Below are 127,211 nucleotides of genomic sequence, written 5' to 3' on the forward strand. Positions count from 1 at the left end.
ACATTTTGTTTATTCATTATAATCATCAGCGGACAATTGGATTGCTTCTGGCTACTGTGAGTAATACTGCTATGAATGTGGGTGTACAAATGTCTGGGCTTGATTTCAATTCTTTTTGGTATATACCAAGAAATGAATAGAAGAAAAGCCGCCACTGGAAGGAAAGTAAGGTTTCTGCTTTGTATATTTTACATTGGAGAAGTCGTTAAACATCCAAGTGGGATGTCAAGGAGGCTTTTAGGTATTCAAGCTCAGGCTCAGGGAAGAGGTGAAGCCTGAGATGGGGTGTTGGGTGTCATCAAATCCTATAGGTGTTATTCAGAAACACTGACTGGGTGAAATCACCTAGTGAGGGAATATAGAGAAAAGACGGTGCCTGGGACAGAGCCCAGGGTTGGCTCAGCAAAGGGAGAGCAACCAGCAAAAGGGCCTGAGAATTTGTGTGAGGAGGACTGGAAGTCACCAGCAGAGAGCTTTTCAAGAAGGAGGGAGCATCAGCCACGTTGAATCATTGGTGTGTCCATTGGATCTGACCACATGCATGTCATCAATAACCTGGACAGAAGGACCTAAATCTGGAGAGGGAAAGAGGGATGAGGAGGATGCATTTTCTGACTTGAGTGCTTTGAATGGATGCTGAATTTTGAATTTGAATTTCAATGACTGAGAAGCCTGTAGGGAAAGGAGAGAAACTGGAAGTAATCCATTTGTTCAGCCTCATCCTTTATGCTTGCATCAGAAGCCCCTCCCTCCACCCCTGTGCACCCATCATCACAGCCCTAAGAACTTATTTGGAATAACCCCCAACTTGCTTTTTGGCTTCCCCTGCTAGGGAGTGAGCTGCTGTGAGGGAGGGCCTCTGTCCTACCACGGGGCCTGGCACACAGCATTCAAAAGGTGTTACCCCAAAGCCTGGACCCAGAGCTCGGATGGTCCTTTCACTCAGCACACTGGGCTCAGGCCCTGGTTGCTCTCTGAAGAGGAAGAGGAGGCTTCCTAGACCCTTGGGGGATCCTGGGTGTTTCTCCGTGTGTGTTGAAGGAAGCCCGCATAGCATGCTCCTTGGGTCTCTTCCAGAAAAGCAGGTGGTGGCCTTGTGAGCATCACCATCCCTGGGGCAGCATCAGCCCACTTTGGCTGGGAAGAGAGCACACCCATGTGTCAGCAGTCCCAGGTCAGTGGGAACGACTGAGTCCAGAGGACAGACAAATGGCTGCTTAATCACACTGCAGAGCCCATCACTTCATCTTGAGCAGGTGACCTGACCCTTTCCCAACTTTGGGAAGGAAGTGTTATGCTTGGAGAGCTACTCCTCCTTCCAGGATCTTCCTCCTCCAGTTCTGTTAGAAGGAAGACAGTCTGAGAATTGGGAGCAGCAGAGAGAGAGAAAGAGAGGAGAAAGACTTCTGATTAAATATCCTCATTTGAGCAGATATGAGTTTTTGAGTGAACAGGTGGAAAGCCACTTTCTCCCCTGTCAGGAGGGCCAGGGAGTCCCCATGGCTTCTTGATGATGGCTTATACAGAACTCAAGTTCAATGAAGCCATCTGCATGCAGGGCACTTCCCTGATGCCAGCTCTCAGTCGGGAATGCTCGGTGTAGGTGACCATGTCCCGGATCACGTTCTCCAGAAACACTTTCAGGACCCTGCAGGTCTCTTCATAGATGAGCCCGGAGACGCGCTTCACACCACCACGACGAGCCAGGCGGCGGATAGCAGGTTTAGTGATGCCCTGGATGTTGTCACACAGAACCTTGCAGTGGCGCTTAGCACCGCCTTTCCCCAGACCTTTGCTGCCTTTGCCGCGTCCAGACATGGCTTCACGAGAAGTGAAGCCCAGTTTCTGAGGCTGCAACACAGCCCCGTGGCTGTCCCTCCATGGAGCAATGGCAGCCTGACAGCAGGAGAGGAGAGAGAACTCGTAACCATAACCGGTGTGAGGTGGAGAGGCCTTCAGAGAGATCTCACAGTGCAGCCCAGCTCGGCAGATGTGCAAATGCACAAACGTGCACTGGCGAGACACCCTGCAAGTGCCAGGAGTGCGGGAAGCAGTTGAGGGAAGCAGTTCTAGAGGAGAAGGAGGTGAGCCCCACCCCAGTGGGGAAGGGGAGGGAACTTGGGGCCAGGTGTAAACACCCTGTGAGCTCAGTCCCTCTGTCATCGTGCTCGGGCAGCTCCTCCAAACATGCCTGAGAACAAAGGAAGAACAGCCCCAGAAGTGCCAAGGTGCAACTTCCAAGCCCAGCCCAACTCTGGGAAGGAACACCTTCATTCAGACCCTAGTCGCTTCCAGTCTAGATCCAGGACTCCTAATTCCCATAAAGCAGGGACCCCTGACAGAAGCTAGGGACCCTCTCCTCAGAGAAATGCACAGGGACCTCCTGCACAGGCCTGAGGACCACTCCCTCTTGAGTCCTAGTCTAAATGCCTTGATACGGGTCTGAGTTCCACAGCACTGCACATTTCTCGAGGCAGCAAGCAAGTCCTCTGCCCAAAGCATCTAGCTGAGACACACAGTGAAAGTGGAAGTGTCTCAGTCGTGTCTGACTCTTTGTGACCCAGGCCAAAGAATTCTCCAGGCCGGAATACTGGAGGGGGTAGCTTTTCCCTTCTCCAGGGGATCTTCATAACGCAGGGATCAAACCCAGGTCTCCCGCATTACAGGCAGATTCTTTACCCTCTGAACCACAAAGGGAGGCCATAAGATACACCGTAGGCCGTCAATAAATATAGACTGAGTAGGCCATCAAAGCACAACCCAGTTTCTGAGGCTGCAACACGGCCCCGTGGCTGTCCCTCCATGGAGCAATGGCAGCCTGACAGCAGGAGAGGAGAGAGAACTCATAACCGTAACCAGTGTGAGGTGGAAAGACCTTCAGAGAGATCTCACAGTGCAGCCCAGCTCGGCAGATGTGCAAATGCACAAACGTGCACTGGTGAGACACCCTGCGAGTGCCAGGAGTGCGGGAAGACCTTGACTCAAAACCCACACAGCTTTCAACATGGGAGAATTCACAGTGGTGGGAACCCCTGGGAACCTGAGTAATGTGGAAACACCTTTGAAAAAGGGGAAGTGTTAGTCACATAGTTGTATCTGACTCTTTGTGACCCCATGGACTGTAGCCTGTCAGGATCTTCTGTCCATGGGATTCTCCAGGCAAGAATACTGGAGTGGGTATCCATTCCCTGCTTCAGGGGATCGAACCCAGGTCTCCTGCATTGCAGGCAGATTCTTTACCATCTGAGCCACCAGAGAAGCCCAGAAACACCTTTATTTATGGTTTATAGTATACATTCTTGAGACATTGAACCAGGAGAAATACCTATTATAGGAAATAGATCTTTGAAGGTATATATCACCCTTTTTAGGAGATTATGGAAATCATACCAGTGGATGATCAAAAACAAAAGCCCTTTGTCATCTTCCTAACCATGTTTAGCTTTACATCATAGTTTTACATTTAGTTTTGTTTTCTAATGTGTCTATCATTGTCTTGTTAACTTTTCAATCCAATTTGAATTTGATTTTCTCTAAGATGGGAATCTCACCTCCAAATTTTTATCTCATCCCCAGGAAGTCAACAGTTTCTTCCTTTGCTATTATCTTGTTTTGCCTTCTTGGAGACACATTTGATTATTCATATCGGCTTGTGTCTCAACCTGGTCTTTGATCCACATATTTGTGTCTGAACCTGGATCTCACCACTTAAATTGGTGTTAATTTAGTATCTTTTAACAGCTAATAGAGTCAGGTTTCCTGGCTTTTGAAGTTAACTTTTCCCTTTTGTAAAATTAACAGTTTCTCTTTGCCAAAAGGTTCAGAAAATTTAGAGAAGCAAAAAGGAAAAATAGAGATGACCTGTAACGCTAACAACTAGTAACAGTCTCTGTCGCGTTATTAGAACAGATTCTTCCTGATTTTGTTTTTGAGGAAAATGCAAGCATATGTCACAGACTGTAATCCTCCTTTATTGTGCCCAAATACATTACTGAAGGAAGTTTTGAAATAAAACAGGCCTTGTGGGAGGCCAAATTGTACGACAGCCTTCGTGACCTCATTACTGCCTCCATGGTGAAAAGGAGGCTGGACCCAGGTGGGCCCAATGTCATCACGAGCCCTTCTCTGAAAAGCAGAGTTTCTCCAGCTGGTGGCAGAAGAGGCAGCCGGAGGTTAGCCATGGGAGGAGCACTCCATGCAGAGACGCCGATTTGAGGATGGAGGGGGCCAAGTGAGAAGTCACACAGATGGCTCCCGGGAGCAGGGAAGAGCCCTGCTGCCAACCAACAGGGCAACGGGGCCCTCAGAACTTCAAGAGCCCCCACCTAAATGGGCATGACAACCAGTTCTCCAGAGCCTCCAGGTAAGAGCCTGCCAACGCAGCACTGAGCAGAGAACCCAGGCAAGTCCACCCCGAATTCTCATAGAATTGTGAAATATCAATAGTTGGTGCTGTTTTAAGCTGCTAAATTTGTAATAACTTCTTAGATGGCAATAGAAATTAACATAGGCATTTAAACCAGTGAACCACTGAAAATAAAAACCCTTTGATCAACTTTCTAACTGTATTTTCAATATTAGAAAAATCATATTTGGGGATAAGCCTGTGTGAGGTTAGTTTCATTTTCTTTACTCACTGTCTATGGGGCCTCTGAATTGCCCTCGCTCCATGAAAATCCTGTGTCCTGGCTCCAGATGGTGTCCCTGGTGCTGAGCTTCAGGAGGCCTCACAGGCTCTATGGGGCCCCACTGGGCAGGTCCAGGCCATTTCTCTGAAGGAGGTGATCCTCTGCCTCTAAAACTGTCCCAGAGCCACATGAGACCTGCTGAGAGCTTGAGGTACAGAACTGCCTTGGGTTGGCCACATCCCCTCCTCACATGTGCTTGGGCGTGCCCCCTGGTGGGCTAGCTGGCACCCCAAGGGCACCCAGACACACAGTGGAACTACACTTGACAATCAAATGATGATGCCCATCAGTGGGTATTCGCAGAGGCTTCTGGGAATAAGTATCCACTTTTGCATTTAAAAAAATTGCATGTCAAGTGCTTAGAATTAAAAGGCTGACTTTTAAATTATTTGTTTATTTTTGGTTGTGCTGGGTCTCTGTTTCGCACAGAAGCTTTCTCTAGTTGTGGCAGCAACGAGGGGCTACTCTCTAGTTGCGGTGTGCAGGCTTCTCATTTCAGTGACTTCTCTCGTTTCAGAGTACAGGCTCTAGGCATTTGGGTGTCAGTAGTTGTGGCTCCTGGACTCTAGAGCATGGGTTCAGTAGTTGTGGTTCATGGACTTAGTTGCCCTGGAGCATGTGGAATCTTCCCGGACCAGGGACTGAACCTTTGTCCCCTGCATTGGTAGGCAGATTCTTAACCACTGAACCACTGGGAAGTTCCCAACTTTGCATTTTAACACTCTTAACAGCCTGCAAGTTCTGTCCTATAGCAGCCCAGGCTGGCTGGTAAAAGGAAAATTGGATCACAAAGGGCCCTGGAACTCCTCCAATACCATCCTCTGGTGCCAACCACAATAATCTGAATGCTAGGACACATTCTCTTTTATCATCTTATCTTTGCTTTAGTTTACAAAATGAGAAATGGGCTTAGAGAGGTTATGTAATTTACTCAAGGAGGCACCATTAATGGTTGTCAGAATTCTGACCCAACTCTGACTCTTGGCTCTTCTAACCACTACTTTGGGTAGCAGCCAAGGGGGAACCCATACATTCAACAAAGACCCAGGAGCAGTGGGTTCTCAATCTTGCTACCTGTTAGAATCCCGAGGGACTTTTATTTTTTTGAATATCAATTTAGTTAGGTTGCACCCGGTCTTAGTTGTGGCATTTGGGATCTTTGTTGCATAATACGGATCTTTTAGTTGCAGCCTATGGGATCTAGTTCCCTGACCAGGGACCGAACCCAAGCCCCTGCAATGGGAGCATGGAATCTTAGCCACTGGACCACCAGGAAAGTCCCCTCGTGGTGCTGTTGTTCAGTCACTCAGTCGTGTCTGACTTTTTGCAACCCCATGGACTGCAGCATGCCAGGTTTCCCTGTCCTTCATTGTCTCCTGGAGTTTGTTCAAATTCTTGTTCGAGTTGGTCATGCCATCCAACCATCTCATCCTCTGTCGTCCCCTTCTCCTTCTGCATTCAATCTTTCCCAGCGTCAGGGTTTTTTCTAATGAGTCAGCTCTTCGCATCAGGTGGCCAAAGTATTGGAGCTTCAGCATCAGTCCTTCCAATGAATATTCAGGGTTGATTGCCTTTAGGATTGACTGGTTTGATCTTGCAGCCCAAAGGACTCCCAAGAGTCTTCTCCAGTACCACAATTTGAAAGCATCAATTCTTTGGCGCTCAGCATTTTTTATGGTCCACTCTCACATCTGCACACGACTGCTGGGAAAACCATAGCTTTGACTATCCAGACCTTTGTTGGCAAAGTGATGTCTCTGCTTTTTAATGCACTATCTAGATTTGTCATAGCTTTTCTTTCAAGGAGTGAGAGTCTTAATTTCAAGGCTGCAGTCACTGTCCACAGTGATTTTGGAGCTCAAGAAAATAAAGTCTGTCACTGTTTCCATTATTTCCCCATCTATTTGCCCTGAAGTGATGCCATGAACTTGAGGGATAGAGCTAGCAATTTGAACAAGGCTCCCAGGTGATTCTGATGCATGGGAGAGTTTGAGAACCACTGTTACAGAAACAGCCACATTTGCTGGGACAGCAGCTCAGGGCTGCAGAGAAGTGGTGTCTGGTCCTCTCAGTCTCTGCTTTGGGCTCCAGAGGCAAAACTTTGTTTCCCCAGGGGGCCAGGTTAGGATGAGCAAGAAGCAGACCAAGATTCTGCCGGCCACATCTGGAACCCAGCATGAATCCCCAGTTTCCAGCCCTGTTGGTATCATTATGCAAAATGCGAAAAGGAACATTCTTAAAGGGAAGCCATTGACTTTATGATTTTAATGAGATCTGGCTCAGCCTGTTCTCAAGATGTCTATTTATTGGTTCACCAACAGCTGCCAGGGAGATGCAATACAGAGTTTGTTTGTTTTCTCAATTTAATGCATCAGTTTCTGGAGCCTAAGCATCCCCTTCTGGAAAGCAGTGGGATTTCCCTGGCCTGAGGACATAGGGGAAGTTAGTCCCTCCCTGAGAGGAGGGGGTGGGATTATCCTTCTGAACATTCATTCTTTCAATAAATACATACTGGATGCCTGTTGTATGCCAAGCAGTATGCTAGGAAACCGGGAGAAATAGCTCTGGTAGGAAGGCAAGGAAATTCTCCTGGATGTACATGAACTTCCCATCAGTTGGGAAGGAGATAGGGAATAATTCTCCTGTCCTTGGTTGCTCAGTTGTGTCTGACTCTTTGCAACACCATGGACTGTAGCCCACCAGGCTCCTCTGCCCATGGGGATTCTCCAGGCAAGAATACTGGAGTAGGTTCCATTCCCTTATCCAGGATATTCTCCTAGGGTTCTTTAAAAAATGCAAATTCCAGGGCAGAACCCAAATGATCCTGACTCAGCTGTCTGAAGCACAGCCCAGGAACCTGGAGCTTTAACCAGATCCTCTTCTGATGACTCTTGGTGGGAAGTCCTCTGAAACAGAGCAGTAAGGGTTTGTCGTTTGTTTTGCTTTAAGTAATTTCTGTTCTTTATGTAAAGTCAGACAATAAGGACTGAACAACATCCAGTTTAACGCTCCTGTCCCCCAACTTCACCTACCCTCATCACTGTTGATAGATCAGCTTTCAAGCTGGACTTAGTGCAACAGTTTCCTTCTCACTCAGTTTCTCTCCCTTGCAGGGTTCAAAGTCCTCTGGTTGGTTTGGGGAGGGGGATCCTTTTTCTGGGCCAGGACTATTTTCCCTAATAAGGATGTTTGCCTTCAGGCTGTCTGTCGTTCCCAGTCCCCTTTCAGGATCCTGCTGTCTATTGGGTAGGGAGCAGAAGGTTTGTGCAACCCTCTGAAGACTTTCTCCATTGGCTAGCTTGAGGCACGTCAGGGGACCACACAAGGCTTTGTCACCCACCGTGGGCAGCCCCAGAGGCTCCCTCCTCCTGAGCCAAGGGCTGAAAGGAGGTGCTCCGAACTCCAGGCCTGATCCGGGGCTGCAGGCTGAGCTGTGTGCAGTGAGGAGGGGGAAGCAGCGTCCCTGCAAAGACTTGAAAGCAGGGTACATCGTGGTGTGAGCAAAGGTGCATGCGGCGCTTCAGAGCCAAGGCGGGTGGAAGGCAAGGTCAACTGGTCGTTGGTCCCCACCACTCAGAGTTGAGAGGAGAGTCAGAAACATAGCCTGAGAGCGCCTCCAGGGGACCCTCTCTGTGGCCCTGAATCTCTCCCGCAGCGTGCTGTCTCCTTCTCCCTGGGGCCCACTGGGATTCCCTCCCCTGAGAACTAAAGCCCCTCCCCAAACCAACCCGGCCTTTCTGGAAGGAATGTCAGTAGCAGTTATCTAAAGCCCTGAAGATAGCAACTCCATGCCGAGGCATTTAATCTGAAAACTACATGTGTGTGATGTGTGTGTTTGTGTGCTCATTCTGGCCTACAACATGCTAGATACATTAGTGCTATCCACTAGTAGGGTGGAAGTTCCTACCAACGTGGGCTTAGTGAAGTGAAGTGAAGTCGCTCAGTCGTGTCCGACTCTTTGCGAACCCATGGACTGTAGCCTACCAGGCTTCTCAGTCCATGGGATTTCCCAGGCAAGAGTACTGGAGTGGGTTGCCATTTCCTTCTCCAGGGGATCTTCCCGATCCAGGGATTGAACCCAGGTCTCCCACATTGTAGGCAGATGCTTTACCCTCTGAGCCACCAGGGAAGCCCCACATTAAACCAAGTTGCATAAAATGTCTGGAGACCCTAGGAGTGCTAGACAGAAATCAGGTGGAGAGAAGGTAAGAGTAGAGATCTTTGGATTGGGAGGCAGGCGACCACTCTACAGAAGTACCACCACGATTGCTGCAAGGGAGCGTGGCTGAGGCATAAAGAACTGGAGGTCTCAAGGCCTTGCTCTGTGCTCCACAGACCAAAGTGCACACACATAAAAAAGGCGGTAAGGATAAAATAAGTCGCAGTGATGGTATTAAAGTTGCAGAGGCATTCTCATTGAACTTGAATATGTATGATATCATAATCCACACCACAGCCTGAAGGTCCTGGAGCTCTGACCTTGACTGTGAATCTCTAGTCATGCAATATATATATATATATATATATATATATATATTTTGCTGGCACCATCCAACCTTGCAAGAGATGTTGGTCAGTCAGTCATCTAGGACCAGGCTGTGAGCCAGAAGTGAGCTGTTCCATACACTCCATCCAGCCATCAAATCTACCCCGATTTATATTACCAAAATTAAGTTACAATGAATTAAGTTATTGGGCAAAATGAGCGGTGATTGAGGACATATTTAATTTTTGAAGAGATGGAATTCATTTTTAATTCAGTAGACAAAAGGGTCAGAAAGCACCCACAGGTCTCAAACCTCAATATAGGTATCTGAAGTCCGATGGGTCAGAGTAACTGCTTGCGCTGAATCTGACCAGGGTAGCTGGTAGTGATACTAACTTCTAAAGGATTAAGGAGTGACATGGAGAGGTGGGACTACATCTGCTCCATGTCCCCAAGCTGTCTGCACCCCTTTGTCCTTCCCTGCTCCCAGTTCTGTGCCCCAGAGCTTATCCAAGTTGTCAGAAGGCCTCTCAGCCCAACCTGTGCCCTGCTGGCAGAACTGCTGAAAGGCATGGGAATTCATGACTGTGGATGGAGGATGTGGATGAGCATCTGATTTAGGATTGTGGGCCTAAATCAGAGCAGGCAGCCGAGAAGTCCTTTCCTTCTAGAAACCCCTCAGGATGTCCCTGAGCAGATAGGGGGAGCTGAAGACCCTCCGTAAAATAGTCCATGAGCAGTGGTGAAGCTTTCCAAGGGCTGAGGCCCAGTCATTTATCTCTGTGTCAGGCTTTGAGCTGGGTCCTGTGCTTAGTTGCTCAGTTGTCCAACTCTTTGTGACCCCAAGGACTAAAGCCTGACAGTCTCCTCTGTCCATGGGAGTTTTCAGGCAAGAATACTGGAGTGGGTTGCCATTTCCAGTCCTGGGAACACAGAATTAGCGGTCAGCAAATGTTATTTGCATGGCAAGTTGAATGAATTAATTACAGTTTTCAAATCCAGGAGAAGGCTGAGATGGAGCCCCCAGGCCCAAGAGTTTAAAGCCCCACAGCTCAGGAGAATATCCCTGCCCAGGATAAAGCAGCATGAATGGCTCCTGCTTTCCCCTGCCCCACCCCTTTGTCTACCGTTCCTTCCTTTTGGAGAATTCAGAAGCTAGATGGAGACCTTACACATAAAATGCTAACACAGAGACTGAGACCTCGAGGATAGGACTGTCTCTGTTTATTGAGCACACAGCAGGCACCAAGCTCTGGCTTGAGCATTTTCCTCATTTAATGGCCAGAACCACTCTGTGAGGTTGTTAATGTTGACACATTTTGCACATGAATAAACTGAGACTCAGAGTTAAAAAACTGACATGTTAGAAAATCTAAAAACATGACAAGATTATTCAGAGACAGAACAAATATTTGAACTGTCAGGAAAGGGGAAACATTATCTATACAATCTGTCTTTTAAAATATTTCAAATAGTAAGGTCCACTAGACAGAGATCTTCTATTGTGCTCTTTACTGTTTCCATATACCTAGCACAGGACCTGGTCCACGGTAGAAACTCAGGAAACATGTGGTGAGTGAAGGAGGAGAACAGAACCCCGTTATGTTGGGTTGGCCAAGAAGTTTGGGTTTTCAGTAAGATGTTACAGAAAAACCTGAACAGACTTTTTGGTCAACCCAATATAAACTATGGTACTGCCAACCTGGGCCGAACCCCAGCTCCCTCTACTTCCTAGCTATGAGACTTCAAGCTCACACTTTGCACTGTTTTTTTATTTTCATGCTATATGATACAAAAGGGCTTCCCAGGTGGTGGAGTGGTAAAGAATCTGCCTGCAATGCAGGAGACACAAAAGACTCAAGCTTGATCCCTGGGTCAGGAAGATCCCCTGGAGTAGGAAAAGGCAACTTCCTCCAGCATTCTGGCTTGGAAAATTCCACCAACAGAGGAGACGTGGGTTACAGGCTACGGGGTCACAAAGAATCAGACATGACTGAGCACACGTCCACGAAACAAAAACCACGTGAAAAATTAAAACCAATACAGTCAATGAAAGCCATACTTGACGTGATCCCAGCTTTCAGTCCAAACCCCTCCCCAAAGATAATAGCTATTTTTGAACAGTTGGCTGTGCCTGCTTCTAGTTCTCTTTCTCTAAATTGACATATAGTACTAAATACAAACACATAGCTTTGTTTGGGTTATGGCTCTGTTTTGCTTGATGTGATAGGACTGTACTGCACCAGCTTTGTGGGAAACGCCACTGTATGTCTGAGACATGTTCCCACAACAGCATCTGGAGATCTCTCATTATTTATAATAGATCCCCAAGAAGACGTGAACCATGATTTATTTTACCATTCTCCTCATAGGACTGGACATTGACGTTGTTTCTGTTTTCTTCACCAGTTTATAGATAGTGTTCCAGTGAACATCTTTGCACAAGCCTCTTCACGAACAGAGACAAATACTTCTTGAGGATAAATTCCCAGAAGTGGAATTGCTGGGCTGAGTAACACACAACTTAAAATTGTAATTGCCATACCAAAATGGGCCTCTTAATAGTATGTACCTGATGGAGGCCTGGGAAGTTCTGCTGCAAAGATGTACTTCATTCAGGCCGGGCACACAGTAGGCTCGGTAAGCACTTACCAAAGCAGTTGCCGGTGGGTCACTTCTCTAGTCTGCATTCCCAGCCCCTGATCTGAGCACGCCCTGGCTTTGGCGCCTGGAGCCAGGTTGAGGAATGAGAACTGGCCAGCAGACAAGGGAGGACTCAGCGGCTGTGTTCCGGGTGCTCCCCCTGGTGGGCAAACGTCCCCGGACCGTAAGCCATCCCCCATCTTTGTAAGCCCGAAAGCAGATCACAGTCCTTCCTGCCCAGAACCCTGGAAGCCCTCCTCTTCTTCTTAGACTCTGACCGAGACTTCATCTGCTGGATGTTCCGGTGCCTGCCTTTCTTATAGTGCCTTGTGCCCCTCCCCTCTTCCCTTGTTTTGTTGCAGCTACATTCCTTTCTCTGGCTTTCTCAAGCACGTCCTTTCTAGCTCTTTCATTCTTTCTCAGTGATCTTCCCACCCTACAAGCTTGTCTTTAATACTAACTCATTCTCTGCCTCTTCAGAGGGCCCTATCAAATACATTCTGTCTCAAGGGCCACCTCTCTCCTCTCCACACACTTCCCCCGACCTCTTACTCTTTGTCGAATCAGTCTGTGTTTTTCCTCCATTAGCAAGTTCCCACCGAAATAAACCCAGACATTTCCAGGTGTGGCAGAGTACAGTGTCACGAGAACAGGGACCATTTCTGTCTTACACGTGATCCCCATTTCCCAGCGCCTGCCAGTAGCACCCAGCAGTGCCAAGCACTCAACACATGTTGAATGAATGGATGAATGAGTAACTGAATAATACTAACAGGCAGGGACAGAAATGACACCGAGAGCTCACAGGGGCCGAGGCAGAACATACTTCCCAAGGTTTTGGCTCTGTTCCTCTGCTAGATGCCCTCCTATGATCAGTAAGAAACACTTTCCCTGGGGTAGGCGTTAGCCGGAGGTATCATCTTGAGTATAACGGAGTAGGGTGAAGCAGACAGAAGGCAGGGGTGGTTTCGACACCTTTTCCTCACTAACCTCGCCTTAGACTGCGAGGTAGGTCATATTTTCTGGATGAGCAAACCGAGACTCAGAGAGGAGAGTAGGGTGTACAGCTGGCATCGGTTCAAAGAATGACAGTGTCTGGTAAGAGAAGGGCTAGAAAGCCATCGTTTCCTCTAATTCAGAAGGACACATGGTCTACAGGAAGTGTAGCCCACACTTATGGCATGGAGGCCCTTCTCAGTGGAGAGATCTACACCGGAATTAGGTGGTGTCCTCATCCATTCAGCACACCCTTAAAATCATTGACTGTGTGCCAAGCAGCTCAACCATGATTAAGTGGTTAATTCAGCTTTCCAAAGCTTCACAGTCAAGAGATAAAATAGACCTTTGTTCTGTAGGATATCCAAGTGGTATGTTTGGAGCACAGACAAGCAGGGCAGCCGTATGGCCAGCTTGTGCATACCTCAGATGCAGGCATTGGCCCTTTACAACGACCACAATGTGAATGATGCTCTCGGAGCTGAACAGCAAACAACCTGAGCTCCTCAAGGGGATGAGATAAGTCATCCAGAATGAGATGATTGGTCTCAGAAGAGAGAGTAGATCTCAGGGGAGCACCAATATGTAGGAGTCTGTGGAAGAAGCAAAGGCCAGAGAGGCAGGAGGAAGAGCAGGCTGTGAGAGAAATCAACAGAAGAGGAGTTGCGATGGAGAGGCCTCTGAGAGCACTGAAGCCTCTGAATAGTCAAACAGAGAAGGGCTCCCAAGTGACTGGCAGCAGGACGTGGTGACCTTGACAGGAGCGTTGATGATGGGAGTCATGTTTGTTGAGAGGTGAATGGAAGATGGGGAGAGAGTGAGAGCGTTCAGCTCTTTCTGGAAGTTGGGCTGTGAAAGGAGAGAGGGAGCAAGTGTGGTGGGGCCTTTGGGACCGAAGGAGAGCTTTGTTTTATGGTTAGTCTTTGAGATGAGAGCCTTGTGCTTGTCTCAATGCTGTTGGGAAGGAGGCAGTCAAAAACTTATAAGAGAGCATCTTTACCAGCATGATTGACAGAGGAAAATGGGAGAGGGGTTAGACTCAAAGTGGGTAAAGCTTCCAGATGATGGCTAGACAGGATTCCAGAAGGCTTCATGGAGGTGGTGGGCCCTGTGTGTGTTAGTTGCTCAGTTGTGTCTGAGTCTTTGCGACCTGCCATGGACTGTAGGTGGCCAGGCTCCTCTGTCCATGGAATTCTCCAGGCAAGAACACTGGCATTCCCTTTTCTAGAGGCTCTTCCTGACCTAGGTCTCCAGGTCTTCAGCATTGCAGGCAGATTCTTTATTGTCTGAGCCACCAGGGAAGCTAGAGTTGGGCAAAAGGGACCTCTGCCCAATGCTTACTGCTTTAAAGAGCCCTGCCTACAGTGCTCTCCACAATGCGAGAAAGAATTGTCAAAGAACCAAAGGAAAATGCATAGCCAGGACTATTGTAGATCATACTCTGCTGCTGCTGCTGCTGCCAAGTTGCTTTAGTCGTGTCCGACTCTGTGCGACCCCATGGACCGCAGCCCACCAGCCTCCCCCGTCCCTGGGATTCTCCAGGCAAGAACACTGGAGTGGGTTGCCATTGCCTTCTCCAAGATCATACTGTAAGTAACCCAAATATCCAAATCACCTGCCAGAAGGGCCCTGATAGTCTTCCAGGGTCTTTTTGGGCCTTTTTCTCAGGATATCCTCTCAAGAACAGACCACACCTAAGGGGAAGCCGATTTATTTTTATGTTGCTAGCATCCCTCTAATACCACACCAGAAAAACTCATTATAAGAAAGCAACAGACTAACATAGATGTAAAATGAACATATATCTAAAAATTCTAAACAAAATCTTAGCAAATTGAATCTAACAATCTATAAAAGGAGTAATATATCATGACTAAATAGGATTTATCCTAGAAATGAAAGTTTTGTTTAGCCTTCCTGTAATTGGTTAACTAACATAGTTCACTATTAACAAACTAATACACACCCACCCCCCACATACATAGACAGATACACATACATATGAAATCATAGCAGGTGATACAGAAAAGGCATTTAAAAATCAGATGTCCATTCCTGCTTTTTTAAAAAATATACAGCAACCTAGGAAGAGCAGGAAACTTCTTCAACCTGATAGTGGGCATCTATAAAAGGCCTACATCCAATATTAAACCCAAATGTCAAAGACTGAATGGTTTTCCCCCTCTAAGATGAAGAACCAAGTTAGGGATGTCCACTTTTATCATTTTTATTGAACATTATACTGAAGGTTATAGTTGATGTAATAAGACAAGAAAAATAAGTTATCTAATTCAGAAAGAAATTAACCTCTTCTCATTGACCGATGACACAATTGTCTATGCAGAAAATTTAATGGAATCTACAAAATCTACTAGACTTAATAAGTGATTTTGACAAGATTACAGGATACAAGATCGGCATACAAAAAATTGTATTTTCATTTATTGCAATAAACAGCTGACATTTTCAAAAATACTGTTTATAATAGCAACAATATTTATGAACTACTTCAGGGTTAATGTAATAAAGTATGTGCAAGTTCCATAGACTTAAAACTGTAAAACAATGCTGAGACAAATAAAAGAAAACCTAAATAAATGGGACAACCTACCTTGTCTATGGGTCGGAAGATCCACTGTTGTTGTCATTCCTCTCCAAACTTTCCTATAGATCCAGTACTCCCCCAGTCAAAATCCCAGCTAGCTTTTTTAGGTTAAAAATTGATAACCTGATTTTAAAATTCATATAGAAACGAAAGGAACTAGATTAGCCAAAACAACCTGATGAGGAAGAAAACCTGAGCACTAACACTACCTGATTTTAAGAATGCAATTGTCAAAACAGCATGATATTGGTGTGAAGATGGACAAATAGGTCAAGAAGACAGACTAGAGACTCCAAAAATAAACCCGTGCATATATAGACAACTGATTCTTGATGAAGTTGCAAATGCAATTCAGTGAAGTCTTTCCATAGGACGAGGCTGAAATAATTGGTTATTCATATACAAAAAAGTTTGAGCCACTCTTCCCACCACATATAAAACTGATTTTTTTTAATTAACTGATGATGAAGCATAGATCTAAATGTAAAATCTGAAAACCATAAAACTTTTAGGAGAAACTATTTTTGACCTTGAGTTAGGCTTAAAGGTTCCTTAAATGTGAGATCAAAACGCATAATTCATAAAAGAAAAAAACTGATCAATTGAATTTCATCATGATTTAAAGTTCTGCTCTTTGAAAGATGCTGTTAAGAGATTAAGAAAACAAGCCATGGACTGAAAGAAAAATCTTTGTAAATCATATACCTGATAAAGGGCTGGTATACAGAATATAAAAGAACCCTTAAAACTCAATGGTGAGAAAATAAGCAACTCATTTTATTTTAAATAGGCCAAAGATTTGGACAGTTCACCAAAGAAGATATGTGGATGGAAAATAATTGTATGGTAAAATATTCTTTATATATACTTTTTTTTTTTGTATTTACTTATTTTTGGCTGTACTGCATCTTCGTTGCTGCTTGGGTTTTCTCTAGTTGCAGCTGGCAAAGCCTACTCTCTAGCTGCGGTGTGCAGGCTTCTCATTGCAGTGGCTTCTCTTATTACAGAACAGGGGCTCCATGGCACATGGGCTTCAGCAGTTGTAGCATATGGGCTCAGTCACTGCAGGTCTCGGACTCTAGAGCACAGGTTCAGTAATGTGGTGCATGGACTTAATTGTTCTGTGGTCTTCCCATTGTCTATTGCATTGGCAGGTGGATTCTTCACCACTGAGCCACTAGGGAAGCCCAAGCATATGGTAAAATATTTTTCATATTATTAATCTTTAGGAAAATGCAAATTAAAACTATGATAGAGTCCCTTGGACAGCAAGGAGATCAAGTCAGTCAATCTCAAAGGAAATCAACCCTGAATACTCAATGGAAGGACTGATGCTGAAGATAAAGCTCCAATACTTTGGCCACTTGATGGGAAGAGCCGACCCATTGCAAAAAGCCCTGATGCTGGGAAAGATTGAAGGCTGAAGAAGAGGGACAGTGGATGAAATAGTTGGATGGCATCACCAATTCAATGGACATGAGTTTGAGCAAGCACTGGGAGATGGTGAAGGACAGGGAAGTCTGGCGTGCAGCAGTCCATGGAGTTGCAAAGAGTCAAACACAACTGAGCAACTGAACAACAACAGGGTATCGCTACACGTTTATTAGAACGGCCAGAATGAAAAAGACTGACCATTCCAAGTGCTGGCAAGGAGGAGGGAACTGGCACGCTCATGTACTGCTGGGCGGAATGTGGAAAGGTGCAACCACTCTGGCGGGAAAAGAGTTAGACGGTCTCTGAAAAAAGGGAAACATATACATATCATATGATCCAGGCGTTCGGTTACTAGGTATTTATTCAAGAGAAAAGAAATCATGTGCAGAAACAAAATCTTGTGCATGAATATTCCTGAAACTTTCATTTTAAATAGTCCCAAGTAGGAAACAACTCAAATATTCACAAATAGGTTAATGAACAGTCTGTCATATCCATACAGTAGAACACTGCTCAGCAATAAAAGGAAATGGAATGTTGCTGCCTGCATCAGCATGGATGAATCTCAAAAATAATTATGCTTAGCTCAGTAAGCCAAACAAAAGAGGTACATACTATATGGTTCTGTTTATGTAAAACTCATTTAAAAAAAAAAGCAAATTAATCTCTTTCAATAGAAAGCAGAACTGTAGTAGCCTGAAGGTGGTGGAAGTAGAGTGGGAGGTATAGGAGGCTGGAACTATAACGGGGGAGGTCTTTGGGGGAGTATTAGATGTTTTCACGATACAATTATGGTTTCATGGTATATGCATATGTCAGAACCTGTCCTGTGGAGTTTGTTATGCCCACTATACTTCAGTAAATCTGTTTACTGTATAGGCCCATAGTATACAGACCTCCCTTAATACTCTGTATTTTGGCCCATGAATGTTAGGAACGAGGTTAATGATGGCCATCAATAGATAAGGGTGAAACATTTAGAAAGATGAGAAGCACATAGACTTTTCTAGGTGTGTATGTGTGAGTGTGCTGCGTTTGTGAGTGAGAGAAAGCAAAAAGACATTTTTCTCAAATCCCCAAACAGCCAGAGGTTTCAAAAAGTCACCAAATACAACTTACAGCAAGTGCGTATTTTTCTTATTGAAGTATAGCTGATTTGCAATGTTGTATTAATTTCTGCTGTATAGCAAAGTGACTCAGTTACAGACACACATATGTATTCTTTTTCATATTCTTTTCCATTATGGTTTATCACAGGATATTGATGATGGTTCCCGGTGCTATACCGTAGGACCTTGTTGTTTATCCTTTCTCTCTGTAATAGCTTGCATCTGCTAATGCCAAACTTCCACTCCATCTTTCCTGTCCCCTTTGGCAACTACCAATCTGACAGCAACTATTTATTTAGCAACCACCATAATGCCAGCCTTGAGCTGTTCTTGACAAATATATATAGTAATCCTTTTGACCCTTTCAGCATTTACTTTGATGGTTTAGAAAACTGAGGTTCAGATACCTCAAGTCAGCTCTCCAAAATTGCACAGCAAAGAAGCAGCAGGGCCAGGACCCGTGGGGCGCCACATGGCTGGACTGGCTCCCTCACTGTCTTTGGGGACCCCTCCCAGTTCCCAGCTGGGTGGCTGTGGCTTCTGACTGCACGTGGGCGGGTGTTAAGACAATAGACCAAGCCTGTCCAAGTGTTCAGCCCTCTTCCAAGGTTAGCTATTGTATGTGGAACTATGTATAGCTAACTGTGGGGAAGAAAGAGAAAATAAGATTTACTTTTTGGAGGCTGAGAGGAGTTAGACAATTTGAAAGGTCCTGACAGCCTTTGCAGAGCGGGGCTGAAAGGGCATTGGCTAAGCACACTTGGAGTGCAGTTTTTTGGCAAAGGAGATGTCCTAGCCCAAGGAGGTGTGACATGTCTCTGCTCAAAATAGAGACCAGCCATTTCCTGAATGAGAGTCAGCTGGGGGTGGGAAGGCAGGCCCAGCCCTAAGGCCTCTGACCACTGGAGGGGTTCCCAGCCCTGCTGGAGAGTTGGAAATGGGGTGAACATTCAGGGCCCTCAAGGGCCTCAGGCTGGGGTTGCTGTCCTGTGCTTCAGTGGTGTCCAACTCTGCACAACCCCATGGACTGTAGCCTACCAGGCTCTTCTGTCCTTGGGATTCTCCAGGCAAAAATACTGGAGTGGGTTGCCATGCCCTTCTCCAGGGGATCTTCTCAACCCAGTGATGGAACCCATGTATCTTATGTCTCCTGCACTGGCAGGCTTAGGGGATGGCAGACAAGGGCAGTGAGGAGGCCACTGCATTGCAGATGGGCAGCGCAGGGTCGGGGGGTAGACTGGCTTCACCTGGGCCTGGTATGGGGTGGGCTGGGGAGAGAGGGGCGCTTGGTTTCCAGGGAGAGGCCAGTCCCTGCCAAAATATGATGGTGGAGGTGTTGCTGAGGCTACGGGTCAGTGGGCATGGAGGGAGATGATGTTTCCTGTGCAGCTAGTGATCAAAGAGGGTCCAGAGGAGCCAGAGGCTGGCTGATGACCCTAGCAGTGCCACTGAGCATTCAGAGGGGCTTTTCTCACGGGGTGAGACTCAGCAGTTGCACTTGGGTTAAGATCTTATACAAGATCTAACTCAGTACTGGCTCCAGGGCTGACAGCGAGCTGATTTGCCACCCTAGGGGCTAAACGTAGAAGTACTTCTATACCATTTGGTAACTAACCAGATCCCTAAAATGACCCCCACCCCCAGCATCACAACAGCCCCTGCCCCTACTCCCCCCTGACCCATGTTAGCCTACTTCTCATCTCCCTCAAATCCAACCACCAAAAGGTAAATGCTTAGCCTCCCTCTGTTTGGCTGCTAAATATCATCTTTGCTGGACCCCAAAGAATAACAGTAGTCAATTGCTATTTGCTATGTGCCACACACCCACCATTCTAGAGGCTTTACCTGCTTTTACAAGAACAGCAATAATGGGATAACAATAGCTAACTATTATTGGATGCTCCTTAGGTGCCAGGATTATACGAAGTGCTTTGCTTTGATCATGAAGTTTTAATGCCCACTCATGCCCTGTAACCCTATGTGGCAGGTTCTGATGCTATTCCTGATATTTCTTCCTCCATTTTGGAAGGGGAAAAAGAAGCCCCAAGGCCCACCCAGAGAGGTTAAAGAACATGCTTTGGGTCTCATAGCTATAGTGGCAGGGCCTGATTCAAATCTAGGTCTCACTGACTCTAAAGCCCTTGCTCTGGCATTATTCTATATTTGAGAAATAATTTATAAAAATGCTCATAATATGGAAAATCTTGGTTCTAATATTAAAAATGCTCCCTTTCTTTCTGATCTGAGGTCTAATGCCTTCCTTAGGCAGTTCCTCCAACTTTGTTGCCTAAATGTTTCGAATATATCCTAGAAATTTGATGGGTATCTTCTCTTGTTGTGAAAACAAGTTTGTGCCAGGAATCTCCTAGTTAATTTGGCTGAACTGTGGCTCTAAAACACTCTATACAGAGGATGTGAGTGAGTTCTGGCCAATGTCTACAAGAGACAAATGGGAACACAGAGCCTTCCCCAGGTCCGTGCCATCCATTTGCTGTCCAGACTCCAGGCTGTTCCTGGAAACCCTCCTTCCTGATTCCTTTTTTATTGTTGGGCTGAAGTCAGTACAAAGGCCATTAATCTATGCAATGTCTCATTGGCAAGCCTTATAAGAGATGCCCCGTCCCTGAAAATAGGCCTTCTTCTGACTGTGTTCCTGGAACTGTCTAGTGTTTTGACAGCTGGTCATTAGGCTACAATCATCCATTCACCAACCATCTAGGGAGGGCCAATCGTGGGTCAGGCATTGTTCTAAATTCGGGAAATAGAACCTTGAATGAAATAGACCCTGCCACTGCCTTCATGGGGCTTGTCATCTAAGGAAAGGTAGAGATATTGGACACAGATGACAGAAATAGAGCTAACTATGTATTTATGCTCTGTGATAAATGCTAGAAAAGAAAAGTAAAGAGTATAAAAAAAGCTGATGTAAGATCTTAGATTAGATTGTCTCAGAGGTAGGAAGAAGGAACATTATGAGTAATATTCAAGTTGACACAAGAGTCTACCAAGTGAATGAAGGTGAGGACCTCTGAAGAAAGTAATTTCCAGGCAGGCGGAACAGCACAGATGAAGGCCCTGGGGCCGGGTGAAAGCCTGGCACTTTTGAGATTATGATAAGAAAGAGAACAAAAGCACCGTACTTAAGTTTAATGAGCAGGGGGAAAAGTGAGTTAGTGAGCGGGGGCTAAAGTGAGAGGGGATGAGGCTGAACAGTGGTCGTGGGGAGATTTTCTGTGGACAAGTTTCTTTATTTAGAAAATGCAGATGAGGACTAAGGGCCTAAGGAGAGCAGTGGAACCATCTCAAAACAACACACTTTGGCAGAACAAAGATAATGGTAAGAGGAGGAGTACATTCAGATTTTTTTTCAGCTGCTCCATGTAGCATGCAAGATCTCAGTTCCCTGACCAGGGATTGAACTCGTGCATACTACAAATGGAAGCATGGAATCTTAACCACTGGAACACTAGGGTTTTTATTCATAAGGAGAATGAGGATGGCAGTTACTTTCATTAAAAAAAAAATTATCTTGGGCTAAAATCATATCATAATGGCAAGGGAAAGCATTCCTGATTAAAACAAACCCAGATAGCTCTTGTTAGTAAAAGTATCCTGAAGTTTTAGGAGCTAGGACATTGCCTTAGGATTCTTTTAGTTAACAGTGACAGAAATCAACTGTAATTGGATGAAGTTAAAAAAAGAAATGGGGCTTCCCTGGTGGTCCAATGGTTGAGAATCCACCTGCCTGTGCAGAGGACACAGGTGGTCCTGGAAGCTACCACATGCTGCGGAGCAACTAAGCCCATGCACCACAACTACTGAGGCTGTTCTCTAGAACTCAAGCTCCACAACAAGAGAAGTCACTGCAATGAGAAGCCCGCAGACTTCAATGAAGAGTATCCCCTGCTCGCTGCAACCGAAGAAAGCCCGTGTACAGCAATGAAGACCTAAGCATAGCCAAGAAATAAATTTATAAAAAGAAATGCATGGATTCAAACCACTGGGAAGTTTAAATAGTAAACTGGCAGGGTCGAGAGATTCAAACTGGTCACTTCTGTCCCTTTTGGTCTTTGCTCCCCTGTTCTCTCTTTCTTCCTCTCTGCCTGCTCTGAAGTGGTTTCATTGTAAAATAAGCAACGGGGACTTCCCTGGAGGTCCAGTGGTTAAGACTTAGTCTTCCAAGGCAGGGGGTGCTGGTTGGATCTCTGGTTGGGGAGCTAAGATTCCTACATGCCTCATGGCCAAAAAAAAAAAAAGAAAAAAACCAACCAAAGCATAAAGCAGAAGCTATATTGTAACAAATTCAATAAAAACTTTTAAAATGGTCCACATCAAAAAATCTTCAAGCAATGATGATGTCATGCTATATACTTCAGATAAAAAGGCTAGATTGTTATTAGATTGTACAATCTGGAGTTATAAAGCCATATACTCTTAGATTGTATACCCATCCCTGAACCAACTGCCAGGAGGACAGAGCTGTCCAATTGTCTAGGATCAGTTGTGTCTAACACATGGCTCAGGGAATAAGTATGTAGAACTGAAGGAGTTAGTCCCCAAAGGGGTCCTGGCAAACCAAAACAGATCCCTAGTACTTAACAGGGTATAAAACTTGTCCTGCCTCCACAGGTAGAATTTAATGGTTCCATTATTTTTAGAAATTAAAAAAAATATATTACACATAAACCTACCATTGATTATTGATATTTTGCTATATACCCTATCAACCATTCATGCACATAGACATATACACATTTCATTGGCTTCATTTTCCTTGTTTTTTTTATAGTCACTTGGTTGGAGAATTTAAGTCCAATGGTATTAATTTTTAATTTTTTTCCAAAGAAATTTAAACCTCTATTCCTCTCATCAGTGATGTCCCAAATGAAACTCTTGTTGATACTCCTTGACATAAACTTCAATCAAAAAGTTTACTCTTTCCATCTTTCCTAACATGTAACACTGATATCAAAAGCTCCAGTCACATTCTCATCATTTGATTTTAGATTCACTCATAAGGGCTACAATCGTCTTGTTCCCAAATATTTTTGTACTTTTTGTTTCACCATAGCTTGCTTGCTTTATTTTCTGATTCAAATTTGACCTATTAGAATACTTTACTTAGTCCGTTTTCCTAGAAAACATTAGTGTGCTTTCTGAGTCCCTGTGTATGTGAAAAAAATAGTCTTCACACATGAATGATAAGTTGTAGGATTCTTGGAATGTAGTCTTTTACTTCGAAAAGGGTTACTTTTTCACTGTCTCTTAGTTCCCAGTGTTGTAGATGAGATGAGACGTTTAATACCAGTCTGGTTCATTTTCCTTTGTAAATAAGCTTTCTCTCTGCCTGGAAATATGTTGGGTTTTAACCTCAAATCTGAGAAGCTTCACCAGGATATGATTAGTATGGAGTTTTTTTGTGTGCAACCTGAAAGTTGATAAGCCCTTTAGTCCTGAAACTGCAAGTTTTTCTACATCTGAGAGCTTTGTTTCATTATTTATTTAATTGTTATTTTTCGCATCTATACCTTTTGCCTTAAGGATCTCCTGGTGTTTGCATACCAGATCTCGCAGAGCTGCCGTTTCTGAACTTTATCTTGTGCCCATGATTGGCATGTATATGGGGGATTTTTGTTTTGTTTTGATCTCTGGGTGTGTGTGCTGCTTCCCTCATTTGGTTTTCCAGAACACAAATTCCATTCTCAGCAGTAACTGGTGTCATTTTCCAGTTCTTTCATTAATTAAAAAAAAATTTTTTTTTTGGCAATTTTCAGGTTATATCATCTTTAAAGTTTTCAGTGTTAGAGATTTCTTGTCATTCTTCTATTTTAACTGCTCCCATAGGTGCCTCAGTATCTATTCGGGACTTGACTTCTCTCCTTTAAATGGCTGTGAGCTTTCTTTCCTTGAAACAGGGACAGTTTCATTCCACTTTCTGCTGCCATATTGTATTGTTGAGGAATATTCTGATACAAGCCTGATTTTCATTACTTTGTAAGACACCAATTTTCTTTCGCTTGAGTGCCTAGAAAGCTGCGCCTATGCTGAGGCTGGTGATGGGTGGCTCCTGTCTTTAGTTAGGGAAGGTGACATCTAACAAGCTGTGGACCACACTAAGAGCAGTTAGAAATCCCCCATGATTTCTTTTTTCTTTCCTACCCATGATTCCATCAATCAACTGTTGGGCTTTAGCCAGGCTTTCACTGATGGAGAGTCCTCCTGATGTCTAGAACCATTGCCCAGTAGTCTGGTGTCTAATATTCAAGATAATTATTTGTTCACACAGTTAGTTCTGTGAGAAGATGGTGGGGAGGGGGGAGAAATGATTCCAGATAAGAGTTAAACTAAACTCTCTCTCAGTTGTATTATTTGAAAATTATTGGTGAGCTCCAAGAATTGAAGGATGCATTAGTGAAGCAAGCTTAGAAAGTGGGTAGAAACCAAAGATGTAGGGTGATTGGGAAGGAGGCTGGGAACAGTCTGGCTACTACACTTTGTCATTTCTTCTCTCCCATCCTGCTGCTAGATTCGTAATCTAGCTACTGCCACTGTGAATCATTCCTGACTGCCCCTTGAATCTTCGCACTACTCTTGCATTTCAAACACAGCAGGCAGGGTATAAACATTTCCCATTTGGGCTTCCATGGTGGAAAGGGGGTTCAGCCTCCCTCCAGGAACTGTAGAATAAAGGAATCTCTCCCCAAAGGAAGGGGTTTAGATGTTGCCAACCACACAGGGGTCACATGTCCCTCTTCGCGAGCATCAGTAGGTTTCTTATTTCTTCCATTAAGTACGAGTCTTTAGTTCTGTTTGGCGATTATAACACTTTCTCCAAAATGATAAAGTAGATGCTGTCTTTGCCCTGCCCTCTTGGCACTGATCTATCCCCAGCCTCTGATTACTCTGAACATCTGCAACTCTTGGCCAGCTACAGGAGTGCATTTGACCTCTATCCAGGGCACGTTGGAAGAGTCACATACTTAATGCCCCTTGATTCACTTCTCGACCAACAACAGATCATGGCCGTAATGGTTAAGTACACCAGCCTCCAGTTCCATGGTTGGGGTGTCTCTGGGGTGTATTCTATACTCTTTCCTCATGTTTTCCAGCAGGATTCAACACCAGCTGCCCACAGTGGGACATGGTATGATAATATACCCTTTATTTCCTGTCTCACTTACCCATTTCCCTACTTGTATTTCTTGATACCCCCTTCCAAATAAACTACTTGGACTTGAATACTTATCTTAGGGTCTACTCTCAGGATTACCCAAACCCAGACAGGTGGTGAAGCCCTGTTTGGAATGGGGTCAAGAGTAAATGGAATGAAGGAACAGGACTGAGGAGTCTTGATTCCTTTCCCGCTTCTCAGAGCTGCTGAGGAAGAATTAAGGCTTTATCCTGAAATCCTACCCTCTATAAGCCCTTTGACCCAGTGATTTCACTCCTAGCACTTTATCTTATAGAAGGACTCCTGCTGCTGCTAAGTCACTTCAGTCGTGTCCGACTCTGTGCGACCCCATAGATGGCAGCCCACCAAGCTCCTCCATCCATGGGATTTTCCAGGCAAGAGTACTGGAGTGGGGTGCCATTGCCTTCTCCGAGAAGGACTCCTACTTGTGTGCAAAGACAACATAAAATGATTGTAGCTTTGACTGTGACATCCTTTCCATGTTTCCATTTTGTTGTCTATCAGTCAGGTCAAACAAATTACATTGCCTCCCTACAATGTAACACAATGCAACAAGGAACAATAATGCTACCAGTTTCCAGGAACCAATATGGAAGGAGGCCCAAAATATACTGTGGAGACAAAAAAATCAAATTGCAAAGCAGCACTATAGTTTTATTTTGCAAAGAGATATCTCAATAAATATTTATGAAGTGTCTATGTGACAGGCTTTCATTGTCTTGTTATTTTAAAATTTCAACTGTTCTCTTACTCAATTGTGTTTTTACTTTTAAAAATGGCTTCTCTTCCAAATGTGTTCAAAGAAGATAAGAAAAGGGGTATTTGGGGTCCCTTTTGGAAACTGTTTAGAGTTAATAGCTTGAATACCTATATAATAGACCATTTTCTGCCATTTATTTAATGAAAGACCTGATTTGAAGATAAACATTATATATGAATATTTGTACATATATCTGAGTTTCAGACAAACCTAGAATTATATACATATTACATGTACCCCTTCTGGGCTATTTAAAATTTTTACCTCTACACACACAAAGTCCAGTACTTTGGCCACCTGATGCAAAGAACTGACTCACTGTAAAAGACCCTGATGTTGGGAAAGATTGAAGGCAGGAGGAGAAGGGGATAACAGAGGATGAGATAGTTGGATGGCATCACCGACTCAATGGACATGAGTTTGAGCAAACTCTGGGAGTTGGTGATGGACAGGGAGGACTGGTGTGCTGCAGTCCATGGGGTCGCAAAGAGTCGGACAGGACTGAAGGACTGAGCAACTGAACTGAACACACACACACACACACACACAGGGTTTTCTCTCTAAGTCTCCCTTCCTGGTTAGTGGCTCCCTACTCTTTGGAATCCTTGCCCCTTTTTCACTACCAGACTGCTCTTGATCTCCTCTGAACCATCTAACCGAAGAGGGCAAAGAGCCATATTTTTTTATTCTTTTTATTTTATATTGGAATGTAGCTGATTTACAACCCACTCCAGTGTTCTTGCCTGGAGAATCCCAGGGACGGGGGAGCCTGGTGGGCTGCGGTCTCTGGGGTCGCACAGAGTTGGACACGACTGAAGCAACTTAGCAGCAGCAGCAGCCGATTAACAAATATTGTGACAGTTTCAGGTGGACAGCAAAGGGACTCAGCCATACGTGTACGTGTATCTGTTCTCCCCCAAGCTCCGCTCCCCTCCAGGCTGCTGCATAACATTGAGCAGTGTTCCCTGTGGCAAAGAGCCGTAGTTAACAGTCCCGAGGGAGCTGTGTTCTTGGTTCTAGTGCCCTAACACTCTCTTCTCTTCCAAAGGTATTCAAAGATGAGGAAGAATGCAGGGGAGAGCGTTTTAGAAATGTTCAGGGTTCACAACTTGAATACCTTAAAGCTTTAAGACTATTTTTTTCCATAAAAGACTTAAGTTGAAGAAAAATACACTGTGTCATATTTTCCCTGCGCCCCACCCTGTGCATGACTGGCATAAAGCTTTGCTCATTGTAAAGCAATTGGTTATTATGACTCCTTCCGCAAATTAATTTACCTCAGGAAGCCACGTTCCACCATAAAGTGGGAGAAACAATGGGGTCTTTTACATTCTCAATAATATGGTGCTCATTAGCTAAATGCTGACTTTGTTGCACTCTGGAACAGAACAAAATATCCTAAAGCAAGGTCATGGATGTAGCAAACTGGAAAGAAAGGAGACCCTCATACCTGTGTCTGAGTCCTGGGTGGGGAAGGAGTGGGACTGCGAATCTGGGGGGCAGCTTGCTGTCCAGGTGGCCTCTTTCCCAGTGGTCTCCTGTGTTTTTTTTTTTTTTTCTCTCCATACTGTTTTGATTACAACTACCTCTCTCGGTAAAAATGTCTGAGCATATTCTCCCAATATAATTATGATACACTATTGAGTATCTTCGGCGAAGGCAATGGCACCCCACTCCAGTACTCTTGCCTGGAAAATCCCATGGATGGAGGAGCCTGGAAGGCTGCAGTCCATGGGGTCGCTGAGGGTCAGACACGACTGAGCAACTTCCCTTTCACTTTTCACTTTCATGCATTGGAGAAGGAAATGCCAACCCACTCCAGTGTTCTTACCTGGAGAATCCCAGGGACAGGGGAGCCTGGTGGGCTGCTGTCTATGGGGTCGCACAGAGTCGGACATGACTGAAACGACTCAGCAGTAGCAGCATTGAGTATCTTACAAATGAAAAGAAATCAACATTTTATAGGATGAAATGTTCAAACAAAGAGATATTGAAGTGTAAATATAAGACTACTCGAGAGATAGACCGGGAGCACTCAGCCTTGTGGCCCCCAAATGAATCACGAAATGATCCTTGGAACTTGCAGCTTTAAATATAAGCAAGCGGCCTCCTACCAACCCCTACCCCCAGTATCCCACCAAAATGTTTGTGAAGGTACAGAAAAGTCTCAGGGCTGACACTGCTCAAAAGATAGACTTCAACTGAATTCGTTAAGAATTTTCACCAAATATAGAGCAGGACAGAGAGGAAAAAAATGGTGACAATATTTGCCTCATCCATTATATAGAACATCCCATTTCTCTAGAAGGAAGGCAAGAAGAGTCTTCAGCAACCTTTGTTTTCTACACTTGAGGAGTTCTGAAACAGCCATGTTATCAGATAGGCATTTCAGAATACCAGGAGGCTGTCTTCTGCAGAGCCCTGAGGACCACTCCCCACAACACAATAGGTTCTACATCCATCCAAAGACCACGCATCACAGAAAGGAGAGCAGAGAGTTTGGGAGTAGGCGAGAGAGAGAGAGGAGGGGGTGATATGGGGAAGTTTAAAGGGTTAAGGTCCCAAGGTCAATGCTTTGACAACAGAAAAGAGCAAAGAAATCTCCACAGCAGCACCTGATGAGGGTGTGTGACTCTCATTTATTCCATCAGGTCAACCCATCAGAGAGCAAGGGACTGAGAAGTAAGAGGAAAATCTGCCTTAGGACAAGAAGCATATGATATTGAGAGCCCTTATCCCTCACTTAAACCAAGCTTTTATGATATTATAGATTTTTATGTCAGAGTTCCAAGTAAGATCTTTTCTGGAAAAAAAAAATCTGCTGAAAATCATGACAGATATTCCTCCTGGACACTGGAAATTGGGTCATGAGCTTCTGCAGCCACCTACTCTTCTGCTGAATTGATGAGAAGAGGACCTGGGCAATCACCCACTCATCTGCCCCTGTAGTTAGTTCTCTCTTTGTCCAGAACCAAGTAGGGGAGGGGGAGCCTCACAAGGGACAACTAAAACCCTCATGAAGAATCACAGGAACAGAAATAACATCTTAAAAATTCAAAGGAAGAATGTAACAATAAAAATGGCATACAGCAAAACCCAGAAGAAAATTTTGGAAACCTGTTTGGCACTTTCCACAAGCAAAGCTTTTATGACATAGAAATGGAAAACCATAAGAAGAGAACAATACGAGGGATAGAAGGAGGGCAAGGAAACGGTGGCATTAATGGTTAGATTAAAATCCTCTGAATTGGAGGCAATAAACTAAATGCCCAGAAAATTAAATCATTGGCATGAAGGACATGACATGAATTCTAGCAGTCTACAAAATGCAGAGGAAGTGGGGAAAGGCAATAAAGATTATGAGAAAGGAAACAATCTACTTGGAAATAAATAATAGAGACTAATTCCAAGAACTGTAGGCTATCCTAAGTAAGAATCAAAATAAGTGGGTGTAGAACCAATAAAACATAACTGAAACATTACAGAGATTTTTTTTAAACTGTAAGGATGTGAATCAAAAACAAAATCATAAAAGAAGAAAATGCAGGTGAATATCCTTCTGAAGCTAGGAGGGTTAACAACTCTCTGAATGAACAAATAGCATTAATAGCTCATATATTTATCAAGATCAATGAATTTAGATATATAATTTTTTAAGTTAAAGAGCATCACAAAATTGAGGTGGATTATAAACTTTGAAAAAATGTCTGTGATATCTATGATAGAGGATTACTATATTTAACATATAAAGAACTTTTAAATATAAATAAAAGTACAGATACCTACCCTGAAGATGTTGGGCAAAGATCATAAATAAAATAAAGGCAAATATCTGATAAATAATTGATGACATATTTAACTTATTTATTGAACATGTTAAAATATAAAATAATGCTGACATATAAATGTTTGCTTTTTATGCTTGTAGTTTTTATTTAAAGCTGCAATACTTAAGTGCTCAAGGCAATTCTAGTATAGTTGGTTTTTGAAGAGTACAATCGGATTAGTACCGACCTTCATTTGAAGAATTCTTATTGTTTGCTGCTGCTGCTGCTGCTAAGTCGCTTCAGTCGTGTCCGACTCTTTGCAACCCCATAGATGGCAGCCCACTAGGCTCCTCTGTCCCTGGAATTCTCCAGGCAAGAATACTGGAGTGGGTTGCCATTTCCTTCCCTTATCCTTTAGGTTTCAGTTTTATAGTCACTTCCTCCAAATTTTGTCTGACCACCCAGGTCTGGTTATGCTATCCTTTGATAATTTTTCATTACACTTCAAACTTTTTGGCATTTATCTCAACCATATTGTGACCATTTATATGATTTATTTATTCAATATCTGGCACCTCACAGAGATAGTAAAGTCTATATTGAGAATTTGCTTTGTGCTAGGCAATATTGAAGTGCTTTCTATGTGTTTTGTCTCATTTAATCATCCCAATAACCTTATATATATATATACACACATACATATATGTATACATATATATATGTATACATATATATAGTCACCTTATTTATTTAATTTATATGCAGAGAGAAGGCAATGGCACCCCACTCCAGTACTCTTGCTTGGAAAATCCCATGGATGGAGGAGCCTGGAAGGCTGCAGTCCATGGTGTCACTGAGGGTTGGACACGACTGAGCGACTTCACTTTGACTTTTCACTTTCATACATTGGAGAAGGAAATGGCAACCCACTCCAGTGTTCTTGCCTGGAGAATCCCAGGGACGGGGGAGCCTGGTGGGCTGCCGTCTGTGGGGTTGCACAGAGTAGGACACGACTGAAGTGACTTAGCAGTAGCAGAGTGAAGTGAAGTGAAGTCGCTCAGTTGTGTCTGACTCTTTGCGACCCCATGGACTGTAGCCTATCAGGCTTCTCCGTCCATGGGATTTTCCAGGCAAGAGTGCTGGAGTGGATTGCCATTTCCTTCTCCAGGGGATCTTCCCAACCCAGGAATCGAACCCGGGTCTCCTGCACTGCAGACAGATGCTTTACCGACTGAGCCACCGGGGAAGTCTATATTGAGAATTCGCTTTGTGCTAGGCAATATTTAAGTGCTTTCTATGTGTTTTGTCTCATTTAATCATCCCAATAACCATATATATATATACACACATATATATATAGTCACCTTATTTATTTGATTTATATGCAGAGTACATCATGCAAAATGCCAGACTGGATGAAGTACAAGCTGGATTCAAGATTGCAGGGAGAAATATCAGTAACTTCAGATAGGCAGATGACATCACCCTTATGGCAGAAAGCAAAGAGGAATTAAAGAGCCTTTTGATGAAAGTGAAAGAGGAAAGTCAAAAAGCTGGCTTAAGACTCAACATATAAAAAATGAAGATCATGGCATCCAGTCCCATCACTTCATGGCAAATAGGTGGGGAAACAATGGAAACAGTGACAGATTTTATTTTCTTGGGCTCCAAAATCATTGCAGGTGGTGACTGAAGCCATGAAATTAAAAGATGCTTACTCCTTGGAAGAAAAGCTATGACAAACCTAGACTGCATATTAAAAAGCAGAGACATTACTTTACCAAAAAAAGTCCATCCAGTCAAAGCTATGGTTTTTCCAGCAGTCATGTATGGATATGAGAGTTGGACCATAAAGAAAACTGAGTGCTGAAGAATTGATGCTTTTGAACTGTGGTGTTGGAGAAGACTCTTGAGAGTCACTTGAACTGCAAGGAGGTCAAACCAGTCAGTTGTAAAGGAAATCAGTCCTGAATACTCATTGGAAGGACAGATGGTGGAGCTGAAGCTCCAATACTTTGGCCACTTGATGCAAAGAACTGACTCATTGGAAAAGATCCTGATGCTGGGAAAGATTGAAGACAGGAGGAGAAGGGGATAACAGAGGATGGGATGGCATCACCGACTTGATGGACATGAATTTGAGCAAGCTATGGGAGTTGGTGATAGACAGGGAAGCCTGGCACACTGCAGTCCATGGGGTCACCAAGAGTCAGACATGAGTGAGGGACTGAAGTGAACTGAACCTTACGATGCAGAGGTTTTAATTGTGCTTGTTTTATAGATGATGAAACTAATTAAGCTTAGAAAGGTTCATTATCAGGTCCTTGGTGATGGACTTGGTGCCCGCCTCCACAGGCTACAATCCATGGCTCCTGGTGGGAGAACTGCAGGCATCTTTTCTAAACCTTTTTCCATTGAGACAGATTGAACAGAAGCAAAGCTCCCTCCCTTCCAGGAAGTGACTGGATCTTTCATCTTCTGAACCTCAGACAGCACGAAAACACCTCTGGGGGCTCCACCAGTCAATCGAAGTTGCATCTCAAAGATATAAAGCAAGTTAGCTTAATTAGACAAGACTCAAAATTTGCCCTCGTTTTCTCATTTTAGTGAGCAAAGCTTTTCCCCATAACAACCACCTGCATATTTCAAGACACCACATTCCACCATAAAGATAGAAAGCAAAGCTGGGGCCACAAAAGAATTCACAACTCAAATGGGATCTGAAGGAAAATATCTTGCAGCTCTCACGTGGTGAGATAAGCAACATGTTTTGAGGATACAGGACACAATGGAATTATTGAAAGTTTAATCAAGTGAAGTTAGGTTATCGCCTCTTGTTCATCAGCAATAGCCAAGAGTTTCCGGGAGGGGTGAGCTGGTGCAAGAGACTTCCAGTTTAGGAGAGGGAGGGGAGGAGGCAACTGGTAGAGAGAGAGAGGGTTTTCTAATTAGCCTCTGTAACCAGCAGAGCGCAGGGAAAGAATTGTTGAAGGTGTGCTGTTTTCTACAACGCGTATGAACTTCTAATCTGTTCCAACACCCTTAACACAGGATTCACATACAAAAAAAACCAATGCAGCTCAGGGCACTGAGAACCTAAGCTTTGACATTAGGCAGGCCTAATGGGTCTTGAATCTGAACTATATGGCTTGCCTGTGTGCCAGTTTCTTAACCTATGGGGCCCAACTGTCCCATACATTTGTGATAATAAAAGGGACTGTTTCATAGTGTCGTCATGAGTGGTGCATGAGATAAATAAGCAAAATACTTAGCACTGAACCTGGTGTGTCACAGGCTTTCCGTACATGTTAATCATTACTTCATAATGGCAACTTGATGTGCCAGTGAAAATAATCCATTCCTTTCGATGTTCATTATTTTTTTATACCTTAATTATAGTTTATGGAAACACGCTAAACCAAAGTGCATTATTTTCCAGGCCTTTTCAGTAGAATGTATGAAATATAGTGAAGGTTTTTTTACTCTGTTGGGCTTTTGTAAGGCATAATATACTTCATTGTACAAACGTCAGCAATACAGGAGTCTATAAGTCGAAACTGGATGTCTGCTGGGTCTGCTCCTGTTCTCTAGGTAAAGACTCAGAGTTTGTGGCATGTCCTTTCTGATTTTGGACTTTCTTGAAAGTTCCATCAAATGCTGTGACGCAGAGCTGTTCTCATCTATAGCTGTGGCAGCGTGCAGCACAGTGTGCGCTTACACGGTGCCAGCCCGCCAAGCTCTCTAAGCTCCAGACGTAGTGATTCTCCATCTTTCTGGTTCTCCTGTGAGACTATGGCCTCCTGCTCCTTTCCACACTAGGTATACTCTCTAAACCCATTTGTTTAGAAAACAAAAAGTCAAACCCATTATAAGAGTAGGCAATTAGGATAGTCATTTCAGCTGTTTCAGATGTATAATATGTTTCATATTATTTCTGAGTTTGTGATTATACCATAAAAATAAGGGTAGCATCCCAGGAAAAATCTTAAATGAGACTTCTGAAGATCTGATTTTTAGTCCTGGCCCTGCTATTTAACACTTGCATGAATTTGGAAAAGGCACTGAACCTTACCAAGCCTCTGTCGCCCCATCTATAAAATGGGATTCATTAATTAAATCATCAAACCGGTAGTTAATTATTGCTTTCTATGTGCTTAGGCACATTTCTAGGTGTTGTACATGCAGCAGTGAGGAAAAAAAACAAAACAAAACAGGGTTATTAGGCCTTCTAATAAGTTTCATCAAGGATTTTTTTTTAACAGACTATAGCCCATGATGTAAAATATAATTTAACTCTTAGAAAACAAGAAAGTACTCATATATTTGTAATACCAACCACCCAAGAGTCTGTGATTCTATAAAGTGTGAGAGAGGGGAGGGGTATCCAGAAGGCACGCAGTTGAGAAACGTTGCTTTGCAGTTGATAAAATGCTCTGCCCCTGCTTATTCCATCCCTTAGGTTTTCAAAATGTCTCCCAAATATGGTGGCAGGGAGTGATATGAGAAAAGGAAGAACTTTTGCCCTACATACAAAAGTCAACCTTGTTGATTATGTGAGCTGGACCCCTGCCATTAGCACCAGGATGCTCAACAACAGATTGGAAAGGGAACCTAGACTGAGGCTCTGCGGTGTCCTTTGGCAGTCCCCCCTCTCAAGTGTTTGTTTCCAGATGGTTTAATACATCAGTGACAGGAGGAACCCAGAGCAAGTGGCTCCAGCCACCACGGATGAAGACCAGCAAGACATTATAACGGAGCACATCTGGTAACATGATAGAGGCAGATTTGCACACCTTGGGTTAGGATTTCCATTCATTGGGCTGGAACTGGATCCTTCTCTCAAACGTCCAGTGATGTTGGTTTGTTGTTTATTTTCTAAGTCCTGTCCTACTCTTTTGCGACCCTGTGGACTGTAGCCCACCAGGCTCCTCTGTTCATGGGATGTCCCAGGCAAGAGTACTAGAGTGGGTTGCCATTTCCTTCTCCAGGGGATCTTCCTGACCCAGGGATTGAACCCAGGTCTCCTGCACTGGCAGGCGGATTCTTCACCATGGAGCCACCAGGGAAGCCTGGTGATGTTGGTATCACTCTCCAGCTTCATAGATGACAAAGCTGAGGTTCACAATGGAAGCCTCTTCCAGATTGTTTGCTGAGTATGCTTCTTGGTTTTGCAGCCCCCTTAGGAGTCTCCCAGGAGCTCAGGCCTCTCTGGTTGTCTCTGGGTCCTAGGCTCCTGACAGTATTGCCTGTCTCCAAATCTTTGCTCCTCATACCTTCTCTTCCTGGCCCTCTTCCCCATCTTAAATACAGATCCTCTTATTAATTTTCCTCTACTATAGCACTTTTCTTCTAGGCACTTACAAAGAGATATCATTACATTTTTGAATGTGTTAATCTGTGCACTTTCAGTCTTCATCATGATGTCAGAGTTCATGCCCGTTGGGTTCACTACTGTATTTCCAGCACCGGGTACATTGCTCAATAAATGCATGTTGAATGATGAGTGGAAGAAGGGAAGAAAGTCAGGCCAACTCATCACTTTTATTTGAAAATTCAAACATAAAATAAAAATGAGATTTCCCCTGATATCATATTATGAAAATATTCAAATGCATAGAAAGTTGAAAAAATTGTGTAGCAGTGATTCATCCATTATTAACATAAATGAACAGCTATCAGCTGCAGTTCTTTCAGGGAAAATGGAATTTCAAGTTGGGTGAGTTGGTTGTGACACAAATAGGCACCAGACCAGCATCACTAGCAAATGCTTTGGGGGTTTTCATTTTCTAAGAATTAGTTCTACACCTTGTGACCCAGAAACAGGACCTTGGACAGAAAGCTCCATGCGCCCACACGTGGGGCTCAGGCCTCTTTACAGTTCCTTTACTCACCTGGTGTCTTACAAGGTCAGGCATTCGGGGAACAAGGACAAGTCTGGGCCTGGAAGCCTAATTAAGGCTGAATTGCTTTTCTGAGTCTGTTTCTTCTTCTGTGAACTGGGGATTCATAGCCCAGGCCTGACTATTTCATCTTCCCTCACCAAGATGGGATGATGGGAATTAGATGTAGGGCATTGTCCTTTGTAAGCAAAGTGCTGTTGTGATTAAGGGGTTATTACAGTTGGGGGTATACATAAAGCATCCGGGTATCTGTTTATTTTCCTTCTTGCTAATTTGCACTGTTAATGAAGAATTCCGGGTTGACTCCCAGCATCTGTTATCAGGCAGTACTTTGGATCAGAGCTGTATGGCTCCTCCTGAGAACGTGAAATTGAGCCAAGGGCAGACCTGTGAGGGCCTCTCAGATGCCGCTCACTCCCCGAAAGCCAGAGCCCTTTGAATGTTTTGCCAAGTCTCTATCCCACTCTTGGAAGAAGATTTGAGCTCAAAGAATACAGAAACAGTTGTTTTTGTCCACCCTTTCCCCTCCCCTGGCTGTAGGATTTCTGTCTCACATCTCCCCTCCTACTCTCTTTCTTCTCCTCTCTCCCAGACTCAAGCTTGTAGGGGACCTTTTGCCCTGAATTTCAGCAGGAAACACAACTAGCAACCAGATGTCTGACTTTTTCACCCCATTGGCAAGGATTGGCCATCTTCCTTGTAAACTTCCGGCCTTTTCCCCCCTCCCCGTTAGATCTTTCAGCTTCTTCACGCCCCATCTCCTTTGGCTTATACACACGAACACCCTCGGAGGAGAAACAAAAGGTAGCCTGCAAAGTCGTGCAAATGTGCTGAGTATTTATATACCCAATTCAGGAAGTGAGTCTTGCTGGATGTCAGAGGAGGTGGGGGTGGGAAGGGTAGCCGGTCAGTTCTTGGATTCATTTGGTCCATCATTAAATTCAGATCCATTGAGGAATAGGTGGACTTAATCAAAGATGGAGGTAATTAAGTGAATTTGCAACTTAAAATAACACACAAGTGAAGATCAATGCAAATTCTGTTACCATCCAAGTGTTTGGGTGTGAAAAAATAATAGGTAACGCAGCTTTCTCAGCTTCCAGAATAATGAGAGCCCTGGAACTTCGTTGACACAAACCAGAGGACTTTGGTAGAGAAGGAAATAGCAACCCACTCCAGTGCTCCTGCCTGGAAAATTCCATGGATGGAGGAGCCTGGTAGGCTACAGTCCATGGGGTCGCAAAGAGTCGGACACGACTGAGCGACTTCACTTTCTTTTTTTCTATAGTTCCTTTTGGAGAAGGAGATGGCAACCCACTCCAGTGTTCTTGCCTGGAGAATCCCATGGACAGAGGGGCCTGGTGGGCTACAGTCTATGGGGTTGCAAAGAGTTGGACACGACTAAGCAACTAACACACACACACACACACACACACAGAGGAGTTTGGAACTAGGGAAAGACCTTAGGGAGCAGCCCAGCCCGTTCCTTCCATTTGCAGGTGGAGAATCTGCCTGGTTAGAAAGGACTTGCCCAGGTGCCTAGGTTGATAGCAGCTCTAGGGTCTACTAATACCTTCCCTTGAGATGTTTCTGGGTTTCCCTGGTGGCTCAGATGGTAAAGAATCTGCCTGCAATGCAGAGACCCGGCTTTGATTCCTGGGTGGGGAATGAGATGTTTCTGGTAAAGCAGAGTGGCAGTCAAAAGGCTGTGCTTTTCCTGCCTGTTGCCTGCTGCTTCCTGTCCCCCTGCCCTTGGGTCTTTTTCTCAGGGGTCACCCTGAGCTACAACCTCTGCCACATAGCAGCAGCACCTGTGAGGGAGCCTCCAGTCACCCAATAAACACCTTAAGGGGGAGGAGAAGCACAAGCCTTATATTTGTTTAAATACAAGAGAAAATAAACCCAGAAAATACTCTGGTTTTCAAGTCAGCACACTTGGACTATCTACAGGCCACAAGGATCAAGGGTTTCCCAAAGACAGCAATGGAAAGCCAGTGGGTTATCACAGGAAGCCTTTCACGTGGGAATGTGAGGGATTTCGCTCAGCTGTGCACAGCGCTGCCCTGCCTCCTTTCCCATGGACTTCTGTGCTTCCTGGTGTATGTCCTCATTCCTCCAACCCCAGGTGTGGGACTCGGGTCAGGTCTGGTCTCTGTGTGCCATAATTTCCTCTCCTAGAAAAATGGAATGATTGCAACTAAAAAAAAAATTTTATTGGAATATAGTTGCTTTAAAACATTGTGTTAATTTCTGCTTTTCAGAAAAGTGAGTCAGCTCAACATATACATATATCCACTCCTGTTTGGATTTTCTTCCCATTTAAGTCATCACAAAGCATTGAGTAGAGTTCCCTGTGCTGTACAATAGGTTCTCATTAATTTTCTATTTTATACACGGTAGTATATATATGTCAATCCCAATTCATCTCACCTGCCCCTTGGTATCCATACATTTGTTCTCTATGTCTGTGTCTTTACTTCTCCTTTGCAAATAAGATCATCTACATCATTTTTCTAGATTCTACATATATGTATTAATATTCAATATTTGTTTTTCTCTTTCTGACTTATTGCACACTGTATAACAGTCTCCAGGTCCATCCACATCAGAATGATAGTTCTTATTCGATATAGTTGCACGGAGATTATGTGAAATGAGAGTGATCACACTTAGCATGCAGTAGATATTTAATACACTAAGGCAATGGCACCCCACTCCAGTACTCTTGCCTGGAAAATCCCATGGATGGAGGAGCCTCGTGGGCCTCAGTCCATGGGGTCGCTAAGAGTCGGACAAGACTCAGTGACTTCACTTTCACTTTTCACTTTCATGCATTGGAGAAGGAAATGGCAACCCACTCCAGTGTTCTTGCCTGGAGAATCCCAGGGACGGGGGAGCCTGGTGGGCTGCCGTCTATGGGGTCACACAGAGTCAGACATGACTGAAGCAACTTAGCAGCAGCAGCAGCAATCCTCTTCCAGGCCTCTTCCTTCCATAAGGGAGGACTGTAAACATGGCCCTGAGGCTTTGGTCCCCCAGGACAGCCAGATGCTTCTTCAGCAAGCACCATAGCATTCTGTCTCCTCACTCACCTGTATCTTTGTCCTGCAGCCCTGGCTGCCTTCAACACAGACTGGCCTGGGCCCTGAAGGATGTGTTTACTTTGTCTAGGTGACTAAGGCTCCTCATCCTGGCAGCATCACTGTGAGAAACCTGTATTCCTTCTTTCTTGGGCCTATAACCAGGGACTCTACCCTGATGTTTCTAATTGTTCACTTCATAAAACCTGAAATTTTCTTCTAAAAAGAGAAACCAAGGCCCCAACATTAATGTAAATGAATCCCAAAGGGTGCCTGTTAGCTTTGGGCCCAGAACAATGAGCTAATTTGAAGTGGTAATAAGAAAAAGCAGCTGACACTTATAAACCTATGCAGCAATGGGCAGTTCAGTTCCTGGGCAGTGGGTGACAGCCAGCCTTTCTAGCCAACCAAGGTGTCAATGGGTTCTGAAAATGATTGCCTGAGGAATACCAGGCTGCCAGCAGGAACAAGGCTTATCTGTAGATCCTGTCACTTGGCTGGGAGCTACCTGTGATGGCTGAGTGCCTAGGGATTCAAGTTCTGAGAATACCCTGTGCATTAAGGAAATATGTGAGATCTAAAGACAGTCAACTGGAGTGTCATATGAGAAGCCCCAAAGTCAAGGGACTTGCTTCATGGATTTCTTTGGGTGCATCTTCAGGCTTCAGCCTTCCAGCCATCAAATAAGCACATTAATACCTGTCCCCCCAGACTCCCAGCACTGCTTTGTTTGGACATTGAATGAGATGATATATTTGGAACTTGGAACACTCTATAAAGTGAGAGATGTGATGTGCGAACAGAAGAGCTTGGCAGGGTGAACTGAAGTATTAGACTGCCTATTTCACTCAGGTTAGGCTCAAAAACTAATTCATAACACATAAGACAAATGAGAGAATTGAGGTGTATGTATATAATATAAATACAATATAAAACATATTAAATGTATTTGGAATGGTACTGAATTAAATAGCTATGGGTTTAAAGCAGAGACACTACTTTTCCAACAAAGGTCCGTCTAGTCAAGGCTATGGTTTTTCCTGTGGTCATGTATGGATGTGAGAGTTGGACTGTGAAGAAGGCTGAGCGCCAAAGAATTAATGCTTTTGAACTGTGGTGTTGGAGAAGACTCTTGAGAGTCCCTTGGACTGCAAGGAGATCCAGCCAGTCCATTCTGAAGGAGATCAGCCCTGGGATTTCTTTGGAAGGAATGATGCTAAAGCTGAAACTCCAGTACTTTGGCCACCTCATGCGAAGAGTTGACTCATTGGAAAAGACTCTGATGCTGGGAGGGACTGGGGGCAGGAGGAGAAGGGGACGACAGAGGATGAGATGACTGGATGGCATCACTGACTCGATGGACGTGAGTCTGAGTGAACTCCGGGAGTTGGTGATGGACAGGGAGGCCTGGCGTGCTGGGATTCATGGGGTCGCAAAGAGTTGGACACGACTGAGCGACTGATCTGATCTGATCTGATTGTTTTCAGGGCTACTTTGTCTTGTAGTGACTGATCTGAGCTCATGGCCAGAGATCCAGTTTGGGCTTGTACTTTGCTTCTTTTTCTAATCATTTCTGGTCATGTGGATCCAATGTCCATTCTTCCTGCAGCAGTCCTGCATTATACAAAGAGGGGTGGTAGGCTGAGTAGACAAAGCTGTGGAGGATTCTAAAGACACAGTAGTTCACAGTGCACGAGAGATCTAACCAGTCAAGCTGCCATTTCTTTCCAGAACCTGACAATCACACGGCATTGCAGATTCAGTACACACTTGTCCACCTGCAGGGCCAAGCGGGGATGTAACGTCATCTTCAGTGAGCCTTGGACTGTTTTTCTAGATAACTGATGGAGTCCATGACACAGGAAATTGGGAAGTGTGTGTGTGTGTGTGTGTGTGTGTGTGTGTGTGTGTTTCCTGCACAGGGAACGCAGAACATCCAACAGGAAAAAATGGTAAGCTCCTTGGATAAAAGAGAGGATACAGGGGGTCTCCCCAGCTGTCACTCTGTCCACCTCCATCCTGCCTGTGTCTCTCTCAGGGTCTCCTTGGACCTTCTCATTAGTCATGTGCAGTCTCAAGTGGGACTTTCTGGCAGGTGCTGAGTGATGTCTCCCACACTGTGCTGAGCATAAGTACCATGGTAAGTCCAGGAACAGGGTCCATGTGGCTGCGTCTGAGCACATCCCTCAGTAAAGCACAACTGAGTACTTCACACACTGCCAGTAGGAGTGAAAACTGGCACAGCCTTCTGAGAACACAATTTGGCAGTCTTTCAAAACTAAAGATGCACCTACCATTTAACCCAGCTTTTACTTAGAGAAATCTGTCTTCTTGAGAAACAAGTACACACATGCATAGAGGAAGAGGCATAAACCTGTTGACTGCTGCAGATCAGTGAGAGTAAGGAATCAGAAACAGCCCACGTGCCCATCCGAATGCACAAAGATGGGAGCGCGCTCACTATGATATGTTTGGAATCATAGAAAAGGGAGATCATGCAAAATCCATTTATAGAAGCTGTTTAAGATATTGAGGTGATTTAGTATGCAGACAAGAGTGGCACAGAAAGCTTCCAATTACATATTGAGTAGAAAAGGTAGACTGCAAAATATTAAATGTAGTGAAGTCCCTTTCATTAGCATATGCATAGAGACAAGGTCTTGATGAATAGATGTGGAAGCATTAATGACTCTTACCTTGATGGGAGAAGGGGGTGAAGAATACAGGCGATCTATGCTTTCTTATTTATTTCTATAGTGCTTGACTTCTTCAAGATGAAGAAATATTAATTTTGAATGTTAAAAAACCCAGTCAATATGATTAAGAAAATGCACATCAACAAACCTGAGGGTAAATAAATCTAAGGGGCTGAGGCTGCCTGTTCACCCTTGGGGTATTTAGAAAGGTTGGAGTTGCAGTGTCAAGGATCCAGAGAGGTGGTTCGATTCAGGCACTTCTGTGGGAGCTTTGGTAGGAAGGGATCATGTTTTGCTGGACTTGGATGGAGCACAGGCAGCTCAAGGAGAGTGTTGCCATTGCCTTCTCCAGGGGATCTTCCCAACCCAGGGATTGAATCTGAGTCTCCCACATGGCAGGCAGATTCTTTACTGTTTGAGACACCAGGGAAGCCCCTTCCCATTGAGGGCACCAAACGCCAATCAGTTTCAGAGCAGAGGAGCAGTTGGCCTAGTGAGGATGCAGGGACAGCCCTTACCATTCTCCTCCCGCAAAGCTGGCATGCAGGAAGGCTACGTCAGAGCTGGCTCCCCGTCAGAAGCAGTTCTGGGTCTGAGCCAGCTGGGAAGGAAGGGTTTCCTTAGGACCAACCCATCTCAAAGGCGGGGGACTCAGTACATCCCCTCTTTCCCTCTTCCTTTCCTCCCAGAGGTCCCAGAAAAAACTTTTTTGATCCCTTTCATGACTCTCTAACTCTTAAAAATGTGGTTCCGGGTGAGCTGGACTAGAAAACTCTGATGGTCCACTGGGGAGCATCAGTTCTGGGAAATGACCTTCAGTCAGCATCCTGAGTGTACAGTAATCACCATCTTGAGTATATAATGCTCTGAAAGATGAAACTGGCTCTATGGGAACTTAGAATGAAGGACTCCCTCTAGTCTGGGGGTTGAGAAAGGCTCTCTTAAGGAAGTGGGGCTGAGCTCTTGGAGGTGAGTAGGAATGGATAAGGGTGGGAGGCTTGGGAGGGAACACTGTGGGAGACACTCCAGGCAGAGCAGATGGTGTTGTGAGCCAGGGGGACAGCAGGGACGGTGGAGAGAGGTGGACCAAGGGGAGAAGGGGGGCGGGGAGAGAGAAAAGAAATGATTTGTATGGAGATACACGTGACTATCAGCGTCACTAGCCCCTCCACACACACCCCACCTCTGAACATCTTATCTGGAAACAGATGGAGGGCGAACTGGTCAACCCCAAAGGATTTCTCACAGGGTTGGATCCCTCTTTTTACTAATTATTTAATCCTTTACTGAGAGAGAAACTAAGAGTTGAATTGACTCAGGTGCCTGCTAATTAAGAAACAATGAGAAATTAAGATAAGAGGATCTGAACTGAATATGGTAAAAATACACACTTGACAGTCTAGGTTTTATCTTTGTCCTTTGTACTGGACAGGAATCCGAAATGCCAGACGGTCTGGTTCAAGGCCATGCACTCCTTGTCCGGACTCCTGGGCCTTCTTCCTTCCTCAGGAAACACAGGCCATTGCCTGTGGACTCAGACGCCCAGAACTTTTCCCTCTTGAACCCAAAGAGCTCCCCACTGCAAGCCTCGGGGATTTCACTCTGCCAACCTTCCTCTCACCCTCACAGACCCAGGCTCCTTTCTCTGGGTGACTGTGCACAGCCCCTTCCTGATACCATGGCACCCGACCTCCAGCCACCTCTGAGCCACAGAGAGTCCTCATACGCACCTCCTGAGCCCCAAACCTCCCCTCCCCTCACATGCTGCTCCTTCCTGGCCTACACTTCACTCTACCATTTTATTTCCTTTGTCCCAGGCCGAACTCACAGGCCCCTCTGACTAGATCCCTTCAGGCTACCAGTAATGGGAGGGGAACAACAGTAATGAAAGGGGAATAGGAAGGACTCTCTCTAGATCCCTGGATCTTCATAGCCACCCACACCCTGTCCCTCTCTCTCCACCTCTTCCTCAATAGCCAGCCTCCCATTAGATACAGAGTGCCACCTTGGCACACAAGGGTGCTGGGGATATCCGAAGATCTTCTTAGAACTGGAACCTTGGAGCTGTCTGGCCTGAGGAGTGGCAGAGGTGGGAGGCCTGGCCAGCGGGTGGAGAGTACCTCTCTGTGAGTTCTGCCTCACAGGAGCAGGTATTCCCGAGTGAACACCTTCTATTTCCCACAGGACTTCATGTGGAGCTAGTTGCCTTCATTCACAGATTCGGTGGGCCACCATGGGCCTGTTCTCCTTGTGGAGAGATGATCTGGGACTGTCAGACTGGGTTTCTGGAAAATGAACTAAAATACAAAGAATCTTGTTTATAAAGATAAGAGGTTCTTAGCATCTTGGTGATCACAAACACTTAGAATGGGGGTAAAGGGCCCAGAAAGATATCTGTGTGCAAAAGTGCCCCAAACTCTGCACACAGCATGGGCTCCATCCTGCAGAGGGCCAGGGAGAGTGAGGCTGGCCACCTGAGTCCCTGCCCCCAGGCCAGAGAGGGCGAGGGCAACCGAGCTTCTCCTGGGTCCAGTCTCCAGGTCCTGGCTGCAGAGAGAGAATAAATGAACAAGCACCTTTCTATTTTCTTTAGGGATAGCACCATCACACAGGGGCCCTTCCTCTCTCCTGTCATTTCAGCTGCAGCAGAAATTGTCCTCCAGGTCCAGAGGTGAGCAGAGTGCTATTTCCAATGCTTTCAGTAGGGAAAAGTCTACAGAATTTGCCTTCCAGTCTTGAACCAATCTGTTGAATCCTGACCAGCCAGCTGAACCTAGGGCCTTCCTAGGTCTTTTGAGAGGACAAACCCTCCTAAACACACACACACACAGGTACATGCGTGCGCTTGCGCATGCGCGCGCACACACACACACACACACACACACACACACACACACACACGGGTCAAGAGACCAGTCTCTATGGTAGAAATTTATCTGGGCTCCAAACTTTGCTGGAATTTTGACCAGGGCAAAATAAATGAGATTTCTACAATTCAAATAAATAAGCTAACAAACAAAAATCAATATCTCATAAAGGAATGAGAGCAAAGTCTGAAGGAAACCTGGCTTAGTCTGAGACTTCTCTATCCTTTAAAAAAATTTTTTAAATGTATTGATTTACAATGTTGTGTTAACTTCTGTTCAGCAAAGTGACTCATATATATATATATATATATTCTTTTTCATATTCTTTTCCATTATGGTTTATCAAAGGATATTGAATATAGTTCCCTGTGTTGTGCAGTTTATACATCCTGTATATAATAGTTTGCATCTGCTAATCCCAAGCTCCCAGTTCTTCACTCCCTCACCCCTTTCCCCCTTGACAACGTGAATCTGTTCTTTATATCTGTGGTTCTGCTTCTGTTTCATAGATGTGTTGATTTGTGTTGTATTTTCAATTCCATATATAATTGATATCATAGGTATTTGTCTGTCTCTTTCTAATTTACTTCTCTTGCTGTGATAATCTCTTAGGTCCATCCATGTTGTAGCATACCCATTTAAATTTGTAATGAACTCACCTTGCCCCAATCCACAGGACAAGAAATGAAATTGTTTTCCCTGTTTATTTGGGGTGTTCCTCCTAGATTTTTGCTCAAGGTAATAAGAGAAAAATTGCCTTTTGTTTATTTTGCATTAGGATTCAACCAACCAACATTTACTATGGGTCTTCAATGCACCACTATACATAAAACACCACAGCAAAGAATCGGACAGGTGCACCCCTACTTCTTCCCTGCACCACAGAAATAAGTCTGGGTGCAGTAAGTCTTCCCACAGCCTCCCCTGGATGTCTTGTCATCTAGGGGTCATGCAGGAGTCCCCGCACTCCAGGAGGACATGACATGAAGTGCCTCCTATAAGGGTGAAAGCCGCACATGGGGCTGGGTCTTCCAGCGGCCTGTTTGCCCCAGACAGACTTTCCCAGCTCTTCAGTGTTCCATCTCACTCCCATCAGCGGGTGTGCAGGTGGGTGAGACACAATCCATACAGTTACAGGGCCACCACAGCAAAGTGGCACAAAGCCCCAGGAGTGCCAGCTGCGGTGGGTCTGGGCTGGCCCTGCATAGAAGCCACAGGCGAGAGAGAAGTCACGGTCCTGAAACGTTGGTGGAGAGCTTGTCCTCTGAGCAGCGCCCCCTTCCTCCTTCCCCTTGGTAGCCCCGTCTCTTCTCTGAGGCCCCCAGCCTTCCACTTCCCTGGGAAGGCAACCTCCTGGGGCCCCAGTCGAGTGGTGCCTGTGAGGATAACACCGAACGCCAGCCACGGCCAGAAGCCCTGGCTTGTCTTGCTCGTCTCTCCAGGTGCAGCCCCACTGGTTTCTCTGTCCAGCGTTGTTCTCCTTTAGTTGCTCATTGCTGCCGCCTGTCCCCGGGATCCTCACACACACTGTTCCCTCCTCTGCCTGAGGGTTTCCCCTGCCTCCCTATCCTCACCGGCCTTCACCCTCACTAAATTGCCTGTTGTTCATCCTTCAGATCTCAGCTCAAGCATCTCTTTGTCAGAGCAGCCTTCCCTGCCCCCTGGTTCTGGCTGCTCAGTGGTCCTTGTTCCTTTTTATACAGCATGGTTATTTGATCAATACCTATCTTCCCTACTAGGTCATACATACATCATCTGTGTGGGCAGGGACTGGCCTGTTTTTGCTCACTGTGTCTGACATCTATCACAAAGCCTGTGATTGCGTACAGAGTAGGCAATCAGTAAAAGCCTGATGAACTCTTGGATGGATAAATGGATCAATAAATGCCTTGTATGGGGGAAGCTGTCCATACCAAGCAGATCCCCTGGCATTCACTTTGTGTGCTGGGCTGGCAGCAGTGGAGTCTAAGGAGCCCAGGGTGTCTGCCAGGCCCACAGCAAAATTGTCAGGAAAGTGGCCCAAGCTAATCCATTTCTAGAGAGGTCGCTGTGACTTGTGCCCTGTGGTTTGAATGGAAGCAACCTTACAGCTCTGGCCATGGTTGCTCAGGTGAGGTCTGACGCCCCTGCCAAACTGCAAATGAGCTGGATGCGGAGAAGCCAATACTTTTCTGAGGAGGACTGGCATGAAATTCTACCCCAGATAATTTATTCTGGGTGATGGCAGATATGGTAGTTTCTCTTAAGAAGTCTAACTACCAGGAATTCTGGAAAAGGGAGAAAAGAAAAGGAGGGTCGGTCACTCTAGGGCTGGCTCGGTCCGCAGGCACGCCCTGAGCTATTGTTCTAGGAGACTGCTGGACAACCCAGCCTCGGTAGCTCGGAGACCACAGTGACTTTATGGCTAAGGAAACCACATCCTTGCCACACCACATGCCACATAGCCTTGGAGTATGCCTCTTTTTATCACTGGTGACTCATGTCCATCTCTTCCTTTCAGTTTTAAGGAGTAGGAACAGATCTAGTGACCATGAGGATGAGGAATAGTTTTCTCTGTATGTGTTCATCCTCGAAGTGTGGTGAGTAGAGAAAGAAAAATCTCTGCTTCCTTGTTAAGCTTGTCAGGCATCTCTAGAGGCAGAAGTTAAGAACCACCGGCACAAAAACTTGTGTCTAGTGTCTTTTTCTCATGCTCAGAAAGCTGTGGCACATTAGCCTGCTGCTCGAGTTGTTCGTGGCATCCTAGTAGCTCCAAAACTGCTGGGGTCCTTAAGGTGACAGAGCATAGACCATGAGGACATGGCCTGTTTGTGACTCAATGCTAATCACCAGCACCCCAGGTGCTGAACCTCTCAGGAGTCAATGCAGATACGGGTGCCTGGAGGTCTGGGTGCCTCTTGTTACTCCAATTTGTTTGTGGTTATGTCAGTGCTGCAAAACCAAAAAAAACAAGCAAAGTGAGAGTGTATCCATGTCCATGAGATTGCTCATAGACCTCAACAATGAATCCCAGCTGTGTAATGATGTGATATGTAGAGGGAGAGAAAGAAAAAAAAATTGCAGTTTAAAAGTTTAGTTCAGGCAATGCTGATCAGAATAAAAGGGTGTTTTGGGTCCACCTTATATAAGTGGATTGGAGAGGGAGCCATGTAAGCCTGTCTACCTACCTTGATTGCAGTCCATGTGAGCAGGGGCCCTGTCTGGTTTTGCACTCTAAGTCATTCCCAACATCTGGCCCAAGGCCTGGCACATAACAAGCCCGTCACAAATGTTTGTTGAGTGAATAAATGAATGAGAAAGGTGGTTTCAGTCATAAAGTCAGAGATCAAAATAGACAACTGACTGAATGAAGAAATATGGAGGGAAGGTCAAGGAGAGAGGCGAATGTTCTTTTCCACTATCTTTATCTCCGAATATCCTTATTTTTCATGAAAAATATAGAGGAACATTTGGGACCATTCCCTTACCATTATAGTGCCTGTATATAATATTAATAGAAACTCATCCAGTAATCATAAGAAAATAAGATAAATATTTTAACCCATATGATAAATAGACTTCTTTCCCGTGGTTCTGGAAACCAGAAGCATTCCCAGATGGCTTTTGCTCAGACCCCAGAGACATCACAGCCAGGACCACATGGGAGCTCAGACATCATTTTTGGCAGAATGATGTGGCAGGGGGATCCCACTACCCCATCCATGATACATTCAATGCAGGCAAATTGGTTGACTTCTTACCTCATTTTTTAAATTGTTTGAACTCTGATTTCAGCACACAGTACGATAGCATTCTTACCAAAACAGGTTTGTGGAAGCAACACAGATGAGATCAACCCACTTGGACTGCTTAGCGCAGCTCCTCTCTGCAATGGAAACATTACACGCCATGATTCGGGTGGCCAGAGTTGACTTAGAGGAGCTTAACTGATTTGATTCATCAGTTCAAATCACCTTTAATGTGGCACATTAGTAATGCCACCATATTGTAAATGATACATCCACAGAGGCATTAGTCACTATACAAACAGAATTAATAGGTTTCCCTACACTTCAAGATAAACATGTTGGAACAGTAACTCCATTCACTTCGGACCTTTTGAGCTTGTTCAGGGCCCTTACCTGACTGTTAGAATAAACACAGAGTTTTATGGCCTACTTGCTCTGGGTGACTTCACCACCACCAAGTGACACACATCCAGTTTAGAAATTACAACTGTGTCTGTCCACACATTTATTTATTCATTTCTGTGTTTGTTAATTCATTCATCATTCATTCATTCTTTTATTTAGTCACTGAGATTATTTTCCAGCTCAGTTCAGAAAGTATTGTGATTCCTTGACTATTATCATAAGATTCACAAAAAGCATTTTGTCGGGGTGAGTCAAGAGAGCAGGCAGTGCGCATAATATTTAGAGCAGGAGTTTGGGTGTTGGACGCACCTGGATTTGAATTCTAGTTTCATTATGAACAATCTGTATGAACTCAGACATTGACCTCACTTCTCTGAGACTCTGTTTCTTTATTGTAAAGTGGCTGTGAAATCCCTCACCTCCCACCTCCTCTACATTGCCTATCTCTTCCTTCCTATGCAACTCTCACTGGGCCAAGAATAACATAAAGATCTGTGAGGGCCAAACAGACCTCCTGAAGTAGGCATTTAACTTGGCCTAGGGAGGAAAGACAGGTCCTGTGGGAAGGACCATTCCCTACAGAGGTTACTGTGAAAGCAGAGTTAAGTTGATGGGAATGTTATGGCGGGTTGGGAGTAGTGGGTCAGCTGACATCAGCTTAGTGATGGGAAAGGTGGTGGTACAGGGGCGTGGAGGGAGGAGTTAGAAGGGCCAGGGTTGTGGAAAGCAGAGAGTGCAAGATATTCAAGAGATTACAAAACTCAAGGAGTAAGAAATGGGGCCTAGGTACAAAATATTTCAACCAAATTCTATTATACTTTTCAGTGATCCACAAAGCATTTTGCAAACATCAGCGCTTAAAACACACCCTCCAAGGTGGAGTCAGAAACATCTCTGGGAGTTGCAACCCCAAGCGGGCTGTAGCAATATGTCTATTCACAATGACTAATTCCTTAATGGCTTGTGCCTTAGTTTCTTCATTTAGAAAAAGGAATTTGATAATATTAGTAACAGGAATTACATTGTCAGTTTTCTATGACATTTAGTAAAATATAGAAAGCACATTGTCCTGTACTTAGTATAAAGTCTGTGTTTGATCAATATTAGCTATTCTTATTGGGCTCCCCTGGTGGTTCGGTGGTAAAGAATTAGCCTGCCAATGCAGGAGATGCAGGTTTGATCCCTGGGTCAGGAAGATCCCCTGGAGAAGGAAATGGCAACCCACTTGAGTATTCTTCCCTGGAAAATCCTATGGACAGAGGAGCCTGGCGGGCTATAGTCCCTGGGGTTGCAAAAGAGTCAGATATGACTTAGTGACTAAACAGCAACAATGTTATTATTATTATTGCATGAAGTGATGTCTGGAAAGATGTTCCATCAACTTATTGACCATGGTTATTTCTACATGTGTGATTTCAAGTAACTTTTACTCTTTTATTCCTTTTCTGTATAATTTGAAATTTTCTAGTAAACATGCAATATTTTTAAAAACTATAAAGCTCTTTTTAAAAAAGATTCATATGAAATATTTCAGGATATGTAGTCTAGAGGGATGCAACTCTGCCTGTAACAACTTTTCAAATGATCAAACTGCATAGTTTAACCCTTAGCACTAAAAACTCCATTTCAGAAAAGGGTCTTTGTTTTTCATTTTCACACATGAATGGTCTATAACATGCGTGAGCTTTCTTTTTTTTTAAATTTTATTTTTTAACTTTACAATATTGTATTGGTTTTGCCATATATCAAAATGAATCTGCCACAGGCATACATGTGTTCCCCATCCTGAACCCTCCTCCCTCCTCCCTCCCCATACCATCCCTCTGGGTCGTCCCGCAAGAGATCCTCAAAGGTATGAAAAATCTCTTCCATTGTAAATGCTTGGGCTTATAGCTTTGAAATGACAGATTTTATTTTCTGGCTTCTGATTTTCCAGCAAATGTTCAAGGAAATTTAAGACAGAAGACCAACAAACATTCCCCCTGGAGACTGAGCTTCACCAGGACAGAAAATACCACTCCACCTTTGTATTCTGAGTTCTTGGCCCAGTGCCGGAGGCACAGTAGGTACTACAGCAAGATTTAAGCTGAATGAATAAGTGAATGAATGAATCCTAAATCCAAGGGCTGAGTTTTTGCTTGGGAAGTGGGGGAGTGACACCTGTTACATATTAAAATTTGATTAGGAAATTAAAAAAAAATTAAGTGCAAGCAAAGTGATTTTACTAGGATCAAAATAAGCTGAACTTGAAGCAGAAAATCCAGTGACTGTTTATTGAGGGTTTAGGGCACTCCAGGCCTGATGTAAGTGTTGAGGATTCAGTTGTGAAGAGGAGCTTAATTCCAGTGGAGAACATAAACTTTGATCAAGTCATGACATGTGAGAAGAGAGACCCATGAGGGAAAGAGTTGGATGCTCTGGAAGTGTATGTACACTGGGATGGAGGGGCAGGTGGAGTGGAGTGGCAGAGAAAGTTTTTGTAAGGAAGGGACCTTTAAGCTGAGATTCAGGTTGGAGAGAAGGAGTGAGACAGATGAGGAGTGGTGGGCAGGGCATTTCATAAGTTACCAAGGTGGAAGGTGAGCACAAGCAGAAGACGGCACAGCCGTAAAGCTCCAAGTTGGAAAGCAGCTTGTGGCATGTGAAGAACAGAAAGAAGGTTCTGTGTGGGCAAGGTTCGTGTGAGAGTGTTGGTAATGGCAGGGACCTTATCATTTGGGGAGGGGCCATGGTAGAGGGTCTGGAGTTTATCCTAAAAGCAATGGGATGGCCTTGAAGAGCTTTACTTTGAGAGTTACCATAACCTCAGCATTTACATTTTCAGCGTGTAGTATCTGTTGGGTGATCAAGGGACTGGAGCAAGGCTGAATAGAAGCAGCCAATAGTCCAGGTGAGTAATAATAGTGACCTGGACTGGGATTAAACCTGACTATCAGTGGCTGGAAGATGTGGAGAGAAGTGGATAGATGTAAAGTATGGTTTGAAGGTAGAACTGATGAGTCTTGATGCCAGATTGTGGAAGGATGACTTGATTTAATCCGACTACTCCATCCAAACAGGGGGCTTCCTTGGTAGCTCAGTGCTAAAGAATCCACCTGCCAATGCAGGAAGACATGAGTTTTATCCCCGGGTCGGAAGATCCCCTGGAAAGGGAAATGGTAACCCACTCCAGTATTCTTGCCAGGGAAATCCCATGGACAGAGGAACCTGGTGCGCTGCAGTCCATGAGGTTGCAAAAGACTCAGACAAGACTCACTGACTAAACAATAGAAACAACACCATGTGCCAGGCACTGTCCTAAGAGCCTAACAAGTATCTGTTCATTTAATCCAAATAATAATAACTCTGTAAGTTGATATTACTGTTATCTGCATCTTACAGATGCTGAGACTGAGGTACAGACTGGCTAAGAAACTTGTGCAAGGTCACACTCATAGTAAGCAAGACAGTCTGTGTTCAAACCAGGAACATAGGGCTAGCTTCAGGGTTGTCACCACTATGATTTTGTCCAGTTAAAGAGCATTTGGAAGAAGGAGAAGTTTGTGTCTCCTTCCCCTCTCCCCAGTACCATAACACTTCCAGATTTTCACCTGCTGCTCTGGATTTGTGGCCGAGTGCACATGTGGTTTGGCTCATCTGAGACTATGTGTCTGAGGATGAAAACTGAGACTGTAGAACCGGGGAGGTCAGTTGAGTTAACTCAGAGGGCGTTTGCCGTCAAGAGGAACAGATGCTGTTTAAGTCAGGAAGAAATGAGTGTTCACTCCAAGCCTCACTTTAGAAAGCCTCTTTGTTTTATGACTCTGGGTGCAGGCAACCCTTTTAATTTCGTGTTTTGGATTCCAGCCATAGGAGGCCTTCTTTAATGTAGCAGATGGCTGGAGACAGGCAAGCCTGGTTTCTCCTCTCTGCATGAAGCAGCCTTCCCTGGAGAGGAATCTCCCAATTATGTTGCTCTGAAAAAAGAGAAGAAGAAAAGATAACTTAAAATGGACACATTAAATTTATACCACACATAAAATAACCACTGCTTTAGGCATCTGCAAACATTTGGAGATCAGGAAACCTTTTGAGAATCTGATGAAAGCTACAGACCTTGGCAGCAGCAGATTTGTATAGAATTGTCTACACAAAAACGTGCATCTTCATTCCACGGGGCTCATGGAGTCTCTGATATCCACTCCTGAAGCTTCAAAGTCTCTGGAAGCAAGATTCCTGTACTTCCAGCAGAGGCAGCTATTACTCTTTTACTTTCCTTTTCCTTTTTTCAGTACATTTTGTATTGATTCTCAATTTTGTGTTGTGATAGTAAAGGGTCTGTGGAATATTAAGGGCTCATTTCACACAAGAACACTCAAATTTTACTGGAAAAAAAAATCCTTTCAAATATTGGGTAAAGTCACTTTAGTGTATTCTCTGGTTGGCACAGAACCTTGGCTTGCTCTGTTAAACACTAATGTGAAGTTTCTTTTGAAAATTGTAACATGATGTTTTTCTCTCTGTGGGATCTTGGGGTATGTCTTTGCACAACATTTCTTTAGAACTTCACTCTTTTCAGCACTTTTCTCAGTTTAGCTCTGCCTTCTGCATTGCTTCCAATATTAAGGATGGAGGAGAGCTAATTTGTCCATTGAAGAGCATACAATTTTCAGAACTTGGAAAGACAGGTTTATTGTTTCCCAGACACTGTCGAGAGGGGTCACACAAACTTATTCCAGTTCTTCTTGTTCCATATATGCTCTCACATTTCCTAAAAATTACCTCCTTATAAAATTCAGGGTGTGAGTATGTCAGTGACCAAATATTTAAGCTGGTTCTTTACATCAAATGAATAATTAGCACAGTTATTGGAAAAGTTCAAAGAAAGGGCTCATTTTCTCCCTAAGCATCAACAGAGCTAGAAGGAAACTGGGGCTTAAATCAGGGTTGTGAACTTCAGCGTGATTGATATTTGGGGCTAGATAATTCTCGCTTGCTTGCTTGCTTTCCTTCTGGCTGCTCTGTCTTTGTTGCTGTGTGTGTTTCTTTCTCTAACTGCGGTGGGCTGAGGCTACTCTTGGCTGCAGTGCTCGGGCTTCTCACTGTGCTGGCTTCTCTCATTGGTGCACAAGCTTCAGCAGCTGTGGTACGTGGGTCAGTAGTTGGGGCCCGTGGGCTCCAGCACGCTGGCTCTGTTGTTGTGTCCCACGGGCTTAGCTGCTCTGTGGCATGTGGGATCTTAGTTTTGGGGCCAGGGATTGAACCCGTGCCCCCTGCATTGGCAGGTGGATTTTAACCACTGGACCATCAGGGAAGTCCTGGGCCGGATAAGTCTTGGTAGAAGAAAACTGTCCTGCGTATCATAAGAGTGTTTAGATCCCTGGCCACTACAGAGTAGATGTCACCAGCACCACCCTCCTAGATGCGATGACCAAGATTCTTTTCAAATATTGTCAAATGTTCCCTTGGGGCCTTCGGCACCCCTTCTTGAGAAGCACTGGTGTGAGTTTTCCAGTATTAAGCTTCTCTACAAGTAACACAAAATTGAATTTTGAAGCTGCTTCAGTTTGACCTTTCTGGTCAGGTGAACGCTAAACTGAAAAGGCAGTTTGTCTCTTTTGATGCCCCACCAACTATTCTATCTGTTCAGGTTGTCCTGTTCTACATTTGCTTTTAGTCCCTGTCCCCAAAACAGGGACTTCCTTATTCCTTTCCTATGGCTCTGACAGGCCTGTTCATTTGCCATCTGATAGTCTTTTTGACTATATAGATCTTTAATGATCTGATTTTTTTATACCCTTTGAATGCTGAGTGCTGTCTTGTCCTTTGGGAGGAGTTTCTCTTCCTGTATTCTATGTTAATATCTCTTTCTATTTAAGACCTAAGCTGAGCCTACACAGCAATTTGGAGAAGTTTGAGTCTCTGGTTGATTTGATCAGTATTTGGACACACAGATCAGGAAGCAAAACTGTTGGCTTTGAGATTAACCTGAGATTGTGAAAGGAATCCTGTAATCACAAATTGTTCTTTACATATGTGCAGTGACTACAAGACAGCAAAGAGTTGGTTTTGGCAAGGATTTTACTGCCTGTTTGAAGGGAGGAGTGGCTGAAGTGTACAAAATATTTAAACCACATTTTTATGTCTTATAATGTTCAACAAACCTCTCTGCAAACATTAGTTCTGGGGAAATTTAAAAAAAAGATCCTCCAAGGCAGGGTTATGGGCACTTTTGGGAGTTGTAAAGCCATGCAGGCTCCAGAAATATGTGCTTTCCAAGGGCTGGAAACTTCTGAATTAACAGCAAATAATCAGTGAGTGTGACAAAGAGTTAAAGTACACAGACTTTACTTTCACAAACTTTATGATGTAGTAAAGAGTTTTAAGACATAGACCTGAGATTACAAACTGATGGCCAGCAGGCTGAATCAGGACCACGGATTTGTTTTACTTGGCTTGTACAGGGTTGGCCTCCTGAATGTCTAAGAAAGAAAAAAGAAAGAATGAAAAAAAAGTTGCTACATACATAAAAATGAGATTTTGTATTGAAGTCCAGATTTCCAGCTGTTTTTGAAAAATCAGATCTCCCAAAACTGGGTCCTTATTTCCACATTTCCCCATGGTGACAGTTGGCTAGAGTGAAATTGCAGCTGCCCCCTTTGAACAGAGGAGGCTCTCTCTGGTTCGGCACCCAGGCCCACTACATTCCCTCACCAGGCCTCTGTCCACATTTGAGGTGACTATCCTTAATGCAGAGACTTGGACAACACTCACCATGCCTCTTCCCTGTGGAAAAAGCCTGGAGCAAAACAGCTGCTTCCCATTTAAATTCAGGTGAGAATGACCCTGGCTCAGGGCACCACTGCTGGTCAGATTTGGGATGTATTTGAAGGTAGTGTTAGTAAGATTTCATGATGGTTTGGTTTAGAGAATGAGAGAGAGGATTTGAAAATGACTCCAATTTTGATTTTCATTTAGGTTAATTTATTTTTAAAAGCAAACCTATACCAGACTATTGGAAAGTCAGCATTGAACTTTTAAAATAAAAACAAAATTATTTAAAAGTTTTTCTTCACTAGTACTCTCCAAATTGCATGCCCTAGATGGTGAAGTGAAGTGAAGTCGCCCAGTCGTGCCCGACTCTTTGCGACCCCATGGATAGTAGCCTGCACCAAGCTCCTCCATCCATGGGATTTTCAAGGCAAGAGTACTGGAGTGGGGTTGCCATTTCCTTCTCCAGGAATCTTCCCAACCCAGGGATCGAAGCCAGGTCTCTCAGATTGTAGACAGACGCTTTACCGTCTGAGCCACCAGGGAAGTCTATGTACTGACATAGATTCTCAGATTTATATTACAAATCATTAACAGTAGCAAAGTTATATCCGACGATATTTTTATTTACACTTTATACAGGACTGGGAAAATCGCCAACTGTCCATGTCGAAAACAATTGTTTTATTTTATTATAATGTGGGTTGATTTGGCTAGTGGAGACTACTAGTGGCTATCGTGGCGGTGGGAACTAGCCGACTGCCAGTCCTGGGCCCGGCCATGGGCGCGAGATGACTCTGGCAGATCGGAAGCTGGAGTTTGCGGGCGCCAAGCCAAGCGCGGAGGCTTCCTCCAGCCGCGGGAGCCAGTCGGCCCTTCCCTCGGTCTGTCCCGCAGCGGTCACTCGGCCACTTGCGCGCATGCGCCGACCCCGCGGCGTCCTCCCCGGCTCCTTCCCTCCTTCATCCGGGTCCTGGACGAGCGGGCGCCGTGCGCGTGTCCCGCTGCCGAGCTGCTAATAAAGTTGCGCTGAGGAGAAGCGCAGCGACGGCGCCGGGAGAGCGCGCGCCGCCGGCCCGTGAGTGAATGTGGGGCCTCGGGACGGGCGGGCCAGTGAGTGGGACCGTGGGCTGCAGGCTTTGCCCGGACGCGGTTCTGCCCTAGCGGCCGGACTCGGGCCGAGGCGGGGGCGGGCGGAGCGGAAATCACCCGGGCCTGCGGGGCGGGAGGTAGGCCGGGACCCGGCCTGCCGGGGTCCAGGCGGGCGGCGATGGTGCGGCCCGTCCGGCTGCGGAGGCCTTGTCTGCCCCGGGGGCGTCCCGAGGCGGGGCCGACGCTGGCCCTCGTCCGGGCTCCGCCGTTACCACCCGGACTGTGGCGGGAGGCGTTCAGGACGCCCTCGCGGGGATCCCCGGCCCCACTTCTGTCCGGGGGAGCGGTTTGCCCTCCCTTATGCGAGCGCCACCCTCAACACACACCCCTGGTGGGACTGCCGAGCTCGGCCGAGCAGCTTGGTCGGCTGCATTGCAAAACCGTCCAGTGGCTTGATGAATCCGTGCCGCCGCCGTCGTTTTGTGTTTCAAAGATAAGGATCCACTCTTACCGGTGGGAATTACACCCCGGGCAGTTGTGACCTGCTGCTGCACTCAGCTGGTAGTTAGACCCGGTTTCTGCCACTTGCCATGCCAGTTTCCATCATTGCAAAGATTTCTTCTATTTTGTGTAAACTTTTGCAGCAAGGATAACGACAAGCAGTATCTGTTTGCCTTCATCATATTCAACCCCTGCTGGGGTCTTTCACTCTAGTGTCAGGGCTCAGATTCATATTCGGTCTGCCCCCTCCCCATGCTCTCCCTCTTTTCCTCTCTTCCCCTTTCAGCTGCTATTATTACGTGGAGTTTGGAGCCTAAGCTTTGAAAACTCCCATGTGGCGCCTGTCTTAAGTCGGAGCATGCTCAGTAGCCAAAACAGATTTTGGTTGCAAAAAAGAACTGGGGCGAGGATAGTCGGGTATTTGGACGTTCGCCCACTTCCTAACAAAATGTTCCAATTCTGGTTTGGATGGCATTGGAGAGTGGAGCTGTAGGCCAGCCCAGAGGTGAGGAATGCCTGAACACCCTGGGCCAGATCTCTATCTTGATTGTAGAGACATTGTTTCCTGACCAGCTGGAGGTCTAGAGAGAGACAGGGGGAAAAGCATTCCTGGCTGCCCGTGCATTTATATGGGTGTGGTGCTAAGTGTATCTTGTTTACCTTATCTTTCTGTGGAAAAAGTTTTGAAGTTTGGTCGGGTTTGTCACATCATGCCCGTTGCCTAGTACCCCCCCAAAGTGTTCTTATTTAGCAAAAAGACTGGATAGGTGGGAGGTTGTGGCTTGGCCTCACAGAAATTGAGAGGAAGGGATACTGAAGTTGCTGTTTTCAAATTCTTTCGAAAATTCTGTTTCTAAACTTGGGTAGTTAAATTTCCTTAAATTAGAGCTCCCATATTGCCCGCAGTGAATTAGTTTTTTAACTTTAATTTGAAAGCTAAATGGTTGAAAACCTTAGTCCCAATAAATTAGTAACTTGCCAAGCAGTTTAAAATTGTTCCTAGGTGCCAGTGTTGTGGAAGACAAAAGCTAGAGACAATGTGAACATTATGGATCTGAATACTTTTATGAGTGTGTTCCAAATAAGAAGTTTTTTTTTTTTTTTTTTTTTAAATAGTTTTAAGGGCTTCCCAGGTGGCTCAGATGGTAAAGAATCTGCCTACAATGTGGGAGACCTGGGTTCGATCCCTGGGTCAGGAAGATCTCCTGGAGAAGGGAATGGCTACACACTCCAGTATTCTTGCCTGGAGAATTCCATTGACAGAGGAGCCTGGTGGGCTATACAGTCCATAGTTTGCAAAGAGTTGGACATGACTGTATGTTCAGCTAACACATGTACACATATAGATCTAAACCAATTATTTTATATTCTTCCTCTTATTGGTACTTTGGTAACTTTTACCCCCCCTCTAAGATAAATCCAAGATTACAGAAATACAAAACAGTTAAGAAACAAGTTTAAAGTGTAACTTTCATGAGAGTTGTGTTGATTATGTTTAGATTTTTTAAATTTAACTTTTGCATGATTGTCTCTGTAGCATCCTCCTTTCTTCCCTCTCTCTACCTTGCTGCTCCCTCAGTGTGCCTTTCCTTTCACATAGCTGCTTTTATCACATAAACTGTACCTATTTATTTTTGTTAATAAAATCCATCTGTCATTTATGCCTCCATTTTTCAGATCATAGTTGAAATAGACTATAAAAGTTAGATGAACCTTCCCGCTGACTTTCTTCTTAGATTTTAAATGTATCCAATGATATAGTTAAGAGAACAGTGAACTGGAAAGGAAAAGAGTAAAATATTTTTGTAGGTTCTGTGCAGATTTGGTGGAATTATCTACTTGTCTGGTTCACAGGGTTAGGCGCCACAAAAATGGGTAGATTGGTACGTGCTACATTTCTTTCCCCTCTGGCAAAGTCAGTTTTAATTTCATTGGGAGCCAGTGGCAGAATGTTGTTACTAATGAGGTTTGAATCAGATTGTTTACTGGTTATGTAACATGTTGCTGGGAGTATTATTAAAAGTTGCCTTCTGTATCAAGGTAGAGGCAAGTAAATTCTGCTTACCCTCTTCACTGGGTTTTAATTCTTGGCTGAGCCTGAAGCACATTAGACTATAACCATCATTATACCTGGGTAGCCTGCCTGTTTCCTGTTTTCATCATGAACCCAAACATTATGATTTGCAGTGATGATCTTTTTTGTGCCTTGCGTTAAACGAGGCAGTATGTTTTCTCTTACTTCTGAAAAGAGATTTGTAACTTGGTCAAATCAAAGCTACTAGCTTCTTGTCTTTTGAAGACTAGGTAGTAAAATATAAAACTTGTAAAAATTTCTTGGTAACTTGAAATACTATTTATAAAAATCTATTTAATACATATTGTTTTAGTGTTTTTATGTAAATTTTAATGTTACCAGTAGTATGTAGAGTCTGAATAAGAAAGCCCTTTTTGTTTATGACTTATCAGTGTTTATTATTACCAGATGTATATGTTGACTTAGCTGACTTGAAAACTCTTTAGGATATAGCTGCCTTTATTCCCCTGATTATCAGTTTTCCCTGTTCTCGTTATTTCTAGAGTGACGGTATTCCTAGTCTGTTCGTGTGCTTCATACTAGCCCAAAGAAGAAACTGAATAGTTTATTTCTTCAAATGTTACAGCTCCCTTAGATCCTATGGGTTTGCTGGTACACTAATAAGGTCAAAGACAATGGAGAAGATTTCCTTTTATAAGGGACAGTCTTATAAAAGCCTGAAGGATGATTCTTATTTCTACCAGTCTGGATATTTTGGAGAAAAGATTATTTGGGAGTAGGACCCAAGAAGACTGCACAGAGGTAGAATGTTTTCCCCACCAAAGATGATGATGAATGTCCTCACAAAGCCTGTCCATGTCTTTTTACACTTTGATTTTCTGCTTCCAAAATTAATAGAACAATAGTAATTGAAACTCTCAGTGCTGGCTTATCTAATTCATTGCATTACCTAGAACTCTGAATCTTAGAGGTACATTTACTACTTGGAAGGTTAAGATATAAAATTCTTTTTGAAAAATTGTTAAAAGCTAGATAGTTGTTGCTGCTGCTAGGTCGCTTCAGTCGTGTCCGACTCTGTGCGACCCCATAGACGGCAGCCCACCAGGCTCCCCCGTCCCTGGGATTCTCCAGGCAAGAACACTGGAGTGGGTTGCCATTTCCTTCTCCAAGATTGTTGGTAGGACCAGCTAGTTTTTCAGTCTCATAGTCTAACATCTTTCAGTGTTTCACAGCTTTGAAAAGATGGGGTAATTACACAGTTATTATTTTTTCGTAAATAATCAGCTAGGTCTTCACTCTGCAGTTTTGATACTTTTTTTGCCCTGGGCACCTAGGTGGGGAGATATTTGGCCTTTTTCTATTAGAGAAGTGGTATCAGTGACTTTTCTTTCTGCTTTTATTGTATTCCTAACTTGGTTGTGACAATATTTTAGAAGAAAGTTTTATTAGATGGTTCCAGGTGTGCGATACTGTAATTGTAATTCATTTTTGGAAGTCAGTTGTTAAAGTGCCTTTTGTAAATAGGATTTGCTTTTGATTTCTTTGGTATACCAGTCTCTGCTTATAATGTGTATATATATAAATTACAGAATGGTATACTCTGGAAATTTGAAAATGGCCTAATCTGTTGTGAGATTTAACTGGATTTTTCCTTTTTGATGTCCATATATATTGTTTTGTTATTATTGAAAATAATAGTAAGAAAAAGACTGATATCACCTTCCTACTTTTCTTTGAACATAGCAGCTGGAGTCCTGTAAACAGTCTTAAACTTTTTAAATTTAACTGTGGTCTCAGAATATGGCTGGTACTTTTTCAAGGCAAGCTTTGTTTTGGTCACTTCTGTTTTCATGATATGTTAGGATCTGCCTGGCATCCTATCTGGTAGACTATAACTTGAGATCTAGTTATTCTGGTTTGTGTGTTTCTAGGAAAAGAGGGGCACTGCAGAACTTTTTCAAAGCTAGTCTTTCATTTTCTTTACCTTCTTCACATCTTTCTGCCCACTCAAGTGAGTAGATGAGCTTATCTGGACAATGTCTTCATAAAGATTTGAAATATATGTTGTGTACACAAGTTAGCACTTTGTACTCCAGAGAGACATCTTGTAACATACTGATTTGGTATCTGCTCTTGGTGATTTTATAATTTAAAGGAAAGTGCTGTAAAGATTGACCAGCTCTGTGTCTATTCCTGTGCCTACAAGCCTATGCAGGTATTCTCAGACACATCTGGTAGCAATGTCAGAAATCTTGCAGGCTCTGTGGGGGTGAGTGATACATCTAGATCAGGCTCTGCTTAATTAGAGGACTTAGAGAAGCAGGTGAGGTTTAAAGAGTGATTAAAAACTGGGAAACAAAAGTCTGGATGTGGGAGATAAAAAAAGACTTGTATGGGCACAGAGAGAGCCTGGATGAGAGATCTGTGCTATGAGAAAGGTCAGCCGGCAGGTGCTCAGCTCCTGAGTGGCTTTGAAATCACTATGAGAACTTTGGATGTCTTTGGAAATTTGGGAACCGTAATTGGGAAAAGTGATGATTTAAGTGTTTCTCTAGGAAAATGATTTTGGTGCCCATGTGACTGTATTTCCTCTTCTTTCTAGATGATCTAGTAAAGAACAGGTTTTCTGAACCTAGGAGAGCTGTGGGGCCAGCTTGTTCTTGGTTTCTTTCTCTTATCTGCTTGCAGTCATGGATGTGGCTTAAACATTTTATAGTGATTATATACCTAGGTCTAGGATTGGTTTGATAGTTGTGGTGACGGGTGTCTACTTTTGCTAATACTTGGTGACTAAAGATGTTAGAACCACAGGGGTAAGATACTTTTAAAGCTATACCCCCACCAACCACAAAAAAGTTACCTCTGAATGTGTATAGGCAAGTGACTTTCTCCCATTGTGGATGATCCTAAGGGCCTTGGTTCTCAAACCTACTGCAGAACCTGGGAGGTAGGGCCCTGCTGTCAATGAATCTGAATCTTGTGGAATGGTTATGAAGGATTTGTTTCTTTAAAACCCCCACCTGTAATTCTTCTGTATCGGTTTGGTTGAAGTGATGGTGGCTTTGACCCATATGCACATTTGCAAGGGTTAATGTGGTCAGGAGGTTTCCTTTTGGCTAACGGTGTTGGGTGAAATTTTTGAATTGGTTTGTTTGCCTTTTATTTTGGATTGAAACAATCAGAGAGATGTTGGACCAGAAGGTGAAGGAGCTGTTTTTTTTTATTTTTCCTTTGAATCTGGGGCTGAGCAGTGTGTGTCTATAGGTCTGTCTGTCTCAGGGAGACTATTGAGGGGGGTTTGTGTGTATGTGTTTATGGCAGGTCAGGAGGTTCTACTCAGGTAACTTGAAGTAAGAACAAGACTTGGTTTCTTGACATTAATAACAATTCATTTGAATGGAAACCTGGTTAAGTTTAACAACATTTTCTTCATACATTCATTTTATGTAAAATCATCCTTGAGCTTTCCCTAAATCAATCCCATTCTGGTGGCCCAGGTTGACACCTTGGAGTCATTTTTGACTCCTCCGTTCTCACATTCCCCTTATCTCTTCCACCAGGAAACCTTTTGTCTCCCAAACATGTGAAACTATCTGCTTCTCACCACCAAGCTGCAGTCATCCTGGTCTGAGCCACCATCATCTCTTACTTAAATTGCTCAGCACTGAACTGAACTCGGTCTCCCTGCTTTCTACCCTTGCTGCCTCCATCCCCACCCCCTCCCCATTCTGAATGTGTGGCCTAGAGTGATTGTTTAATAACATAAGTCTGAAAATGTCATATCTTCACTCAGAGCTCTTAAATGGGTCTACATTTCACTTATAGTAAAGGCCAAAAGCACTTATATTACTGCATGGCTCTCTTACCTGTTTGACTCCATTCCTTGTTTTCCCTTTCTTGTTTGCTTATTGTCAGGGTTCGTGGTCTTGTGGTTACTTGAATGTGCCAGACATGCTCCCACTTTGGGATTTGCACATTGCCTGTTGCCTTTGCTTGTACTAGTTTTCCCTGCCTGGCTCACTCTTTGGTGCCTTCTCAGTGAGGCTCAGCCCAGCCACCCTGTTTAAAATTACACCTCTTTCATAGCACTCCTGATCCACCTTCCACTGTTTTATTTTTCTCCATAGCATTTTTCACCTTACAGCTATCCTGTATCACTCATTTATTGTACTATATCTGTCTCCCTCCACTGGAATGCAGGCTTTATGAAGACAAGGATTTTGGTCCATTCTTATTCACTTCTATATTCTCAGCGCCTATACTGTTCAGTTCAGTCACTCAGTCGTGTCTGACTCTTTGTGATTCCATGAACTGCAGCACGCCAGGCTTCCCTGTCCATTACCAACTCCCGGAGCTTACTGAAACTCATGTCCATTGAGTCAGTGATGCCATCCAATCATTTCATCCTCTGTTGTCCCCTTCTCCTCCTGCCATCAGTCTTTCCCAACATCAGGGTCTTTTCCAGTGAGTTAGTTCTTCGCATCAGATGGCCAAAGTATTGAAGCTTCAGCATCAGTCCTTCCAATGAATATTCAGGACTGTTTTCCTTTAGGATAGACTGGTTGGATCTCCTTGCAGTCCAAGGGACTCTCAAGAGCCTACTCCAACACCACAGTTCAAAAGCATCAATTCTTTGGTGTTCAGCTTTCTTTATTGTCCAACTCTCACATCCATACATGACTACTGGAAAAACCATAGCCTTGACTAGACGGACCTTTCTTGGCAAAGTAATGCCTTTGCTTTTTAATCTGCTGTCTAGGTTGGTCATAGCTTTTCTTCCAGGGAGCAAGTGTCTTCTAATTTTACTGCTGCAGTCACCATCTGCAGTGATTTTGGAGCCCAAGAAAATAAACTCAGTTTCCATGGTTTCCCCATCTATTTGCCATGAAGTGATGGAACCAGATGCCATGATCTTAGTTTTATGAATGTTGGGTTTTAAGCCAACTTTTTCACTCTCGTCTTTCACTTTCATCAAGAGGCTTTTTTGTTCCTCTTCAATTTCTGTCATAAGGGTGGTGTCATCCACATATCTGAGGTTGTCGATATTTCTCCCAGCCATCTTGATTTCAGCTTGTGCTTCATCCAGCCCAGCATTTCATATGATGTACGCTGTGTATAAGTTAAATAAGCAGGGTGACGGTATACAGTCTTGATATACGCCTTTCCCGATTTGGAACCAGTCTGTTGTTCCATGTGCAGTTGTAACTGTTGCTTCTTGACCTGCATACAGATTTCTCAGGAGGCAGGTCAGGTGGTCTGGTATTCCCATCTCTTGAAGAATTTTCCACAATTTGTTGTCATCCACACAGTAAAAGGCTTTGGCATAGTCAATAAAGCAGAAGTAGATGTTTTTCTGGAACGCTCTTGCTTTTTCAATGATCCAGCAGATGTTGGCAATTTGATCTCTGGTTCCTCTGCCTTTTTAAAATCCAGCTTGAACATCTGGAAGTTCACAGTTCACATACTGTTGAAGCCTGGCTTGGAGTATTTTGAGCATTACTTTGCTAGCATGTGAGATGAGTGCCTTGGAAACGAACAGAGATCATTCTGTCGTTTTTGAGATTGCATCCAAGTACTGCATTTCGGACTCTTTTGTTGACCATGATGGCTACTCCATTTCTTCTAAGGGATTCCTGCCCACAGTAGTAGATATAATGGTCATCTGAGTTAAATTCACCCATTCCAGTCCATTTTAGTTCGCTGATTCCTAGAATGTTGATGTTCACTCTTGCCATCTCCTGTTTGACCACTTCCAATTTGCCTTGATTCATGGACCTAACATTCCAGGTTCCTATGCAATATTGCTCTTAACAGCATCAGACCTTGCTTCTATCACCAGTCATATCCACAGCTGGGTATTGTTTTTGCTTTGGCTTCATCCCTTCATTCTTTCTGGAGTTATTTCTCCACTGATGTGATCACTGTAAACTGGAAAATTCTGAAAGAGATGGGAATACCAGACCACCTGACTTGTCTCTTGAGAAACCTGTATGCAGGTCAGGAAGCAACAGTTAGAACTGGACATGGACCAACAGACTGGTTCCAAATAGGAAAAGGAGTACGTCAAGGCTGTATATCGTCACCCTACTTATTTAACTTATATGCAGAGTACATCATGAGAAACGCTGGGCTGGAAGAAGCACAAGTTGGAATCAAGATTGCCGGGAGAAATATCAATAACCTCAGATATGCAAATGACACCACCCTTGTGACAGAAAGTGAAGAGGAACTAAAAAGCCTCTTGATGAAAGTGAAAGAGGAGAGTGGAAAAGTTGGCTTAAAGCTCAACATTCAGAAAATGAAGATCATGGCATCTGGTCCCGTCACTTCATGGCAAATAGATGGGGAAACAGTGGAAACAGTATCAGACTTTATTTTTCTGGGCTCCAAAATCACTGCAGGTGGTGATTGCAGCCATGAATTTAAAAAACGCTTACTCCTTGGAAGGAAAGTTATGACCAACCTAGATAGCATATTCAAAAGCAGAGACATTACTTTGCCAACAAAGGTCTGTCTAGTCAAGGCTATGGTTTTTCCAGTGGTCATGTATGATTGTGAGAGTTGGACTGTGAAGAAAGCTGAGTGCTGAAGAATTGATGCTTTTGAACTGTGGTGTTGGAGAAGACTCTTGAGAGTCCTTTGGACTGCAAGGAGATCCAACCAGTCCATCCTAAGGGAGATCAGTCCTGGGTGTTCATTGGAAGGACTGATGCTGAATCTGAAACTCCAATACTTTGGCCACCTCATTCGAAGAGTTGACTCATTGGAGGAGACTCTGATGCTGGGAGGGGTTGGGGGAAGGAGGAGAAGGGGATGACAGAGGATGAGATGGCTGGATGGCATCACTGACTCGATAGACATGAGTTTGGGTAAACTCTGGGAGTTGGTGATGGACAGGGAGGCCTAGTGTGCTGTGATTCATGGGGTCACAAAGAGTCGGACGCGACTGAGTGACTGAACTGAACTGAACTGAGATGAGTGCAACTGTGCTTTGAAGTTTGAACACCTTTGGCATTGCCTTTCTTTGGAATTAGAATGAAAACTGACCTTTTCCGGTTCTGTGGCCACTGCTGAGTTTTCCAAATTTGCTGGCATGTTGAGTGCAGCACTCTCACAGCATCATTTTTTAGAATTTGAAATACCTCAACTGGAATTCCATCACCTCCACTAGCTTTGTTCCTAGTGATGCTTCCTAAGGCCCACTTGACTTCACACTCGAGAATGTCTGGCTCTAGGTGAGATAAACACCATTGTGGTTATCTGGGTCATGAAGATCTTTTTTGTGTAGTTCTTCTGTGTATTCTTGCCACCTCTTAATATCTTCTGCTTCTGTTAGGTCTATACCATTTCTATCCTTTATTGTGCCCATCTTTGCATGAAATGTTCCTCAAATGCACCTCAATAGTTTTAGATGAACAGCTTGAATGAATTTAACAAGTTCTCTAAATATGCTTAGTACTGTTTTTTTAAAGATTACATTCTAGAGGGAGAGTCGAAAATATAAGAAAACCAACAAATACTTACAATTTGGTAGTACAGTGAAGGAAATGAACATAGTTTTAGATTAGAGATTGGGGAAAACCTACTTTATATAGAGTTAATGGGTTGATCAGGGAAGGTGTCGGGGATGATAGCTAAAGCTGAAACCTTGGAGAGCTAGACATTAGTGGTTGGAGCTTGAAGAAAGTGGTCCAGACAATAGCATTTGTAAAATATGTAAGGTAGAGAAAATGTTCTAGTACAGGAAGATAAATGCTTTTCAAAAAATGAATTCTTACTATTATTTATTGGAACCCGAAAGTATTTGGCCCTATCTTTGATTGATTTTCTTAAATTTCAGCCTCTAAATTTGTATAACTTTAAAATTACTGGAGAGAATTCTTTTGAAATAAAAATGACTCTTATAAATCCTCTTTAGTAAGAATTTTAATATGTTTGAGGTACATCTGCACTTCCATTTTAAAGTTGGTTTTCCCTGGTAACTATACAAGAAATTCATGTTTATTTTAAGATATGCAAAATTGCATGAAACAGAAAGTGAAAAGCACCCCCAATCCCTCCCCATCCCCTGGCTAATTCCTTTCAAAAGGTTTGTATTCACATTCTCTTTCATTCGTTAGACTTAAATACTTACTGAGCACATGTATCACTCGGTTTACAGTGATGAGCCAAAACAGATATGGCTCCTCTCATTTACATTCTTGCCAAGTTGGACTGGTAAATGTAAAAACAAAGATATGTTAAGTGCTGCAAAATAGAGATATGTGATACAGTAAGTGTGTATAATAGGGGAGTTTCACCTAGGTAAGGCAGTCTGGGAAGGCTTCCCTGAAGAAGGGATGCTTGAGCTAAAATAGAAGTATGATGTGTGTGTGTGTGTGTGTGTGTGTGTGTGTGTGTGTTGTAATGTGATAGATTCTTTTGTAGTGCATGATATCTCTTTATTTTATTGCTGAGGTACTACTGTATTCTTTGGATTTCCAAGGTACTGCTCTGTATTGTTTTTGTCTGGTTGATAGTTGCAGTTTTTCAGGAGAATTTCAGGGAACCTGACATACACAAGGATTTCTAAAGCTCATAATTAAATACCAGTTTTCTTTCTAGCTGTCTGAAATGACAATACCCATCAACGAAAGAATCAACTATTAGGTTGGTGCAAACGTCATTGCGGTTTCAGACCGTGAATTTTAAATCATTATAACTAGGCTCAAACACACCTTTATTAGTCAAAATAGTAACCATTATAATCAGTGCCAGTGAGATATAAGTTTATTCCTGTGGTGTAAAAATTCATGCCTCAAGATTCGACAAACTCTTGGAAAGCATTTTCTGCATCCTGCTGGTTGTGGAAGCGTTTTCCCTGCAGAAAGTTGTTGAGATGCTTGAAGAAGTGGTAGTTGGTTGGCAAGAGGTCAGGTTAATATGGCAGATGAGGCAAAATTTCGTTGCCCGTTTCTTTCAACTTTTGAAACAATGGTTGTGTGACATTAGTTGGGTGTTGTCGTGGAAACAAATTGGGCCCTTTCTGTTGACCAGTGCTGGCTGCAGGTGTTGCAGTTTTTGGTGCATCTCATTGATTTACTTCTCAGATGTAATGGTTTCACTGAGATTCAGAAAGCTGTAATGGATCAGATGGGCAGCAAACCACCGAACAGTGATCATGACCTTTTTTGGTGCAACTTTGGCTTTGGGAAGTGCTTTGGAGTTCCTTCTCAGTCCAGCCACTGAGCTGGCCATCGCCAGTTGTATAAAATCCACTTTTCATCACATGTCACAATCCAATTGAGAAATGGTTCATTGTTGTTGCATAAAATAAGAGATGACACTTCAAAGCAGTGATTTTTTATTTTTTTTAATTTTCATTCAGTGCATGAGGCACCTACTTATCAAACCGTTCTAGTTTACTTCAAATGCTGAACTACCCTAGAATGATTGACATTGAGTTCTTTGGCAATTTCTTGTGTAGCTGTAAGAGGATCAGGCTTTTCAGGTGGCACTAGTGGTTAAGAACCTGCCTGCCCATGCAAGAGACATAAGAGATGTGGGTTCAGTCCCTGGGTTGGGAAGATCCCCTGGAGGTGGGCATGGCAACCCCCTCTAGTGTTCTCACCTGGAGAATCCCATGGACAGAGGAGCCTGGCAGACTAGAGTCTGTAGGGTTGCAAAGAGTTGGACATGATGGAAGAGACTGAGAACGCACACAGCAGCTTCAGTGATGCTCTCAGTTGGTCATTCTCAACTTCTGGTGACTGGCCACTGTGCTCCTCATCATCAAGGCTCTTGTCTCCTTTGCACAACTTCTTCAACCACTACTGCACTATACATTCGTTAGCAGTTCCTGGGCCAAATGCAATGTTGAAGTTGCGAGTTGTCGCCACTGCTTTATGATTCATTTTGAACTCAAAGAAGATCGCTCAAATTTGTTTTTTTGTCTACCATCATTTCCTTCAGTTCAGTTACTCATTTGTGTCTGATTCTTTGTGACCCCATGGACTGTAACATGCCAGGCTTCCCTGTCTATCACCAACTCCTGGAGCCTACTCAAACTCATGTCCATCCAGTCAGTGATGCCATCCAACCATCTCATCTAATGTCATCCCGTTATCCTCCCGCCTTCAATCTTTCCCGGCATCAGGGTCTTTTCCAATAAGTCAGTTCTTCGCATCAGGTGATGAAAGTATTGGAGTTTCAGCTTTAGCATCAGTCCTTCCAATGAATATTCAGGACTGATTTCCTTTAGGATTGACTGGTTGGATATCCTTGCAGTCCAAGGGACTCGCAAGAGTCTTCTCTAACACCACAGTTCAAAAGCATCAATTCTTTGGTGTTCAGCTTTCTTTATTGTCCAACTCTCACATCCATACCTGACTACTGGAAAAACCATAGCTTTGACTAGATGGAGCTCTGTTGGCAAAGTAATGTCTCTGCTTTTTAATATGCTGTCTAGGTTGGTCATAGCTTTTCTTCTAAGGAACAAGTGTCTTTTAATTTCATGGCTGCAATCACCATCTGCAGTGATTTTGGAGCCCCCAAAAATAAAGTCTCTCACTGTTTCCATGGTTTCCCCATCTATTTGCCATGAAGTGATGGGACCAGATGCCACAATCTTAGTTTTAGGAATGTTGAGTTTTAAGCCAATTTTTTCACTCCTCTTTCACTTTCATCAAGAGGCTCTTTAGTTCTTCTTTACTTTCTCCCATAAGGGTAGTGTCATCTGCGTATCTGAGGTTGTTGATATTTCTCCCGGCAATCTTGATTCCAACTTGTGCTTCATTCCGCTAGCATTCGCATGATGTACTCTGCATATAAGTTAAATAAGCAGGGTGACAATATACAGCCTTGACATACTCCTTTCCATTGTCTAAAATAAATATAAAATACAAGCAAGTAATAAGTCATTAGCAAAAAAACATTAAAATGATGTATAACATAACCACATTTATTTAAGAATGTATTCCAATATCAAATGGCAAAGTTCAGCAATGCAAAACCACAATTACTTTTGCACCAACTTAATAGGTCTTTGTAAACTAGAGGTAAACTGTAAAAAGCCAAAGTAATAGCAGATAATGCGTTCACAGTTGTTAAGTCCCTCCAAGTTGTAAGCAGTAGTACACGTTCCTATCTACTCAGTTACTGGCCTTCTGTGCCTGCTGTATATATTCTTTACTCTATTTTAATACTGCATCTCTGTTGACTTATCATATGAAAATCCAGAGTAAAGCTAAGTCATATGGGACTTCCTTGATGGTCCAGTGGTTGAGTCTGCCTTGCAATGCAAGGGACACAGATTTGACCCCTTGTCCGGGAGGATCCCATATGTAGCAGGGGGGCTGAGCCTGTGAGCCACACCTACTGAGCCCATGCACCGCAAGTGCTGAAGCCTGCGTGGCCTTGAGCCTGTGCTCCGCAACAAGAGAACCATTGCACTGGGGATCCTGCATGCTGCAAATAGAGAATGGTCCATGTTCACTGCAACTATAGAAAGCTTGCACAGTAACGAGAGACCCAACATAGCCAAAACCAAATAAATACATTAAAAAAACAGACCACCAAGTGATGTGCTGAACAGCGCATGAAGCTCTTCATAGAATCTTCTCTTTTTTCTGGTTACTCTTTATGCTCTTTGAGATTACACATCGTGTCTTTTAAGACTTAGTTCCTAGTACAGAGTATTCCTGGCTTATTGCTGCTGCTAAGTTGCTTCAGTCGTGTCCGACTCTGTGCGACCCTATAGACAGCAGCCCACCAGGCTCCCCTGTCCCTGGGATTCTCTGGACAAGAACACTGGAGTGGGTTGCCATTTCCTTCTCCAATGCATGAAAGTGAAAAGTGAAAGTGAAGTCGCTCAGTCGAGTCTGACTCTTCGCGACCCCATGGACTACAGCCCACCAGGCTCCTCCATCCATGGGATTTTCCAGGCAAGAGTACTGGAGTGGGGTGCCATCGCCTTCTCCGTCCTGGCTTATTAGGTACCCAATAAATTTGTCTGAATCAAATTCAAATCTTACTCCTCTTTGTATCATCCTCCAAATTTATATATTTATTCCTTCTCTCTTGAGCTCTAATTACACATCTGCTTGGACCAGTACTTGCTTCCTTATACTCCTCCCCCATCACCTTTTTACCTTGTCTTGGCTATAACTAGAATCCCCTTATGGGGTGAGTGGTGTCTAATTCTCTCAGCTTTTAAACCTTTACCTTTCTTAGATTGCCCTGTTTCTCTTCTTCAGTTCAGTTCAGTTCAGTTCAGTCGCTCAGTCGTGTCTGACTCTTTGCGACCCCGTGAATCACAGCACGCCAGGCCTCTCTGTCCATCACCAACTCCCGGAGTTCATTCAGACTCACGTCCATCGAGTCAGTGATGCCATCCAGCCATCTCATCCTCTGTCGTCCCCTTCTCCTGCTGCCTCCAGTCCCTCCCAGCATCAGAGTCTTTTCCAATGAGTCAACTTTTCGCATGAGGTGGCCAAAGTACTGGAGTTTCAGCTTCAGCATCATTCCCTCCAAAGAAATCCCAGGGCTGACCTCCTCCAGAATGGTCAGCAGATCTGTGGATTGTCTGTTTGTAATGCCCCTCACACCTCTCCACCATTACTCCCTGGTCTGTGTACCACCATCCTGGTGTGTCTTCCTCTCATAGTTGGATGACTAACATGTTTTCAGTTTACGCTCTCTGCCTCTCCTGGTTAAGCCTTTACTTGTCTATGTGCTGTTGCCATTTTTGTCTTCCTGAAATGCCTCTTTGAACATATCTTTCTGCTTAGATAGAACTGTACCCTGCACACAGGATTACTTCTAGTAGCCTGATCCCTTTGCTTTTATATTCAGTCTTCCCTTGTTTGGCTTTCATTCTGTGGTGGTGTCTTTCCCTTTAGCTTCACAGTCTAGCTGATTGTCTCCTCCCAGTCTCTTCTGCCTCATTTGGTTTAATGATACATGGGTTTTCCTTATCCCTGTCCTTTATTACCAACTGGGCTCTGAGTTATAGATTGTCATATTCCTTTTGGGATATGTTCCTAAAATTTGTGCTGATATAATGAACTGTTATCCATACCTCATCTTTAAAACTTTCTTTTTTCGCTTAGGTGCTGTGTGTGTGTGTGTGTTTGTGTTTAGGTGGGGGAAACGGAGCCTGTCAGAGAAAGGTTACCACTTTTTTCTTTCACTTGCCATTTGCAGCACAGTTAATTCCTTCTTTAGGTGGGGGAAACAGGGAGCCTGTCAGAGATAGGTTACTCTCATAGCTCAGTTGGTAAAGAGTCCGCCTGCAATGCAGGAGACCCCGGTTGATTTCTGGGTTGGATTCCTGGGTTGGGACGATCCACTGGAGAAGGAATAGGCTACCCACTCCAGTATTCTTGGGCTTTCCTTCTGGCTTAGCTGGTAAAGAATCCGCCTGCAATGCGGGAGACCTGGGTTCAATCCCTGGGTTGGGAAGATCCCCTGGAGAAGGGAAGTGCTACCCACTCCAGTATTCCAGCCTGGAGAATTCCATGGAGTCACAAGAGTCAGACATAACTGAGTGACTTTCACTTCACTAATTCCTTCTTAAACAATCTTATTCATAACTGTGTAATCTTTCCATCTTTTCCTCCCCAGTTTCCACTTAAACTGTCATAATTCTGCTTCCTTTCTGTTCTTTTAAGTTTCCCCTAAATAGAAATTTGAAAGTGTTTGATCACTAGATTCCATTATATTCACTCAAACTGCAGTATTGATGACATTTGACCCCTGGATTGAGAAGATCCCCTGGAGGAGGGCATGGCAACCCACTCCAGTATTTGTGCCTGGAGAATCCCATGGACAGAGGAGCCTGGCAGGCTATGGTCCATAAGGTCACAGAGAGTTGGACATGACTGAAGTGACTTAGCACACACGCAGGATTTACCTTACACAGATTAGCCTATGTATTTCCTAATGGAATGTTAGATTTGGGGGGATTCTGTGGGTTTTAAGGTAGAACTAGAAGTTCCCTGAAAGATATCTTAGGCATTATTCAACTTTTTGTTGGGGCAGTTTGTTTTATTAACTTCTTTGTTAGTCTACCATCTATTATTGTAAGAAGACTTGGCTTTTCAGGAGAGGGTTCAGTTTGATATTTAACATTCAAAAAGGCTGGGTTAGTGTGACTTCAGAAGAGCATAAAAGAGAAAACAGAATTTTTCTTCTATCCCTGCTTATGCTATTGAAATGTGACTTTAACATTTATTAATAATGTTTTGAAAGAGCTTCTCATGGAGGTTTTTTGCAAAAGAAAATAATTCCATGATTTAACTTCCATGATTTTGGTTTTCATAGGAACTAATTAAATCACATTTAAGGAGTGATAATAGATATGTTATTCCCAATGGTGTACCTTAGGGTAGCTTTAATGTGTTAGGTGGCCCAGCATGACAGGCACACAGGATTTGCTCAGAAGCCAGTTTTCACATGAGGCATTGTCTTACGTATCTGGGCTATCAAATACATTTTCTCTTCTCCTTAGAAGAAAACTCAGAGGTGAGCAATCCCTGGTGCACATGAATATACCAAAGATACAAAATATGGACTCCATGCTGAGTAGGTCCTTTGGGAGTTAGAAGAAATGTTTATTTTCCTTAGATAGTTTATGCATCATTAGGCAGTAGCCAGGCTTCTCCAGAATCCACTGAGGAATGTGAGAGAAGCTGTGAGGACTGGCGAAAGGGGAGGCAGGAAAGGAGAATGAGCACAAGAGAGAAAGAGAGTAGATGCTGGTGGGAAGTGATGGGGGAAAGAAAGTGAAGGGGGAAAGAAAAGGCTGCCTTATTTCTTGTAAGATGTGCATTATTTTCACCTCATAACATCCCTGAAATTGGGATGTGTCTAATAACCGTTGGCGTCTGAATATCTCTTTTCACTAGGTGGCAGTTTTGATGTTGTTGTCATAGCACGTGCACGAAATCTGCCTTTGCTGTTTTATTGCTGTCATTTCTCTCATTTACACCCTCTGGGGAGATCAAGCAAGGACCAGTAGCAAAACTTGCAGGATGGGTGTCAGTGGTTTGAACTATAATCCAGGAGTAATATTGGAACATTCTTCAAACCTGCAGTATTGATGGCAGAAAAATGATATTATGAAGAAAAAACTACGTGATGAGAAAACATGGTGTGACAGTTTAATTTACAACTTTCTTTTCCTTCAAGGTTCATAAAATAATGGTAGATTGACTTTGTATATTTGATGAAGTAGCCCAGCTGTGTATTTAAAAATCCTGATCCTGATGTAAAAAAATTTCATGATTATTTCAACAGTAATGACTACAGTTTCCCTTTGCTGAATATGTACTATGCCAGGCACTGAGTTAAGTGTTTATCTCATTTACTTCTCAGGACTGATATTTATTATACAAAATAGAAATAAATGGAGGTTTAGGTGTGTTAGATCCAGAATTTGAACCCTAGTTCATTAGACCTCAGATCTAGTGTTTTTGTGTGTTACAATACATATATTAGTATTAATATTCCTGTGTAGGTTAGCCTTATTGTATATTTCTAGCCAGTTTTCTTGTTCTGCCACCTATGTTCCAGCAAACTGAGCTGTAATATTTCCCCGTCCTGGTAGATAAAGTCTCTGATTTTATGTCTTTCCGGGAATAGCATTTATGCCTAAGATACAGCTACTTCATGCCTTTTGTCTTCCTCCATTCCCTTCCCCAAAGGTCATCCCCTGAATTTCTTTAACATCCTGTTCACCCTAAGGGTATCTGCCGTTCTCCATGGTGTATTGCAGAGAGGGATGGGCACTTTTAGTTGATTATTAACTTGTAATTCTTTACAGTTAAGGTCTGGGCCTGATTTATCTTTTAGCCACTTAGCATCTAGTTTAGTGGCTTGTCCTTTTTAGCTATGCTTAGTAAACATGTGTTGGATAAGTAAGAGTATAAATCTGAGGTTAAGTGTACCATGTTATTTGTGCCTTAGTTGACCCAGAAAGCATTGTAGAAAGGGAGCACAGAGGACCAGGTTTAACTACCCCACAATCTGTAACCTCTAAAGACTTAAGTTACTGAATGTAGCCTTTTTGAATTTTTCTCTATTACTTTGGTAAGTTTAGCAATAGTATTAAAGAGTGTTGTGGATGACTGTGAACACAATCAGCTGATTGAATTGAGGATGGGTGTTCTCAGTGTTTCTAAATTCATTTTATTTAGTGAAAGGTGAAGGGAGTGTGAAAAATGGAACTAACTTTTTAATGAGAGATTTAAAATTAAACCTTTTGGGTACTAGAAAACCTAATCATACTCTAATTTTCAAAGGTATTGCAAGTTCACTTGGGGCTCATGTTGCATATGCTAGCATATGCAAATCAAAAATTGTTAGTTTATTTTTATATACATAATGAAAAAATTATTTCATAATGGAAGACTTTTGTGAGGATAGAGAATAAATCTATTGCTGTATCGCAAGCACTCTAATACTTTCATTTCAGTTTATGAGCCAATATGTTACTTTTAAATACATATTTTACAGAAAAGATGACAAGAGAAAATTGCTCTGTTACATGGATATCATAAACAGTTTCACCCACAGTATAACAGTTTTCACTTAGAAATATAAATGCTAAGTATTAAGAAAGTGAATATGTGAAATAGAGTTGGGCATATTCTTAGAGTGTTAAATGGAGAGTGCAGAATACCAAGCAGTGCTGTGTTAAACCTCAGTCATGGCCAGAAGTTGGGGAGACTATATATATGCAGAGAAAAAAAATTTAAGGAAGTAAGTATACCAAATGTTAATGCAGTGATGTGGGTAAGTATATTTTATAATTAGAACATTCGTATCTAGAAAAAAATGTTTTAAAAGTAGTACATTATTCCATCATTTCTTAGATAATTACGTTCTTGTGATAAATGTGGCAAAAATGTCCTAATGATAATTTAAAAGGCTTTGGATTAAGTCTGCTATAATAAATGTAAATTTTATACAATAGTAGCAAACACTTAGTCCTTTCATACCTCAAGAGTGACTGAGCTCAACAGAGAGAAGAGTGAGTTAAAGTAGATTAAGAAGCTTAAGAAGCATGGGAATTTGCTGTGTGACTCGGGGAACTCAAACAGATGCTCTGTGACAATCTAGAAGGGTGGGATGGGGAGGGAGATGGGAGGGAGATTCCGGAGAGAGGGGACATGGGTGTACCTATGGCTGAGTCTTGTTGATGTTTGACAGAAAACTACAAAATTCTGTAAAGCAATTATCCTTCAATTAAAAAATGAAGTGGCAAAAAAGAAAAGTTGAAAGAAAATCACCAGGCCCTACACTAATGTATTTGCACGTGTGTATTAAAATGCAGTTACGTGAATGCAAAAAAAAAAAAGTTGATGAGCTATGTTAAATGGTATAAAAAAGTCAGTTTGAAAATGAACACATTGGATTATCCTTGGTTTCTGAAATTGTGTGGTCTTATTTTTTGATAACATGTAATGATTTGAATGTTTTGGAGAAGTCTAGGAGATATGGAAGGTATTAATAGTAGATCTTGAAGGGGAGAGCATTTCTTTGCAGGAGGCTTAGTGGGCAGTGTGTGCAGTCCTTAGGAACATAGGTTCTGGAGCTGGGCTGCTAGGGTTCAGTTCCTGACTTTGTTTCTTCCTATCTTTGTAAATAAACATCTAATTTATATAAGTTACATCTAATTTCCTTTCACGTATTCTCTTATCTGTTAAATGAAAATTATGGAATTTACCTTATATGACTGTTTTGAGGTTTGAATGATTTTCAATTTATAGGTGCTCGATAGTGGTTGGCATAGTGAAGTTTCAATAAATGTTAGTGGTATTATTCTTCTTATCAGAGGAATATTATTATCTGCTTTAGCAGTTGCTTTTGTAGAAAGAAACTATTCACATTCTTAAAATAGCTGTATTCTTTCAAGAAAGTCATGTGTCTAAAAGTCTGCCTCTGTGGGTAACTTTTTAAGATCACACATGCACTTTTGTCTTTTCATCAGTAGCAGCACAGCCCACAGTCTACACTTCCTATAGAGGGTTTTTAGCATGACACAGTAACAGAGGTTCATAATAATAACTAAGTCATTAAGAAAAGCTTATGCTATATTTAGGTCTTCATGAGCCAGTGATATTTGGTTCAGGAATGCACTCATTCAAAATGAAATCACTTTAAATGCAGACCAGTATTTTATAGTGGATTGTGAATAAAAGGTCTTATTGGGACTTTATCTTAAAAAAACTAAAAATTTGGAAAATCATTAGGTTATAATTGTAAACATGCATTAATCTTATAATAAAGACTGAATTGAATGTAGACCTAATTTTTCTCATAAAATAATTTAGTCACATAATATGACATCCTTCATGCTTGACATTTGTGATACTAATATTAAGAGCATTTTTATTGTTGTGAAAATACTCATAAAAATATGTATCAATTTCCCCAGGGACTTCTGTTAATCTGCTGATAGTGAAGTTATTGTTTCTGAACAGAGAATAGATTTCCTTACTGATGACTGTAACAGTGGTGGACTTCCCAGGCTCACTGTCACCATCAGTGCAAACCACTGGAGTGCCAGTCAAGTTGCTATGGACATGGACTTGCCTTTAGGTTGACCTAGCACTTGTTTCAGTTGGATACCTACCTAGGAATGGAATTGCTGGGTCATAGGGATCCATGTTTAGCATTAGTAGATGTTGTCAGTCTCCCAAAGTGGTTGGGCTAGTTTATGTTTCTGTTGGGCTAACAGAATGTGTAAGAGTTGTTTTGATTATCATGAACATCTGCTTTTTTTTTTTTTTTTAATTCTAGCCATTCTGGTGGATGTAGAGTGATACTTCACTTTTTTTTTAAATTTTTAAAAAAATTTCTTTGATAACTAATGCTGTTGAACCCATTTTATCATCTAATGGCAGTTTTGATACCTTTTGTGAAAGTTCCTGATCAGGCCTTTTATTCACTAGTGAATTTTTATGATCAGTTTTGCTCCTTTTTTAACTTTGTAAGTTGAAACTTATAAAACAAGTACTTGGATTACTTGTGGCACACACCAGCTATACAGTTTGGAAAGTTACAAAACATTTTTAAAAAGAATTCTGTTAAACGTTTAAAGTTTTTAATCATTCCACATTTAAAGAGGTGAGTGCAAAGTTTGTCCTTTCCCCTTTCCCAGTAGTAGAAATTCATGTGTGAATAGCATATTTCAGTTTATAAAACATTTATTACATGTGTGTTTAATTGTGTTTTTAGTACTTTAGGCACACATTATTTTATTACTTCAATATTTTAATGACTTAGGAACCATCATCCCTATTTTATAGAAAAATCAATGGAGTTAGAAAGAGTGATACCTCATCATGGTCATATATCTAGTAAAGGATAGAATCTGATTCTCTTCTGTTTTCATTATGATACTTAAAAAACTAAAATAGTGCATTTTTGTGTTATAAAATATTTATACACAGAAAAATAGAAAAAATAATATACTGATGATTTGTCAAATTTTCTTCTAATGTAGTTTTAAAAGAAACACAGCTAAAGCTTTTCCATTCTTTCTTCAGCATTCTTTCCTTCTTTCCCTGAAAGTAATCGATATTCAGTATCCTGAGATTGGTATGTGTCATTTTCATGCATACTTTTATTCTCTCTGTGCATGTCTGTAAAGAACTATTTTTTTTTTGCTTTAAATTTTATGCTGTTGCTCTTATAAAGGTATTTTATGTTTTTATGAATTGCTGTTTTATTTATTTATTTTCGTTTCATACATGATATTTTACATGTTTCAATGCCATTCTCCCAAATCTTCCCACCCTCTCCCTCTCCCACAGAGTCCATAAGACTGTTCTATATATCAGTGTCCCTTTGGCTGTCTCGTACACAGGGTTATTGTTACCATCTTTCTAAATTCCATATATATGCGTTAGTATACTGTATTGGTGTTTTTCTTTCTGGCTTACTTCACTCTGTATAATAGGCTCCAGTTTCATCCACCTCATTAGAACTGATTCAAATGTATTTTTTTTAATGGCTGAGTAATACTCCATTGTGTATATGTACCACAGTTTTCTTATCCATTCATCTGCTGATGGACATCTAGGTTGCTTCCATGTCCTGGCTATTATAAACAGTGCTGCGATGAACATTGGGGTACACGTGTCTCTTTCCCTTAGGTTTCCTCAGTGTGTATGCCCAGCAGTGGGATTGCTGGATCATAAGGCAGTTCTATTTCCAGTTTTTTAAGGAATCTCCACACTGTTCTTCATAGTGGCTGTACTAGTTTGCATTCCCACCAACAGTGTAAGAGGGTTCCCTTTTCTCCACACCCTCTCCAGCATTTATTGCTTGTAGACTTTTGGATCGCAGCCATTCTGACTGGTGTGAAATGGTACCTCATAGTGGTTTTGATTTGCATTTCTCTGATAATGAGTGATGTTGAGCATCTTTTCATGTGTTTGTTAGCCATCTGTATGTCTTCTTTGGAGAACTGTCTATTTAGTTCTTTGGCCCATGAATTGCTGTTTTAAAACTCTCTACTCATTCATTTAATAAACAAGCACTGTCCTTAGGTTCAAGGTTATATGATGATGGATAAGACAAGGCTACCTGTCTACTAACATTTTTGTGAGGAAGACTTGTAGTTAATAAGTAAAATCAATATCATTGTTATGAATGCCATGAGAGAAAATTGAGCAGGATCAAGGGATAGAGAATGATGTGGGAATTGGATGTATGCTATTTTAGATAAAATAGCCAGGGACCTCCTTTTCAGGAGGTGACAACTGAGCAGCTAAATTAATTGAGAGAGAAAGCCATGTTAAAAATCTGGGAGAGGAGATTTCCATAGGAGGGAACATCAAGTGCAAAGGCCTTGAGGTAGAAATGACTTTGGAGTATTTGAGAAATGAAAAGCCTTCAGGTGTGGTTAAGTACAAAGTTAGCTAAGAGAAGGCTAAGAAATTAGATTGGAGGAGAAGCCAAAGGCTCAATTGTGTAGGTCCCATAAAGCAATGTTAAAGAATTTGGATATTGAGTGTAATGGGAAACAGCTGGATGATTTTTGAGCTGAAAGATGACATGGTTTGATATACTGTTTTTAGCATTTTTTTTTTTTTGGCTGTGCCTTTGCAACATGTGGGATCTTAGTTCCTTGACCAGGGATCAAATTAATACCCACTACGTTGGAAGCCCGGAGTCTTAAGCACTAGATTGCCAGGGAAGTACAGCTTGATACACTTTTAAGATTACTGTTTAAGATTCCAGATTACTGGAATTCTGTGTATTAGAAAACAGTATGAAAGTTCTGTAGAGATATGGAAAGATCTTGATGATAACATTGTTTATACATTTTTCTGTGCCTTTTTTCAATATACCGCTATTTATGTAAAAAAGGTTATGATTATTTATATATCTGTATTTGTGTAAAATTTCTCTGGAAAGACATAAAAGACAAATAAAAGAGGGATTCCCTGTGAGAAGGGGAACTGAAGATGGGAGAAAAATAAGAAGGAAGCTGACCACTCTATACTTAACATGACAGGAAAATACTTAAAAATTGTAACAGAAATCGTACACGTCTTCAGTATTCAGTCAGCCAAATTTTCACAAAGTGACTCTCGCATAAAATCACTAAGAGGGAAATGAAGAGCTTTGCCAGTATGGCAGAAACCCTCAAGTTTCCTTCTGGTCAGTGCCCACAGCCTTCCTTTTAAAGGGTAGCCACCATCCTGAGCTCGCATAGCATGAATTGGTTTCACCTGTTTGTTTTTTGGTTTTGTACTGGCACTCTTAACTCCATTCTGTTCTATAGTAGATAATAGGTTATCAGCTAGTTGTGTTTTAGCATTATGCCTCTGTTAACATATTATTGACCCCAGGGATTTTTATAGAAACTAATACCTGTAGCCAGCGATTTGTTATGTAAGTGAATATTGAAACACTCTGGTCACTAATATTCGGGTAGCAAAAGAAGTATTACTACGTCTCTGGTCTATACGTTGTTAAAAGGTTAAAACAATACAGAAGCATATGGAACAAATCATGCAGGACCCCCTTTCTATTGCTTATCTCCCATTCCATGCTTCTCCCTAGAGGTAACTGCAGTTGGTAATTTAGTGTGTAGCCTTTTAGTCCTTGTTCTGGGTTTATATACACAAATAACTTTCCCCCTTTTTTTTTGTTAGTAAATAATATGGTTAGTATTTAATAGTAGAGATGCTAGATTAGTAGTTAACATTTATTAAGCATGCTCTAGTGGTTAACTACTAATCTAGTATCAGGTTTTCAAGCTCCTCTGCTTTTGTCTCCCTCTTCTTTAACATATCATTGCTTTGTACATGCTGTCTCTCATATACATGCACTACTCTAGATTGCCAGGAGAAATATCAGTAACCTCAGATATGCAGATAACACCATCCTTATGGCGTAAAGTGAAGAGGGACTAAAGAGCCTCTTGATGGAGGTGAAAGAGGAGAGTGAAAAAGCTGGCTTAAAACTCAGTATTCAAAAAACTAAGATCATGGTATCTGGTCCCATCAGTTCAGTTCAATTCAGTCACTCAGTTGTGTCCGACTCTTTGCGACCTCATGGACTGTAGCATGCCAGACTTCCCTGTTCATCACCAACTCGCAGAGCTTGCTCAAACTTATATCCATTGAGTTGGTGAGGCCATCCAACCGTCTCGTCCCCTGTCATCCCCTTCTGTCATCCCTTTCTGATCCCATCACATCATGGCAAATAGATGGGGGAACAGTGGAAACAGTGACAGACTATTTTCCTGAGCTCCCAAATCACTGTGGATGGTGACTGCAGCCATGAAATTAAAAGACGCTTGCTCCTTGGAAGAAAAGCAATGACCAACCTAGACAGCGTATTAAAAAGCAGAGACATTTCTTTGCCTACAAAGGTCCGTATACTCAAAGCTATGGTTTTTCCAGTAGTCATGTATGGATGTGAGAATTTGACCATAAAGAATGCTGAGCCTCGAAGAATTGTTGCTTGGTGTTGGAGAAGACTCTTGAGAGTCCCTTGGACTGCAGGGAGATCATATCAGTCAATCCAAAGGAAACCAACCTTGAATATTCATTGGAAGGACTGATGCTGAAGTTGACGCTCCAATACTTCGGCCACCTGATGCGAAGAGCCGGCTCATTGGAAAAGACCCTGATGCTGGGAAAGATGGAAGGCAGGAGGAGAAGGGGATGGCAGAGGTTGAGATGGTTGGATGGCATCTCCGACTTAATGGGCATGAGTTTGAGCAAACTCCAGGAGATGGTGAAGGACAGGGAAGCCTTGCGTGCTGCAATCCATGAGGTCACAAAGAGTCGGATATGATTGAGTGACTGAACAACAACACTCTGTCTAGCCTCTGTTATATTCTAGTATTATGGAATTAAGGTCTTAGTCAGCTGGGCCTGTCTGCTCTTTATCCTGGGAAATGCCCTATTCATACCTGCCCATGTATTTTTTTATGTCCCCCTTTCCTTTGAAATTTCCCTTCTCATCTCAGACAACCAAATCATGCCTGTACTTTCGGACCCAGATGGCTTTTATCCTGTATCCTTAATACTGCTACAACTGAAGACTTTTTATACAGTTTAACTCATAACACTATACACTCTGTGACCTGTTTCTGAAGCGTGCTTTTGTTTTCTTGTTATATTTCCCTGGTTCAGTGTAGGCAGTTTTGTTTTCCTGGTGAAAATTATCCTATGAAGTGTTGGGAAAGACATACTGCCTAGGCTTGGGCATATCCATTCATACGTAAGAAGTATACCTTCACTTCCCTGCACCCTTCCTCATATGGTTCCAGCACACAGTCTGTAGAGCCACTGCTGAGCATGTCTCTCACTTCCCAGTGACAGCAAATTACTTGGTGGAATTTGAATTTAGTGAAATGAGGTGTGCGTTTTTCTCTGCACTCTGTGTGGTCTGGCCTTGCAAGTAGGGAGGAGTCAACATAATTGAAGATTGTGCAGTTCCTAGTGACAGGTGCCAAGAGGTTATGATACACATTTCTTGGGTGTGGTGTACAGTGAATAAATGCTTGCAGCTCTTGGCCCTTTTTTGATCAGTGAAGCACTTTTTAATTAATATTTTTATTTCTAGAGGAAGAACTGTAGTTTTCCATAGCTCTACAACCCTTTTCTCCTAAAGAGGAGTCAGTGCTCCTTTTTTTCTCCTTTTCTGGATCAGCACGTAGAACAGTGCCTGGCACTTTAATAGGCTCTTAGTAGGCAGCAGGCATATGTTGAAAGAATAAATCAGTTGGCTCTTAAGATGAAACTATTTGATCCTGTTTTTTTTTTTTTTTAAGTACCATTATGACTATTCATAGTACATGGCACGTAATGTTGTTGAATTTAATTCTCTTTTATTTTGTTTACTCAGACTGTAAGTATCTGCAGTGTGGGAGACCCGGGTTTGATCCCCAGCTTGGGAAGATCCCCTGGAGATGGAAATGGCCACCCACTCCAGTATTCTTGCCTGGGAAATCCCATGGACAGAGGAGCCTGGTGGGCTATAGTTCATGGGGTCACGAAGAGTCGGACATGACTGAGCAACTAACACTTTCACATTATTGGACTTACTTCTTTTATTTTTTGGCTGTGCTGGGTCTTTGCTGCTGCGTGGGCTTTTCTCTAGTTGTGGTGCACGGGCCTCTCACTGTGGTGGCTTCTCTTGTTGTGGAGCACAGGCTCTAGGGCACGCAGGCTCAGTAGCCGGAACTTCCGGGCTCTACAGGTTCAATGGTTGCATCACACGGGCTTAGTTGCTCTGTGACATGTGGGATCTTCCCGGATCAGGGAACAAACCTGTGTCTCCTGCATTGGCAGGCGATTCTTTACCTGTTAGTCACCAGGGAAGCCCTACTGGAGTTTTAACTGAGCACATATAGTCTTTTCTGGGAAGATCACCCCAATCCAGAATAAAGTTAATGCTAGAATATTCTATTATTTGTCCAAGACAGAGTTGCAGCATTATTTAGGTCTAAGAAAGGAAGCATCTTTTGTTACTGACATCTTTTTTCCAAGCATTACTCCTGCTATTTCATTAATAACTAATCGTATGGTTGACTGTAGTAACCATAGGAGATTGTACCCACTCTTATCAGTGGAATGCCACTCCATATCACTTCTTCAGGGTATACAGTGGTGTTCTGCCTGGAGCAGGTTCATTAACTTAACATACTTAAAATATCAGAGAAGGCAATAGGAATTATGAAATGATAAACTATTTTGGGGGGGATTAAACCTTGGGTTTATTCTTTTTAAATCTAGCTTTCTTCATTTTAAACGTAGATACTTCCCATTTTTCTGCCAGTTGTTATGATTTATTTGAGGGCTTGGTATGTCTTAGGACAACTTCTAATACAATTTGCATCTAATAATGTGACTTGAATAGTACTTTGACTTTTGTGCAAACCTTACAAGTCTGTGAAACATTTTAAAGAAAGTAATGACGCTAGGGAAGCACTAGGTTTCTCTTAAGACCTGTGTTCAAATCAGGGTACTATTATGCTCAAAACTGACACAGCTTATACCATGGATTTCAGTGAAGAAACCTACTTCGTAAACTTGGCTTCTGACGGAAGGAAGTAAAGGTCTAGGGGCTGTTTTTTGTGGGGTGATAATGTGTAAAAGTAGAGCACCCTACTTTGCTTTTGACATTGCCAATGAGATTCATATTATGAAGAAGGAAGTGAGTGGTCACAGGACTTAAGAGAAAATTTTTCTATCTAGACTTAGGTTTTTTGTTTTACTTGGTAAGGCTTTTCTGCTCTTATTGAAAGTAACATACTTTTCAAATTATATTGATTTAAATGTATGTAATTTGTATTCATTTAAACTAGGGATCTTATCCTTTTCACCTTTTCTCTTTCAGGGCTTGAACCAATGAAAGAAGCTTCTGGCACTTACGAAGATAAATGTCACTCCTTCCTTTTAAATAGCAACTTTTGCTTAGGGCCTGTATATGACTTTCCACCTGTGATCTGTATGTTCAGTAGACACTGACTTTGAGTTGCAGAAAGGTTTCTGAAGATTTAAATCAAATGACGTCAATGGCCAGCTTGTTTTCTTTTACTAGTCCAGCAGTAAAACGATTGTTGGGCTGGAAGCAAGGTGATGAAGAGGAGAAATGGGCAGAAAAGGCAGTCGATGCTTTGGTGAAAAAACTAAAAAAGAAAAAAGGTGCCATGGAGGAACTGGAGAAAGCCTTGAGCAGTCCAGGCCAGCCCAGCAAATGTGTCACTATCCCCAGATCTTTAGATGGACGCCTGCAGGTTTCTCACAGGAAAGGCTTACCCCACGTTATATACTGTCGTGTTTGGCGCTGGCCTGATCTGCAGAGTCATCATGAGCTAAAGCCATTGGATATTTGTGAATTTCCTTTTGGATCTAAGCAAAAAGAAGTTTGTATCAACCCATACCACTATAAGAGAGTGGAGAGTCCAGGTAGGTTTTAATTCCCCTGGGAAGAATTATAAAAACTTCTGCCTCCTGATTTGCATTTGACTGAATTTAGTAATTAACAGGTTACTTTAGTTTTATGCTTCCTTCTTAAAGTTTTTAATCTTGGGAGGAATACTGGACCAACCTCAAATAAAAGTTAAGAAAGAATTTCTGTCCTGACCTCAGCCACGTGACCCCACCTCCAATGTACCTTGTTTAGTTAGGAATCTCCATCTGTATTATCTCTACATTACCGTTCTTCCTGTTCTCTGTTGACACCCACTCTTGTTAGTCTTTCTTTTCTACCTTTTGACTTGTCAAATTCACTAATGACTGTCTTCTTAAAAACAGAGGGATCAATCATTCTCAGTCCTCATCTTATTTGCCCTGTCAGCATTGTTTGATACAGTTGCTCTCCTTTCCTCCCACTCAAACCTTTTTCATATTGGCTTCTGAAGCACAGCACTCTTATAATTCTCCTACCTCACTACCTGTTTTTGCTTAGTCTCTTTGTTGGTTATTTTCCTGTTTTCACAGGACTCAGTCCCTTGACTTTTTCTCCATCTATATTTTTCCTGTAGGTACTCTCATGTTATCACATGTCTTAAAACCATCTATAAATTCATGCTCACATTTTGAACTCCAGAGTCAGCTTCTCCTGACTCTAGCCAGTTGCCTACATAACATCTCCACCCGAATGTCTAATAAACATACCAGATTTAATGTCAAAATAGAACTTTGGATTTGTTTTTCCCACTAAATCATTTTTTCCTCCAGTTTTCCCTGTTGAAGTCAACGGCAGTATCATTCACATAATTGCTCCCTAGAAGTCATCTTTTCTTTCTCTCTGAAGTTCTGTGCTTAAGCTATGAGGAAATGCTGTTTGCTATACCTTCAAAATGTACTTTGATCATATCATCTCTCACCATCTCTAACACCACTACTCTAGTACAGACCATCATCATCTTTTACCTTTAAGTAGTCTCCTAATTGGTCTCTGCCTCTTCTCTTTCCCCCAGCCCATTCTGTTTCCTGTTATAGCAGCCAGAGTGAGTGTTAGGAAGTATATATCAAACCATGTCACTCCCTGCCCAGACATTTAAAGGCTTTCTGTCACACTTAGAACAGATTTCTACAAGGGTCTACATGACCTATCCTCAAGCTTCCTCTGTTCCCTGGACTTGTCGTACATGCTCTTTCCCCTACTTAGAGTACTCTCCCCCAAGCATCTTTTCATGTCACATTTTTTTATTTCATTCTGTCCTTGCTTAAATGCCTCATCACTGCTTGACTGATAGGTATTCATTTTGTTTATTGACTGATGTGAGAAGGACCTTCCTCTGTCTCGTTCTGTGCTGCATTCCCAGTGCCTAGAATAGTTTTATTACCTGGAACTTAGGAGTGAGTGCTCAGTAAATATTTTTTTTGTATTGAATGAATTATATAAGCTGAGATACTAGTTGGGTACATTACTTACCTATTGCTACATAACAAAGTACCATAAGCTAAGGGGCTAACACACATTAATTATCTCACAGTTTCTGTCAAGTCAGGAGTCCAGGCATGGCTTTACTTGGATCCTTTGCAAGGCTGTAAACTAGGTATTGGTCAGTCTTGGGTCTCCATTGGAGACTCAACTGAGAAAGGTTCTGCTTCCAAGCTCATGTGATTATTATCAGGATTCAGTTCCTTGCAAGCTGTTGGATTCTGGCTGGTTGTTGACTCCTTCATTTGCTTACCATGTGACCATCTCTATAGGTAGCTCACATTCGTGGCTGCTTATTTCTTCAAAGCCAGTAAGAAAGGGTTTTCTTGCTAGAAGAGGCATTGTGTTCTGGTGGAATGTTAGTATATATATATTCTGTTACTTTTGCCATATTCTGTTGCTCAGGAGCAAGTCACAGATAATATACTCAGATGGAAGGGATTACACAGGGTAAATACCCAGAGGCAGGAATCATGATAGCCACCTTAGTCTGCTGGCCACACTAGATTTCACATGAAGATAGTATATGCCGATATGGTTTAAAAAGAAAAAAAACTGTAGCAATAACATTAGATGTGGAGAATAGCAAAAAAAAATAAAATAGGAGTAATGGTGCTGTCAGGGAAAGTTTATTTTAAGGGCTTTAGAGCTGCCAGTTGGTATTTGAGGTGATTCTCAATGTCTTATTGAATCCAAGGAGAGCTGTAGCCAGAGAAATTGATGAGGAAAGGCAAGTATGAGGATTTAAAAGAGAAGTATAGTCTGAAAATCCCAGGCTTGATATTTGCTAGAAGTTGTTGGCAAGAAAGGGAATTTAGTATATTCCCTCATAACCAGGGTGTGTCTGATAGTCAATAGAAATGTCTTATTTTTGTTATCTGTTTTCCTCAGCTGTGATTCATTCTGTAGAAAAGATTGGGGCTTAGGCCTGGTATGCTTAAGCAAGTTAAACAGCTGTGACATGGGATGGATCACTTCATAATACCAGTATTAATAAAGTCATAGTAATTAACATCATTGAGCACTTAAGGACTAGATACCCTTCATGAATCACTGCCTTGTCATGGCTAAGGGGCTTGCATAACTCAATGAAGCTATGAACCATGCTGTGCAAGGCCACCCGAAACAGATTATAGTGAAGAGTTCTGACAAAACGTGGTCCACTGGAGGAGGAAATGGCAGCCCACTCCAGTATTCTTGCTGTGAGAACTCCATGAACAGTATGAAAATGCAAAAAGATACGACACAGAAAGATGAGCCCCCTTCATCAGAAGGTGTCCAGTATGCTACTAAGAAAGTGTTAGTGTTGCTCAGTTGTGTCCAACTCCTTGCGACCCCATGGATGGTAGCCCTTCAGGCCCCTCCATCCATGGAATTCTCCAGGCAAGGGTACTGGAGTGGATAGCCATTCCCTTCTCCAGGGGATCTTCCCAACCCCAAGGATCAAACCTGGGTCTCCTGCATTGCAGGCAGATTCTTTACCATCTAAGCCACCAGGGAAGCAAAAATGCTGCTGAGAAAGTAGTGGTAGTGATTTAGTCACTAAGTTGTATCCAACTCTTGCAATCCCTTGGACTTTAGCCTGCCAGGCTCCTCTGTCCATGGGATTTCCCAGGCAAGAATATTGGAATAGGTTGCCATTTCCTTCTCCAGGGGATCTTCCTGACCCAGAGGTCAAACCCATTTCTTCTGCATGGCAGGCGGATTCTTTACCACTGAGCTACCAGAGTCACAGAGGGCAATTATTAATAGCTACAGAAAGAAGGAAACAGCTGGGCCAAAGCAGAAATAATGCTCAGTTGTGGATGTATCTGGTGGTGAAAGTAAAGTCTGATGCTACAAAGAATAGTATTCCATGGGAACCTGGACTGTTAGGTCCATGAATCAAGGTAAATCGGACATGGTCAAGCAGGAGATGGCAAGAGTTAACATTGACATCTTAGGAATCAGTGAACTAAAATGGACAGGAATGGGAAAATTTAATTCAAATGACCATACATCTACTACTTTGGGCAAGAATCCCTTAGAAGAAATGGAGTAGCCTTCACAGTCCTCAAGTCTGATATGCAGTACTTGGGTGCAACCTCAAAAATGATAGAATGATCTTGATTTGTTTCCAAGGCAAACCGTTCAGCATTACAGTAATCCAAGTCTGTGCCCCAACCACTGATGCTGAAGAAGCTGAAGTTGACTGGTGCTATGAAGACCTACAGCATCTTCTAGAACTAACCAAAAAAGATGTCCTTTTCATCACAGGGGATTGGAATGCAAAAGTAGGAAGGCAAGAGATACCTGAAATAACAGGCGAGTTTGGCCTTAGAGTACAAAATGAAGCAGGGCAAAGGCTAACAGTTTTGTCAACAGAACATGCTGGTCATAGCAAACGCCCTTTTCCAGCAACCCAAGAGACGACTCTACACATATACATCACCAGATGGTCAATACTGAAATCAGGTTGATTATATTCTTTGTAGTTGAAGATGAAGAAACTCTATACAGTCAGCTAAAATAAGGCCTGGAACTGATTGTGGTTCAGATCATGAACTTCTTATTGAAAAATGTAGGCTTAAATTGAAGAAAATAGAGAAAACCACTAGGCTATTCAGGTATGACCTGGATCAGATCCCTCATGATTATTCAGTGAAAGTGATGAATAGATGTAAGGGATTAGATCTGATAGACAGAATGCCTGCAGAACTATGGATGGAAGTTTGTAACATTGTATAGGAGGCAGTGACCAAAACCATTTCAAAGAAAAAATGCAAAAGGCAAAGTGGTTTTCTGAGGAGGCTTTACAAATAACTGAGTAAAGAAGAAAAGCGAAAGGCAAGGGAGAAAGGGAAAGATACACCCAACTGAATGCAGAGTTCCAGAGAATAGCAAAGAGAGATAGAAGGCCTTCTTAAATGAACAATGCCAAGAAATAGAGGATGACAGTAGAATGGGAAAGACTAGAGATCTCTTCAAGAAAATTGGAGCTATCAAGGGAACATTTTGTGCAAGGATGTGCATGATAAAGGACAGAAACAGTAAGGACCTAACAGAAGCAGAAGAGATTAAGAAGAGGTGGTAAAAATACACGAAGAACTATACAAAAAAGGTCTTAATGACCTGGATAACCACGATGGTGAGATCATTCACCTAGAGCCAGACATCCTGGAGTGTGAAGCTGAGTGGGCATTAGGAACCATGAACAAAACGATTGGAGGTGATGGAGTTCCAGCTGAGCTGTTTAAAATCCTGAAAGATAATGCTGGTGAAGTGCTGCACTCAGTGTGCCAGCACATTTGGAAAACTCAGCAGTGGGACAGGACTGGAAAAGCTCAGTTTTCATTCCAGTCCCAAAGACACTGCCAAGGAATGTTCTAATGACTAGACTATTTTCACATGTTAGTAAGGTTATGCTCAAAATCCATTAAGTTAGGCTTCAGTAGTATGTGAACAGAGAACTTCACATGTACAAGCTGGGTTGCAAAGAACCAGAGAGCAAATTGCCAACATTTGTTGAATCATGGAGAGAGCAAGGGAATTCCAGAAAAAGATTTACTTCGGCTTTATTGACTGTGCTAAAGCCTTTGACTGTGTGGATCACAACAAACTTGACAATTTTAAAGAGATGGGAGTACCAGAACACCATACCTGTCTCCTTAAAAACCTATATGCAGGTCAAGAACAGTTAGAACCAGACATGCAACAATGAACTGGTTCCAAATTGGGAAAGGAGTATGACAAGGCTGTATATTATCACCCTGCTTATTTAACTTCTCTGCAGAGTACATCATGCGAAATGCCAGCTGAATGAATCACTAACTAGAATCAAGATTGCTGGGAGAAATATCAACACTTCAGATATGCAGATACTATCATTCTAATGGCAGAAAGCAAAGAGGAACTAACGAGCCTGTTGATGAAGGTGAAAGAAGAGAGTAAAAAGCTGGCTTAAAACTCACCATTAAAAAAAAAATAAGATCATGGCGTCTGGTCCCATCACTTCATGGCCAGTAGAAGGAGAAAAAATGGAAACAGTGACAAATTTTATTTTCCTGGGTTCCATAATCACCAGAAATGATGACTGTAGCCATGAAATTAAAAGATGCTTGCTCCTTGGGAGGAAAGCTATGACCAACCTAGACAGCATATTAAAAAGCAGAGACATCACTTTGCCTACAAAGGTCCATATAGTCAAAACTATGGTTTTTTAGTAGTCGTGTATGGATGTGAAAGTTGGACCATAAATAAGGCTGAATGCCAAAGAATTGATGTTTTGAAACTGTGGTGCTGGAGAAGACCCTTGAGAGTCCCTTGGACTGCAAGGAGATCAAACCAGTCAATCCTAAAGGAAATCAACCCTGAATATTCATTGAAAGGACTGAAGCCGAAGCTCCAATACTTTGGCTCCTTGCTGCAAAGAGCTGACTCATTTGAAAAGACCCTGATGCTGGGAAAGATTGAAGGCAGAAGGAGAAGAGGGTAGCAGAAGATGAGATGGTTAGATAGCATCACCAGCTCAATGGACTTGAATTAGAGCAAACTCTGGGAGATAGTGGAGAGCAGAGGAGCCTGGCATACTGAGGTCCATAGTGTCGCAAAACTTCAGAGATGACTTAGCGACTGAACAATGACAAGGACTAGACACTTTCGTAATCCTATGAGGTTATTCCTTCATGGGCTTTGAAAATGGTACGAACATTTTATTATACTCTTAAGTTTACCAGTAAGTTACAGATAAAGAAACCAAAAATTAATAGAAAAGTAGCTTATAAAAGGGGCTTCCCTGATGGCTCAGTGGTAAAGAATCTACTTGCCAATTCAGGAAACATAGGTTCAATCCCTGGGTTGGGAAGAACCCCTGGGGAGGGAAATGGCAACCCACATAAGTATCTTTGCCTAGGAAATTCCATGAACAGAGGAGCCTGACAGGCTATATAGTCCATGGGGTTGCAGAAAGAGTCAGACACAATGTAGGGACTAAAAAACAACAACTTACAAAAGATCATGTAGTTAATATGTAGTGGAGCCAGCAAGTATTGCAAAGTTGGAAAAAAAAGAGTAGAAAACAGTTGGAAAGTGATAAAAGCAAAATAGAGAGCCAGGCTAGGTGATTCAGTATTTAATAGTGTTGTCCAGTGGTTAAGATTACTTTCTTGAACCAGATTCTCTGGATTTGGATACTGACTTCACCAGTACTATCAAAATGACCATAGAGAAATTAATTAACCTGTCTGTGACTTTGTTTCCTTATCTGTAAAATGGGAATAATAGTACTTACCTCAGGTTAGTTATGAGAATTAGATGAGTTAATGTATGAAAAGTGCTTAGATAAAACATTAACTGGCTCAGAATAAGTTTCATATTAAATATTCTTATAAAATAATAATTCTTAAAGCATTGGAGATAATGGGAAAGAGAAATTATGAAAGAAATACTATTAGAACAATTCCCAGAACTGAAAATTAAATGGGCCCAATGACTGAGTAACCAGAAAAGGAGACAGAAAAAAGACCCATATGTGAAATTTTAGCATATCATGGATAAGAAGATATTGAGAGCTCCCAGAGTAAAAAAGATAGGGCACATAGAAAAGACTAGAAATGAGAATACTGGATTTTTCAATGCAATTTTGGATTCTAGAAAAAAATAAAGCAGTACCCCGCACATTCAGAGAGAAAAAGGTTATTCTGGAATTTGTCTGTAGATAAACATAAGACAGGTTACTTTCATATAAGCAAGGACTCAAAATTTATCTTCCTTACATCCTTCCTTAGTAAACTAATAGAGAATGAGGTCCAGGAAATGGGATCCAACTGGAGAGAAAAGAAGAGGAAGTCTAAAGACCTTGACTTTGTAGGGGACTTAAATAGCAAACGATGGAGGATCCAGGGGAGAAAATTGAATCAATAGATTCTTTATTTGTGGCACCTGGAAAATAGTATTGGTAGGAATTTATTAGATCTGTTGGACTTTGGGAAATTAGTGGTACAAACATGAGATTAAGCAAATGAAGGACCAAGGCAATAATTAAAAAAAAATTGTTTAAGAAAAAATTAATACAAATTTGGCTCAGCAATGAATTGTATTTATGTAATTTATATAATATATGAACTATCATAAACACAGGATATTGAGTTAACCAGATTTTTATGTGACTTTATTAGGAAGAGAATGGGGAATAGAATGATTTAAGAAATCTACTTCATTTGCCATAAAAGTAAGCCTACAGATAATGTCTTGACAAAACAGTAACAGCAGTATAAGCATTATAATTTAGTAGGGCACAAAGTGAATTTTAGAGGAAATGGTTAAGTTTAAATTTGTTGTTTCTGGAAGCAGTTTGGGAGCAGGCTTAGAAATTGTTCTTTTTGTTTATAATCTCTTGTAGCATCTATCTTTTGAAACTATCAGTGTATTATTAATTTTGAATGAAAATAATTTCCTAAAAAAAGTATGTGTATAGGTAATATACAAGTTAAAGAGAAATTAGTGATTTTAGTTCTGTCTCAAAAAATCCTTACTGGATTGAATTCCTAAATAGTTATTTCACTAAGTCTTTCAGATTGCTAGAGAGCTGAACATGGACATTCTCAGTGTCTCATGTCCTTCTGTCCCGTGGCAGCTGCCCATCATTTTGTAAGGAAAACAGCAGTTAGTAATACATAGGAAAAAGCAGTCCTAATCAGACATGAACTACATAGTCACAATACTGATTCAGTAAAATGAAAAGAGATAAAAAAAACAATACAAATTACAGAGCTTCTGATTGCTTAGGTTCATCCCTACTTCAGGGAGCAGAGATACAACCTAGTTAATTTTAAAAGTTTAATTTTGTCACTGCTGACTTGGGAAGATCCCCTGGAGAAGGGAAAGGCTACCCACTCCAGTATTCTGGCTTGGAGAATTCCATGACTGTATAGGGTCTCAAAGAGTCGGACATGACTGAGCGACTTTCACTAAACAGGTTTAGTGAAACTAAATATTTCATTAAACATTTCACTAAATGTTTCACTGTTTCACTGTGCTTAGATGTTAGAGTCAAAGGGAAATTTTTGAAAGTGAAATTACACTGACAAATAAAACAAAATTATGAAAGAGGTGAGATAGTACCTTAAGTTTAGAGAAATCAGATTTTTCAATTTCCTCTTGGGAAAGATGATCAGATGTTATTGATCACTTGAGTTTTTAGAAAAATTCAATGTTTGAATAAAGTGGATCTGTTAAAAAATGTGTTCTTTAAAACTGTTTAGTGAAAGTTGCTCAGTTGTGTCTGACTCTTTGTGACCCATGGACTAGACAGTCCATGGAATTCTCCTGGCCCGAATACTGGAGTGGGTAGCCTTTCCCTTCTCCAGGGGATCTTCCCAGCCCAGGAATTGAACCCAGGTCTCCTGCATTGCAGGTGGATTCTTTATCAGCTGAGCCACAAGGGAAGCCCAGTTTAAAACTGTTTATGCTTGTATATATTTTTGTTATGGATGTGTTTAGAAAAAATAATTTTGAGTGGAAGACCTCTATCTAGGAATTGTTACTGTTTTCAGTTGGGGAAGCTTTACTGAAGAACATAAAATACGGGCTTCCCTTGTGGCTCAGCTAGTAAAGGCTCTGCCTGCAATGCGGGAGACCTGGGTTCAGTTCCTGGGCTGGGAAGATCCCCTGGAGAAGGGAAAGGTTACCCACTCCAGTATTCTGGCCTAGAGAATTCCATGGACCCCCATGGGGTTGCAAAGAATTGGACACACTGAGTGACTTTCACTTCACTTTACATACTATTTGGACCTTGTTAGTGGCTTCCCTTGGAGAAGGCAGTGGCACCCCACTCCAGTACTCTTGCCTGGAAAATCCCATGGACGGAGGGGCCTGGTAGGCTGCAGTCCATGGGGTCGCTAAGAGTCGGGCATGACTGAGCGACTTCCCTTTCACTTTTCACTTTCATGCATTGGAGAAGGAAATGGCAACCCACTCCAGCGTTCTTGCCTGGAGAATCCCAGGGACAGGGGAGCCTGGTGGGCTGCCATCTATGGGGTCGTACAGAGTCGGACACGACTGAAGTGACTTAGCAGCAGCAGCAGTTGCTTCCCTCGTGGCTCAGATGGTAAAGCGAAAGAAAGAAGAAATGTTCAAAATTGGAAACATGGAGGCTTTCAGGACCTATGCATAGCTGCTTTCAACTTTAGTCTTACCTCCCAGTTTAGTGCTTAGCCCTCTGCCTGTCCTTTCTTATATCTTTCCAGCTCCTCCTCTACACTCTTGACATGCTCCACCCCTAGCACTTCTATGTGAAATGCTTCCCGTTCTTTAAGGTCCAATCAGATGTTGTCTTTTCCACAGTATTTTGTTTGCCTCCTTGCTCACTGGGAATACTTACCTCTGTTGAACTCTGAGTGCATTAAATTCTCTGTATTATGGTTGTTTTCATCTATTTTTTAATTAAAAAATTTAAAGTTATATTAGCCCACTATTTTATTTCAGATTCATATGAACACCTTATGAAAATTACAGTCTTGGATGGTAAAGAGCAAACATGCAGAGAAGTAGGACTGTCATGGAAACAGCTATCTGGACTGCAAACTAAGGGATGGTGCTTTGACCCACATGGTTTAGGATGTGTTCCCTGTTTCCTATAGATAAAGCAAGACCAACAGCAATAACATCTAAGGAGATGATGACATATTTACCTTTATTTTTTTTGGTATCATTGACATATAATATTATATTAAGTTTCAGGTGTACAACATGGTGATTCATAGTTTTTAAAGGGTTAAGGTTATATACCAGTTATAGTTTTTGTAAAACATTGGCTTTATTCCCTTTGCTGTAATTATGGTTGCTCTTAAATATGCTTACCACGATTATCTTCTCTGCTTGGGTATTCTGTCTTCTAGAGTATTTTATATAGGCTGAATGCTTAGAGAATTTTCGCTTTAATTATTATGTAAATACAGATTCAGGGTTCTAACAAAGCAGCCCTTCCTAAAAGTAAATTGTTTTTAATAGGTTTACCATCTTCCCTCAATCCTTTCTTAACTGTCCCTTCATGTGTATGAGTTGTTTTAGTCATTGCTCACAGACAACTTTTGATTTTTGTCTTTCAGTCTTACCTCCAGTATTAGTGCCTCGTCATAATGAATTCAATCCACAACACAGCCTTCTGGTTCAGTTTAGAAACTTAAGCCACAATGAACCGCACATGCCACAAAATGCAACGTTTCCTGATTCTTTCCATCAGCCCAACAACACTCCTTTTCCCTTATCTCCAAATAGTCCCTACCCTCCTTCCCCTGCTAGCAGCACATATCCCAACTCCCCAGCAAGTTCTGGACCAGGAAGTCCATTTCAGCTCCCAGGTAAGAATTTATTTTATTGATACAAAAAATAACTCCTAAGAATTAGCATTTGTTCTAATACTGCTGATCCTCTGGGTCAGCTGTTAATATGTCAAGAACTAACTATTTTTGACTATTCTTTGGTAATTGTTTGATTTCCAGAAGAGTTTTGAATTTTATTTTGCCAAGTGTTGTATGTTTAAAAATGCAAGTAGATATATTTTCCACAAAATATAATAGTCCTAAAATGTGTATGGAACCACAAAAGATCCAGAATAGCCGAAGCAGTTTTCCGAAAGAGGGACAAAGCTGAAGGCAAAGCTGAAGGCATCATACTCCCTGATTTCAAACTGTATTACAAAGCTGTAATAATAAAAATAATATAATATTGGCATACAAACAAACACATAGATCATGCAACAGAGTAGAGTGTCAAGAAATCAACTCATGCAAAAATTGTCAATTAATTTACAACAGAGGAGCCACGAATGTACAAGGGGGAAGGACAGTGTCTTCCATAAATACGTTGGTGAAACTGGACAGACACATGCAAAAGGATGAAATTGGACCATTGTCTTACACCACACCCAAAAATTAACTCAAAATAGATAGAGTTTAATGTAAGACCTCAAATCATAAAACTCCTAGAAGAAAATATATATACTAAGCTCCTTAACTAGGTCTTGCTGATGATTTTTTTTAATCTGACACTAAAAGCAAATGCAACAAAAGCAAAAATAAACAAGTGAAACTATATCAGACTAAAGCGTTTCTGCACAGCAAGGGAAACCATCAATAAAATAAAAGGGCAGCCTACTGAATGAAAGAAAATTTTTGCAAATGATGTATCCAGTAAGGGGCTAATATACAAAATTTATAGGAAGAACTCATACAACACAGTGGCAAAAAAAAAGGTCTATTAAGATCTGAATACATACTTATCCAAAGAAGACATTCTTTTGCCCAATAGATACATGAAAAGATGCTCTAGACATCACTAATTGTCAGGGAAATGCAGGTCAAAACCACAGTGAGCTATTACCTTACCCTTATTACAATGACTGTTTATCAGAAAGGTGGAAATAACAAGTGTTGCTGAGGATTTGGAGGAAAGGGAATTCTTGTGCACTGTTGGAATGAAAATTAGTGTGGCCAGTTTTGAAAACAGTATAGAATTTCCTCAAAAAATAAAAAACAGAACTGCCATATGCTTCGTTAATTCTACTTTTGGATATTTAGCCGAAGAAAACAAAAGCACTGACTCAGGAAAGTATCACCCCTCTCATGTTTATCGTGACTTGATTTATAGTCGCCATAATGTGGAGGCAACCTAAGTGTTAATTTATGGATAAAGAATATATGATAAATACACACACAGGTATTATCCAGCCATAAAAAAGAATGAGATCTTGCCATCTGTGACAACATGGATGAATCTTGACAGCTTTATGCTAAGTGAAATAAGACTGAGAAAGACAAATAGTGTTGTGATCTCTCTTATATGTGGACTTAAAAAAAACAACTAGGCTCATAGATACAGAGGACAGCCACCTCTGGTTGCCAGAGGTGGTGAAAAAGCAGTTGAGGGAAGTGGGTGAACTGTTTTTATTTTTTTTAGTTTACATAAATGAAAGTTTTTAAAAAAGCAAACACAATTTGGGGGAGATTGGCAATTACCCTTTAAGAACAGTGACAATAAGGTAGATAACATTTAAAAGTTGCACTCACTCCTTCAACCCACCTTCCCTATCTCATTGCTTGATCGTTCTCTGTGGCATGTATTACATGTATTACAATCCAGTGTAGTATATTTTGTCTTATAATCTGCCTCTTCCCCCTGCCAACTTGTCTGTAAACTTCATGAAAAAAGGGATTTCATAGCATCTTTTGTTTATTGCTACATCTCCAGTACCTACATCAGAGTTTAATATGCAGTAGATCCTCCAGTAAATATTTGTTAAATAAATAGATGAAATTACAGCAACACATAAATACATTTACTGCTAGCTATGTAGATATACCTATATGTTAAGTGGTTGCCAGTGCAGATTGAGAGTTTGAAGCCAAATGGTGCTAACTTGAATGATTTCATAGAGAGGAGTCCTATATACAGTAAAGGCAGAATGTAGTAAAAACTTATCAAAAACATAAAGACAGAAAATGACTCTATCTGATGAATATGAAGGAAAGTAGATAATCGGAAACAAAACAAAGTGGCGTTAGATATCAGTTGGCCGTATATTGGACCAAATGACTAAATCTATGTATGCCACTAGGCATTACAATTAAGTTCTGTCAAAGCAACAAAGGAAGTAGCTATATATGACTTAAGTTAAATATTTTCATAAAGTTTTTACTACCGAATACCATTTACCAAGTGCCTTTTTTAGATGAAAGATATCACATTAAATTTAATCTTCAGAACAGCCATGTGAGATAGATATTATTCTTATTTTACAGATGGAAGATGAAACTGGTATTAACCCCAAGAGTTTAAGTACCTTACTTAAGGTCACATAGCTGATAAGTGGGGGTTCAGGCCCAGGTTTCTCTGACTCTAGTCCCTGCTTTTTTAACTTTGCTACATTGCTTGTCAAATCATTTTATACTTTGATAGCTTAAAATGCAGAGAAGGCAGTGGCACCCCAGTCCAGTACTCTTACCTGGAAAATCTATGGATGGAGGAGCCTGGTAGGCTGCAGTCCATGGGGTCGCGAAGAGTCGGACACGACTGAGCGACTTCACTTTCACTTTTGTCTTTCATGCATTGGAGAAGGAAATGGCAACCCACTCCAGTGTTCTTGCCTGGAGAATCCCAAGGACAGCGGAGCCTGGTGGGCTGCCGTCTATAGGGTCGCACAGAGTCGGACACGACTGAAGCGACTTAGCAGCAGCAGCAGCAGCGGCTTAAAATGAACTCCAGTTATCTTTCATTAGATAACTGATGCACTGATTTGCCTGGAGAAGGATCATAAGCAGATTTTTAAAGTGGCTAAATTTTATTAATGGCATGCATGGTCTTGTATCGTTAAATCATTAGAAATACTGGAATGCCTCCTCTTTATTGCAATGAAATACCAATTGATGAAGTTTTGTTTTTTGAAAAGGATTTAAGTTCCAACTGTTGAACTTGCTCTTAGGTGTCTTTTCAAAAACTAACTTTCATCCTTTGTACTCCAGTCAGTGCCGATTGGTAGCTCTGTCTCAAAATATATCTTGTACAAACCTTGAGGTGAAAAACAAGTTATATATTCAGATATATGTTCAGTATTTATAGTTACTGAGACAAAGAAGTATAGCTATAGCTTTTGTAAAGGTTTGCAGCCGGAAATGTTTTAACTCAAAAGATTTTGTAGTTCATTTTGTTTCCTTAGAGCCATAGGACATAATGCCATTGTAAGACATCGCAAAAGAATTAGATAGCTGCTGTTAGTGTTGTTGCATATTTTGAAAGAGCATGGTTTTATTTTCCAGTTCTAAATAACAATACAGTGTGTAATGATCTTGGCAATTTAAGAATGTCTCTGTAGATATCTGAACGAGGATAATCTATGGCCTTCAGATTGACTTGCAGTAGTTGCAGTTTCTCTGGGCATATGATTCTAAGCAAATGAAGGCAAAATTCTTGATCTTAAATTCTATTGTACTGAATTTTAGCAGTGATATTACTATGCTGGATTGGACCAAATTCATGTGGACTTGTAGTAGGTTTCAGGTGGCTAAGGGGTATGCTGTCTTTTCTCCTTTTGCCTTGTCCTAAGGTAGCATCCTGCTTTTTTGTGTGTTTGTGATGTTCGGTAATGAATCCTACTGGCAATTTTTAAGAACTTTCTGATACATTTAGATTTAACTTTGAGCAAGATGAAGATTTTTAACTATTCTTTTGGGACTCTAACTTGTCTTTTTTCTTCCTGTTAGCTGATACTCCTCCTCCTGCCTATATGCCACCAGATGATCAGATGGGTCAAGATAATTCCCAACCCATGGATACAAGCAATAATATGATTCCTCAGATTATGCCCAGTATATCCAGCAGAGGTAAGAAGTACAATGCTTATTTTGTTGTTTTTGCTCTTAAAAAAAAAACAAAAACAACTTCTCAGTCACTTTTAGAAGCCATACCATGAATTTATCCATTTTAAGTATATGATTCAATGATTTTTTTAAAATGTATAAAATTTTACACCATTACCATGATCTAGTTTTAGAACAGTTTTACAATGCTTTAAAAATATCCCATATGCCTGTTTGTAATCTATCCTCTCATACCCCCAGCTCCAGAAACCTTCTAATCTGTTTTCTGTACCTGTAGATTTGCCTTCTCTCATTTCATATAAATAGAATCACAGAATGTGCAGTCTTCAAGATTCATCAATTTTGTACCATGTATCAATAGTTGATTCTTTTTCATTGCTGAATAGTATTGCATTGTATGGATACACCACATTTGGTTTACCAATTTATCAGTTGATAAACATTTGAATTGTTTGTAGTTTTTTGCTAGCATGAACAATGCTGTTATGAATGTTTGCAAATACTAAGTCTTTGTTTTTCTTTTTCTGAGTCATATGGTAAATTTAAGTATTTAAGAGAAACAGCCAAACAACTATAAATGGTAGTACCATTTTTACCAGTACCATATGAGTGTGCTAGTTTCTCCATACCCTTCTGATACTTGTTATTGTTTATCTTTTTGATTGTAGTTATTCTGTTGGGTATAAAGTAGTGTCTCCTTTGTTTTAATTTGCATTTTCCTACTGAGGAATGATTTTGAACATTTTTAATGTACCTAGCCATTCATACATCTTCTTTGGTTTATTTAAATCTTTTGCCTTTTTTTGAAATTGAGTTGTTTGTATTATTATTGAGTTGTAAGAGTTCCGTATATTTGGACCCAAGTCCTTTATCAGACATATGATTTGCAAATATTTTCTCTCACTCTGTGGATTGTCTTTTCATTTTATTAATGGTGTCCTCTGAAGCACAAAAGTTTTTCATTTTGATGAAATTACCAGTTTTTTTTTTCCTGGATTATGCTTTTGGTGTTGCATCTAAAAAACCTTTGTCTGTCCCAAGGTCATAAAAAATATTCTCCTGTGTTTTCTCCTAGCAGTTCTTTAGCTCTTATATTTAGGTCTGTGATTGATTTTAAGTTTTTTGTATGGTTATGGTCTAAAGTCATCTTTGTTCAAGTAGATACTGAGTTGGTTCTAGCACTATTTGTTGATAAGAGTATCATGTTGTCTTCTCTTTTAGGAATCAGTTGACTATAAATGTAAGGATTTATTTCAGGATGCTAAATTTTGTTTACTGTTTTGTATATCTTTTCCTTAAAGTCTTGATTACTAATGTTTTATAGTAAGTTTTAAAAACAAGAAGTGTTAGTCCTCCAATTTTGTTCTTTTTGAAAATTGTTTAGCAATTCGACATTCTTTGCATATTTCCATATCATTTTAGTATCAGTTTTTCAATTTCTGTCCCCCTCAAAAAAATTCCCCCTTGGATTTTGATAGAGGTCACATTGAATCTTTAATCAGTATGGGGAGATATGCCATCTTCTAGAACACGGACATGAATTGTACTTTCTGTTCTCTATTTGTTTAGACGTTCAACTTCAGTATAAGTCTTTCACTTATTTTCTTTTTAAATTTATTCCTCAATGAGTGGAATTTTTTAAAAATTTTGTGTTTGGATTCTTCTTTGATAGATAGAAATAAAATTGACTGGATGGAAGCTGTCAAAAGGCACAAACTTCCAGCTGTAAGATAAATAAGTACATAATGTACAACATGATAAATGTAATTAACACTTCTGTGTGTTATATATGAAGTTGTAAAGAGAGTAAATCCTAAGAGGTCTCATCAGAAGGAAAATGTTTTTTTTTCCTCCTTCTTTAATTTTGTGTCTATATGAGTTGATGATGGAGGATCTCCCAGGTGGCTCAGTGGTAAAGAATCTGCCTGCCAGTGCAGGAGACGCAGGAGACCACAGGTTTGATCCCTGGGTCAGGAAGATTCCCTGGAAAAGAAAATGTCAACCCACTCCAGTATTTTTGCCTGGGAAATCCCATGGACAGGGGAGCCTGGCGGGCTACAGTCTCTGCGGTCACAGAGAGTCAGACACGACTGAGTGTGCATGCATGAGTTGATGACATTCATTAAACTTATTGTGATAATCATTTCATGATGTATGTATGGCAAATCATTATGCTGTGTACCCTAAACATACAGTGCTGATGTCATTTGTATCTCAATAAAACTGATGAGAAAGACTTAAATTTTTTTTAATTAAAAACTACAATTGCCTGCATTGACAGGCAGATTCTTTACCACTGAGCCACCTGTCTTCTGAATTTGCTTATTCTAGCCACTGCATCTAAGTGGAATCATGTAATGTTTGTCCCTTTGTATCTAGTTTATTTCACTTAGCATAATGTTTTTAAGGTTTATCCAGGTTGTAGCATGTATTAGAATTTCATTCCTTTTTAAGGCTGAGAAGTATTCTGTTGTAAGCATATATACCACATTTTGTTTATCCGTCTATCAGTTCATGGACATTTGGTTTGTTTACACCTTTTGGCTATTCTGAACAATACTGCTAAAAACATTGGTATACAGGTTTCTGTTTGAGTCTCTGTTTTTTAATTCATTTTGTATTACATACCTGGGAGTAGAATTGCTAGATTTTATGGTAATTCTGTTTAGGTTTTTTGAGGAACTGCCAAACTGTTTTCCACAGTGGCTGCACCATTACATTTTCACCAATATTGCAGTGGATTTCCAATTTCTCCATATTTTTGCCAACGTTCGTTATTTTCTTTTTTCTTTTGATAATAGTATCCTAATGGGTATGAAGTGGTATCTCAATTGTGTTTTTTAAAGTCATTTTGTTTTGACACCTTAAACTTCTTAATTTGTCACAAGTTTACATGAAGTAAGGTATTGGCACTTTAGTTTCTTGAAAGAATGATGTCCTTGTGTGTATTTTATAGTGTCTGTGATGATATGGGATGACTGTATGTCCCATAAGCCCTGCATTCCTAAGAATAAATTTCAGGCCCCCTGATAATCTTGTTAATGTTTAAATAGTACCTTGGCTTTTTCAAGATTAGAATTTATCTAGGAATTTTGTCATACTAATTCGCTTAATATTCATAGTATCTACCTTCATTTAGAGCTGTATGTCCCATAAGCCCCGCATTCCTAAGAATAAATTTCAGGCCCCCTGATAATCTTGTTAATGTTTAAATAGTACCTTGGCTTTTTCAAGATTAGAATTTATCTAGAAATTTTGTCATACTAATTCACTTAATATTCATAGTATCTACCTTCATTTAGAGCAGACTGTCTCAGAGCATGAATTTCTGGATTTGAATTCCTGCATCTCTACTTATTTGCTTTGCAGCTTAGGGTGGCTTTTAAAATATATCTAAGCCTAAATTTCTCCATTTGTAAAATAAAGAGATAATAACTACATAGGAGTTATTAGTATGTTGATTGACTTTGACTGTATTTATAATGATCTTAGTATACAGCATCAGGTAATTCCCAAAAAATGGTATTATCATCCTCTTTCTAAAAATTTGGAGTATGTTTACCCCATCTATCATTTTCCTTCTTTCTTTTGATCCTCCAGAGATCAGAGAGTGCAGTTTAGTGGTGATGTATATTAAATATTTCTTGGATTATGGTTTCTTAGCCAAACAACTGAGACCCTTTAGAAGAACCTGGCACTCAAGTCTTCTCACCCTCCTAGATGTCTTTTTTCACCAGAGTTTCTTCTCACTTGGGAAATTAGAGTTAAATTGCAATGCTGTGAATCACCAGTTAACAAGATGTCCTTTGCCTTGAGCAGAGTTGCAGACCTTTTGATTTTCTTCTTTTCATTCTAACCAAAATTGTCTTTTTTGTTTTGCTTATCTTGGCTCTAGTCTTTCATGACACTGTTATAACTTCCTGCTACTCATCTATATATGTGTTTGATTATGAGTCCCTCCTTGTTCCATCTTTTATATAAACTTCTTTAAAATCTGAGCTCTTAGAACTTTGCTCTATAGGTCCTCATTGGGTTTTTTTTTTTTCTTTGTACCTCCTCATCTGAATTCTTTGCAGTTGTATAATTAAAACTGAGTTTTAAAAGTCAACCAACTCTTTTGTGGTGTCTACATAGTGTGACTTACTCTTAACATTTTTCTTGGACATTTTAAAAAATTTCTGCCTTTCTTGAAAGAAAACTGACAATTCACGACTTTTCTTTCTAATTTCAGCTCCAAGACAGACACTCTACTAGTGCTGGATGAAGAACTTCCATGTGTCTCTTCCATCCATTGTGTCCATTAGGAATTATTGATTTTTAACACTGATAAGAATTTGGCCAGTGTTTTATATTTTATACAAACCTTTTTCCATAGGCTGTTCTGGCACTTAAAACTTCAAATGTATACCACCTTTTACCCAAAGAAAACTCATTTGGTTGTGTTTTTTCCTTTCTTTCTTTTTTTTTAAACAAATTATTTTTTAGATTCACAGCAAATTTGAGCGAAAAGTACTGAGTTCCCACATACCCTCTCCCCCTACGCATGTACAGCTTCCCCCACTACCTGCACCAGAGTGATACATTTATTACAATCTATGAACCTACATTGATACATCATTATCACCCCAGATGTATAATTTACATTAGGATTCATTCCTGGTATAATACATTCCTTGAGTTGTAACAAATGAATGATGACATGTAGCCATCATTTATAGTATCATATAGAATAATTTCACTGCTTTAAAAGTCCTCTGTGCTCTGCCTGTTCATTCTCCCTCTTTCCTAACCCGTGGCAACCACTGATCTTTTTATTGTCTCTATAGTTTTGCCTTTTCCAGAATGTCTTGTAATTGGAATTTTATAGTATGTGGCCTTTTCAGATTAGCTTCTTCACTTAGTAATATGCACCTAAGTCCCTCCCCTCCATGTGTTCTCATGGCTTGATAGTGCATTTCTTTTTCATGCTGAATAATATTTGGTTGTCTGGTATACTACAGTTTATTTATCCATTCACACGTTGAAGGATATCTTGGTTGCTTCCAAGTTGTGGCCATTATGAATAAAGCTTCTGTAAACATCTCTCTGCAGTTTTTGTGTGGACCTAAGTTTTTGACTCCTCCAGGCAAACAGTGAGGAACACATTTGCTGGATTGTATGGTAAGAGTTTGTTGCTTTGTAGGAAGTCAGCAAATTGTCTTCCAAAGTGGCTGTACCATTTTACATTCTCACCAGCAGTGAATGAGTTTCTGTTGCTCCACATCTTCACCAGCATTTGGGATTGTCAGTGTTTTGGATTTGGCAATTCTAATGGTTTTGGTAATTCTAATGCAGTAGTATCTCCTTGCTATTTTGATTTGCATTTCCCTGGTGACATACAATGTGGAGCATCTTTTTATATGCTTATTTGCTTTTGTGTATATCTTCTTCAGTGAGGTGTCTGTTCATATCTTTGACCAGTTTTTCTCATTGGCTTATTCATTTTCTTATTGAATTTTAAGAGTTCTTTGTATTTGTGTAACAGTCCTTTACTAGATGTGTCTTTTGCAAATATATTCTCCCATTCTGTGGCTTGTCTTCTCATTCTCTTGACAGTGTCTTAAAGAGTAGAAGTTTTTAATTTTTAATGATGTCTGGCTTGTCAATTATTTCTTCAGTGATCATACCTTGGTATTGTATCTAAAAAGTCATTACCATATTCAAGGTCATCTATATTTGTCCTCTGTTTTTTTGAGATGATTTTCATAGAGTGTCTACTATAGTTTTATAGCCAGTTTTTAAGTTGGGTGGTGTTAGTCTTCTTGGTTTGGTTTTCAGTATTGTGTTGGCTGTTCTGGGTCTTTTGCCTTTCCATGTAAACTTCAGGATCAGTTTACAAGATGATCTGCTGAAGTTTCTATTGGGATTTCATTCACTCTTAAGTCATGGTGGAAAGAACTAAGGCTTCCTGCACATGATCATAGACTGTATTTCTACTTATTTAGTTCCTTCTTTGAATTCTTTATTTAGAATTTCATAGTTTCAACATATATATCTTACCTGTTTTGTTTGTTTGCTTTTTACCTAAATATTTCATTGTTTGAGTGCTGCTATGAATGATAATGAATTTTATTTCAAATTCTACTTGCTCATTGCTGGTATAGGAAAGTGATTGACTTTTGTATATTAACCTTATATCCTACAACTTTCCTATAATTGCTTATCAGTTCTAGGAGGTTTTCTGTCCGTCATTTCAGATTTTTTGCATAGATAATCTTGTCATTTGTGAACAAAGAGTTTTATGTCTTCCTTCTCAATCCATATAACTTTTCTTTTATTTTCTCTTACTGCATTAGCTGGGATTTCCAATATGCTGTTGAAAGGGAGTGGTGAGCACATCCTTGCTTTGTTACTGATCTTAGCAGAAAAACTTCTAGTTTTTCACCCTTAAGCATGACATTAGCTGGAAGTTTTTTGTAAATGTTCTTTATATCAAGTTGAAGTTACCCTCTATTCTTAGTTTGCTAATAGTCTTAATTTTTTAGTCCAAATTTTTGTTTAAAATAATTTTACAGATGCTGGTATAGTTGTCTTTCAGTTTGTTGAAACAGAGCTTTTGTCGTCTCAAATTTAAACCTGGATTTGATTCTGCTAGAAAAGAAACTTAAAATGTGATGTTGCCCATCCTTATATATGCATAATTTATAAAAAACTTTTATGATCAAAGGATTTCTGGGGAATTCCCTGGCAGTCCAGTGGTTAATATTTCACCTTTCAATGCAGGGAGTGTGGGTTTGATCCCTGGTCAGGGAGCAAGGACCCCTTATGCCTCCTGGCCAAAAAACAAAGCATAAAAGCAACAGAAGCAACAAATTCAATAAAAATTTCATTGTAACAAATGCAATAAAGACTTTTAAAATGGTCCATATCAAAAAAATCTTAAAAAAAGAAAAAAAAAAAAGCACTTCTGATGTTTTTTTTTTTTTTGATACAGACTGAAAGCCAGAAAGGCAATGAGACGTCAGTGAAATATCTGAAAATTTTCTTTTTCATATAGTGCTTGAGTTGTGTTAAAGGAAACCCCAAAATAGTTTTGAGTTTCTGATAATCATTAAACATTGTTTTTGTGTCTGGTTTGTTCACAGATGTTCAGCCTGTCGCCTATGAAGAGCCCAAACATTGGTGTTCAATTGTCTATTATGAATTAAACAATCGTGTTGGGGAAGCTTTTCATGCATCTTCTACTAGTGTGTTAGTAGATGGATTCACAGACCCTTCAAATAACAAAAGTAGATTCTGCTTGGGATTGTTGTCAAATGTTAATCGTAATTCAACAATTGAAAACACTAGGCGACATATTGGAAAAGGTAATGTTGTCATTTTCCTGCATTCAGTTGAATTCAGTTGTTTGTTGTGCTTGCTATGCACCCTGCATTATGTAAGGGCATACAAAGAAACTTAAGGCATGGTCCTGCCCTCAGGTTGCAATACAGAAGAATGCGTTAAGTAGAGATGTACTCAGACTTCTTTTCTTTATCCTGCCTATTTTTTCTTCATAGTACTTAGGATCTGAAATCATACTATTCTGTATTTTTTCATTTTCAGTCTTCTTGACTGAAATACAAGCTATACAGAAATTTGCATTGTTCATAACAGTATCTTTAGCAATTAGAACAATGCCTGGCTCATAGTACATACACAAGAAATGTTTGTAAAATATATGAATGCTAGTGAAGGATTAAAATTTTTAAATTATGATCTTTGTGGAATATTTCGGGTTGAGATGACTTGTAAGAATTTTCATTATGATGGAGGAGCAGGATTACTGATAGAACAGTTTGAATGACTTAAGTCTTCAGTGGCTTCACTACCACTCTTCCTACCTTTAAATTCAGGTAACAGGGTTCTATTTATAATTCATCCTCCAAGACAGTTGCTACAAAAAACAAGGAACTTTTCACATTGCAGTGAAATTGTCTCATGCGTTAAGTGGTCAGAGAGGAAACCTATCCCATGTCGGGCTGTTTGCCTATCTTTGAAGTTTTGTTTTTATTACTTTTTGCTGCTTTGACTTGAGAAGGTCTTAGGAACAAAAGGTAAATAACTTTAATTGTAATATGATTTCTTATAGAAGAGACTCAGAAAAATACTGTGTCCAAAAATAAATTGGAAAGAAAGTTTCTGTTCTTTTTTGACTGAACTATTAACTTGCTATGATTTTTTAGGTAAAAATGCCCCACTTCTATTCATTGATTTTTCATTCTACAGTAGGATAATTTAAGAGAAATGTGCTTGGTGAATTCTTAAATACTAGACTCATTTTACCCTTTTTTTTCCTAGTATATAGTTCTAGGATCCTTTCTTCCAAGGGAAGTATTTGCTCAGAAACAGAACATACTTTTTAATGTCATAGCCTGATACCACTCTGTGAATCACACATATGTACTACGATGGTCTTTTTAGTACTACATGCAGTAGTGAAAAGTTGGGAACAACTTGAGTTTTAGCTATATAGTTTGAACTTTTAAATAGTGAACATTCATATATTATTTCGGAGAAGGCAATAGCAACCCACTCCGGTACTGTTGCCTGGAAAATGCCATGAATGGAGGAGCCTGGTAGGCTGCAGTCCATGGGCTCGCTAAGAGTCGGACACTTCACTTTCACTTTTTACTTTCATGCATTGGAGAAGGAAATGGCAACCCACTCCAGTGTTCTTGCTTGGAGAATTCCAGGGACGGGGGAGCCTGGTGGGCTGCCGTCTATGTGGTTGCACAGAGTCGGACATGACTGAAGCGACTTAGCAGCAGAAGCAGCATATATTATTTATATATTTTTTAAAAATACCAAAAACATTTTTTAAAGGAAAAAGAATAGCAAGAAGAGATAAGAAGGCCTTCCTCAGTGATTACTGCAAAGAAATAGAGGAAAACAACAGAACGGGAAAGACTAGAGATCTCTTCAAGAAAATTAGAGATACCAAGGGAACATTTCATGCAAAGATGGGCTCGATAAAGGACAGAAATGGTATGGACCTAACAGAAGCAGAAGATATTAAGAAGAGGTGTCAAGAATACACAGAAGAACTGTACAAAAAAGATCTTCACAACCAAGATAATCACAGTGGTGTGATCACTGACCTAGAGCCAGACATCTGGAATGTGAAGTCAGGTGGGGTTTAGAAAGCATCACTACAAACAAAGCTAGTGGAGGTGATGGAATTCCAGTTGAGCTCTTTCAAATCCTGAAAGATGATGCTGTGAAAGTGCTGCACTCAATATGCTGGCACATTTGGAAAACTCAGCAGTGGCCACAGGACTGGAAAAGGTCAGTTTTCATTCCAATCCCCAAGAAAGGCAATGCCAAAGAATGCTCAAACTACCGCACAATTGGACTCATCTCACACTCTAGTAAAGTAATGCTCAAAATTCTCCAAGCCAGGCTTCAGCAGTACATGAACTGTGAACTTTCTGATGTTCAAGCTGGTTTTAGAAAAGGCAGAAGAAGCAGAGATCAAATTGCCAACATCCACTGGATCATCGAAAAAGCAAGAGAGTTCCAGAAAAACATCTATTTCTGCTTTATTGACTATGCCAAAGCCTTTGACTGTGTGGATCACAATAAACTGTGAAAAATTCTGAAAGAGATGGGGATACCAGACCCCCTGACCTGCCTTTTGAGAAACCTATGTGCAGGTCAGGAAGCAACAGTTAGAGCTGGACATGGACCAACAGACTGGTTCCAAATAGGAAAAGGAGTACGTCAAGGCTGTATATCGTCACCCTGCTTATTTAACTTATATGCAGAGTACATCATGAGAAACACTGGGCTGGAAGAAGCACAAACTGGAATCAAGATTGCCGGGAGAAATATCACTAACCTCAGATATGCAGATGACACCACCCTTATGGCAGAAAGTGAAGAGGAACTAAAAAGCCTCTTGATGAAAGCGAAAGAGGAGAGTGAAAAAGTTGGCTTAAAGCTCAACATTCAGAAAACTAAGATCAGGGCATCTGATCCCATCACTTCATGGGAAGTAGATGGGGAAACAGTGGAAACAGTGTCAGACTTTATTTTTGGGGGCTCCAAAATCACTGCAGATGGTGACTGCAGCCATGAAATTAAAAGATGCTTACTCCTTGGAAGAAAAGTTATGACCAACCTAGACAGCATATTGAAAAGCAGAGACATTACTTTGCCAACAAAGGTCCATTTAGTCAAGGCTATGATTTTTCCAGTGGTCATGTATGGATGTGAGAGTTGGACTGTGAAGAAAGCTGAGCACCGAAGAATTGATGCTTTTGAACTGTGGTGTTGGAGAAGACTCTTGAGAGTCGCTTGGACTGCAAGGAGATCCAACCAGTCCATTCTAAAGGAGATCAGCCCTGGGTGTTCTTTGGAAGGAATGATGCTAAAGCTGAAACTCCAGTACTTTGGCCACCTCATTCAAAGAGTTGACTCATTGGAAAAGACTCTGATGCTGGGAGGGATTGGGGGCAGGAGGAGAAGGGGACGACAGAGGATGAGATGGCTGGATGGCATCACCGACTCGATGGATGTGAGTTTGAGTGAACTCCGAGAAATGGTGATGGACAGGGAGGCCTGGCATGCTGGGATTCATGGGGTCGCAAAGAGTCGGACACGACTGAGTGACTGAACTGAACTGAACTGAAAATAAATCTGCCATTTAAAGACTCTTCCTATGACCTGAAACTAACATTATATGACTTAGCTTGCTTTCTTTTTTTTTCAATGATGCAAACCCTTCCGTTAGCAAAAAGAGTGCATAACTCTTTTGCCAACCAACTATTCATGATAGTTGATAGCACTAAACATTTCTTTGAAAGGACTCATCATAAGGTGCCTTCTTGGGGAACTTTTTTGGCCATTATTTCTCTCATAGAGATCATAAAACATTGTTGGAAAAGGGGGGAAAAAAGCAACTCTGAGAACTGATAATCTAATATGCTGCCAACTTGAGGCTTAAGTCTTAGTTATTTGAGGATCATTTTAGATTTAGGCAGTCATTCAGTTCAGTTCAGTCGCTCAGTCGTGTCCGACTCTTTGCGACCCCATGGACTGCAGCAAGCCAGGCTTCCCTGTCTATCACCAACTCCTAGAGCCTGCTCAAACTCATGTCCATCGAGTTGGTGATGCCATCCAGCCATCTCATACCCTGTCATCTCCTTCTCCTCCTGCCTTCAGTCTTTCCCAACATCAGGGTCTTTTCCAATGAGTCAGATCTTCACATCAGGTGGCCAAAGTATTGGAATTTCAGCTTCAGCATCAGTCCTTCTCATGAATATTCAGGCAGACATTAGCCTCGACTGTCTTCAGCAACATAAGGCCATCTAGTGGTAGTTTCTGTTTGAAGACTTGCTCTATAGTAGTTATTTTGTCTTACCTCATGCAACCTCTTCAGTTTTATTATACTGCTTTGTGAAGGTGGCTCTTGTAATTCTTGTCTTTTTAAGGTGTTCATCTGTACTATGTTGGTGGAGAGGTATATGCAGAGTGCCTCAGTGACAGCAGCATATTTGTTCAGAGTAGGAACTGCAACTTTCATCATGGCTTTCATCCTACCACTGTCTGTAAGATTCCCAGCAGCTGCAGCCTCAAAATTTTTAACAATCAGGAATTTGCTCAGCTTCTGGCTCAGTCTGTCAACCATGGATTTGAGGCAGTATATGAGCTCACCAAAATGTGTACCATTCGAATGAGTTTTGTCAAGGTGAGTGGGTTGAGACCTGTAGCTTAATTTGAGTCACTGTAATGTCTAACATGTGTATTATATGTCTGTAGGTTATAATTTTTTAAAGTCTGTGTTAAATGAAAGGTAGTAATTACTTCTGACCTGATTTAACAGGTTTCTAAAGAAAATTCTTAACTTTATAACTTAAACCACATGATTGGTCTGTGATTTTATTTTATAATTTAGACATTATAATAAAATGCTTGATATTGGTATTGAATAGGGGCTGAGTTTATAAAGAATTTCAGTTAAAGTTTAGCTAAATTGCTAAGAAGCATTTAATATTAAAACTGCTTTTTAAGTTCCTTTAGTTTCAGCAATTTCAATTATTACTAGATCCCTTAGGTTGACTTAAAGAATTAATCACCATAATAAAATTATTTTTCCTTGATTTAAGCTCTGTTATTAAGGATTTGCAAAATTGAAAGAACTTTTCGAATTTATCATTTGCTCTTGGCCTGATTTTATTGGCATTGTAAATGATGATTCATGAGCAAAATTTAGAAAGAATTTTAGTGATCTCTTTTAGCAACCTGTGCTGCATCCACTTGTTCCTTAAGGATTTAGCCAAAGAAGAGTAACTGTCAAATGCTCTGTGTAGGATTTTTTCTTTCTGGCCCATAGTCCCACAGCCCAGTGTTTCCTTGCTGCTTGTTACAGGCCTTTTTGTGCAGCAGTTTATCAGTAGCCCTGAAGGCATTTCCCTTCCCTGTTACAGAAACAGGGCTCTCATGTTTAATCTAGTTCCCCACTCTGCCCTCATCACACCCCACTTGATTTTCCTAGGCAAGGACTACTGTAAGCAGTAAAGCAGAGAACTTGATACATCCAGCAAATAAAAGTGAAAAATTCTGTTTTATTCTTTGGAGTTTTTGGCTAAAGTGGTGCTGCTCAGTTCATCCCAGTAGTTTCCCATCTTAAAGGATAATGATATATCATTTCCACTTTAACTACATTTGCATGCATTGCTCAGTTTTACAGTGCCTTATCTGATGTTTAAAAAAAAAACCTAAAAATTAAAAATTTTTTGTTAACAAAATCTGATGTGAACTAACATGAGGCTGTATATGGGTTTTATTTATCCATTAAAGAGAGACTATATAGCTCATTGCAGAATTATTGATGTTTTAATTATGAGGTATTGCACCATTACTAACTTTCTAAAAATTAAAAAAAAAGAAAAAAGAATTCTGGAATGTATCTTGCCTCAAGAATTTCTATTAAGGTTATATGTTGTTATGATGTAGGTATTGTTTTGCTTTTAATTCCATGGTGAATGCTAAGGTTGGTTTTGAGAGTTTTTCTTTTAGGTTACATTCTGTATATCTCTAACGTTAAAAGTTTATTTTTTGTTCGGAGAAGCAATGGCACCCCACTCCAGTACTCTCTCGCCTGGGAAATCCCATGGATGGAGAAGTCTGGTGGGCTGCAGTCCATGGGGTCGCTAAGAGTCGGACACGTGTGGAAATTGGTTTAGACTGGTTAATGATTTAAAAAATGGCTTGTTGTTTTATCTGTTCATTTTCATAGGGCTGGGGAGCAGAGTATCACCGGCAAGATGTTACCAGCACCCCATGTTGGATTGAGATTCATCTTCATGGGCCTCTTCAGTGGCTAGATAAAGTCCTCACTCAGATGGGCTCCCCGCTAAACCCCATTTCTTCTGTTTCATAGTGCAGAAGTATTCTTTCTCACTTATATTATTAGTGGACTTGTTTTAATTTTAGGGAAACTTCCAGTACAGATACTGTGAGCTTACATGGAAAACAGATTTTACAGCTTATTTTTTTTTCTACATAATTGTGACCAATACATTTGTTTTTGTGATGAATCAACATTTGTTTGTATTCATGTTCATGTGATTAACTCTCAAAAGTGTTGTGAAAGATGCAGAGTAAGTCTTGTGCCCTGGTTCAAAAGTTTGGCATTGATCTTAAACTGGAACATACTTTTGCCTTATTGTCCCAACAGTTTTTTTATTTGTGAAATTTTTTTTGGAAAAGTAATGCATCACATGGTAAAGAATTTTAACAGTATAAGAGGGTGTTCATTGAAAGTCTTCCGTTCTAGTCTTGATTCTGCAGAACTGTGCTTTTACCAGTTTCTTAGTCCCACCAACTTTAAAAAAGTATATATCATTGTTTTATAAAAGCATATGGTAGGGACTTAAAAGAAACTATAAAAAAATCTTTTATTTGATGGAACACTATGCACTGCTCTAACAAGTAGTGTTCAATAAAAGCCAAGTGATAATTTTCTAAATGACATCATAAAATTTACATTTAATACAGCTGAATGTCATCAGTGTATTATGACTCCACTCAGTATATCTTTTGTAAAACTTCTCCTTTTATAAAAAAAAAAGTTACTGCGAACAGCAGATCTCCATTATATGTCATTTACTCACATCTGTCACGAGTATTACTTAATGGCTAGTGACAGTGCGTGCATGGCCGTGCTCAGCTGTGTTTGCTGCTTTTGGCCAATATTGCAAGAACTCTAATTTTGACATGCATTAATCTTTTATTTTGCACTTTGATGGGTGACAGTTTTTAGTGTAACCTTCGTGAAACACACTCTAGTGACTTGGACTTAAGTGCTCATCCTTGCTTCCTTGGTACCCCTTTTGTATTAAACACTGCAATTTATAGATTACAGTTATAGAAAGTTATGCTTTTTCTAGCTTTTGTTGTATTTTCAACCTAGATTATTAGACTGTTATCCTGTAGCTCCAATTTAAGGTTTCTTTTTAATTCCTTGCAGTTTTATGGATGATATTAATGTTGGAAAATCTACTTAATCCCATTGCTGTTAACTTACATCAGTCTCCCATGCAGGGACCTGTGTCTTATAGCCATAGGAGCCTCTTCAGCCTGGCCCCAATGATGAGGCCACCTATCTGATGTATGAATCAGTCAGCAGTGGTTGTTGAGCTAGCTGGTTTGAAAACATTCACATATCAAAGAATACAGACTGTTCTCTCAGTTACCATGCATGCTCTTCCATTTTTTTAAGCACCTATGTGGATGCTAGTCTCAACAATCCTTAGGAAAGACACAAAAACTCTAAAATATTTTTTTAATCAGTCATATGTAAGGGCTTTGAGTGAAGGACGCATAACCTCTTTTCCTAAGAAACAGTACAGTGGACACTTAGTTATGGCATGAAGAACAAAGATGTTACTTTGGGGGGGAAAAATCACCTAATTTACCTATTAGAAGAAGCTTATTTTTCAGTGTCTTTTGAAAATACGTGGAGCCATGTCAATCTTCTTTTTAAAATGTTAGTTTTGTTAGACTTTCTTCTTTGCCCTTTCTGCTTTTATGCGGGGAAAAAATGCATTTTTGAGGAAAGGAGAATGCAGTTTTTTGTTTTCCGTAACATTTACTGCTTTTATAAAGTGCAGCCAATGGATGGCTTTAGTTTTCTCAGATGCAGTGCCATTCATGTTTCAGCTCTCAGTCCTTGGGTAAGTGAAAATCTCTGACAGTAACCTGAGCCTTAAACATCAGTTTTATACGACATGCATTCTCAGTCTTCCAGAATTGTGTCAGCCACACAAAAGAGGATTATTTGCTTAGTGATAGAACTTAGTTATTTACATCGTTGTACACTTAGCCAGGTTCATGGCACAATCTTTGAAACACATTTGTAGAAAAATCACCTAGGGTGACTGGCATATGCATGTAATCAATAATCAACATCAGTGGGCCTGAACTGATGGAAACTATTGTTTTTATTGATGCTTTCAACTGAGTTAATTAAAAATTGTTTTTATTCATGTAGCAACCTTTAGAGTTAGCAAGATTTTATGTGATTGGCTTTTTCTGCGTTTTCTGTAAGGAGTTGTGTTTCATGAATGACAGTACTGAAGCTATTAACTGGTAAGAGTTTCATGGAAAAGTATAAGCCTATTGTATTTCCTAAAAGCTGTTAACTCCACACCCCTGGGTTTTACATGAAAACTTCATTCAATCCAGCAGATCCTGTAATTCTTGACGATGCTCAGTACAGGACTGGATGGGAAATAAAAATTAGCCAGTAAGATTAAAAAAACTAAAATTTTACCAATGAGAAAAGTACCTCTGAAAGAAACCATTTCATAAAATTACAGTTTTAAGTTTTTATTTAATCTCCAGAATGGTGTATAGTCAAATTTATGAAAGCATCATCACACCCAAAATGATCTTGTTTTATAGCATTACAGCATATAAATATATGCCAACTGAAAAGACAGAGCCTGGGAATAATAAAACTACAACCACTTTGGTAAATGAGAAAAAGAGGAATAGAATCAAAATTAATCTAAGTTATGTATTAAAGTAGGATTTCTCTGGTGGCTCAGACAGTAAAGCGTCTATCTACAATGCGGGAGACCCGGGTTCGATCCCTGGGTCGGGGAGATCCCCTGGAGAAGGAAATGGCACCCCACTCCAGCACTATTGCCTGGAAAATCCCATGGACACAGGAGCCTGGTAGGCTACAGTCCATGGGGTCGCAAAGAGTCAGACATGACTGAGCGAAGGCAATCAGTCAATCAATGTATTAAAGCAACAAAAATATACTGACTGGAAAAAAAAACAACAGCAAAATTTAAGAGGTGCATCTGACTACTGTATCTCTACGTAATTACCGGGCTTAAGTTACAGAATATAAACTAGTAGGCATGTTATTGATCTACTGAAGTGAACTTTTTTCCTTTAGAGAAAATTTAAAGAAAACATCGATCTAAATGTCAAATATATACAACAGAGTATAAATCATTTTTTCCATTCTCTTGTTATATAAGTAAACTATGAGAATAGAATTGGCTGGGTTTCTGAGGTGAAATCCACAATAAGATTACTAGGTAGTTCAGTAAGTTATACCTAACAGTATGAAAAGAGGGTATAGCTATTTTATACTTTTCATAACATTTGAGAGTAAGACATTCTTTTAGGATGGAAAATGATCAGTAAGTATTTAGATCTGAAGTCTGTTGTCAAGATAAGGACTGGGGCTCACATTATATAACCTTCAGTATTTATCTTAGAGTACCTGGAAGAAACAGTTCCCCTGTCATAGTGTTCTTTTAAAGGAGAAAGTTTATGCAAAAATGAAATCATGCCAGTAACAGAGAAACTGTAAATTCAAGTTTGATAGTACCTGCTTAAGTGTTGTACTTCCATTGCAGAGAGCATCTAATATCCCAGTTTAGATCTGTTTCTTTATACTTTTTCTAGTTGCTTGCTTAATGTTATGTTAGGTCATTATAACTCTCCCACTTAAAATATATTAATATCTTTTATATTTTCTGAAGAACGAGACATCTTTTATAATTATTAAATTTATCTTCTAATGATGATTAAAATTTTGGACCTACTAACTTTGAAGAGGCTCAGAGCTTTTCCTTATCTTATTATAATAGATTCTTACTTAAGTCTCTCTGGTAGGAATTATGAATGTGTCCTCATTATACCCATCAACTAGATAAGCAAGAATCTTTTAACATAGTAGATAGCCTGGTGGTTTTAGAAGTCTTTGGTGATTTTTATTGGTGGGAGTTTTCCTAAGTATTGGTTTATGGACATCTCCTCAGATTCTAGCACAGCATTTCTTGGGTGGTAATCACGGGTTTGATGCCTAGCTCCCTGAGAGAATAGCATTTTCCTCACTAACACAGGTGGGACTCTGAGGAGGTTTTCTTCTCATAGAACATGCATGTGTGGAGAGAACCTGAGGCATTTCTTCTGTGTAAATGGTTCTACCTGCTAAACAGAAAGGTGGACCGTTCTTTGCAATTCACTGGATTACAGTTTAGCATGTCCTAATTACAAGAGGTAAGAGTATTTGTCAAGCCTTTGTTATATTGGCTTTTTCATAATAGAAACTTCTCTTTTAAAATGAATTATTATAATTGAAGTGTTATTTTAAAATTGGATGATTTACAGAAACAAATGAGAATTTTTTCAATTTTTCAAATTAAAAAAAAATAAATTTCAAGAATTTATCAATCTTTTTTTTTAAATAAGAGCTTATACTTTAATATTTGCTGGTAGCAATTGCTGTAAAACAAGTGATGAGTTGTTTTGTTGAAAAGATCCAGTCTCAGAATAGGATTCTTCTGTTATTTATGACAGAGTGAGAAAGGTTTGTTTAGTTCTCATCCAAATAATTCAGTTCTTAAAATTCTTAAAATTTGAAATTGTTGTAAACCATGGTCCTTTAAGGATTTATTTGAGGATACTGTTTTTTAAAAGTTTGAATTTTTGTGTAGAGGTAGATTTTTTTTTTACCCTATCGATAGATAGTGCCTTCTTACTACTAGCTGGTGTTAGCTATAACAGAACTCCAGTGAGGCCAAGCAATCCCAAATAAAGGAGAAATCTTTTATTAGAGTCAGAAATCTTTTATAATAGTCTAATACCATTGGAGATGATGTTGCTTTGATTTATTCATAAAGTATTTTAACTGTAGGGACTCTTGAAGATAATAGTTGGGCAAGTGCTTTTCTTTTCAACATGGTTGGTTAAAGTTGCATTTTGAAAATCACTTACATTAAAATTGAGTAGAATTGTAATCATGAAAACTGGGTATATATGTGTAATCCTACCAGTGTTCTCTTAAAAAGATGCTTCATATGAGGATGATAAAGACCAAACCAATGGCTGCACTATAGGTCTGCTTCTTACTTGTACTTGTTCTCCTTCTGTTTATGTTGTAGAAAATGAAATTCTAGCAACATGCTTCAATTCTGTTATCATTTTGATACTTATAAATATGTATTAGGTTTTACTATATTGTGCTTTTCAAAGCCATAACTCTTTTAAGAACTTTGTTTTTGCATATTGTTTGCTAATACTTTATTTTAATAAATCTCAAAATCTGCTTAATGTGTGTTTTTGTTTGTTTGGGGGGCTCTTCTCTTTTGATTTAACTTGTTTCATTGAGTCGAGTCTTAAAAACGATGAGATTATCAGTTTCTGTGACCAGCTGTGTTATCTGTGTTTGGGCCCTAGTGGTAGAAAATGAATATACAAACCTTTCCAGCCAGCTTGAGGTTTGCTCAGAGTAATCAGTATGTTTTATTCTGTTTATAAGAGAGTTGATGTGTTTTTCTTTGTTAGTTTAGTTTTGTTTTGTTTTGAAAAGGGATTTGAATCTAGAGTCTGGAGTTTTTTAGTTTAACCACTAATTTCCCTTCTCTAGCCCTATCTAAAATTAAAGGTCTTGACCAGATGATTGAGAGAGAGAATAGCTTTTAGCTTTGGAGTCTGCCTGCCTGCATTTGAGCCCTGGGCCTCAGAGCTTTTTTAACTCTGTGTGCTTAGGCAAGTTGCTTAACCACTCTGTGCCTCAGTTTCCTGATCTGTAAAGTAAATGTCTATTTGTAGGAAGATTAAGTAAAATAATACAAGTACTTAAAACCGTGCCTGCCACACAACTACACTTTTATTGTTATCATCATCATCATCGTCGTCTCTTAAATTTCTGCTACTTCTTTGAATCAGAGGAATTATTTCTGATGCTACTTGACCTTAGTATTGGACAGGCCAAAAAATTCATTTGGTTTTATTCTGTAGATGTCTCTAGTAGTGCCTTTCTTTAACATCATTCAAAACAGTTTTGTTAGATTGTATTGTGAAAATTGTCATATCAGCATGCATTTTTAAAAAACTTAACAAAATTGGTAAGATTTTGTGTGAAGTGAAAGTTGCTCTGTCGTATCTGACTCTTCGTGACCCCATGGAGTATAAACAGTCCATGGAATTCTTCAGGCCAGAATAATATGGGAGTAGGTAGCCTTCCTGGAGAAGGCAATGGCACCCCACTCCGGTACTCTTGCCTGGAAAATCCCATGGATGGAGGAGCCTGGTAGGCTGCAGTCCATGGGGTCGCTAAGAGTCGGACACGACTGAGCGACTTCACTTTCACTTTTCACTTTCATGCATTGAAGAAGGAAATGGCAACCCACTCCAGTGTTCTTGCCTGGAGAATCCCAGGGACGGGGGAGCCTGGTGGGCTGCTGTCTATGGGGTCGCACAGAGACAGACATGACTGAAGCGACTTAGCAGCAGCAGCAGCAGCAGCAGGTAGCCTTTCCCTTCTCCAAGTGATCTTCCCAACCCAGGGATCAAACCCAGGTCTCCCACATTGCAGGCGGATTCTTTACCAGCTGATCTACCAGGGATGCTGAAGTTCTTGTGTAGTTATTTTAATATTGAAAATGGAGGGGGAAAAAGCAATGTTTTCGGTGTATTATGCTTTCTTGTTTCAAGAAAGGTAACTTGAAAATGCAACTGATATGCAAAAAAAAAAAAAAGATTTGTGCAGTGTATGGAGAAGGTACTGTGACTGATTGCACTTCTTAAAAGTGGTTTGTGAAGTTTCGTGCTAGAGATTTCTTGCTGGATGTTTCTCCATAGTCGAGTAGACCAGTTGGAGTTGATAGAGATCAAATTGAGACATTAGTTGAGACCAGGCAATGTTATACCACCTGGGAAATAGCCAACGTACTCAAAATATCCCAGTCAAGCATTGAAAATCATTTGTACCAGCTTGGTTATGTTAATCACTTTGCTGTTTGGGTTCCACATAAACGAAAAAAAACAAAAAAACAAAACCATCTTGACTTTGTTTCTGCATGGCAATTCTCTACTTAAATGTAAGGAAAAGGTTTCATTTTTAAAACAATTTGTGATGGGCCATGAAAAGTGGATACTGTACAGTAATGTGAAATGGAAGAGATTGTGGGGCAAGTGAAAGGAACCACCACCAACCACACCAAAGGATGGTCTTTATCTATAGAAGGTGATGTGTATATGTGGTATTGGAAGGGAGTCCTCTACTATGAACTTCTTCCAGAAAACCAAATGATTCATTCCAACAAATACTGTTCCCAATTAGACCAATTGAAAGCAGCACTCATGAAAAGCATCCAGATTAAGTAAAAAGAAAACACATACTCTTCCATGAGGATAACACAAGACCACATGTTTCTAGGATGACCAGGTAAAACTGTACAGCTTGGTCAGCAAGTTCTGATCCATCTGCCATATTCACCAGACGTTGAACCTTCAGATTGCCATTATTTTAGTCTTTACAAAATTTTCTCAGTGGAAAAAATTTCCATTTCTTAGAAGACTGTAAAAGGCATCTGCAATAGTTCTTTGCTCAAAAAGATAAAAAGTTTTGGGAAGATGGAATTACAAAGTTGCCTGAAAAATGGCAGAATATAGTGGAACAAAACTGAATATGTCGTTCAATAAAGTTCTTGGTGAAAATGAAAAATATGTCTTTTCTCTTTACTTAAAAAAGTGTTATGAAGAAGTGTTTGGGCCAGCCTAACAGATATATCCTGATTTCCCACTTTGTGAATTAGCCTTTTCTTTTTCCTTAATTTTCTTCTTTGAAAAGAAATTCAGAATCACAGATTAGTTTTGTCATCCCCACCAAGTGCCTACTTTTTAACCACCTTCTGTGTTGTGTATACAAGAAATAGAAATTCATTCTAATTAGAAAGGGACAGTGAAAATCCATGTGTCCCCACTAGAAAAGCCCAAACTAAATATTTTAATCAAGGGAATAAATATAAAAGCTCTTATTATTCTCTTTAGCGAAAAGGCTTCATCAAAAGAATCCATATCTGCAAATCAATTTCTTCTTTTTTAAAATTTTAAGTGTAAGGCATTAGTAAGGTATTTATTAGCAACTTCAGTGGCTGTTTTAGAAGCATATTTTGAAAATACTTGTTCTGGCAAAAAATAGAGGTGCTGGCATCTCTCAGATTTAAGATCATTAGTTTTCAAATTGCCATAGCGAAAATAGTTCAGGTGACAAAGGGATCAGTTGTGACATCTACTTCAATTTTCTTTTAGACACTAAACTCAAGGACTAATGCTATTCTATATTACAGCAGTTTTGATGCAATTCATATTTTATAAATATTTATAAGAAGGCGATCAGTGGGCTTTGAGAAAGTAACTTCCCACCATTTAACATTTTAAATATTACTGTGTTTTTTGTTGTTAAATTTGTAAGCCTATCTTTATTAAACTGACTTGTTAAAAGAAAATTGTGTTCTTTTTATCTAAATCACTTCGTGGTTGTATTTTAAAGGGTATGGGGCTATAGAGAAAATATAAAGAAGAGTTTTTAGCAACTGGCTTAATCATCTCCATCTTAAAATTGCATGGGAGTGGACGGAGGATTTAGGTTGGTGGTTAAGATTATTATCCATATTGTTCCAAATGGATGTGTGTATACTTCCCATGAGAGGTGTTTCCTGAGGCAGTTTTTTTTTTTTTATTTTGGGATGGATTTTGAAAGCCTTCTTAAACTTTTTCTTAATCTCTTACCCTTTCCCTATAACCTGCTATTTCATTTAAATAATACATTTATCTGAGATAAATGCTGAGGGCTTCAACAGTACAGAAAAGTATGAACTAAAAATCCTAGACCAGTAGTGAACCACTAAACATCTATTCGTGTATCCTTGCAGCCTATTCAGGTAGTCATTCTACATCAATCCTTTCCTTTTCTTTGACAGAAGTTTAGTTGATTGTGGGTGACACCCTAGCTCCTTTTTGGAAAGAGTTCTCAGGGAAACTGATTTGGCTCCAAAGTTTTTCTTTTCTTTTTTTTTTTGATTAGAAAATCTTTTTTTTTAATTTTATTTTATTTTTAAACTTTACATAATTGTATTAGTTTTGCCAAATATCAAAATGAATGAATTCTGTATCCCCATGAGAGCATTGCCCTCTGAGCTATCTCTTATTTTGTTGAATGGCAGAGCTTTCTAAAACGTATTACAGCAAGCTTAACTCTCCAGATATTTTAATGAGACTGCTGAAGTGACAGAAAAAAGCCAATTGGGATTAATCTGGAATGCTTTCAAGAAGGAAAATAAAACTTTGTAAGATAAGGAGAAAGAAAAAAATCTTTTCATTCTCCATCGTATTTATCACCATCTAACATCCTACATGTTTTATTTTCTTACCCTGTTTATAGACTGTCATCTCATGGGAATGTAAGCTATGGCCAGACATGTGTTCCCACTGCCAGGACAGTTTTTGATATAAGCACCCGAATATTTGCTGAATGAATGATAGTACTGAAACCAGATGTCATTTTTTAATACTAGAATTTAGCTTTAAATTATATAATAAGACAGCACTTAATTGAATGGACTGGAGCTCAGAACTTTATTAGATCTCTTTATTACATACCTCATAGGAGAAGAAAAGGGGAAGCTCAACTAAGAACACTCATATGTGTTCTTTGAGCTTTTGGACCTTTGCCCCAAAGTTATCAGGTTCCTGGATTGTTGCTTAGAGAACCTACAAAATTAACAGTCAACTTGGGGCTTTAACATGTTGACATTTAATATTTTCCCAGAGAATCGAAAGGGCACAGTTTCCTTGATGTATTTGACAAGAGAAAACAACAACAAGAAAAGTATACTTTTTGGTTCATAATTTTATAGGGTGGCAGTGTTAAGAACCCTGTAGTTTGACTTTAGTGTCCTGGTTTAGAGTCTGTAATATCACCCCTAACTGTTGCACCTGAAGATCAGGCCTGTAATTGCTTTCAGGTGGGGCACCCTAAGCAGTGCCTTTGAGAGACAGAACATAGTGATGTGTGTTTGTACTTCAGATAATAAAAGATTAATTTTGCCGAGGAGAGTGCATGTGTGATTCTGGGGAGTGGGGGGGGAAGCAGAGGAGGGTTTGAAGCACTATGCAAACATTAGTTAAGATTAATAGTAAATGGTCCTTGATTGTCTTCTCTTTACATAACATTCTGTGAATTTTACAGAATTTGTTTAGGCCAAATTAATGATGGCAGTCAAGGTAAAGGTAATGAATGCAAACACAAACTCGTTATAAACCAGTATAAATGCAAACCTGCAAAGGGGATCTTCCCATGAACAGAAAGGTGCTTTCCTTTCACTGTCTGTTTAATAAACTGCTAAGAGTTTACCATACCCATTTTCTCTCTCCTTAATCATTGAACACCTCTGTCCAGCTGCTTACCATGTTCCCCAGCTCCCTTTCAGCTGTAGCTGGTCATGAAGCTAAGTTCTGACCATTAGGATACGAGCAGAAATCCTACGTGTCATATTGGCATAATGGTCCACAGAGGAACACTCTGGCCCTTTCCCCCCTTCCCTAGAAGGGAAGAATAGAATGGCTAGAATATAGATAGGATGGTAGGAACTAGAGGAGCCATATCAAAGTGGACATGAGAGCCAAGGGCTGAGGGTGACAGAACTGTGCTACTCTTGGAAGGTTATGTGAAAAAGACATGGGATGGATATGGGGAGTATTCTTTGTTGTAACAGTGCAGGCTGTAACCTGGTTAATCCTTACTTGCTCCTTCACTTAGTCTCACCAAACCTTTATTTTGTGCTCACTGCAAGCCAGGCTCTGCTAAGCGGCAGAGCTGTCACAAGGGGTCGTTCCTGTCCTCGCAGAAAGCGAGACTATAATATAGTTCAGTGGTTTCAGTCTCTAGATAGGGTTGTTTGATCAGCTTTAGAGGGTACAGGAGGGGCAGAAATGGAGAATCAGGAACTTTAGACTCTGCTCTTGTTTTTCTGAATACCTGGATTTTCTCTGGTCCTGAGAAGTATCAAGATTGTTCATTTGCTCCACTAGTATTTGAGGGTCTATTAGATGTCAGGCTGAGGACAAACTAAGTAAAAATACATTCTCTCAAGCATCTTCACTGTGGTTGATACAGACACATAATGAGATAAATATAGGATAGTGGTAAGTTCTAAGGAGAAAGAGTAGGAAAGGAAGATAAGAAATGTCAGGGGTGGGAGGAGGAAGGTGGCTGATGGTTTTGATCCAGAAACCAAAGATCTCATTAAGAAGGAAATCTTTGATCAAAGTCCAAGAAGAGGTGAGGGAGTTGGGGGTAGTGAGTTTGTTGTGATTTAGTTCATTCTTAGTCAAGGCAATTCAGAAATCATATGAATGATACGGTAAAGATCTCAGATTGCCTGCAGGAGAAGGAGTAATTCAAGCAGAAATAGCTAAAGGTACAAACTTAAATTGCATGTTCTTTAGTCTCTGCAGGAGCTGCAGTAATAACTGAGGTGTTACACAGATGGAGACAAGAAATGTCAGTTGCTAACAACTTTGTGGATTACCACCTCCAGGAAATGGGCCACTTGGAGGACCAATCAATAAGGAGAGTTCAACTCAATATTTCATCTAATACAAGTTTAGTTTACAGCAGAAAATCAAAGGTGAAGTGTTCGGATGAAGAACCTACAGGCAAATTTACCTTAATCTCTAGCTCTGTCTTTCCATTATATTCTGTTCAACAAATACTCAGTGTCTGTTTTGTGCTTAACACTGTGCTGGGCATTGGGAAAGCAGCCATGAGCAGGCAGATGTTGTCCTTGACATGCAGCTTATATGTTCGTAGGGGGAGAGAATTTAGTCCATGAATTAAAGTTATTTAATAGCTCTGATAAGGGAGCTGATCAGGGGCTGTGAATGAATATAACTGATAGCTGATCTTCTCTGAGAACTCAGGCATATCCATTTTGAGGAAGAGGTATTGAGACCTGAAGAATAGGAAGGTGTTATTAGTTGGATGAGGGAAGGGAGTCAAACACCTTAGGCAGACAGGCCCTAAGGATCGAAAGGCCACTATGTCTCAAGCATGGAGTACAAGCCAAGTGTGAAGAATTGAGGCTGGAGAGGTTGATGGGGGCCAGAGGAGGCTGCATCTTGGAAGCCAACGTTAGAGTTTTTTTAAAAAATACTGAGAACAGGGAGAAACTATTGGGGTGGAAGCTGGGGCTGGAGGCAGGTACTGGGATCAGATGTGTGCATTGATTGCAGAGAGGCAAGTGAAGGCTGGACTTTGAATTCAGGTGATACTGGTGGAGGCGGCTGGGGAGTAGATGTAGTAGTGGTGTTGAGGAGGTGATGGATTGCATATGGGAAGAAGAGTTTGGGGTCAGGAATGACCACCAGTGTGCATTTTACTTTAGGCAACCAGATGGTGGCACAGTTTACTGAGATGGAGAAAACTGGAGGAAGGTGTAACTTACCTGGAAAGGTAAAGAGTTAGTCATGAAGGAAAGCAGTTTCTATTTTTGCTGTCGCAAACACTTCTGAAATGATCATCCTGATTAATAATAATGATAGCTCACATTAAGACCACTTGCTGCTGCTAAGTCGCTCCAGTTGTGTCCGACTCTGCGACCCCATAGACAGCAGCCCACCAGGCTCCGCCGACTCTGGGGTTCTCCAGGCAAGAACACTGGAGTGGGTTGCCATTTCCTTCTCCAGTGCATGAAAGTGAAAGTGAAGTTGCTTAGTCGTGTCTGACTCTTCGCGACCCCATGGACTGCATGCAGCCCACCAGGCTTCTCCATCCATGAGATTTCCCAGGCAAGAGTACTGGAGTGGGGTGCCATTGCCTTCTCCGTAAGACCACTTACAACGTATTAAACATGAGCTGGACACTTTACCTATAGTATCTCCCACAATGTTGAAAATCCCATAGGCCAGGTACAACTATCATCTCCATTTTACAGATAAAGAAGCAGGTTTTCAGAAATCCAGAAGTATGATCATGGCATAGAGCAGATGGCCAAGGTCAGGTTACCTGGCTCCAGGATTCTTAGACTTATGCTGCTTCACCCTAGCTCCTGACATCTGCAACCACTTCCCCTAATTTCCATCCTACCCACCCTCTTACCCCCATCAGAGATGTGTTCTCAACCCTCTTGCCTGCTCCCAGTTACTGGTTGTGGCAAAGCTGCCCAAACACCTGTGTCTTGAATCTCATTCCTCTTTTCACCCTGCCAGACCCAGTTCTTCAAATGTAGCTAAGGCATCATGGGCTTGGAGAAAAAACAAAGGGCAGGAGGATGTGTGTATATAGACCGGCCTTCCTGATACCATCTACATGTTCAATTACCACATAATAGTTCACTTAGCTTGCATATCAGCAGAAGACAGACATGAACTCAGCCAGATCCTTTCCAGGGAAGAATCTAGGGTTAGGTTCCCCGTGACAAAGGACCCATTACTGCCCAACTAGTCAAACACTAGCCTAGAGATAGGTATGAAATTATTTAGGGTCCCAGTGCTGGCAAAAAGCAGAACTCAAGTCCAATTCCTCTTACCGATCCTGCTTGATTTCTAGATTGCAGCTCTACCTAGGTCCAATTATTTAGGCATTTCTTCTGGAAGTATCTATTCAACCCTATAGATACATCAGAAAGATGGCTTCCAAATTGTCTCCATCTTAGCATTTTTCAGCTTTAACTTCTTGATGCCTTGGGACAGTATTTTATTAAGACATCCCAACAGCCTCCTGGATCACTCTGGCTTCAACTGATTCTGGTCCAAGAACTTCAGGTAGCCTCTAAGCCAGCTGATAGTGCCCCCAACCCTGGCATTTTTTGTGGGTCAGCTTCTCCCTTAGGCAGCGCTGCCTCAAGCCTGAGGCTCATTTACGGCACAGCTAACACTTGA

The 127,211-nt window shown here is 41.2% G+C and overlaps 2 protein-coding genes across 6 annotated transcripts; one reads left to right on the forward strand and one right to left on the reverse strand.

Annotated features, from left to right (window-relative positions):
* Positions 1–1,518: 1,518 nt before the first annotated feature.
* Positions 1,519–1,818, reverse strand: LOC129629285 (uncharacterized). The gene has a single exon (XM_055549293.1). It carries the CDS (start codon positions 1,816–1,818, stop codon positions 1,519–1,521), a length of 300 nt encoding a protein of 99 aa, XP_055405268.1.
* Positions 1,819–4,144: 2,326 nt separating this feature from the next.
* SMAD5 (SMAD family member 5) lies at positions 4,145–118,590 on the forward strand. Of its 5 annotated transcripts, none has more exons than XM_055554411.1 (8): positions 4,145–4,363; positions 50,293–50,422; positions 84,586–85,157; positions 95,727–95,978; positions 99,876–99,995; positions 107,117–107,338; positions 111,446–111,702; positions 113,254–118,590. In XM_055554411.1, exons 3-8 carry the CDS (start codon positions 84,755–84,757, stop codon positions 113,395–113,397), a joined length of 1,398 nt encoding a protein of 465 aa, XP_055410386.1. In that variant the 5' UTR covers positions 4,145–4,363; positions 50,293–50,422; positions 84,586–84,754; the 3' UTR covers positions 113,398–118,590. The 5 variants fall into 5 exon arrangements, with proteins under 5 accessions (XP_055410386.1, XP_055410387.1, XP_055410384.1 ...); XM_055554412.1 differs by having other exon boundaries at positions 50,293–50,418; XM_055554409.1 differs by lacking the exon at positions 50,293–50,422.
* The last annotated feature ends 8,621 nt before the right edge of the window (positions 118,591–127,211 follow it).

This window comes from Bubalus kerabau, chromosome 1, assembly GCF_029407905.1.
Source record: "Bubalus kerabau isolate K-KA32 ecotype Philippines breed swamp buffalo chromosome 1, PCC_UOA_SB_1v2, whole genome shotgun sequence".
NCBI lineage: Eukaryota > Metazoa > Chordata > Mammalia > Artiodactyla > Bovidae > Bubalus > Bubalus kerabau.

What these genes read in the sequence shown, in the direction of transcription:
- LOC129629285 (XM_055549293.1), bottom strand. Translation starts at nt 1,818, where the DNA reads ATGTCTGGACGCGGCAAAGGCAGCAAAGGTCTGGGGAAAGGCGGTGCT.
- SMAD5 (XM_055554411.1), top strand. Translation starts at nt 84,755, where the DNA reads ATGACGTCAATGGCCAGCTTGTTTTCTTTTACTAGTCCAGCAGTAAAA. An exon ending in AAGTCCATTTCAGCTCCCAG is followed by an intron (nt 95,979 to 99,875) that starts GTAAGAATTTAT and finishes TCTTCCTGTTAG; the next exon opens with CTGATACTCCTCCTCCTGCC. An exon ending in TAGGCGACATATTGGAAAAG is followed by an intron (nt 107,339 to 111,445) that starts GTAATGTTGTCA and finishes TGTCTTTTTAAG; the next exon opens with GTGTTCATCTGTACTATGTT.